The sequence below is a fragment of the Gossypium hirsutum genome, chromosome D08, assembly GCF_007990345.1.
Source record: "Gossypium hirsutum isolate 1008001.06 chromosome D08, Gossypium_hirsutum_v2.1, whole genome shotgun sequence".
In the NCBI taxonomy this organism is placed as follows: Eukaryota; Viridiplantae; Streptophyta; class Magnoliopsida; order Malvales; family Malvaceae; genus Gossypium; species Gossypium hirsutum.
The window spans coordinates 67440780-67584638 of record NC_053444.1 but is presented as its reverse complement, the minus strand read 5'-3'; the positions used below and the strand labels follow the sequence as shown (position 1 = coordinate 67584638).

The window sequence follows — 143859 nt, the reverse complement described above, 5'->3', positions numbered from 1 at the left end:
GTAAGCTTGAACGGCCTGCATCACCTCCCATTTATTGGCAGTACTCGACAAATACTCAAAATTAACTTTTAGCCATGAAAATCTAAAACTGGTAAATTTCCCTCACTTGGCGAGCGTCCAAGTAAGTCATAGCAAAGGGCAGCCGGCCTAAAGATCAAACTTACGCCCGTGACCGCATTCCCATCGATGGGGAGCCCGAGCTTTAGTGCTACATCCTCTAGAGTGATGGTGCACTCTCCGCACGACAAATGAAATGTGTGGGTCTCCGGACGTCATCGCTCGACTAAAGCGGAAACCAAGTCGTATCGCAAATCAAAAGTCCGGATCAATGCCGTTGATCCGAACCCAGCTAACTCCAGGTATGGCATTAGGCGTTCATCTGGCAGAAACCCTACACTATTAACACAGCCCCTCAATACGCAGTACGGGCCCTAACATTATTAAATTAGTAAAATAGTTAATACAATATAATTTAATTCCACAAATAACACGAGTATCAAATAAAAATTTCATTATCATCTCATTAATAGTACTTGATATGTGATTATTATTATTAATCAAAGAACCTATTTGTTGCAAATCTGCAATTAAAAAAAATAAATTCATTTAATTTGTTTCAAAAAATATAATAAATTATTCCAAATTTCAGAAACAAAAAAACACAGTAAATATCTCATAATTTCTCATAATTTACCTACAATAAAAAAATTATGTTAGTTTACAATAATAATATAATTAAAATAAATATAAACTATCTAAACATAAAAAACATATGAATTAAAAAAAATAAAAATAGAAATAGAAACATACGTGATTAGTTTCTTTCAAACAACCTGTAAAATTATATAATAACAAATTTAATCAACATTTTAATAAATCAATAAAAATTGTCAAATAAATAAAAATCAAATAAAATTACATTATATAAAAATTACATTAAAAAAATCACAAAACACTAAACTAAACACTAACAATTTATATAACCTAATCATAAATAAACACTAACAATTTATATAACCTAATCATACATTACTAACAAAATAACTATAAAATTATTTTTTTTTTAAATACATTACTAAAAAATCACAAAACACATAACTAAACACTAACAATTTATATAACCTAATCATAAATTACTAACAGAATAACTATAAAATTATTTAAAAAAAAGTTACATTACTAAAAAGCCACAAAACCCTATACTAAACACTAACAATTTGTAACCTAATCCCATAAATTACTAATAAAATAAATAACTATAACAAAACACAAAACACTAACAATTTATAACCTAATCATAAACTACTAACAAAATAACTATAAAATTATTTTTTTAAAAATTTACATTACTAAAAACTCACAAAACACAACAATTTATAATAAATTACTAACAAAATATTTAACAAAATAATTTTACATTACTAAAAACTCACCAAATACTAAATTAAACACAACAATTTATAACATAATCCTAAATTACTAATAAATTAATTTTAAAATAATTACAAGCACAACAATTTATAACATAATCCTAAATTACTAACAAATTAATTTTAAAATAATTATAAAAAACAAAAAAAATTACATTCATACAAAATATTAACCCAAAACCATAAACACTAAACATAAACAATTTATAAATAATAATTGATAAAAAAAATTACATCTTAATTAAACTCTTTAAACTATAAACAAAATTATTTACTAAAATAATACATTACTTTTTTTTTCTTCTTCTTTCTCTCTCTCTTCCGGTGCTTGAACTTGGGGGACCATGCTTATAAGGTTCCCCGTTTAAAACTTTTTTTCCCTTGTGAAGGGACTAAACATTGCCAAGGTAGTGTATCAGTACGGGGCAGAGGAGTGCAGGGGGCTGTGCGGGGCAGAGGGGTGCAGGGGGGGAGCAGTGGCGCTTACCTGTCAGGCGCGACCAATGGCGCCTATCTGACAGGCGCGACTGATCTTGGGTATTTTTAACCTGTATTTTGACCTGTATATATATTTAAATATTTTAAAAAATAAAATAATAATATTTTTTTAAAGTAACAAAAAATATAAAAAAGTGGTTGTGCTTGTCAAATAGGCGCGACCGGAAAACACATATCATTTTCGTATATAATCCAGCTAACAACTTATTTTAGTATTTAGTTTTTTTAAAAATTATTTATGTAAATTAACTACAAAAATCTACATCATATTAAAAAAATCATTATTTTATTATGTTGTAATTATCATTGTCAATATCATGTTGGTATTTTGGATGATATTGATTAACACCATTATCAATTTTATCAACTTAATTTTATTTTAAAAATATAGGGATTAGTCCATTGAGTTTTAGTTCGATTGATATGTGCATTGTTGTTAATGTAGGAGGACGTGGGATCGAGATTGGTGTCGGGACAATTAAAATGCCGTACCCCACTATCAAATACTTTTATTTGATAAAAGTATCATGGAGGCCTCTTTATTATAAGTCAAATTATATTTTGCCCTTCTATTAAAAAAAAAGACAAATTAATCTCTATACCTTAGATAAAAGCCTAATTTTAATCGTATAAATAGATGAATATTTTAATAGTACATCATGCTAACGTATAATGACTAAATTTTAATAGTAAAAGTAGATAAATATTTTAATAGCCTAACGTACAAATCCTAATTTATTATTTTTTGAATAGAAAAAATAATGTAATTCGACTCTTAATATAAACTCTTACAGTAATTTTTAAGTTTTACCGTCTTTTTACTTTTATTTTCCTAGTACCTAACATAAACCGTGTTGGCCCAAAAGTGGAGCATTGGGGAACGGATCAAAGCCATTTGCAGATTTCAATAAACCGGGCTGAGCAATGTCCCCAAACCCTAAACGCAGAAATTTCGAGAAGAGCTGTGGAAGTGTGAGAATTGAGAAATGGCGAAGCAGTGCAAGTATTCATGCGATAGTGCAGCTGAAACCTTGGAATGGATTAAAGCGATTGCTGATTTCATTAAACCTTTCTCATTCTTAATCAATGCTCACGTTGTCAATTTCTTCAAGGTTAGCTGAAAAATATATGAAAGTTCCTTTATATTTTTTCAAATTTTAATTAATTAATTAATTAATTAATTAATGTTACTTATTTCAGGATAGGCTATGGGAAGCTGTTGATGAAGACTGGCTTCAATGTCTTAGTAATGAATCTGTTGAAAGTCTTCTCCTTATTCCTTCTGGAATTGTCCAGGTGAATTTATTTCTTTTTGTCTAATTATGAATTTCATCCTTTTAGTTTATAAAAACTGCGAAACTAATCCCTTTAATTTGTCAGAATTTGGTCCTTATACTTTATGAGAAATGAGATGGTACAATTGTTAGTAAACATATGAACTTGAACAGCTGATTTTTGCTAATTTGTTGTATATTTAGTTCCTTTACATTGATTTTTGCTAATTCCGAGCACATAAGTTGCTGAACTGCTAATTTTCTAGTCAGTGATGTAATTGCAAGTTTATACACTTCTAGCCAATTGGATTAACGTATCAGTTTTCGTAAACTAAAAGGAGCAAATTCTGACAAATTAGAGTAAAAGAACTAAATTCTTAGTTTTCATAATGTAAAGGATGCAATTCTTAATTAAACCACATTTTTTATTATGATTTTTGTTCATGATAAATTTTAATAATTAATTGTATCTAATTATTTTTTATGGTAGGATCATTGGCCTACTTCGCTTAAGGAGTTCATTCTTACTTTGAAATCTCTTTTTTATCCTCGCGAACAAGCGGACTTGAAAAAGGTGAGTTTCTTGACTTTCTTTAAAAAAGTTTTGTGATTGCGTTTTTGGTATTTGTTTTTCTATTATTATGAAAAAAAAAAGGTTGATACGACATGGGAATTGAAAAGGTTAAAATGCAAAATCATGTTGATGAAGAAATGAGCAAATCAATAAACTGTAGGCTGCATAATTGTTCTTTATGAAAGTAGAATAATTCATTTTTTTCTCTAATAAGTGTGTGGTAGGAGTTTTCTTTTCTAAAGATACAAATCATGCTGGTTTGTTGTAGGTATTTCCCAACTTTCAGCCAACATCACTGAATAGTGTTCTTGCTCAAGGGATGAACTTAAAGAAGAAACATGAGGTAGTTATTATGTTCAATTTTGGAATTGAAGTCATCTCTTTTTCCCATAAACAATGATGTCCCTATGTGGCATGTGCTGCACAAAAGTGGATATACGAAGTTGCTTTATTTTTGTGGTGAACAGGTGGAAGTTCTTTCTGATATTGTTAGTTCTGTTGCGAGTGCTGTGAGAGCTGATGCAGTAATAGATGTTGGTGCTGGTCAGGTGTACATTCCACTCTTTAATCCTCCCCTTCCCCAAGTTTCCCTTTTATACTTTCTATTTGAATAATGCTGAATTTGGGGCTGTTTAATTTAGTCGAGCTTACCACAACTCGGAATCTAACAATTAATTGATACAACCTACAAAAAATGCATCAAAATTGATTTGACCTGTTTTGTTTAATCACATTGGACTTAATGGATGAGGTCTACACTGCAATAGGTTTATTAGCATCCTGAATGGGACAGTTTTGTGATGGGCATCACTCTTGATGCAATTATTATGTTGCCTGTTGTATTCATGTTTTGGTCAAAGAGGGTAGGGTTGGGAGTTCTTGATTCGTGATGTCTTTTTCTCCCTGTAACTTAGCAACTTAACCATGACCTATTGCAGCATTCCCATTCCTTACTTGTTGGCACTTAGTCTCACTGTTGCATTTACCGAACCTCCTGCCATAGTCATATCTGTACAAGATTTTGTGTGACAACTATTTTGGTGGTCCCAAGTCTTTTATCTTGATGAATCTCAAGCCTTTGACAAAGCCTCTCCAAACTTCAAGGCAAGGCAAAATATCTATGATTTCCTTTTCGAAGTCCATACTTGCTCTGAGGTGACATCAATCTCACTTAATCCTTTGGCAATAGCTTTTCACTCAACCAACTTGACAAGGTGTTGCCTTCATGTGCAACTCAATTACTGATGCTTCCGAGCATCATATTACTTGAAACTTCACATCCTTAGTTTTGGACCTCCCATTAGAATCTGCATCCTGTTGTTGTCTCCGGGAGCAACAAAAGACTCTTTTCTTCAACCTGCAGCCTACATCGGCTGCTTTTGCCCATTAGTCATTCTTACACACATCGGCTGCTTTTACTTCATATATACGTCTAAATGCTGCTTCAATAATGTTTAGTTGATGTGCACTGGAAAAGATGTTTTAGGATATTTTGAGTTTGACAATGTAGTATTTGGATATTTGTTACGTCTGTTCCTTCAGAACAATGCTTTCTTCTGATTAACATGACTTTCTAGGGGTATCTTGCACAACCACTTTGTTCCCTAATATTTTTTCATAATGTTGTTTACTTCACTTGAGACTATAGATCTGGTTTTTTCTCCTGATTGACATGATTTTTTAGGGTTATCTTGCACAAGTCCTTGCCTTCGAGCACCAGCTTTCTGTAGTTGCGATAGATGCATGTTCCCATCATGGAAAGGTTACAAATGCACGTGCAGAGCGAATCAAGAAACATTACATGGCTCAGATGCGGAAATTTGGGTATGTTAGGGAGCTAAATTCCTTTATCATATCTTCTTGGGGGTTTATATTTTATTATAAAGACTAATTTGTGCTACCTTCAAAGATGGCTACATAAACTTGTGCATGTTTCTCATTTTGATGGCTAGATTATATGAGTGACTACCTTTAAGAAAAAAATTCCCAACTAAATACCTGGAGTTAAATTGTTCTATTGTGTAAATTGAATGTTATGACTTTATTCACTCATTTTTATTGGTCGTTAACAAGCTCTGTAGTTCTGACAATGATATTTGTTGTCTGAACAAACAAAAAATTTGAGAAAGTTTTGTATATAACTGCTTTTTTTTTTCCCAATTCCAATTTATCTTCTAATATCAGCGTGGATTTATTTATCACAATTATGCTTCTAAGTTAATTGAACCACTACTTTTACAAGCCTTGCACTTGTTGACAGAATGCACGTTTTTCTGTTAGATCAGGAAACCAGAGATTAAATGTGCCTCAAACAATTACATGTAACATAATGTCCCTAGAAACATTGAAATCCTTGACCACCATGTCGTCGCATAAAGGTGATTTTCAGCAGCCAAAATCGATTGAGCAAGATCTTGAACTTGGTTTGGCAGGCAGAGGGAGTTCCTTGGTTCTGGCTGGCCTTCATGCTTGTGGAGATCTCTCAGTAACAATGCTTAAGTAAGTGTCTAAATATGCTTGTAAGCTATTATTTTCCCTAGCCTTCCTATTAGGATGATTGATAATAATTATAGAGGCTAACTTAAGTCTAAATATTGAATTTGTATGCAAAAAATTAATAGATTGACTAGGAAGCACAGACATGGACACACAATACAGGTGCAATACGACACAGTCACAGCTACACAGAATTGCTACAAATTTAGTATATGGGTATAACAAGACATGGCAATAAAATATACTTTTTTACACTAAAGGATAAAAGATCATTTTTTTCTGGGTAGAGTTGAGACTTGAGAAGTTGACTTGTATATAATCTATGACTGTGACACTATCAAAAAAAAAAAAAAGAACTAAACATTGTTGTTACTTTTCTGGTTGTTCACAACTTTGCTTCAAACCTTCAATGGTCAAATAATTCACATGAGAAATTGAAGTTGGTTAAAGGATGATGGCTGAAAAAAAAAAGTTGTTTCAAGGATAGCATCTAATGCTGCCATGGCAAAATGTTTAAAAATAGTAACTAATGCACTTGAGAATATGATTATAGATACAGTGATTTATAGGATACAACAAGGCAGTAGAATGCATTGTTAATGATGGTGGGATGAGTTGGACTATTTCTCAAGTTTGACAAAGCCTATTCTTGACATTTTAAGGGCTGCTGCTGTTGTTTCTCCATCAATACTCCATATATGACATTGTTAGTCATTGGTTGATCTTATGGAGCCTTTTGTTCTAGGTGGGATCACCAGAACCATTACCCATTACAGAAGACCTTTTAAGATATTATTTGTGTATATATGAAGGTAATGCTACAAGTCAATGGGTGTTATTAGAAACGGCTAAGGGAGGAGGAATGAACAACTAGCATGGTGCTCAAGTTTTTATATGATCCTGACATTGAGTGTTATTGCAAGACGAAAACATGGTGATGCAATTTTCATAAGCTATATTTTTTATATGATCATGACATTGGGAAATATTCATGGAATGGAACAATGGGAAAGAAAGACTAAAGTGTCAACAATGAAAAGGAAATAGTGACATGAGGGTGTTTGGTGGATTTTAACTTTCTTGAAAGAGAAATTCAAGGAGATGAGCAAAATGCTGGTCCTTACGCATATCGGTTGTATTTGATTTCATATTTTTTCAAGTTCTCATACCCACATGTTGCACTCTGTAATTTGATGTTGATTTCTGTTTAGATGCAATGCTGGATTATGTATTCATATATTTGAGTATTGTGTCATTATTCAATTAGTACTTGATCTAATAGAATGTTTATGTAATTGATCAGGACCCTTTTAGAGTGTGAAGAAGTTAGAGCAGTTATTAGCATTGGCTGTTGCTACAACTTACTATCTGAAGAAGGGTTTGCAAATGCTCGAATTCAATATGGTTTTCCAATGAGTTGTGGTGTAAAAAGTGTTAACTTATCTCTTGGAAAAAGTTCTCGCGATCTTGCTTGTCAGGTATATGTGGATCTTGCTTTCCTTGTACTCTTACAAGAAATATTAGCAAATGGCAAATGCCAGCAGTTTTATTTTTCCTCTTCCTTCCATTAAGCTAAGATTACCTTAAACCAGTATAAGCTGATATGCAGGTATGTATAAAGAACATGTTACTTATTAAAACAGCTAAGCAAATAAAAGTTTGATATGAAGCAGTTCTTTGATTGCTGAATTTTCTTTTGACTGCTATCAGAAAGAATTGCAACAGTCTGCCTGCCTAATTAGAGCCTTGGTAGATTTACAGTGTATGGTTACACAAGAAAAGTGATCAGTTATTCAGTTTACTAATATTGCTTTTGGTTTATCTTTGTCATCTTTTAAAGATTGAGCGAGTAATAATGTCTAATTTATTTAGAGTGCTGAAAGGTGGAAAAGTTTAGGAAAGGATGCCGGTCTCCACAATTTTGAGCTGCATGCTTTCCGTGCTGCTTTTCAAATGGTACAGGATACTTGATTTTATTGTTGGGTTTTCATTATTTTGCTTGCACAATGTCAACTAGTTATTCTAATTATCAATAACTTCCGAAGGTTTTGCATAAATATTTCCCTGAAGTTGGAATAAGTCCTTCAATTGGGCGCCAAGGGAAGGCTTTGCGCCGTAAGCAGCAAAGGAAGATAATTAAGTCTGAACCGCAAGCTGAAGAAAGTACTTATTCTGATCTGCCTCAGATGGCTTGTAATATGGAAGAGGCTTGCTCTGTCACACACAGTGGGGAATCTGAAGCAGGTACACAATGTTAAGTTTTAGGACAACTAGTTTGTGGCTCTTTTGATAACCTTCCACTCCCATCTCTTTTTTCATTCTTTTCATGGTTATGGTGATTGCCTAGTGAAGTTCCTGCATGGAAAAAAAACATGGGACAATTTCTTTTCTCAACATGTATTAGATTGGTTGGGAAATTTGAATTATTTATAAGATATTGCAACTTTTCCTTATGCTGCAGGTAACACTTTAGGCGTAGGGTCGGATGTGGATGCCCTATTCACTAAAATGTCCTTGCATACTGGTAGTACATGTGAAAGGACTATGTCTACCTATAAGTATTCACTTTTCGAGAAATTTTGCCAGTCTGGATTATGTCGTCTCGGGCTTAAGCCTTCCGACGATATAAATTTCCATGGCATTTGGAAGGAAGTTGAACCCTATGTCGTATGTCTCTCTTAACTACTTATTACTGTTACCTTTTGGAGTATGTCTGAAATTTAACCTACAGTCACAAATAGTTCATTCTTTTTTAATATAAAAATTTTGATTTAGAATTAATTATCACAATGGCCACTTTGGAAGTGCTTTGATAATATGCATATTTGTTAGGGAAACAGGATTATAACAAAATGTTGATCAATTGTTCGATGCACGAATGCAGAGCCTTATTGGGATTTACTGGTCACTTCGTGCTGCTTTCGGGCCTCTCTTGGAAACTCTTATTCTTCTGGATAGATTATTGTTTCTCCAGGAACAAGGTGATGTGTTAGAATCAGTAATGTTACCTATTTTCGATCCAGCAATATCCCCGAGGAATGTTGCCATAATCGCCAAAAAGCCAGATGCAGGCATATCATCACATCATAGTTCAAGATAAGGTAATATTTCTTTGCTTAGAAGACGAGGCATTATAGATTTTTCTCATATGAAAGCAAAAAGGGATCATTTTTGCTTCAAATTAAAAACCAATATACGAAAATTGTATTATTTTCTTACAATAGTTTTGTTAGAAATTTTGTATTTACGATTTTCAAACCATCATTATTTGACTATTTTATTTTCAACATGTTAGATGCTTTACTTGATTGTTGTTTTTTTCTTTTTTAATTAATTAAATGGCTAAAATATGAAAAGAGCCCTTGAACTTTATTGCTTTATTTAGATGAAGTCCTTGTACTTTCTTTACTGTCAGCTCTTATTTCAAGAAAAGGTGATTGACATTGTTGCTGTTTCAACAATTTGGATTTTGGGTGTCGTGAGTTGTGTGTGCTTCATAATTTTCACAATACAAAGATAAAAGATTGAAGAAATTTAAATTCCAAATATAAGATTGAAGTCTGGTGATATATTAAAGTGTTGTTAACTCTTCCAATTTTATCTTATTTGATTCTTTTTAACCGTATAGGGATTCAATTTCTTAATTTAATAATAGGACTAATTTGATCACATCCCCAAACTAAAGGGACTTCTTGGATACATTCATCAAAAAAATAAATATCAACACAAATAAGCAAATATAGCATCCGGACATAAAATAAAAAGAAAAATAAAATTAATTAAGTATACAGTATGACTAATAAATTAAAAAAACATACATTCATAAAAAAAAATATAAGCAAATATAGCATCCGAACATAAAATTTGATAAAAAAATAAAAAATAAATCAAATTAATTAAGTATACATTATGACTTTAATAAATTAAAAAAACATAAAAATTTAAATTAAATTTGAAATAAGGACTTAAGTGCGTAAACTGTAAACTGTAAGGAATGAAACTGAAATTATACGATTTGGTAGAAAATAACGCGAATCCCGTGGGTGAAAACAGTGGCCTCAACGTGGTTTTAGTTATTTTAAATATAAGATTTGTTCTTTTCTTTTATGGCATTTATTTTATAAAAAACTCAAAATACTTCCATGCATATATACATGAAAATTTAAATTAAACACACATATATTATATAATTAAATATTAATAAATAAAAGAAGAAGTATCAAATTGAATTTTAAAGGTGATCGAAAATTAGGACTAAGTATGAGTCTTAGAGGGTCAAAACAGCTCAAAGCCAGAGAGGGATCTTGCTCTGCTTGGGATGTATCAGTACAAATCTATGTTACTATAGTAGTGGACATACCGTATGACCTCTTGTTTTGGTACAAATTTACCTAGATCTGAAAATCACCTCAAAATGCATCAGTTTTAACCCCTAACATATTAAAACATAATTCATAAGACTAAAAATTCTTGTTCAAAACACCACGCACACATACATACTACAACCTTTATTAAACTTAACCACCAAGTTTGAGTACTTGACAAGGAAGAAACTATTGATATCCCTGTTTCATATTTCAACCACGACAAGACTACCACTTAAACACATTCAAACATGATTAGCCTAAATATTTAACTTAAATTACAAAGCTATTCGTATTATCTATCGAGAAATCAACATACAAGATTTCAATTTCTATTATTACTCCTAGGTGCATGCCAATGCATTACTGGAATCAAAAGAGTACAACAAACATGGATTGAGTTGAGAAAAGCCTTGGACGCTGTTGAAAAAACAAGAACTCCATTAAACCTAAATGTCATATGCACACCAAAACAAAATAAATCCACACATTAAGCAACGAGCTCAATGGTCTAATATAATTTGAATTTAATATAAGTAACATAATAAGTAAGTAATTATACTATTAATTCATTATACTATTATCTCATACCAATTTTTTTTCCTTAGTGCTTTCCCCTAGTTTCATGGTTGATTTCAAGTTTAGAATATTAACTTACTCTTTGAGTTTTACTTCTTGATTTTAAATATTACAATTCAGTTCATATCATTATTCAAGTCTCAATTTCAATACAAGTCGTGACATATTCATAACTCAACCTCATATCAATTCGTGTATTATCCACATTGCATCAATGTAATAGTCTCTATTAACCGGATACAGACTTAAGGAAGGATGCACCCAACACTCTAGAGATCTACTAATGTGATGCACCTAGTGCTGAACATGTATATAATATGCCTAGCACTAAAGAAATAACTTGTTTTATGAAATCTAGCCTTGAAACCAAATTTTTTGACATCAGCTAAGATATAATTGGATTGAATAAAAAATTAATATATACGGAAGATTATATTTTCTCTTTTTGACATAATGTCTAAAACTACCCAAAGTCCCTCCTCAATTCATAAATAGGAAAATAATGCATTTCAGAGCACTTTAACCCACATCCTCTTGCATTGACAATAATGTCCATACTAGTCGAGCTAAGACTCAATCTAAACAAATATCATATATTTAACTATGCCAAGTAAGTGGATTTTTCTTTTTTGGTTAAAACCTAGCTATATATTTAGACATGTTAGATTAAATTTCGCTAAATAATTTCTTACATTTCCCTAAATCATACCATTTCCTAAAACAAAGGTTGTTCATACATTTCCAATGGCATACATGCAATACTCTTAAAAGTGTAAAACCAGAAAATCAAAACCTTAAAAGCTCAAAAAAAATTCCCTTCAATTCAATCACATGAAAATGGTTTTTAGTCCATACATTTCCATTGGCATACAGGTAAGAATCTTTAAAGTGTAAAAACAAAAAATCAAATCCTTAAAGCTCAAAAAAAAAAAAAGACCCTTCAATTCAATCACCCAAAAATGGTTTTTAGAAACCATTTTCATGTGATTATTGCTTTTATCTTCATATCTTTACCATTTTCCTCTATAGCTTTGCATGTTGTAACCCCAATAAAAGAATTCAAAATCCTTCCTTCCACAGATCCCTCTTCCTCACATTTCAATTCTATCAACATAAAAGGCCACTACAGCACTAAAACCAACTCTAATGGTTGCTTCAACAAGATTTACGCGTTCGGAGACTCATATACAGACACCGGAAATGCTCAATTGTTGGACAGTTCGAAAAATCTCAAAAAGGGTCAAGAAAAACCGAATAATGGTTGGTTGCTCATAGATTTCGTTCGTGATGCTCTTAATATATCTTCATTGCCACCGTATAAATCTGTTAACGCAAACTTTAGTTCGGGGGTGAACTTTGCGATGGCGGGGGCAACGGTTTTTACGGAGGAGTTTTTGAGTCAACATAAGATCAATAGCACCCTAATGTGGAAAGATGGTTACCATAGTTTTCAAACACAAATAGAATGGTACAACAAATTTGTTTCGGACATAGCTTGTAAGGGAGAAAACAATGAAAGTTGCAAGGCATATATGGAGAATAGCCTCTTTTGGGTTGGAGAAATAGGCATTGATGACTATGTTCGTGCTTTACGCTCTAAAGTTTCATTACGGTGGATAAAAGATATGGCTATGGCTCACACCTCCAGACTCCTTGCGGTGAGTCTATTTAGGGGATAAGGATGCATAGGAGCAATTATGAATATTGTCAAAATCATTGACATAATTTTTCATGACTTCTACTCTAGTTTGTCTTGAATGTTAAAACCCGATTACTAATATTTTATTGATGTTGGATACATTCAGAATCATCCTATCCTGTGATAATGGAGTGAGATAAGAATAGATGTTGTCAAATCTATCACCACTTTATAGTTGTCATACTTTGCTCCATTATCACCCCTCTTCTACCATAGATGTGTAATCTTGAAAACCAATTATCACATTTATGGATATCGGATACATTCATGGGCAAAATTAGAAAATCGTTTTAGGAGGGAGCCAGAGATGAATCATAAATTTGAGGAGAGACGAAGTACAAATTTACCATTATACTTACATGAAATTATTTTAAATTAAGGGGGAGGGGGTAAGGCCATCCCTCACCCCTCTATCTACTCTCCTAAAAAGATTTTATCCCGTCTCACTTCACCTCATTTTTTATTTTTATTACTTTTTTTTTAAATTTTTTTAAAGATAAAGAAAATATCTTTTTTTTTTAAATTAAACATAAAACATATATTTTTAATTTTTTCAATTTAATCCCTTTAAAATTTTCAAAATAATAAAAATATACAATGATAAAATTATATTCTAACCCCTTAAAAATTTTATAATCTAATTTTAACCCCTAAAATAAATTTCTAACTTTATAACTTAAATCCAAATATAATCTAATTTGATTTGACCATAAAAAAAATTTACAATTCAAGATAACTCAAGCTCGAAATGAACCAAACCCATAAATGATCCTGACTCGAAATGACAGAATTTCCTTTATTTTGTTGCAGACATTGTTGGGTAGTGGTGCAAAATACATTGTAGTCGAAGGTCTACCACCATTAGGGTGCTATCCATTCGCCAAATCGTCCCGACATTTCGTGAAAGACGACATGAACTGCAACGCCAAAATCAACAGAGTAACAAAAGCCCACAACCACGACCTCCAAGACATGTTGGAAGGTTTTCGAAGAAGAAAAGGCGCAAACGTGTCGATTTCGTACGCCGATTACTTCGATGCATACAAGGTAATCACCGGAAACCTCAATAAATTTGGGTTCGAAGATGCATTCAAAGCATGTTGCGGTCATCACCGCAATAAAATTCTCAACTTTAGCTTCAAAATTTTATGTGGAATGTCGGGTGCCGAAACTTGCCCAGACCCAGATTCTTACATACATTGGGATGGGATTCATCTCACTGAAGCAATGTATCGGCAATTATCTGAGTTTTTCCTCCATGGTAACTTTTGCAAACCTTCTTTTATTCATCTAATTAGGGTAAAGAAAGGTCTACTTCGGGCCTAAATCACCATTTCTTTACCAGCATATGTAACAAATTTATTTCCATTCTTTTAAGTTAATTCAATTTTGCTTGTAATGCATACGGTATATGTTCATAGGTTGAGCTGTTTGTCCAAAATTTAGGAGGGTTTGGATAGATTCAAAAATGAGCTTAGGCAAAATAAATTAGGTCCATTTAAAATATGGGTCGAATTTGAGCCTAAAAATTTAATGTTCGAGCCTAACCTGGCTCGACCCATGTAATTTAATGTAAATATTAAAAAATGTTATAGTGACTATATATAATCAATAATATACAAATTTATTAAATATATTTAGATTGAAACATAATTGATGAATGATGATAGAAAAAAATGGGTTGTTTTGTTGAGATGAGACAATAAAGATACTTAACTTTTGATATATATTTTTTATTTTATTTTTTAATATATAATTCAATTTTTGTTTATAATATTTTAAATAGTTATAAGATTTTTATTTTTCATATTTTTTATGAATTATATTTTTATTTATTTTTAATAAAATTTTTAGATTATGCTGTTATTGTGATGTCATTAATGCCACGTGTCATAATCCTATTATCACCTGTCTTGAATATAACAACTGTACAGGCCAATTTTGGGCCATCCCCAAAACCCAATAACTAACCTACCCTAATCCAAAAAAAAACCCTAAAGCCCATTAAACAAAACAAGCCCAACTATTTCAAATTTTTCAGCCGCAACTCAGCCCCCAGGTGTGCTGCCGAACCCCTAGGCCAACCATCGGCCACTTTACGCACTACCGCCGTTGCCCATACCCTGCTCCACTATAGCGGCCCCTTACCCCCACGCGTCTGACACCGGCTGCCACCGCCCAAGCATCTGCCACCATGATGCCCATACCGGCCATACCCTGCAAACACAAACAACAAGAAGGCAGCCACAACAGAGGAATAGGGCATTTTTTTTATTTGTTATTGAAATCAATTATAAAACGGGGAAAAATTTTGAAGAAAGGGGGGGGATTTTTTTTGAAAAAAGAGGGATCTTTTTCTTTGTAAAACGCATATCAGAGAAAAATTACAAAACAAAAGGTTGTTGCTTTCTTCCTCTTTGATTCATCTATTTATTTTATTTATTTTTTTTAAAGGAAAATTATTAATAAAGAGGATATAAAAGGGAAAGGAAAACTCACCTGAATCGGCCCCTGAAGCCGTCGTCGTCGGCGACCCTTCGCCGTCGTCGGACGCGAGTTTAGAAAGGGGCGGAGACTTTCCGTTTTCCCCTCGTTTCACCGTCTCAGAGCCTTGGTCTCTGAACGCACTCCAAAGCGCTGGTGGGAGACGCCCTCGCATGGCTCCGGCCACCGGGCAGTAGGGAGGCGCGACGGCGGCGGGGCTTCCAGCCTTAGAACCTAGCAGAAAAGGGATTCTCCCTTTTATTTTTTGTTTTTTTTGTGGTATTCGCAGCAAAAATGAAACTGCAGAAAGAAGTAAAATTTTTTAGGCTTTATCTTAATTGAAACGGCGCCGTTTGAGGAAGGGAGACCTGCGCATTGCCCTAATGGGTAATTTGCGCACTCGGTCCCTCCATCTTGCGCTTGAAGCGCGATCTGACCTTTCATTTTTTTTTGATTTGGGTTGCAAATTTTGATTCCGTTTCAATCTGGTCTATAGACCATGCGCAGTCCCTCACCGCGTTTAGGGCTGTGGAATATTTCCCTATAGGTCCCTCACTCTTCGAGCGTGTCCCAATTCGGTCCCGAACTACCCTCTTTTATTTATTTACAGTTTGGACCCCAAATTTTGGTTTGATTTTAATTTCATCCTTTAGTTCATTTAATTAATTTATTTATTTTTTTTAAAAAAGGGAAAAGGGGAGTTCCTTTATTATTTATTTTAAGATATATATATATGTGTATATTTTATTTACCCAATATTTTTCTTATTATTTGTTACTTGATTTAAGTCATTATATATACATACATGTTTTAAATACACATATACGTACATATTTTTCTATAATTTATATATATATGTACATATTCTTTATTCATTTTAAATATGTATCTTTTATATTCTATGTTTTCTACATGCATATATATATACTTATATATCTACATATTTTAATTCACATACTTATAAATGTATGTATATACTTACGTTATTTTATTTTTTTTAAATATACATATTTATATCTTTTGTTGTCTTTATGCAATATATATACACATATATATACGTATAGACATACATATTTTCATTATATATATATACCTATATAGTTTTTTTTGTATTTTAAATTCTTTTTCATGCATACGTTTTTAAAATTTTTATAATTTTATTCATTTCTTCATTATTATTATTGTTTTGCTTTATGTTTATTTATTTATTTATGTGTCCATTATTATCTTTAGAAAATGTTTTAGTTTTTTTATTTTGTTTATTTACTTGTTATTGGATATAATTGATTTTTCATATATTTATTTTTGTTATTTTCGCTCGTATTATTTTTACTCGCATTATCGTAATTGTCATTCCGTCACATCAATTTTTACCCAAATTCGTAAAAAAGGGGAAAATTTTGGAAATAAAAGCAATACTCGGTACTTGGGATCTTCGAGAGAATTGGGCCCTAACGTGCTGGGTTCTAATTTTCTGTTGAATCTAAATACTCGATAATGCTTTTTTTAATAAAAAACATAAATAAAAACTCATTATCGGGATTTCAATATGTTATGTCCTAACGCATTGGATATGACACGTGGTTTTCTCGATATGAGGATTTTTCGAAAGATAAGGCAACATTTCGTATTTAGAAAATTCGAGAAAACGTGCCCTAACTTACTGAGCTTCGATTTTTCTCGTTGATTCTAAGTAATCGAATATCCTTTTAAATTTAAAATAAATGAGGTTTAAACAAAAAATAAAGGCAAGCTTACTCTCGAAAATACGATGTGTTGTATCCTAACTTACTGGGTGTGGCATCTTGTTACTTCGGGATAAAAAGGCATTTTCCATTTTGATTTATTCGAGTAAATTTTAAAATAACACAATATAAAGAGGGATCGTATTTTTAAATTCTTTTCGAATTTTCAATTTTCGACACTAAGACACTAATTAATCAACTAGGTACCCATTTCGGGCGTATCGAGGGTGCTAACCCTTCCTCGTGCGTAACCGACTCCCGAACTCATTTTTCTGAATTTCGTAGACCAAAATCGTTGTTTTAATAAAATTAAATCATTTATTAAAAACAACCACTTTTTGAGGTGACCCGATCACACCTCGTCAAAAAAAGGATTGGTGGCGACTCCCGTTTTCATTTTTTTAAATCCAAGTCGACCCCGTTTTCATTCAAAAAATGGTGTCAACAGCTTGGCGACTCCACTGGGGAAAATAAGAGAGTCAAGCCACGTGTTGATTATTTCTTGTCTTTTTGTCGAAAGTTGAAAATTCGATTTAAATTTACGATCCTCTCATTGCATCTCTTTTGTTTTGAGTTATATTTTATCGTGTTCTGTATTTTATTTTATACCCCCGCACATTGCATTGCATGACCGCTGGTCATACCCTTTTAAGTGGGAGTGAGAAACTACGCCTTCGTGAGGTTTTCACCTCCGCATGGGATAGTGAATCGCTTCCGGGATACATCCGTACCTATGTCTTCGTGAGATTTTCATCTCCGCATGGCCATAGGGAAATGTATTCCCCTGAACTGAACTCGGTCCATATGAGCCTATAATGGGTGAGGATCGAGGAATCTGCTGGTTCAGGTACCCTTACTTTAGAACCAAACCACACATAGCGAACCATAAGAACTCACCGAGATAGAGCTATTCCAGACCCTAGTGTTTACTGAATAGATGCTTTATTTGTTATTGTTTACTTTAAATCCTAGATCTAATTTGCTTTGTTTGTGATTGCATGGCATTTTCATTTCAAAAGAGGTGTCGATTCACGTTCAGTATAGATAGAAAGCTTATCATGGAAAAGAGGTTTCTTGATAAAGTAGAAGACAATGCAGCTGTACGATTATGGGCTGAGACGACGTGGAGAGAGAAAGGCGATAGTCTTGCAGAAGGGTACGTATCAGAGTTATGGGACTTCACCCGTATCAGCGTAGTCCAAAATGATCTGCGAGAAATGAAGGAAATATGGGATCAATGGGACGACGGGACCAAGCAGATGTTTTACTGTGATTACGGGGACTTACCTCACCTACTTGGTGTCAAAGTGGACAAACATTTATTCCGAGCCCTAACCCAGTTTTGGAATCCTGCTTACAGTTGTTTCACTTTTGGAAAAGTGGACTTGGTGCCCACCGTGGAAGAATATACGACCTTGCTTCGGTGTCCAAAGATTCAAATTGACAAAGCCTATTCTAGAGCTGCTAGTGTCCCGACATTATTAAAAAAATTGATGAGCATTACAGGGATGAGCGAACAGTGGGTCGCTGCCCGGATCCAACAGAAAGGAGACAGTAAATGCGTTCCTTGGAAAAGCTTGCGAGATTTAGTATTAGCACACCCTGATGTGAAGAAAAGAGTGGATGTCTTCGCTCTAGGTATCTATGGTTTGGTAATTTTCCCTAGAGCTTTAGGGCACGTAGATGAGGCCGTCTCTAATTTGTTCGATCGGCTTAGTAAGGGAGTCACGCCCATCCCGGCAATCTTAGCAGAAACCTTCAGATCTCTAAGCGCATGTCGAAGAGCAGGGGAGGGAAGGTTCATCGGATGCGCACAGCTACTATTGGTGTGGTTCCATAGTCACTTTTGGAAGGTGGAAAATCTCTCTTATCGAGTCTTCTCAGAAGGTTATTCCCCGTTGAAGGAACAAGTTGTTACACCAAGACGAGACGACATCACGGAAGAGAAGTGGATGACGATTCTCCAAAATCTTCAGGAGGATGACGTTGAATGGAAAGCTCCTTGGATGGTACCCGACGAGATCCTGTATCGATGTGGTGATTTCGACTGGGTCCCTTTACTCGGAATTTGGGGAGCTATCGGTTATGCGCCTTTACTCGTATTAAGACAATATAAATCGAGACAGTTCATACCAGCAACACAAGGGTTGGCTCAATGTGAGTTTTCTTATAAGGATGAAAACTACAAGAGAAAAACTCGAGAAATATCTAACGCTTGGAAACAGGTTCACCGAATGAAAAGATTTACCATAGGAGCGATGGCAACTTCAGAATATTATGGGTGGTGGAGTAAAAGAGTCAATGACAACATCCCTAAGCCGAGGGAAGATTGCGTTCAGTCTATAGAAGAGCATCTACAAGTAGTTCCGTCAGAATTAGAGATCATCAAACGAGACTTTGAGAAAAGAAATTCTGAGTTGGGAAAGAGGATAGAACAGTTAGAAGAAGAAAAAGTGCATTTGGGATTAGACATCGATATCCACAAGCTAGAAGCCGAGAAATTAAGGAAGGGAAAGAACAAAGCTGAAGAGGATCTGGATAGTCTAAAAACAGATTACAAGAAGCTGCGATTGTCGATGAGAACTGTCGGTCTGGGCAAAACGTCAGAGCAGTGGCGACAAGAGATCAATGAGGAAAAGAATAGGGCCGATCAATGGGAAAAGAAATTTCAAGATGCTCGAGCTCGAGAAAACGCTTTGGAAAGGAGTTTGTTAAAGTGCCGAAATGAGAAGGCAGGATTAAAGGCCAAGGTGACAGAGCTAGAAAAGTCACTTCACTCGTACCGTAGTCGCAACTCCATGATCGAATTGAGAGCAAGCTTAAATAAGATCGAAGAACTGAAGGAAAAGGTAGAGGAGCTTGAGGACGCATTACACAATTCTGAGCTACGAATGGAGCTTCTTGAGAGGAGTAATGATCAATGGCAAGAGCAATTCCACCATTCTCAAAGGCAGATTAGAGATAGAGATTACGTTATGGGCGAAGCTGTGACTCAAGTGCGGGAAGTGGCTGATCATCTGCAAACATTAGCAGTTCAGGCCGATGTATTGAGTTTAAAATATGAGTCAGAATCAAGCCGAGGTCGAGATTTAGCTTGGCTTCTCAGGAAGGTTAAGGCCTTGGGTATAAAGGCGAAGCCGTATATGTAATTTATTTTATGTAAAGAAATTTACTTTCTAGTTGAGTTTTCTAATGAAATTGAATTCGAATCAATGCCTCTTTTTGCATTTATCTCATACATTTGCATTACATCATATGCAGTAAGTTTCATAAAATGACCCTAATAAAATTAAATTATGACAGTTACCCTGGAAACCAACAAAAATCTAATCAAATATCACTACGGTACTCGTCGCCAAACAAAAGCAATGGATCAAAGGATAGAAAGATTGGAACAGTTGCAACGAGAGATGCAAGATCAGATGCATGAACGACTGGAAAAAATCCAGCAAGACATGTTAGAATCCCAGAACACTGTGATGAACCAATTAAAGCAGTTATTGGCTGGAGGAAATAACAAAGGAAAAGACCCCGTAGTCGATGCGGGGGAAGATCACGATGACCCTATTTATCCTCCAGGTTTCACCCCAACTAACATTCAAGCACAACCAGAGGTGTACCCACAGAGGGTACCGGTTACCATTAGACCTCAATATCTGGCTGGTGCCTCGGTACCATTGCATTTTCAAATGGGCTCGGGTTCTAATCCCGGGGATAATCCCACTAATCCTGTGGTCCCGGACCTCGATGATGTGGCAGAAACAGAAAAAACAAGAATGAACCTGCCAAAACAGCTGGAGGACCGATGTAGATGGTTAGAGGAAAAATTTAGAGTCATGGAGAACATCGACTATCATCGCGGGGTTGACGCCAAGGATCTGAGTCTGGTCCCTGATTTAGTACTCCCACCTAAGTTCAAAATGCCGGAATTCGAAAAATATAATGGGACTAGTTGTCCTGAAGCTCATATAACTATGTTCTGTCGAAGAATGACAGGATACGTCAACAACGATCAGCTGTTAATCCACTGCTTCCAGGACAGTTTGATCGGATCTACAGCCAAATGGTACAACCAACTGAGTCGTGCTAAAGTTAGTTCATGGAGAGACTTGGCGCAAGCTTTTATGAAGCAATACACTCATGTAACGGACATAACACCCGATCGAATTACGTTACAAAACATGGAGAAAAAGCCTAGCGAGAATTTCAGGCAGTACGCCCAACGATGGAGAGAAGTGGCAACACAAGTCCAGCCACCCCTTTTGGAAAAAGAGGTCACCATGTTGTTTATCAACACTTTGAAAGCCCCGTTCATCAACCACATGTTGGGAAGTGCTACCAAGAGCTTCTCGGATATGGTAATGTCCGGTGAAATGATTGAGAACGCGGTAAGGAGTGGTAAAATTGACACGGGGGAAAGCTTCAAAAGACCAGCCCCAAGGAAAAAAGAGGGCGAAGTAAACAACGTAAGCACATATAGCAAGAGCCATTCAAAACCGATTACTGTTGGCCCTCCAAAAATGATAACCACTAGTCACCAAGCCCCCTCGAGGCAGGAACCCAACACAAGGCCCAACGCAAGGACTAACACAGAGAGACTTCAGTTCACGCCCATTCCAATAACATACGGGAAACTGTATCAGAAGTTATTTGATGCACACATAGTATCTCCATTTTATCTCGAGCCCATGCAACCTCCATATCCCAAATGGTATGACACGAATGCCCAATGTGAATACCATGCAGGGATACCAGGACACTCAATTGAGAACTGTACTGGGTTTAAAAAGGCGGTGGAAAGGTTCATTAAGATGGGGATTGTGAAGTTTGACGACCCATTAGGACCCAACGTAGCAGCGAATCCGTTACCCAACCATGCTGATAAAGGGGTAAACGCAATAATCGAAGGTGAGAAAAAGAGAATCAAAACCGACATTGCAGAGATAAAAACCCCTTTGAGTTGGGTCTGGAGACAAATGATAGAAGGAGGTCTCATCAAACAAGGTTCAAAAGAAAGGCCCGAAGGAACGAAGACGTACTGCGAGTTTCATGCTGAAGAAGACCATGACATTCAAAACTACACTGAATTCAAGGCCATGGTGCAAAATCTGATGAACAACAAAGAGCTAGAATTTTATGAAGAGATCAAAGGACTTGAAAATGGAGGAGTTTATGCCTCGGAGGAGGGGCCTACGGGAAAGGCCCCAAATCACCCAGTGGTGATTATTTCAAGGCCAACGAGTACAGGATCCGGAATACAACTGGCACCAAGGGTCATAATCCAAAAACCTGTAGCCTTTCCTTACAAGGATAGCAAAAAGGTTACGTGGAATTACGACTGCAATGTGATGATCACGGGAGAGGAGAACCCGATAAATGCTTCAGAAGAGGGTAATGACGCAGGTTTCTATACGCGTAGTGGAAAACGTTACGACCTGGGAAATACAAAAAGGGAACCTATAAAAGGAAAAGCCTTGGCGGTTGAACAAAATAAAACGAAGACGACCGGAATTGAACCGCAAATTAACACACCGGTGACCGAAAATGAGGCTAGAGAATTCCTAAAATTCTTGAAGCATAGCGAGTATAGCGTGGTGGAACAATTGCATAAGCAACCCGCTCGCATCTCAGTGCTCGAGTTACTTCTAAGTTCAGAGATACATCGTAATGCGTTGGTAAAAGTGCTAAATGAGACCTATGTCGCTAAAGATATCTCAGTAAACAAATTGGATCGCCTGGTTAACAATATAAATGCCGATAATTTCATCTTCTTCAATGATGATGAGATCCCGCCAGGTGGTATGGGATCTACCAAGGCCTTGCACATCACTGCCCGTTGCAAGGGGTGTATACTACCGGCAGTACTCGTGGACAATGGATCGGCCCTGAATGTTTTACCCCTGTCCACATTAAACAGGTTACCTGTGGATAGTTCTCACATGAAATCATGTCAAAATATAGTGAGAGCATTTGATGGCACTGAGAGAAAAGTGATGGGGAGAATCGAGATACCTCTATTGATTGGTCCAAATACATACGAGGTAGACTTTTTGGTAATGGATATTAAACCATCTTACAATTGCCTATTGGGGAGGCCTTGGATCCATTCTGCAGGAGCTGTACCATCGTCACTTCACCAAAAGTTAAAATTGGTGATGGAGGGTCGATTGGTGACTATAGGTGCAGAAGAAGACATCATTGCGGCAGTCACCGATGATATGCCATACATAGAGGCTGATAGCGAAGCGATAGAATGCTCATTCCGGTCATTGGAATTCGTAAATGCCACATTTGTCATCGAGATGAGCAAAATCACAGAGCCTAAGATATCCAAAGCTACGTCAATGAGCTTACAGCTAACGATGGGAAGGGGAGCATTGCCTGGAAGAGGATTGGGAAAATACCTCCAGGGAAGGGTCGGAGTACCGATCCTGGTTAACAAACAGGACCGTTATGGTTTGGGATATAAGCCTAATGCGATGGAAAGGAGGAAAGAGATGGAGAGAAAGCAAGAAAAGAGAAGAGCACATTTGAGCGGGATAGAAGTCAAGTGGGGGCCGATAACCTTTCCCCATATATCTAAGACTTTTGTTTCAAGGGGAATTGTCTACCCTGAAGAGAAGGATGAGGTTACAGAAGGAAGGATTGAGAGGTTGGACATCAATGCCATATTCGCGGAAAAAAGGGTGGAAAGGAATTTATCGGGCATTCGTCCTTACGAACCTGGAAGTGTTTTGAATAACTGGACTGCAGAAGAGATCCCTGTAACATTTAGAACTAATTCAGAGTAATATTCAGAACACTTGTTGCCCTAAGCCTGGGGGTGATAAGAATCTTTTGTAAAAGGCACATGTCCAAAATCTAATTTCAGTAAAAACTTATCATTCAGTTTCATCTTGAGCAAATATTCTTTCATTCTTTTCATTCCCTTTATAATCATAGTATGCATACAAGTATTCTTAGATTCTTTTATTTGGGCCTCCATTTGTTCCAATAACAGGTCTTCAGATATCAACGAGATGAGCGACTCTGTTACTAATTCAGAGTCTCTATTTGAGCCAGACATGAGTATAGACAATCCTCAAGATTTTGAAGGTGACCAAGACAGCGTTTTATCTCCGGATTTGTTAAGAATGATGGAAGAAGAAGAAAAACAAATTCTACCCTATAAGGAATCAGTAGAATTCGTGACCTTAGAAGAGGGCAGAGAGGTAAAAGTTGGCGCTTGCATTGCCAAAGAAACAAGGCGAGACCTTGTTGAGTCGCTTCAAGAGTTTAAAGATGTCTTCGCATGGTCCTACCAAGATATGCCAGGTTTAAGTACTGATATCGTGGTGCATCGATTGCCTATAAAGGAAGAATGCAAACCAGTCCAACAAAAGCTTCGAAGGATGAGGCCTGATGTCTTACTAAAAATAAAGGAAGAAGTCAAGAAGCAATTCGATGCTGGTTTCTTACAGGTGGTCAAGTACTCAGAATGGGTAGCCAATATAGTCCCTGTTCCTAAGAAAGATGGGAAGGTGCGAATGTGTGTGGACTACAGAGACTTGAACAAAGCCAGCCCAAAAGATAATTTCCCACTGCCTCATATCGATACCTTGGTAGACAACACGGCCGGATACTCACTGTTCTCTTTCATGGATGGTTTCTCCGGGTACAACCAAATTAAGATGCTTTCTGAAGACAAGGAAAAGACCACGTTCATAACGATGTGGGGGACGTTTTGTTATAAAGTGATGCCTTTTGGATTGAAAAATGCGGGAGCAACGTATCAGAGAGCCATGGTAGCATTATTCCATGATATGATGCATAAAGAGATAGAAGTTTATGTTGATGACATGATCGCAAAATCCAGAACAGAAAGGGAACACGTGCAAGTTCTGAGAAAACTGTTTCTGAGGTTAAGGAAGTTCCAGCTAAAACTTAACCCAGCCAAGTGTACTTTCGGGGCTAGATCAGGAAAACTGCTAGGATTCTTAGTCAGCGAAAAGGGAATTGAAATTGACCCAGACAAAGTTAAGGCCATACAAGAATTACCTCCGCCAAGTACTCAAAAAGAAGTTCGGGGTTTCCTAGGAAGACTGAATTACATCGCTCGATTCATTTCACAATTAACTGAGAAATGTGACCCCATATTCCGCCTTCTTAGGAAACACAATCCAGGTGTATGGGATGAGGAGTGCCAGGAAACTTTCGAAAGAGTTAAACATTACTTGTCCAATGCCCCAGTACTGATGCCACCTTGCCCTGACAAACCATTGATACTATACTTGGCAGTATTTGAGAATTCCATGGGGTGCGTGCTCGGCCAACATGATGAGTCAGGACGAAAAGAAAGAGCGATCTATTATCTCAGTAAGAAGTTCACTGAATGCGAAACGAGATATTCGTCAATTGAAAAATTATGTTGCGCATTGGTTTGGACTACTCGGAGATTGAGACAATACATGTTGTATCATACGACTTGGTTAATCTCAATGTTAGACCCTCTGAAATACATGATGGAGTCAACTGCTCTAAACGGAAGGATGGCCCGATGGCAAATTCTACTATCTGAATTTGACATAACCTATGTGAATCAAAAGGCTGTAAAAGGGAGCGCGATAGCAGATTTTCTAGCAAGTAGAGCCCTGGACGATTATGAGCCTTTGAACTTTGACTTCCCAAATGAGGATCTGATGTATGTGGCAACTACTGAAGCGAGCGCACAAGAAGGCAATACTTGGAAATTAAATTTTGACGGAGCCTCAAATGCCATGGGCAACGGGATTGGGGCAGTCTTGGTATCTCCAAACGGTAATCATTATCCTTTCACCAGTAAACTAGATTTTGATTGCACAAATAACATGGCGGAATATGAAGCATGTATCATGGGAATCCGCGCGGCTATGGAACGCAAAATCAAGGTACTTGAGGTATATGGGGATTCGGCATTGGTAATTTATCAGCTCAAAGGCGAATGGGAAACAAGAGACCCTAAGTTGATTAGTTACCGAAGGATAGTCCTAGAATTGATTGAGGAGTTTGACGACATCACTTTTTGTTATCTCCCACGAGACGAGAATCAGATGGCCGACGCTTTAGCTACATTGGCTTCCATGATCAAAGTAAATAGACCAGAGGATGTGAAGCCTATCCAAATGAGCATTTATGATGCTCCAGCCCACTGTTGTAATATTGACGAGGAAGAAGAAAAGGACGACAACCCTTGGTATCAGGACATATTGCGATACGTGAAAAATTGTGAATACCCAAACCAAGCAACTGAGAATGACAAGAGAATGTTGAGGAGGCTGGCCAGTGGTTACGTCTTAGATGGAGAAATCCTGTACAAAAGAGGAAAAGATCAGGTGCTGTTAAGATGTGTAGACGCTGTGGAGGCCAAGCAGATCTTGGAAGAAGTCCATGATGGTATTTGTGGAACACACGCTAACGGTTTCACAATGGCCAGACAGATCATGAGATTTGGATATTATTGGTCTACCATGGAAGGAGACTGCATCAAGTATGCTAAGAAGTGCCATAAATGCCAGATTTACGGAGACAAAATTCATGTGCCTCCATCACCTCTTCACGTCATGACTTCCCCATGGCCTTTCTCCATGTGGGGCATGGACGTCATTGGGCCAATATCGCCAAAAGCTTCAAACGGACATCGCTTCATTTTTGTAGTGATTGACTACTTTACTAAGTGGGTAGAGGCTACTTCTTACGCCAACGTCACAAAGACAGCTGTCAGCAAGTTTTTAAAGAAGGAAATCATATGTCGGTATGGAATGCCTGAAAGGATCATATCAGACAACGCATTAAATTTGAATAATAGCACGATAGCAGAGGTTTGTAATCAATTCAAGATCAAGCACCACAACTCATCGCCATATCGTCCGAAGATGAATGGTGCAGTGGAGGCAGACAATAAAAATATCAAAAGATTGTAGGGAAAATGACTGAGACCTATAGAGATTGGCACGAGAAGTTGCCATTCGCCCTCTATGCTTATCGAACATCCGCCAGGACTTCTACCGGGGCAACACCATTCTCTTTGGTTTATGGAATGGAGGCAGTGCTACCAATTGAGGTTGAAATTCCCTCTCTCCGAGTTTTTTCAGAACTAAAGTTAGACGAAGCAGAATGGGTCCAAGCCCGATATGATCAGCTGAACTTTATTGAAGAAAGGAGGTTAAAAGCTATCCGTCATGGTCAAATGTACCAGAAACGAATGATGCGAGCTCACAATAAGAAAGTTCGTCCTAGAAACTTCCATGAAGGGGACTTGGTACTGAAGAAGATCCTTCCCATACAAAAGGACTTCAGAGGAAAGTGGATGCCAAACTGGGAGGGACCTTATGTAGTAAAAAAGGCCTTTTCAGGAGGGGCATTAATTTTAACTGGGATGGATGGCAAAAGCTTGCCCAATCCTGTGAATTCGGATTCAGTGAAGAGATACTTTGCCTAAAAAAAAAAAAAAGGGGGAGAGGCCAAGGCGAAAACTCGCAAAGGGCACCTTGAGACCAAAGGGGCTTTGAATTGAAAACCCAGGAATGGGCAATTCGAATTTTCGATCAAAGTTGAGGCATAGAGTAGTTTTGTCTTCTCCGAATTAACAAGAAGGAGAGATGCTACATCTTGGGGCATCAACAAAGTCTTTTAGGATTTCTAAACACAGAGTTTGTGTAGAGGAGCTCATGCTGCGATATCTGGAGCACATTTTTTTATCTTATCTTAGCAAAATTTGCTATTTGTTCATTTAGAGCTCTGCTCTCAATAAAATTCCATCTTATTCATTGTGATAATCTTTTTCATCATATCTCAGCAAAGTTTGCTATCTTGATGGATTTATTCATTTCGAGCTTTGCTCTCAGCAAAATTTTACTTTGTCCATTTTGATAATCTTTCAAGCATTTTTCCTTGAAGTAACGATTAATGGATTGACAATACACATGCAGAGGGAGTTCTGCATATTACTCTGAAAGTTTCTAAATAACACGATGACCTGAAACAGGACTGTTGTTTAGAGCTGACCAAACTTAAGGGTTAGAAGCATTGGAGGAAGAATAGTCCAAATTGCATCTATTTCTTTAGGTTTTCTGTCAAAGGTACTGGCTGAACAAGAAGACATCAGTGATAGAACCTTGATGAACAATGAGGAATGACAACCTAAGCATTAAAAATGGATCATTCTCATGACGTTCTACAAATATCATTCATACACATCTAGTTAGGAGCATTTGATCCACTCTGATCATGTCATCCTAAACACTAGGCATAAATAGGTCCATGAAATAGATTTTGCAGGTCATGTTCCCCAGAGAACAGATCAAAGAGACTAATCCTATACCCCTGAAGTTATAGTGGGATAGATTGAAGTCATTAAAGTAGATCTTGTCTTCATGTATTGGCGTGAAGTAGATCGAAGATATCAGATCCTATCTTCCTATATTGGTAGGAAGTGGATCGAAGATGCAGATCTTGTCTTCCCATATTGGTGGCGAAGTAGATCGAAGAAAGCAGATCTTGTCTTCATGTATTGGCGTGAAGTAGATCGAAGATATCAGATCCTATCTTCCTATATTGGTAGGAAGTGGATCGAAGATGCAGATCTTGTCTTCCCATATTGGTGGCGAAGTAGATCGCAGAAAACAGATCTTGTCTTCATGTATTGGCGTGAAGTAGATCGAAGGTAGCAGATCCTATCTTCCTATATTGGTAGGAAGTGGATCGAAGATGCAGATCTTGTCGTCCCGTATTGGTGGCGAAGTAGATCGAGGAAAGCAGATCTTGTCTTCATGTATTGGCGTGAAGTAGATCGAAGAAAGCAGATCTTGTCTTCATGTATTGGCGTGAAGTAGATCGAAGATAGCAGGTCCTATCTTCCTATATTGGTAGGAAGTGGGTCGAAGATGCAGATCTTGTCTTCCCATATTTGGTGGCAAAGTAGATCGAAGAAAGCAGATCTTGTCTTCATGTATTGGCGTGAAGTAGATCGAAGAAAGCAGATCTTGTCTTCATGTATTGGCGTGAAGTAGATCGAAGATAGCAGGTCCTATCTTCCTATATTGGTAGGAAGTGGGTCGAAGATGCAGATCTTGTCTTCCCATATTTGGTGGCAAAGTAGATCGAAGAAAGCAGATCTTGTCTTCATGTATTGGCGTGAAGTAGATCGAAGATAGCAGGTCCTATCTTCCTATATTGGTAGGAAGTGGATCGAAGATGCAGATCTTGTCTTCCCATATTGGTGGTAAAAAGATCGAAGAAAGCAGATCGACGATGGCGGATTTTACCTCCCTGACTACAGTGGAGTACATTGAAGCCAATAACTCTATCTCCCTGCATTTGGCAGTGGAATAGATTGATCGCATCAAGTCTTATCTCCCTAAGCAGTAGTGGAGCAGACTAAAAACACAAATCTCATCCCCATAGAGTCGTAACACAAATCTCATCCGCAATTGGGCCCTAACGTGCTGGGTTCTAATTTTCTGTTGAATCTAAATACTCGATAATGCTTTTTTTAATAAAAAACATAAATAAAAACTCATTATCGGGATTTCAATATGTTATGTCCTAACGCATTGGATATGACACGTGGTTTTCTCGATATGAGGATTTTTCGAAAGATAAGGCAACATTTCGTATTTAGAAAATTCGAGAAAACGTGCCCTAACTTACTGAGCTTCGATTTTTCTCGTTGATTCTAAGTAATCGAATATCCTTTTAAATTTAAAATAAATGAGGTTTAAACAAAAAATAAAGGCAAGCTTACTCTCGAAAATACGATGTGTTGTATCCTAACTTACTGGGTGTGGCATCTTGTTACTTCGGGATAAAAAGGCATTTTCCATTTTGATTTATTCGAGTAAATTTTAAAATAACACAATATAAAGAGGGATCGTATTTTTAAATTCTTTTCGAATTTTCAATTTTCGACACTAAGACACTAATTAATCAACTAGGTACCCATTTCGGGCGTATCGAGGGTGCTAACCCTTCCTCGTGCGTAACCGACTCCCGAACTCATTTTTCTGAATTTCGTAGACCAAAATCGTTGTTTTAATAAAATTAAATCATTTATTAAAAACAACCACTTTTTGAGGTGACCCGATCACACCTCGTCAAAAAAAGGATTGGTGGCGACTCCCGTTTTCATTTTTTTAAATCCAAGTCGACTCCGTTTTCATTCAAAAAATGGTGTCAACAACAACATTATAAAAAAGCATCAATATGATGGACAAAATGAAAATTCGGTTATTAGGACAAAAAAATAGTAAGTACCAACTTATGAGAATGTAACAAACCAGGGGCTAAATGAATATTTAAGCATATTATTTTCAGCTTTATGTAATATAAAATATATGTATATTACAAAAAAATAATAATAAAATGGGTCGAGCTAAGCTTGAGCCTTGAATGTTGAAACCCAAGCTTGATTCATAATTTAAAGGGGCGCAATTTTTTTATCCAATCTCATGTTTTGAGTCTCGTACTTTTGTTTAAACCCTCACGTAATTTAAACAAACCTTTAAACCTAAACAGATAACCCAATTCATAATATCAATACATCAAATAATGATATTAGCATAGAAAGTTGAATACTATAAGTTTTTAATAAAGTAGTTATAAATCAACATCTAAGAAGAGCATATGCATTATTATTATTTTTATAACCTAGATTGAATATTATAAAAGAGAAGTTTGACCTCTCTATTATACAAAGGAATTATAATTTTATTTAAAAATTAATCTAAATTTCCCCTCTTCAATTACAATGAATTAGGGGTGATTAATGTCATATGATTGCAACTAAGCAACTAACCATTTAATTTAGTTAATCAGATCCACCCAATTTTTATGCTTTATTTTATAAAATTAAAAATGAAAAAAAAAAGAAAAGGGATTTTCCTTAAAATGCAATCATGTGAGCCTACATTGCCTTAATTGCTGTGTGAATGTGTAGAATTTTACATCAATCATTGAGTAATGACTTTCAAACTTTCACAAATATTCTAAAATTAAATAAAAATATTTTAAGGTCAAATTAAATGGTTTCCCAAGTCAATACAGGTTGTACAGTTGGTTTCCTTAAGCCAACGTAATACTGTGTGAATGGTTTAGTTATTATTTTAAAAAACTTTATAATAAAAACATTCTAATTTTTTTATTAAAATATATCTAATACTTTAAATTATAATTATTATTACATCGTATTCAGGACTTCCTCTCTCTCTTTTATTTCTATTTTTAATCACATTTTTATATTTCATTTATTTAATTAAGATATACTTTATTTATTTTTTGTTAAAATATGTTTTAATTTTTATTTCTTCAATAATTACAGGCATCGTCCATTTTGATTGTTTAGTAGATTCCTCTTTATTAACCATAGCCATCTTAATATATTTTTTTTTAAGAAATATCAAACAGAAAAAGGGTTACGTGTTGTTTTTTTATTCTGATTTCATGTTCCGATCCTATACTTTAATTTAGTCATTTTTAAGTCTTATATTTCTACTATTAATCGTATACGTTTAATTATCCCATGTGGACTTAATGATTTGATAAAAAAAATTTACGTGTCGAATTTCCATTTGCTAGTTTAGCAATCCGCTAACAATGTTAGCATAAAGTACTATAATAAAACACATATTAATAGTTCAGATACCATGTTGAATGTTTTTAAAATACAAGTACTATATTAAACATTTTATAAAAATAGAAGTACCAAATGTAATATTATCTCTTTTCATTTTATATTGTAATTCCATTAGCTAATTTAATATTCGGTTAACTCGTTAACTTTTATATTAGTAGTAAAAATCAACATGTGGATGGAAAATTTTTAAAAATATATATTTTTTTCAAGATATAAAAGTAATTTTTAAATAAATAATTATGTTTTGGTAGTTTAATTTTATATTCAATTTTAAGAATAAAAAATAATGTCCTTCACTTTATATTATTATGAATTTAATTTAAACAAAAAATTAACTCATGTAAATATAGATAAACTGCAGCACCATCCCCATTCAAAAATTGGAACGTACTTTACACTTGCGTAAAATAATCAAACGTGATTGGGTAGTGCTGTTCACGCCCTTGAAATAGACAAAGAAGTGACACGTAGGTAAAAAATGTAAAAGATGTGGAAGGGACAAAAGCCAGTCACGGAACCGTACAGCATAGGACTACGATTAAGGGTGAGTTTGGATGGGCGATTGGGTACAGTGCGGTGCGTTTAGCTTACTTTTTGTCTCACGCTACAGTATCACTACAGTATCTAATTTCACCTCCACCGCTGTTTTTACACTAACCGCAGGTAAACGCACCCCCCATCCAAACTCACCCTAAAGTGAGCATTGCTACGGTTACTTCATTTAACTCGATATTAATTTTTAAAAATTATATATTTCTTAATTTTAATTTTATTAATATAATATTTTATAGTTTAGATAAAAATAAATATGGTAATTTAAATATTTCGTTTAAAAATAATAATTTATTTTAATTTTTTAATAAAATAAAAGCAATTTGATATTTTTTACATTAAGTGATAAGTAGCTACTTATCTATTTATCTTATTCAATATTTTTTTATTGAAAATTTTATATTAAGTAAAAAAATTAAAATAAATAAAACCCATTTAAAATATTAAGTGATAAGTAGTTTGAATTTACTATTTCTTTTACGTGTAGGAAAAAGTTTTTTTTTCTTTTCCAGTTTCTTTAAGTTATTATTATTTTAAAAAATTCAAGTACAATTATAAAAAATACATTTAAATAACTATAATTAGATTAATAACTAGAATATATTCAAACTTTAATTAAAATAAATTTAGATAGGACTCATTAGAGGTGTTATGATCAAGTTGATCTAATCCGGGGTTTAGTTCTAAAAAACTTTCAAGCTTGAGTCCGACTTGTTCAGATTCGCTTAAAAAGCCCATTTCATTGTTTTAAAAAATAAATAAATAAATTTTATTTAAATTTAATTAAAAAATCAATATTACATATAATTTTTTATTACTTATTAACAGTAAAACTATATGTATTGGTTAGACACGACATTGAAAAATATAAACCTAAGCTTGGTTTAAAGCAAGACAAGCTGCATGTCCCATGTACATCTCTAAAACTCATACATAATGAGACTTTTTCTTATACAATATTAAGGATAAGGAATGGAGATAACACGATTCGAATTCAAACTAAACGAATGTCTGATAAAAATTTTAATCATCACTCAATTTAAGTCACTGTAAAAAAATAGTGAGACTTAAATTAAAATAAATTTAGATTGAAATTATATACGAGGAACGAAGCTTGAGTGATAGTGTGGAGATTGAAATTTGATTCTCAATCAAATACTTCAATTGAAGTGAAACAATTTTCCTCTTCCAAGTTGTATAGTTGTTGCTATGTCTCTAGCATCTTAGTGTTTAATAGTTGGAACATTCCCACAAGCAAAGACCAAAGTTTCATGGCTAGTCATCATATGTATAAGGAACTTTCTTAGTCACATTAAGAAGTAGGGCCAATTAATATAGGTAACTTTGAGCTAAGGTTTGATTTAACAATCAAACTTCTTTGCTAGGTGAAAACTCTTCCCATTTGCAAGTTTCCTAGTTACCATCATATACATAAGGATGATGTATGGCTGGCTAATTGAATTGAGCTTATCCGGCTCGAATTAGAAAAAGATATAATGATAAATTTAGTTTTTAACATTTTTCTTTGCTTTTTATTTGATCTTTATATTTTTCTCGAGTTAATTTTGGCTCTCAATCTTTAAAAAATATTCGAATTTGACCGCTAATCTTTCAAAAAGAGTTACATTAATTTTTTTTAAATGAGAATATTGATTAAACATTAAATTTTTAAACATGACGACTTGCATGGCAATTCATGTGTACTTCATACATTTTTTGAAATTTTTTTTATTAATTTTAAATTATTTGTTGATGTATCATATAAGACAAGTATGTGTACACTGGCACGCAGATTGCCACACCAACATTGTTAAAAAAATTAATGTTTTAGTTAGCATTTCCATTTTAAAAAAGCGATTTAATTCTTTTTGAAAGGTTAATGGTCAAATTTAACTTAAAAGAATAAGAGTTAAAATAACAAAAGGTGTAAGCGTGGAAAGCTAAATTTATTATTATGTCTTTTTTTATTAACAAAAGGTGTAAATGGAGAGAGCTAAATTTATTATTATGTCTTAAAAAATTTACTCAAAATTAAGTAACTTGAATGATTAATTCGAAATGACGCAAATTTTAAATCAAGTATAATTAAACTGATTAAAGTCGTACTTATAACATGAATTCTAGTTTGAACTTGAAATCATTCTCAAATAACGTGACTCAAACTTGAAAATGATTCAAACTTAAAAAAACTTTAAAATTAAGTCACCCAAAGATCCAAAAGTTAAAAACTCAAAACAATCCAATTTCTAATACAAAATATTTTATAAAATAGGTTTATATTAGATGCATGGTAAGTTTCAAATTTTAAAATAATACAATAATCGTATTATTATTTTTATATGAATTAATAATTATAAAAAATGAATGAACCTTCAATAAATAATTAAAAAAGAAGAGCTTAGGCTGAAATCAATTCCGTACTCGTATTTCAACTAATTTTTTAAACTAATGGAGTCGAACATGTTCACCCACCATCACCATTAAAATTAGGACAAGAAGGCAACAATTTTTCTTACATTAAAATAAACCCTACAAACAACAGTTGGATTTATGGTCAGTGATGTTCTGTAAGAAAAATACTTAAAAAAATAAAATGAGTAAACAGTACCTGCCAAGTACGTCCTACCTGTACCCCCCACTCTCTCATCATCGCCTTTCTATGTGTACCCTTTTCTTCTTTTCTTTATTCCCATTTCCCCCCCCTCTCTTTATATATTTCCCCTTCTCCCTCTCCTTTTCCTCTCATTAATCTCTTTTTACACTCTGGGTTCTCTTTTCTTTTTCTATTTTGATTTTGATTTTGCATTATTATCACCAAATGAAGCAACTCATCCGCCGTCTTTCCCGCGTCGCCGACGTTTCCGCCCAGTACAACCTCCTCCGCTCCGACTCTTCCTCCTCTTCTTCCGGTAGCCGCCATCGTTCTTCCGCCGCTAGGGCTGAATCTTTCCGTGTGGCGGTTAAAAAGACGGTGCCTCAAGGTTACGTTCCGGTTTACGTAGGGGAAGAGATGGAGCGGTTCGTTGTGAGTGCGGAGTTGCTGAATCACCCGGTTTTCGTCGGCTTGCTTAATAAATCGGCTCAGGAATACGGGTATGAACAAAAAGGGGTACTTCATATTCCGTGTCACGTACTGGTTTTTGAAAGGGTTATGGAAGCGTTAAGACTTGGGGTTGAGTCACGTGACTTACAGGATCTACTCCGGTCATTCTCCGATGACTGTTTAAATGATTTTTAGACCGGTGAAACGACAAAAAACGATGTCGTCTTTTTTCATGTAAATATATTATATTAAAGGGAAAAAAAGGGAAGAAATGTAGGGGTTTTTTTTTTTTTTTTAATTTTTAGTTCTTCAATGTAAGGACTGAAACAAAAATGGGGGAAATATCCGTTTTTTTTTTGCCCAATATATATTTTCTTTTTGTCATGTTTAGTTTTCTGTCTGGCAGTTAAGAAAATGCTGCATTTTCTTTGTTTTCTTTTTTTTTTTCCAATGAAAGCTGAAAGTGGAAATTGGATGATTTTTTTTGAGATTTGAATTCTGATTCTTTATTTTTTCTTGCATTTTCTCGGCATCCAAACAAAGGATGGAATTGCAGTCTTAGTGGAAAAGTGAGTGAGTGTCGGGGGGGGCAGATCTACAATTTGGTGGAACATTAGGTGGCTGTTTTCAACTTCCGATGTTACAGGTGGCGGTGGGAAGGGTATTTTGGGAATGTTAGAAAATTCGGATACAAACGCCATTAATAGAGATGTTGGAGGGTTGAATTGGGGCACGGGAGATCTCGACTAAATTCGGATTTGAATAAGATCGGATCTCTGAGCATTTAAACTGCTAGTGAAGAAATTTACGAAGTGTTGTACATTGAAGCTTAATAGGGTCCCCCAACAGGTCTTGGGCTCGGGTGTCTATGCTTGATTTATCTCCGGGTTTGGTCTCCTAACTCTGTCAAGACTTCGAAAAGATGGTATATTCACAAAGCAGGAACGCCTGCACCGATCAAATGAATCGATGTTTTTACATGGTATCGTTGGGTAGCAATCACTTTACAAACCATTCGAGCTTTCAGTAGAATCGAGAGATAATTAAGGGATAAAAAATCAATAGAGACTCTTCAAATCCAATACAATTATCACCAAACAATATTTCATAAAAAAATTCACATTATTAAAATTTCTTTAAGAAAACTCGAATTTAAAACCTTAAATAAGAAAAATTAAACTATTGAATAATTGGGGAATTATTGAAGAGCATTCATTCTTGATTTATGTTTAGGAAATGAAATTTGTTTACTTTTGTTTGTATTCAAATTTGGGTGTACATAATTGCATTCTCTATGGAATTATAGATAGACTAATGACTACCTATAAATATCATTAAGGAGGTGTTATTTAATAAATTTAAAATTAAATGTTAATAAAAAATTAAGGTTGAATTTAAATTATAAAATTTACTTTAAATTAAATAATATTGAATATAGTTAAATGGTGAAAATATTTAATCATGAAATTTTTATTTTACATTTTTATCATTTTTTTAAATTTTAATGTTATTTTAAACCACATTAGTTTTTAAATGACTTTGAATATACATACAAAATATTCGGAATAAATTATATTGTTAAATATTATAACTTCTAAGAAATAAAATTAAAGTTTTGCTTGATAAAAATTAATATTAATTTTTGAAAAATATTTATTTATTAATTTTAATCTTTTACCATTATCTTTTTGGATAATAATTAAATATGTCTTTAAAAAGATAAATTATTTCAAATATTATATTTTTAATAAAATAAAATAAATTTAATATTTCAACATTGAATGATAAGTAACTACTTACCTAGTTATCTTATTCAATATTTTTTGGTTCATCTTTTTATTAAGTAAAAGAATCAAAATATTATCAAACACATTTAAAATATTTAAATTGATATACATTTAACTCCACAAGAGTTATAAATTTGTCACGTCTTCTATTTCTTTTATAGGTTAATATTTAGTTCATTGGCAGTGTAGCTTTTTTATTTCACAAATAGACTTAAAAAATTGCTATGTGTTTATTTATATATATATATATATACACATATAATATTTTACTATATCTATAGCATACTTGCCAACACTCTAACCCTACTTGTGGAGTCTAAAAAATTTATTGATAGTGTACCAAATATTTTCTCTTTATATATATATGGTTATACAATGTACTCTCTTTTTTTTTATTCCACAAGTAGCTTTGAAAAATTGGCATTAATCCATCCTTTAACCCTACTTATGGGGCCTAAAAATCCCACTCGCAGTGTACCAAATATTTTTTTCATATATATATATATTATTTTTCTACTATACTCTTGTCATCAACTCAACCCTCCTTGTGGGATTTTTAAATTCTACTAATAATATATCAAATATTTTCTCAAAATTTAAATTATTGAAAATATTTATTTTATTTAATAGAAAATTTTGAGTGGTTAAATAACATACCCTTAATTAAGAAATTGAGTGTAAATAATTTACGTTGCTTTAAAATTTAACACAAGTATTAAATTGCTCTTTTTTTTTGTAAAAATAAAAATTATTCTAACGAAGTCTTAGTTTAATGACAAGATTGAAGTTCTTAATTTTGAGTCTCACTTCATATAAATTATGTCTAAATTATTTTTAAATTTTATTTTAATTTTAATAATTATGTATTATATGACACTGTAATTTGTGATTATACTTATAACACTACTTCTAACCAGAGTTGTACATAGGTTAGGTGGTTTAGGTTAAGTTTGAATAAATACTTTTTTATCTTTAAATGGTTTGTTTTTACTCGAATTTAAATTAAATAAAATTTTTATAATATGTTTTATTTTTATAATAAAATATATAAATATTAATATAAAATAATATTTTTATTAATTTATTATTTTTAAAAAGTAATATAAGTTTTTTATTATTATTATTTTTTAAATCGAGTGACATTCTGATAAGATATGAACCATAATCAAGCCTATAAGTAACGTCTAAAATTGTGGAAACCAAGAAGAATAAAAGAGGCAGTTACTCAGTCAGCGCAAAAATGATTAAAAAGAAGAAGAATTTGGTTATTGCTTATCAACACTAATAAAGATTAATTTAAATATTATTTTCAAAAAAAAGTTATAAAAGATAATATATTAATTTTGATATATAATATTGACATTTTTTTATAATTAAATTTATATTGTTATACTATATGTCGATAATGACAATAAGAATGATCGCAAAGCAATAAGAAAGAAAAATAAAAATACATAAAAAATTCTTATCGGAAAAAACCACGGACAGAGGAGAAAAAATTCACTAATGTTGTTGAAGAACAACAATACAAGAGGTTTTCGACTACACATTTTAAGGGTTAAATAACCCCTTTATAATCAATGTCTAATAGAAGAAGGATAGTCATATACGGATTTAACTTGTGCGGCATGGTTTGTCCCTCAGTTCTTCGCCCCCATAGATCTCCTATTTTACCTCTCTATTTTATTTCTTTAACAAGTAAGTGCACCTCAAACTTTTCAAACCAGATCAAACAGGATTCAGGTCATATAACTCTAACATATATAAAATGGTTTCACATTCAAACTTGCACTCTATAATTATGGTACGATGTTATTGAAGTTGAACACATTAGATTATGTGGTTGATTCTTAATTAATTCCTTGAATAATTGTTCATACTCCAGCTAATTAATTAATGCGGTCAACAATTTTGTAATTTGTAATGATAAATCTCAAATTATATCTAAACTCTGCTCTCTATTTTACAGTATAATTAGAGACTCAATATTCACACATACGATTAGAACATGTTCACACCACTCGTGCACACATCATGTCGAACAATGAGCTGCCCTTAAATTGAACATTCCAAATACTTGTTAGACTCAAACCCTGATGGGTTGTAACAATGAACACCCCTGGCCACCTAACTAACTGCGGGAGTTCGCCTGGCTAATAGAAGTTTTTTAGAGGTCGAATTTGAATTGATGTCAACCACAATTTTTTTACCGTTCTACTTGTGGTTTAATCCACTATCAATGCTAAGCTTTGAATGATATAAGGATAGTTAATGGTGTTAGATGTGTGCTTATACTTCTTTTTTTTTTGTCTTAGATTAATACAATAAACAAAGTTGATTTTCATATAAGTTTTTTCTTTTTCTAAAAAAAAAAGAGGAAAATAGATCAACCCAATTAGGTAAATAGTTTGATTTTTTTGCCCAACATCTTTTATATGCCAAGGAATATACTATTTGTGTTTCAAAAATTTGTAACTAACATGTGTTGTGTCATTATCATTTGACTATAATATCTAATGAATTAATTTAGTTATATCCATAAATTACTATATCTCACATTTAGATTTTAGAAAGTTTATATAATTGCTTCTTTAATGTACGTTGATATCGAAAAGTGTGGAAAAAGGCGAAGAGTTATATTGTTTGAATGGTGCAAGAAGGTTGAAAGGGAGGAGGAGCTTAGGGAAGATGGTGTTGATAGAGTTCGAAGTGGGGAGTTCACAAACATGTTCGGTCCTTGGGGCTGAGAGAGGTATTTATATGTGTTTGACCTCTTTTGCCACGTGTTATCTCTGGATAGGCTTGTTGGCCCCTTCTATGGTTCCGTATGTGACATTGAATAGATTGCAAAGTATGTAAATGATAAGTGATGGTTAATTGTCTTGGAAAAAAGGACATGAATGGTGAAGCCAAATGGTCAAAGTTAAGTGGTCATAGTACTTTAACAAGGATTGGTCACATATATGTAATTATATATACATAATTAATTCGATACACGTTAAAAGAAAATTTTAGACTCTATAAATATGGTTTGAAAAGTAATACATACTCCGTTGAAGGTCTATCGGAAATACCCCTTATATATAGGGATACTGTCCAAAACTATACGTGCAATGCAATATATAAATTTTGATTTTGTGTAATTTTATATACTAAATGTTGATTTGATTCAATATTCACAAATCACTAATAAAAATATTAATATAACATCTTTTTTCATTAACATATTGCGTGCACAAATAATTTGGTTTATTCAATATAAAAATATATTAATGTATCTATTTCTTTAGATGTGTACAGTTGAATGAAAATCAAAGTTTCATTTACAGACTTAAATTGTAATAAAAATTTCATTGATATAATTACATCAAATTACATATTAAATTAAAGTTTATATATAACTTTGATATTTATCTTTTGGATAGATATTGATTGATTGGTGAGACACTGCCTTTTCCCCAATTTTTGCAGAAAAACAAGCAATCATCTTAGGAAAACGTAAAGAGAATATCCTCTAATTTTCTTATGCCAACAAGTATACAATATCCTAAACATGTTCGTAATGATGTAATCAAGTTTTCGTGTTCATATTGCTAAAAGAAACAAAGAAAAAAAATTCTTAATTTTGTAATATACAGGTGACGTGGTATTATAGATGTGTATATATAGGTGTATGTATATTTTTGTGTTGTATTTATGTATTTTTATTTCATCATTTATGTTCAACATTATCGAGGGATTTTTCTATTCCTTTGAGAGAAAATTTTAAAGTGTTATTTCTATAGTCATTAGTCAAGATTTTGTCTCCTAATTTTAACGAAAATTTTTGAGATTACTCGAAGAGATAGTAAGTTCGACAAAGTAAGAGAGTCTTATCGCACGGTCATATCTCAAGTAGTAGTGTAGTTGCAAATAAGTGTCCTACATGTTGTCGAAACAAATAGTCTGACAAAACACTCCCACTTTGTTGAACCCACTGTCTCTTCAAGTAACCTCAAAGACTGTTGTCAAAGTCGAGAGATAAAACCCCCAACTAAAGACAACATCGACGCATTAATGGCGTCTGTAAACTCTAAGCAAACAACTTCTCCATAAAAAGTCGACATCCTCTTAATAAACATATTACATATAAAAAAATTATTACGTATTGTATAAAATTTTAACATGTTGATGTACAGGTGTCGTTTTCGTATTATTTTTTAAAATAATAGATGTAGACCCATAAGATTATGACTAGGGAGTAGGTTTAAGAGAGGTCACAACTCCCAAGCAAGAGAGACGTTGGACAAGTTGCGGGGGAATCGTCTTTTTCTTCTGTTTTGCACATTGGATACATATTAAGGACCCACAATGCAATTAGGTTAAGATTATAGATCAAATTTTATAAAACAATTTAAAAAATTCGCTATTATACCAATCACTATGAGATTTTGGGTTAATAGTAAAGTTAAGATTTTTTCCAAATTTATTCTATTTTAATTAGTATATATTTTACTTAATGCATTGTAATAATTAATTATAATTTTAGTTATTCAAATTGTAATTATAATTATGATTAAAAGAGAAAAAGGGTCATTATCACCAACAAATTATTGATTGAGAATCAAGCAAAATTCCCCCACCATTTGTTCCCTGACAAAATAAATTCGACCGTCCTTTTTGTAGATCATATAGATAATTCAGCCACCAAAAAGAATGTTAAATAAATGTGTTCACGAGTTTGATTTCGTTGGAAATTGAGATTTGATGTGGGAATTTTTTTTTAAATTTGATTTATTTTGGTTTTTTATTTAAATGTAATTATAAGAATTAATTCTACTCGAGCTTTTAAATTATCATCAAGATTTAAATTTTGAAGCGTTTAATAAAAATTTAGAATAAACCTTAAAACTGTACATGAATTTTAGTTTAAAATTAAATTAAAGTTCATATATAATATTGAATATTGAACTAAAATTTATATGTAATTTTGAGATTTACCATTTAAAATTTCAAAGTATTATTGTTGGATCAATTAGATCGGGCAGCTCAGTCGTTAGGTTGAGACTTAAATCATAGTTTAAATTTATAATTTTACCATCAAGCTCTTTATATTTTTAAAATTTTAATTAAATCCTTTAAAATTTTCAAAATTTCCATTAATTTTCTCAAAATTTTTAGAAATTTTAATTAGATCCCTCAATTTTTTTAAAATAAATTTTTAATTAGGCTCACCCAAAATTTAATAATGCCATGTTTTGTCACTGTATACATTACAAGCCCCTTCACATCCCTGAGACCTTACAAGTCAACAACTTGTCTAATAATCACCTTACAATCTGAAGCCATTTGTAGGTCTAAGACACTACGCTTCCGTCCTATTAAGATCATTCACTTGACATGGATAGAGTTTTTGACACTCACATGTCATATATATATATATATATTGCGAGTGATTTGAATCATGCTGAGATCAATTACGTAGTGAATTAATTAAATAATAATAGAACATTGATCAAACATGTGACCAACCTAACCTCACTAGAAGGCTCCAATTTTCATTTTGATTTAAAAATAGAAAATGTTAATTGTGTTTTATCAAATAGATGATTGAGATCATTTTTGTCTAATTCTAGATGTTGACACCATTTTTTTTGGATGAAAACGGGGTCAACTTGGATTTTGAAAATAAAACGAAAAATGGGAGTCGCCACCAATCCTTTTTTTGACGAGGTGTGATCGGGTCACCTCAAAAGGTGGTTGTTTTTAATAAATGATTTAATTTTATTAAAACAACGATTTTGGTCTACGAAATTCAGAAAAATGAGTTCGGGAGCCGGTTACGCACGAGGAAGGATTAGCACCCTCGATACGCCCAAAATTGGTACCTAGTTGATTAATTAGTGTCTTAGTGTCGAAAATTGAAAATTTGAAGAGTTTTTAAAAAATGCGATCCTTAAAAGAAAATCTGATATCGTGAATTAAAACATAAGATTCTCTTGTTCCGAAGGAATATCACATCCAGCACGTCAGGACACGATACTCTAACCATCGAAACCAAGATCACCTTATAGTTTAATGAAACCATACTTTGAAGTTTTAAGAGGATATTCGGCTATTTAGTCAAACGAGAAATCGAAACCCAGCACGTTAGGGCACGTTTTCTCGATTTTCCAAACGCGAAATATTGCCTTATTTAGAAAAATACAAGTGAAATTCCGGAGAGATATTCGATTATTTTGGACAAACGGGAGATTGCAGCCCAGCACGATAGGGCACTATTCCGCGAATTGCCAAATATTGAGTCTCGTCTTCATGATAAAATACAATAAGTATAATAAACTATATTTAAAATTATTATAAAATATGTATATAAAAAGAAATAGTACAAAAAAAATGATTATTAGTAAAAAATATAACAAGTAATGTGATACATATAATGACGATTTATACATAAAATAATTAGTTTTATTTTAAATATATATATATATGAAGCATATAACAAATATATAAATAAATAAATAATGTAATAATGTGAAACTTAACTCCAATTGATCAAATTAGATGAAAAGAAATAAGAAATAATGAAAATGATATAATAAGTATAATAAATAATAGTGTAAAAAAATAGTATAATAAATAATAGGAAAATAATAAAAAAATAGTAACATTAGATTAATAATAATACCAAAAAAAAAATTGTGATAAAAGTGTCTAAAATAAACAAAATAGGACTTAATTGAATTAAAAAATAAAATTCTGGAGTGAAAACAGAATAAAAGGATACAAGGGGACCAAAATGGACACGTGGGTAATGAGGGAGGGGTCTGGGCGCAAATTTCCGGGGTAATTTGAAAGCATTTAAAGAAAACAAAAAAAAAGGACTTGATTGAACGTAGGCACCCAGGACAGGGACTAATCGCGAAAATTTCCCATTTAAAAGAAATGTGCACATTTCCATCCCTTAATGCACGGTAAGCTTTTTCCCTTCCCAAGGCTCTACTTTTGAGGGGAAAAAAACAAATAAAGCCTACTTTTTATTTTTTTATTTTTAAAACATTGAACAAAAATAAATTTTTAAAGAAAATAAAAGAATTACAAGAGAAAAGAGAAAAAATAAAAAATACTCCATTAAAATAAAAATAAAATCGCAAGCAAATAAAATGATTAAAACAATACTGAGGACCAAAATACGATGCGCGCCAACTAATGGGGATTAAAAAAACAAAATTATCCCAAATACCAAAACGCAGTACTCTAGCGCGGACCGAATTGAGATTACACACAAATTTTAGGGTAAAAACGAAAGAAACAAAATAGAGTTTAATTAAAAGACAGCACAAATGGAGGGGACCAACCATGCAAATTACTCACTTAAAGTGAGAATGCGTGGATTTAGCCTGTGGATCAGGCCACTCGCAGACCCCCCCTTTTTTTTGAAATAAAATAGGAAATAGTTAAATAAAAATTAAAGTAAAAGGAAAGGTATAAATTACAAATGACAGAAAGTTGCCGAGGACCAAATCACTATGCGCTCGAAGTTGTGGGGACGAAATGGGACAATATCCCAAGTCCTATGCGCTTCGTTTCATTTGTCCAGGTCGGGGACTAAATCAGAAATGAAATACAATAATAGGGCAAAAATAAAAAAAAGAAAAACACGAATCAGGACCACATTGTAATGCGGTTCAAAATCAAAGGGACTCGCCACATAAATAGCCTCATTTTTTGTTTTATCTCATTTAGCCCTAGGAAACTTTAAAAGAACGCAGCCCCTTCCATCCTCTCCCCCTCTTTCTTGCGACTAGAGTCTCAAAGCCCTCATGGCCGCCGTTGCCATGGTACCACCGCAGGCGGTGGTCGATGACTCGAGGAGAAGGGTTTGTTCGACCCCTTTTGGATCCATATTCGGGGATCTAGTATTTCCTCCATGAGAAATCGAAATGGAAGCCCCCCATCTTCGTTGGATTCGGTTCAAACGGAGAAGAACTCCGACAGTGCCGACGGTTCAAGATTTAGGTAACAGCTTTCTCTCTTCCTTTTCCTATTTTTCGTTTTAAAACAGATTTTTTGTAAAGAAAATCAAAAAAAAAATAAAACAGAAGATGTATATACAAATAAAGAAACGGAAATGAAGGGACGCAAGAATGAATTTCAACCTCTTTTTTTTCTGATTGCTTGAATCCTGGTACAAAACTTTTGTTCTTTTTATTTCTTTTTTCCCTTTTTTAGAATACCATCGGTTCCCCCCTAAAATACAATCGATTCCCCCTTTGAAATATCAAAAATCCTCCCCTCTTCTAAAATTTTTTTCTTCCGTTTTATAATGGATTACAATAACAATAAAAAATGCTCCGTTTCTCTGTTGTGGCTGCCTTTTTTGTTGTTTGTGTTTGCAGGGTATGGCCGGTGTTGGTGATGGGGGTGTCAGACGGTATGGGCGTCGTGGTGGCCAAGGCTGAGGTGTGCGAGTGGCGACCGGTCAGAGGCGTGCATGCGTGAGGGGGGCAGACGGCCAGCTAGGTTTTTTGCTGAAACAAATTTTAATTTACTGGGCTTTGGGCTGTAATTTTTGGGTTATTTTCATTTGTTTTGGGTCTTTAGGCCTAGGTCAAAATTGACCTGTTACACTAGTTTTAAGTCCTTCTGTTATATTAAAATTAGGAGTTTAATCCTTCTGTTGACGCAATTTGATTCCTTTAATTTCATCATGTTATTAATATTTTCCAATTTAATAACACTGTTCATTATTATTGTTAAGGTAATGTTGTAAATTTGTACTGTAAGAAAATTATTAACAAAAAACCATGTCATCATTTCAACGATAGAATTATTATTAGTTTGATACCAAATTACGCTAAATAAAAATAGAAAAATTAAAATTTTAAATATCAGCATAATTGAGGGACTAAAACTGTAATTAGACCGTTATTTTTGAACAAGACAAAAAGATTTTGCATATTGGGAAAAATAGGGAAAAGAGCAAGAACAAGTCTTGATACAATGAGTGACAGAGTGTTTACATAAAATATTCCTTAAAATATTTACAATGTTCAATCTACTCCAACCAATCACTTTGGATTTATTTATTTATTTTCGTAATTTTATATCATTATTTTTACAAATATAAACAAAGAAAAGAGAATTTTATCACTTATAAATATCATTCATGATGTTTTTTTGTCAATGAAAGTTAATTCTTTCGGATTCGTGACTGTTCATTACAATCATTCAGAGACCAATGTAAAAGGGACAGGTGACCCTCTCAAAATGGAGAATTGTAATTTTTCTTTTTTATAAATTATTAATTTATATATGATAAAATTGCACGTTGGCTCCCAAAAATGAACAAGAATTTATTTAGTCCTTTAAAAAAATATGAAATCATAAACTAGATAAAATTATATTTTGACCTCTAAAAAATTTATAATTTAATTCCAACCCCTCTTAATTTTTTTTTCTAGATTCACCCCTGATTACGACAATGTCATCTTTAAGATTCGAACTTAAGTTTTCTCTTTCAAAATGCAATGTGCCTTTACTACTATACCCAACACTTATTGGTATTGGACAAATATTATTTGTAATTTGTGTATGTTGTAATTCTATCATTAATGATAGGGTAAACTACAAAAATAGTCAATTTTGCTTACCTCAGATTACATTTTAGTCACTTATGTTTGAAATGTTATGTTTTAATCCCTTACGTTGTCGTTTTGTTACGACGTGGCCACTCCACCGTTAAATTCTGTTACCTCCCTAATGGTAGTCCTACGTGGCAGTCCAAATGGGTTTTAAATGCCAACTTGGATATCCAGTTGCTAGGATGAAAATAGGTTTTCAATTAAATAAATTTAATTTGGACTCCCATGTAGGACATCTAAGTTGGCATTTAAAACCCATTTAGACTACCGCGTAGAACCACGGTTAGAGAGGTAACGGAGCTTAACGATAGCGTGACCACTTCGTAACAAAATGATAACGTAAGTGACCAAAACGTAACATTTCAAATATAAGTGACTAAAATGTAATTTGAGGCAAGTAAAAGTGACTATTTTTATAGTATATTTTAATATCTTTAAAAAAATGAAAAAGGTGGAAGATTCCAATAATTTGTGATTTGGAAGACTTTGGAGTGTGGTGTTGGAAATAAAAGTAGCAGAAAAATTTTAATTTTTAAATATTCAATTTTGAGGATTGAAGAATATAAATAAGCTGGTTACAGCTTTAACATCTGTCATAATTTTATTTTGTAAAAAGGTACAAATTCTGATATGAACAACTGCTCAATATTTGTATTTTTATTAGTATTAGTAATTCTAAGGATATGTATTCAACATGATTGACTCTTTATTTTATAAACACAGGTCTTGGTTTCCATGATTTGCTCTTTATTTATTGTTATTTTTGGTTTAATTATGCTCCCACCTCTTGTACTTTGTACAAAGTTGAAATTTAATCTTTTGATTAAAGTCCAATTGATAACATTGTCGATGGACTTTCACAAAATTGAATTATATGGCATTTTAAGATTTTTTTTTAAAAAAAATTGTCTAATGTTACACTGGTGGGAGATCAAATAAGTAAATTAAAATGTTGAATTTAGGGTTATAACTTTTTTTTAATTCTGAATTTGAGATTGTAAAGTATTTTAGCCTTGTTTCATAAATCATAAAAACAAAGCGAAAGTAGGTGGGTTTCTTTTCCTTACAGTAGTCTAATTTAACAAAGGTCTTTTGACGGTATCAGTAATTAGACTTTAATTATTAATAAATATATATATAAAGATTAATTTTTTGGAATTAAAAAAAAATTCAAATGTACAAAGAATACATATAAAGAATATGTCTGTGTTATATTTTCGAATTAAAAAAATTCATTTAGTAGTCATCTAACCAAAAAAAGAGTGTTATAATGGACAAGAATTTAACAAAAGAATTTGTATTTTTAGATCCGAAAAATAAAAAAGATTAAATTTCTTAAATGAAAGAAGTAAAGGACTAAATTATAAATATATAAAAGTATAGGGAGTGGGAGCATGTTTTTAGACCTTAATACTAACTCGCAGAATTAATGTTGAACCAACTTTTTGACGCGTTCGTGCTAGCACAGTAGCAGCAGGCACATGCATTGCATGCCACCTGTCACAAATCTTTCAACAATATTATTAAATTGTATTTCTCTTTTATAACAGCTAGACACTTGTGGGTGGCAAAAGAAAAACAAGTTTATTCATATTTTTTAAGGAAATAATGATTGAAGATCCGAAAATAAGATCATGACTGGAAAATTAATGAAAAGAAACCGTGTGAATGCAAGAAATTGGCCATTTGAATTAAGTTGCATGTTACAATCTCTGCCTTCTACTTTAATATATAGATTTATATATCAAATGATTTAATCCATCGTATCAAATGGTAAATTTGTCATGTTAAAGTCGGCAACGAAAGTCATTGAGATATGTGCAACCACATCTATCATATCCCAATATATAAACATATCTTGAAGATTGGTTTGGATTGAATCACAGAAATTGACTTCCTTATTTTGAAGAGATTGGATTGAATCGAATAACTTGGTAACATATCTTGACGATTTGAAGAGTTATCCTTGTCATATTGAAGATAGTATCCTTGCTGATTATCTTGCTCTTTTATGTGCCTTTTAACTCTTATAAATTGGAAGGCTTGTGTAGGTAAAATGTGTGGAAAATTTTAACACTTATTTACTCAAGTGAGTCACTTGGTTTTTATAGAGTGGTTTAGATCTTAAGTGCAAAAGTGAGGTTATTAATCTCGTGAGTGTTAGTGCTTGTAATCACTTGTTGTGCGAGGTGTTAAATAATAGATTATCTCTCTGGGTAAGATCCCACATACGAAAGGAAACCGAACTGCGTAACTATATCGAATATTCATTGTTTTTCAATTTTATTCTTCACTAATGCCTAAAGCAGTTGGCACTGCTGGTACCGATTTTGGAACTAACAATATACTTAATATGTGCACTACTTAATATTAGATGAGAAAATTATTTTCTATCTTTAACGATAGATTGCATTGTAGTTAGTCTACAAAATTTCAATACTTTTTAAAGGATCATTTTGGACCAACATACTCTTTCTTTTCACCAACTTTTTTTTGGGTGGACAACGTATTTGTTACCAATAATATAACAATAATTATACTATCATCCACCACATTTATGGCTATGATCACGACTTCAAACTTTTTTCACTTTTAAAATTACCATGCATTATTGTATTCATTTCTGAGAATGAAATAAAAGTTTCATGATTTTTCATTGACGTACGTATGCATGAAAGGTTGGTAAATTTTTTTATAACATGTCCTCAAATTTTAATTTAGAACTTATCTTAAAAATTCTAAAGTCATACTCACTCACATAATCAAAACGAGCTTTAGATAGAAATATCGTTTTATAATGGTTATATCTTTTTTTTAGACCATTGCAAAATTCAAGTTGATCATTTGTAGTCAAATATTCTATTTTCAACCCTTCGTAGATATGATGAAGGCGAAATATATCGATCATAGTTTGACGTTGCCTTGATTAGAAGTCTTGCACAATGGCATTTTCAAAACCTCAATGTTTAAGTGAATTTCAGCATCTAACGTACCATAACGAATATATCAACTGTAAATTCGTGTTTGACAAAATTTGATATAGTACTAACTAAACAAAACAAAAAGATCCAAAAAATCTTTATACGGAATCATATTCATATTTATATACTAACCAGATTTTAGTAATGAAACTGGCTTTTATATTTAATCATTTGAAAAATATAAAAAAAATTAGGCAAAAACAACTTTCATATTTGTCACTTAAAGGTGTTTTTGGATTTTCTATTTAAGCACTCACATGAAGCAATAATTAAATATAAATAAAAGAAATGGATACATAGAAATTAGAGTAAAAAGCAAATATGAGTTGGAAAGAATGATATCTCAACTATCGTATTAGAGGCTGAAAGTTGGGGAAAAGAAAAGAAAAGGCTCAGTCCATTAGGACAAACATATTTGAAATTTAAAATATATAGAAATAGTCGATGAAGTCTTAGTTCGATTGACATAGGTATCGTTTTTAATATAGGAGGAGGTGGGTTCAAGTGTACTAAAGCGTATTATTCTCCTATTTATGTGTTGGAGAGGATCTATGAGTAATTTTAGACATTGTGTCAAAATGAGCACAAATATGATCAGAACTTATAATGAAATTATTCAAATATATATATGTATGAAAAACATCAAATTACTATTAATTTTTTCAAGTTTTATTTTAGGTAAATTTTGGAAACTTTTAGAATTTTAAAAATCTTGTAACTTGAAATATTTAAAAATGTAGTATTTATGATTATTTTTTAAAATTCATGAATTTGTATTAGATGTTTATTTTAATAGTGAATTTGAAATTTATAATATATATTTAAATTTAATAAAATCATTTTTATATATTTTTTAAATATATATTATATTAAATTCCAATTAATTTCACCACAATTTATACATTTCATTTTCAGCATTTACATAATAAATTAACTAAAATCCAAAATTTCAAATTTATTTAATTTTCCCAATATAATTGTAAAAATTATTTTTTATTTTATTTTATTTTTGGGTCACTTGGGCTTATTATGGTGGTGCAAACATAATGTTTGAAATTTTCAGGATAACTATATATAAAAATTATTATTTATTATATTTCATTTCCAGAGATTTGGGCTTGAGTATGGTGCCCGAAAAATATTTTTAAAATTTTCAGAATAATTATAAAAATTATTATTTATAATATTTTATTTTCAGGACACTTTAACTTGAGTATGGTGGTGCAAAAATATTTTTTTTTTTACTTTTTTGGGATAATTATGAAAATTATTATTTACTATATATCATTTTTTGAAGCACTTGGACTTGAGTATGATGCTGTGAACATATATTTTTAATTTTTGTAGATAATTGTAAAAAATATTATATATTTTATTTTATTTTCAGGGTCCTTGAATATGGTGGTGCAAAAATATTTTTTTTAGGATAATTGTAAAAATTATTATTTGTTATGTTCCATTTTTGGGACCTTGGGCTTTGAATATGGTGCCTCAGGAAAATTTTATTTTATTTTTGGAATAATTGTAAAAATTATTATTTATAATATTTTATCTTCAAAGCACTTAGGTTTGAATATGGTGTCCCAATAATATTTTTAATCCTTTTAAGAATAATTGTAAAAATTATTGTTTATGATATTTTATCTTTGGAACACTTTAGTTTGAGCATGGCAGTGCAAAAATATTTTTAAAATTTTCAAGGTAACTATGAAAATTACTATATTTAAAAAATAAAAAATATTATAATGAGCAAGCCTAATCTGATTTAGATTAAAGAGGCTTGATCAAAATTTAAAATTTATATTTTCGACCGAACTAAATATCGATAACTATGTATGGTATTGATATTTTTGCTAGACTTAATTTAAAACTTGGTTTTAATAAAAAAAGAAAATGAATTAAAGATTCAATTAGTATAGTTTTTAATTGTGTAAGTATGTGGGTATTTAGCCCATTGATTATAGATTTATTTAGGCCCAATAAGAGTTATCATTCATGCTTCTTTAAAAGATTTTAATAAAAATAAAGTGGGTCAATAATTTTTAGGGGTGATATCAGTATGGTTCGATTGGATTTTTTAGATTTTTTAGACTTATTTTTATAAAAGGAGCTTTGTTTTATGTTTTTTAACATTATTTGACGGAATTTTAAGGTCTTTTTCATAAATATTTATAAAAAACAATAAACTTTCTAGAACATTAAACTTATTTCACTATTTTAAATATAAAATATTTATTTTTACATCATAAAAGATTAAAATTAATTATATATTAAATAAAAAAACTGAATTTGGTTTCATTTCGGGTAACCAAGGTTTTTGAACTTGCAGTCTATAAACCATCAAAATACCTCTGTTTGGGTTGATTTTCAGTTTGGTCAGTTTTTTTTTTCACAAAATAACCCTAGTAATTTGACACAAAATTTTTAAAGATTTGAAGGAGGCTAAAAATTTTGGCATGTAAAATAGTTATAGCTGATTGCACTAAACATCCTCAAATTATGACTCTATTTTAAATTGGTTCTTAAATTACATCCTTAAATTATCAATGTTATATTAATTAGGTCATTTTGTTACTAAATTTGTTAATTTAACTGTTAAATGACATGTCAAATCTTATATGACATAATTTAAAATGAATTTTTTTAAAAAATTTGAATATTGTAAAAATAGATGTTTTCAAAACCCCAATTTTGAGGTTTTCGGAACTTTTACAAAAACTTTATCGTTCACCTTTTTTTTTTACTATAGTTTTAGTTTTTACTTTTAAATATTATGCGACAACATTCTATTGATTTAAGAATTTTCATTTTAAAGTTAGCTATATAAGGTTTGATGTGTTACTTAGGTTTTAATAACGAAAGAACCTAGTTGATATAGCATCGATAGTTTATGAATGTAATTAGAATGTTTGGAAGTTTAGGGACCAATTTAGAATGAAGACCATAATTTGGGAAAGTGACATTTTGCTTAAATAATCTTAAATCTGTTATGTATTGAATTATTCCACACAAAACTTTTAACATTTATTAGATTATGGTATATGATGTGAGTGGAAAAATATGTTAAATATATTTATTAGAAGTTTATATAAAATTTAAATGGGTATTTGGTTGGATGGGAAAGTCACAAACACACATATAATTTATTGTAACATTGTGTTACAGATTCAAATATTATTATGATCGGATTTTATCGATTTTTTATAAAAAAATAAAAAAAAAAGATATTAAAAAAAACAAGCTTATAATAATATACTTTACATATTAAAGGGAATTTTAATATATTTCTAATTGAATTGATGCCTAATTAACTTGTGACACCAACTCAATCAATGACATAATTTAAATATAAGCATAAAGTCGGCGGTTGCGTACTTTAAAATTCCAATGACTTTATGTTTTATTTGGTTGAGTATTTTAGGAAAAACAAGGTTAAATTTTTTTAAATTTATATTAATGAGAATTAAAAGGTATAATTTATTAATAATAAAAGTCCAATTATATACTTTAGAAAAATTTAATAAAATTAATGATAAATTAAAGGGATTAATTTTAAAAATATATATGAACTTTTGTTCGATGTATAAATTGATATATAAACTTTAATTTAGTTTAATTGTGAACATGAAACTTTGAATTTTGTCCAACTATATATATGGAACTTTATTTTTAATTTAATTATATACATTTGAAAAAAAAATCTACTTATAACTATATGTATTTGTGTATATAATAACAAAACATAAAATGAAACTAGTGTTTTATGAAAACTGAATCAAAATCGAAATTTCGTATATATAATTAATCAAATCAAATCAAAATTCTAAAAGATATTGGGGAAAATCAGAAAAATATTTTAAAAAATTATAAACACATTTAAATAACAGTAATAGTTTTATTCATTTTTTTCTTTTTAGATTTGGGTTGAGTCGGGCTGGTTGCCCGGTGGAGTTAAAGGTAGGCTTTAATCCATTCAGTTTTTTCTTTAGATGTCAATTCAATTAATTATCAGTTCACCATTCAACCATAGTTTAAAACAATTTATAGATTAATCAATTTAATCTCTTCCTTTAAATCAATACCTCAACTAATTTTCAATTCAACCGAATCTATCCGATCTAAACATTAGTCCTCACCTACAATAAAATATAAATTACTACTCAATTATTATATTTGGTATAAAATTGATTGCTCATTTGACTCCCCGTATGCATGCCGTCATTGCTACGTAGTGATTCATAGAATCTTTACTTTTAGGACATGAATGGGGACCATAATTTTCTTTCTTTGCTCATGTCGGTTAAGTGCACCAAAATTACAAAATTTGAAACATTATTCAAAACTACTTGAACATGTCACCAATGTCAATTGGTTAAAATTATTCCCTGTTTACAATCCAAATTTAAGTTAAATCATAGAAAAAAAAAAACAAAGTTAAAACAAGGAAAAGACGTGTCATAAGAATTATTTAAGTCGTTTCATATGAAAATAAGACTCTTGGGGGCATGGATTAGTCTACATTTTGAACTCTAGTGACCAAATACGAAAGCAATGAATTATAGCCATAATTTTGGATTTTTTTTAAATATATATAATCACATATGTAAAAAGAATGGGATGAGATTGAATTATGAATCAATTTAATATATAGGTTTGATCTGAGTTTCACTCAATTTTAATTTGTTTAGTTTACGTAATAATAAATGATGATAATAGCGGTAGAATGTACGCAAAGCAATAAAAAAATAAAAAAAATACACTGATTTTATGTCAAAATCTTTTTGGGAAAAAATTATAGGCAGAGGAGGAGAAATTCACTAATGTTGAAAAACGAATAATACAATAGGAATTTCAACTACATCTATTTAAGGGTTGAAAAACCATGTTCTAATCAAAGTCAAATAGAAGAAGAACAGTTTTATATGGATTCAACTTGTGCTATATGGTCCTATGGCCCTCGGCCTTTCGTCCTCACAAATTCCCTTATTTCGTCACATATTTATTTCTTCAACAAGTGATAGAATTCGGGTCAAACAATCTTTAACAGTAACCCAACTTATCACGATCTTTTTGAATAATGCAACTTATGAATATATGCTCGATAACTTAAAAATAATATTTAAAACTTATATTTTTTTAAACAAGAAAAATAAAAAAAAATATATACATTAAATAACCTTACACTAATTTTGAGAACCCAAATCATTGTCAACCTTAAACTCAACTCCCACCATAAAAAAAAAACTCTTTAACAACTCGTGTACTTAAGCCACTCATGTTCACAAATGCAGCATGAGCCAACATCTTCAAAGAAAAAGACTTGAATTAGAAAGACAATAAATTGAAAATAGAAAAGCCTTTGGGGTCTGCCAAGTGTCACCTTCTAAACTCACCACGTAAGCAAATCGTCAAGCTTATGTTATCAATGCTCCTAACCCCAATTTATTAATATCCCCCCTGTATATATTTGTTTTTATTCGAAAATATATAAATAAAAGACTAGTTTTAGTTTGGTAGTCATAAAAAAGTCTTCCATTGTTAGTGACAGTCTACTAACCCTAAAGAAAAGAGATGTCAACATGATTAGGTACAGCGAATGGCAGTCTGGGATTTTATTTATGATGTTTGCTTCCCTAACAAAAAGACTTTTAAGCTTTAAATTCACTAATTTATTTTAATTAATGAGGGTTTGGTCTTTTTCAACATGTTACGGTTGAAGATATTGCATGGCTTAATATTTGCCTACCATTCAAAGAATTAATATTAAAAATAAAAATAAAAATCTTTTTGCAAGGCAATCACCATAATTTTTTGTTTTGGACTGATATCCTGATTGATTTTCGGTACTGTTGGTTGGTCCAGTTCGATTCTAAAAACCGTGTTATTATTCTAGTTATTTTTAGGTCTTATTATGCTCGTGTTCTTTGTATTCTTCGAACATTTCCTTAGTACGATTCAAAAATTCAAGTCCAATTAAAAACATTGTTAATTGATTTTTTGTTAAATTTAAATGCATGTTCTAATATTTGGAATTTAAAGTAGAGAAATTAAATTTTAAAAATTCAAACACGATAAGGATTGGGGGCATAATTAAACTTTTCTTATGAAGGATTATTTCTAAAATAATACCAATATAACCTGAAATGATTTTTTTAATGAATTTTGATATACTATTAGGTTTATCATTGTTGAAGTTATCTTTGGCTGGCTGCTATGTTTTCTTGATATTTAGTTCTGGTCGTTGAGTTATGATTTGGGTATTTTAATAAAATAAGAAATATTGTTATATTTGGTAGGTTCAATGTCTAATGGATTATAAGTTTATCAACATAATATTTTAGAAATAATATAATTTAACTCGATAAATTTAATTATTATTAAATTTTAAATTTTAAAAAATAATTAAATAATTACGCCTCGAACTTACGTATAACATATAGAGAGGAGAGTGATAGTGAAAATTGACATTTTGTTTAATTGAAGCAAAATTAAAAAGAAAGTCCTCGGTGTCCGGGAAATAATCATTTTAAAATTTATAAAATGTCAATTTATGATCTTATTATATTCAAAGGCAATAAAATTTGGACTGATCATTGGAATTGACATGTACCTCCAACATGTATGCTACCATGAATTTCACGAGGTTAAATGAGCTTAGAGTTGGTAAGTAGTAACTGTAGACTGTTATTGAAGAGGTTAAAAAGTTATCGTATTTAGTTTGATAATTTAATGAAAAAAAATTAAAAATTGTTTATGTGATATTTTATTAAAGATATTTTTGGTACATTTATGGAAACCAATCATTGACATTTGAAGAATGAATTGGATTCGAGTGAAAAGTCTTAGAATGTGCATATGTGATCGAGTGATTTTTATTTTGATTGTTATTAATGTGATGACAATTTTCAATGAGTTACATTGTATTCACTTAAAATTTGAATATATGCTTCGAGGCTTGTATAGGTTTTGTATGAAAGATTATTGGGTGCATTCTAATTTGTTCATTAATTAATGAATTGTTTTGTGAGAGAGTGCAAACTATTTTTGTAAATATTATTGAGTGTTTACTGTCCAAACTCTTAGGAGAAGGATTTGAAGGTGAGTGTTCTAGTCTTTAGGTACAAAAAGTGATATCTTTATACTTGAGGAGTAATAGAGTGTTAATCACTTGTTGTATTCGTGATAAAAGATGGTCGAATGACTCACTGAGCTAGGCTCCGCAGACGTGGGGAAATTGAATTGCGTAAACAAATTTTGGTGTTACGTCTATTTTGTTTGCATAGTTTTTCACATTGTCAACCCCACTACAATCTAGCACTTCCATTACAGTTGTTATTTTAAGTAAACAAGCAACTTAAAATAACAACACTATAGTTAACATTTATTATAAATTAATTTGAGTAAAAAAAAACTAAAGTTTAAGTTGGTTAAAATTGACCTTTGATAAGTTCGAGTTCGAGTTTCATATTTGTAACTAGGGGTTGTCTAAGGGGACAAGTAGGGACTTACCTTAGCCCCCGAATGGTAAATTTTTGTTTATCCCATTTATAAATTATAAAATTTTAAATTAATACAATTGTAAAATTTCATTTTGACTTTTCAAAAATTTATAATTCAATTGTGATTCCTCTATAAGCGATAATTTTATAGTTTAACCTCTCCACAAATTTATAATTTAATTCAACCTCGAAAAAGTTATTCTATCTTCACCCCTATTTGTAACCCCATTCTTTTATCCTCATGCCTTCTTCATTGACATTTAGGTAGGAATATGTGTACAAACAAACACCATTATTGACATTTAGGAAGGATGTTTGTAGTCTCAACGGATCGAATATCGAGATTTTGTTGAGCTTCGAACCAATTTTTAAAGATTTGTTCATAAGTCGAGTCCAATCCAGTTCAAAGAAAATATTTCATACCCATATTCAAATTTATCTTAATCCAATCCAATAGTACATTTTCGCCATTCAAACATTATAAAATATAAAAAATATTGTTATAGTAGGATTATTTTATTTTATACAAAGAAAATAAAAGGGGGCTAAATGGCAAAGAGGGAATGTATAGCTCTAAACTCAACAACCAAAATTTAGGTAGAAATAGAAATTGTAGCATCAAAAAGGGTTCCTACACTACTATTGAAATATGTCTTCATTATATGTATATATATATATAAAGACCTAGATTCCTAATTGAGTTCAATTTCTTTTCTTCTCAAGCAACCTCACACGATATTTAAGTTACATTAATAAATTTTATGTTTTGTAGCCAAGACCCTATAAGATTTTAAACATTGAACTTGAAGATTTGAGGTTACATCTTAGGAATTATGCTACCTAATTGAGTTGTACTTTCTATATAATCATATCAGATTGTGACATTTTATTACTTTTCTTCAATATATTTGTTTTCCTTACCAACTCTTTAAAATTCAATTGCAGAATAGTCCCTTTCTTTTTTCCTTCTTTGCTACTAATCAAGTTAGTGCTCATATAGTCTTTTTTAAGTTTTAATAAAGTTGATATTCTAATATATATATATTATCCATTGAATTACAGCAATTCTAAATTCGGATCCTAGATAATTAGGGGCGTAAACAAGAAGGCAGGGGGCGGCCTCTCCCCCGAATGACAAAATTGTCTTGTGGCCCCTTCAAAATTTTAGTATAACGATAAATTTGCACTTTGCCCCTTCCCCCCAAAAAATTATGATTCATCTCTGCCCTTTAAAGCAATTTTCTGGATTGTATGTTAAATGTTAGCTTGAATTTGAACATCGAGTGTATTAAAAATATGTAGATCAAATTTAGAATATTTTAAAGTTTGAGATAATAATTTAACCGGGTTGGATGTAATTAACGAATTTAGGTATTGATGAAATCATGAGAAACGTAAGGAGATAAGTAAGGTTTGGCATGTAGTTTGCTTTGACAATGGTTCACCTCACCAAAAATGTAAGCCACAATCTGAAACGAAAAACAAGTCTTCGATGACTAACAAAATTTAAGTCAAAATGTCACTGTTGTTTGGCCAAGTCTTTACCTACACCAACAACACACTCTCTCAGCAAATAACACTTTAGGCAAAAGTAACATTTAGTCTCTTAATTTGATATTTTTATTTATTTTAGTCTTTAATTTTTTTTCTATATTAGTTTGCGAACTTGACAAATTTGTTTTTATTTGATCTCTAAACATGAATTTTATTAAAGTATGTTGATGTAACACTCGAAAATTGTGCCACATCATCAATTGATGATTTTTTTTAGACAAATAAAGTTTTTCATAACTTTTAGACGTTATATAATTTTTTTAAAAAAATTTCTAAGTGATGACATAATATAATATTAAAGTGTCATATCACCGCACTTTAATGCAGGAACGAAGGGCGAAGGGCAAGCAATGGTCCTGACCCATTTAAAATGAAAATTATGCTTTTAGCCCGTGAAAAATTATAAAATTTAAAGTAAATAAATGATAAAATTGTAGTTTGGTCTCTCAAAAAATGATAAAATTTTGATTTAATCCTTTTAAAAACTATAAAGATATATGTGAATGCAGTGGTGATATTGCATTTTAATGGAATCCAAATTTAATGATCAAATTAAAAAAAATTATTAAATTTAGAAACTAAATATTAGTTTTTATCTTTCACTTTATTTTCCATCATTCAAACTATTGACAAGCTGTTTTCCACCAAACATTTGTTAGAACTTTGCTATTTCATCATTTTTGGTGTTGAAAAACAAAAACAGGGTTTAATTAACATGATTTTAGAATTCAATTAAATATATAAATCAATTTAACGAATCAAGTGAGAAGCCTCAAATGATTTAAACGTTTTTAAACCCTAAATGTAATTAAGAGTATTAAAGCCAGATAATGATCATCCATGCATGACATCACTAACTTTAAGAAACCAATGCAATAAATATTGGTTAAATTATGATTTTGGTACCTATATTATATTATATTATATTCAATTTTACGATTTAATTTCGGTTCATTTATTATTAATGTTATGTTGTAATCCACTAGTGTGCATTTTTTCTTTTTAAGAATTCTAAACTTGAAATTCCCTTTTTCATTTGAAAGGTTAGTTTATGGTTACTAAAATAGTTATTTTTATTAAAATTTTTTAAATCTAGTTGAATATTATGATTTGAATATATATTTTTTAAATTATACAATAGTTGACTAAGGGATTTTTGGGCAAGACATATAATAATAATAACAATATACTATTATTATGATAAATTAAAATTATAATAAATTAAAATATAGAGACAAAATTATGATAAATTGAGTAGTAGTAGTAGGAAGAGGAGAAGGATTAAATTATGATAAATTAAAATATAGAGACTAAATCTTTAAATTGAGTATAGTACAGAAATGAAAATCAAAATTTAACCATAAATATTTAATTTCTTTGAAATCAAGTAAATGGTTAATTCAAAACTTCTCATAAATACTGAATGAATAAATTTGTATTCATTTAGTTGGAAGAAATATTAAATTTATATTATTATGATGATGTTTTTATTTAATTGAAAACTTCATAGAAATATTGAATATATACAATATTTAATTGTTGTTAAATAAAGATAAAAAAAATTGTTCAAATTTCATCATTTATGAGGTAAGATTAGATATATTTATGAATACTTCGAGTTTTTAATAAAAAAATTTCATCATTCATGATTCAAAATCAATTTTTCTTTGTCGGATTTTCTCTATAAACAAGTGTTAAGTTCTTTAATTCTCAAATATTGATATGTATTCTGTAACCAACTCTTGATTTAGTTGAAAATCAAGTTAACTATTTCCACATGAATGTCATGTTTTATTTTATTTTTTTAAAATGGAGTATGTATTTTAAACGTGTAAAAGCTTCATAAATGGTAGATCTAACTATTCTCATTCTTAGTCTACTACTTATATTATTGGTTGGATCATTAGCATCCTATTAAGTTGTAAATTGTTATTAATCTATCTAATCTCTGAATTGCTTGATAAACAATTTTTGCATGCCATTAAACAATTGCAGGTATTCCATAAAGAATGCCTAATTTGGGTATTAATGTTCAAAGAAGTAAGACAGGGTGTTTTAATTTGATTGGGTCTAGGAATTGAAGAAGGATACTAGTTGTGTTAAGTTATTGGATTAAGATGATAACATTAATAAGTAGCCACAACGTTGATTTTGGCTTTAGACAAAGGTATCTACCTATACTTGTGAGAATGTTACAATCAAAACTCCCACGTTCTGGTGTCAAGGCTATGCCTCATATTGACAACAAGCTAAGGACACTTAGGAAGGAGTGGTCAATTGTACATAGACATGATTTATGGCAAGCACACCAGCGGCTTTGGATGGAATAGCACAAGGAAAGTGGTGACAGCTAAGCAAGTGGACTTGGGGGTGTGCAAATTTTGGGTAAAACCAAATTAATTTGGTTAATCAGTCGGTTAACCGAATTAACCTGGTTGGGGTCGGTTAATAATTTTTTTGGAATTTCGGTTAACGATTAATTCGGTTCGAAATTGATCAGTTAACCGAATTAACCGAATTTAATAAATAATATTATAATATATAAGTATTAGGTCGGTTTGATTAATTTATATTAATTTTTTGGAAATATAAATTAATCGGTCGGTTAAGTCGGTTAATTTTTTATATGTTTTATACTTGTTTTAACCAAAAATAAAAAAAATATAATTTTCAAAATTTAAGTTTTAAAATTTTTATTACAATTACGATTATCTTATTCCAAACACGATCCTCAGATCCTCGAGATAGTCTGGTATTAGAGCTAAGGAGGAGCAGGTATTTCTAAGTTTTGAAAATATTCAATTTATTTTCAATATTTCCGAGTTCTGGTTTAACTGTCTTCATTAACGTATTATTATTTTGCTGAGAATTGATTCACTGTCCAGTTAGCTATGGGTTAGGCGTGTCAAGGACAAAGTATCCCTGTAGGAAACTTTAATAATCCGAAAATCCAGATAGTAGAACCTCATTGTAGGAAATAAGAAAACAAAGAATGTTTCCTTTCATTAGAAGAATCAATCCTTCTGCAAGCTTTGTTTCCAATCAATCCCAAGAATCCGACCAAACCTCAAACAACACTGTTAATGAAAAAGAAGAACATTATGAAAATATTTTCCAAAGATTTGATAATTGGACTCTTCCAAGAGTTCCAACAAACCAATTCTACAAGAAAACAACTTTTGAAAATTTAAATGTTTTTTGCAGTTACATTATAAAAGCAAAAGGAAGGAGTTTACCTATTCAAAAAGAATATGAAATAATCCAATTATTAGATAGAGTCGTCATTAATAAACTCAAAGAACAAAGATAGAAATATGTTCATTTTGGACTAGTCCAGGTTGGTGTCAAACCTCTTAGTGTTGAAGCCACTAAAAATACCTCAATTTTAGTTGTGTTTAGAGACCAAAGACACATCATGTTTAATGACTTATGATTATGAACTATAGAAATAAGCCTATGTACTGGCCTGATACATATTAATTGTTATCCAAATTTTATGGTTTCTTTGATTGATAAAAATATTTTACAATCTTTGACCCTCCAAATACATACCCATAACTACAAAATGCTTCCTGGTACGGAAGTATTAACATTAGTCTATAGACTCCATTTCAAAGCTATGCATTCTGTTGTTAATACCAAGGCTTTACTCCAAAGCCCAAAAGGAGAAACCCTTTTAAGAGAGACAGATGCCACAAGATCTCATACCACAATCCCAAGAACAATACAATGGCATGAGATAAACCTTCTTGATAAGTGGAAACTTGAGGGTGCTACAGACCCTGTGGCACCAACTCTCATAAGAAATACTTTATTAAGTGAAATCTCTCAGCACCAAGATGGCACAGTTGAATTAAAATTCAACAGGCCACAAAGAATGCCTCCAAGATATTCCTTCGAAATAGGAAGTACCAGCACAGTTTTTAGGAGGTTAAATTTAGAAGAAAAGTCAAATCTAGAAACACAAACAGTAGATTTTAAGACAGCCAAAGCCTCTGTCTCTTCTATCCCATTTTTTGATTTGAGAACCAATTTCATTTGGATCTTGTGCATCTTGAATTATTGTATTTTTGGAGGACTTTGACGATGATGATGATTTCTCATTTTCTCCTTCATGGCAAATTTTATACCATGACTTAATTGGTTTTGAGGAAATTTGTGTTTTGGATGGTTCCTCTTTCATTTGTGAAAAGGCCAATGCTGCTTCTGGGGATTGAGAGAGGGACTCAGTCCATTTTTTAATTTGAGAACTAATTTCATTTGGATGTTGTGCATCTTGAATTATTGTATTTTTGGAGGATTTTGACGATGATGATGATTTCTCATTTTCTTCTTCATGGCAAATTTCATACCATTACTTAATTGGTTTTGAGGAAATTTGGGTTTTGGATGGTTCCTCTTTCATTTGTGAAAAGGCCAATGCTGCTTCTGGGGATTGAGAAAGGGACTCAATCCATTTTTTGATTTAAGAACCAATTTCATTTGGATATTGTGCATCTTGAATTATTGTATTTTTGGAGGACTTTGACAATGAAGATGATTTCTCATTTTCTTCTTCATAACTAAATGTTGTTGGGATAGAAGAGACAGAGGCTCTGGCTGTTTTAAAATCCACTGTTTGTGTTTCTGGATTTGACTCTTTTTCTAAATTTAACCTCCTAAAAGCTGTACTGGTACTTCCTATTTCGAAGGAATATCTTGGAGGCATTCTTTGTGGCCTGTTGAATTTTAATTCAACTGTGCCATCTTGGTGCTGAGAGATTTCACTTAATGAAGTGTTTCTTATGGGAGTTGGTGCTACATGGTCTGTAGCACCCTCAAGTTTCCACTTATCAGGAAGGTTTATCTCATGCCATTGTATTGTTATTGGGATTGTGGTATGAGATCTTGTGGCATCTGTCTCTATTAAAAGGGTTTCTCCTTTTGGGCTTTGGAGTAAAGTTTTGGTATTAACAATAGAATACATAGCTTTGAAATGAAGTCTATAGATTAATGTTAATACTTCCGTACCGGCAAGCATTTTGTAGTTATAGGTATGTATTTGGAGGGTCAAAGATTGTAAAATATTTTTGTCAATCAAAGAAACCATAAAATTTGGATAACAATTAAAATGTATCGGGCCAGTACATAGGCTTGTTTCTATAGTTCCTAATAATGAGTCATTAAACATGATGTGTCTTTGGTCTTTTAAGACAACTAAAATTGAGGTATTTTTAGTGGCTTCAACACTAAGAGGTTTGACACCAACCTGGACAAGTCCAAAATGGACATATTTGTATCTTTGTTCTTTGAGTTTATTAATGACGACTCTGTCTAATAATTGGATTGATTCATATTCTTTTTGAAATGGTAAACTCCTTTCTTTTGTTTTTATAACGTAACTGCAAAAAGCATTTAAATTTTCAAAAGTTATTTTCTTGTAGACTTGGTTTGTTGGAACTCTTAGAAGAGTCCAATTATCAAATCTTTGGGAAATATTTTCATAATGTTCTTCCTTTTCATTAACAGTGTTGTTTGAGGTTTGGTCGGATTCTTGGGATTGATTGGAAACAAAGCTTGCAAAAGAATTGGTTCTTCTAAGGAAATGAAACATTCTTTGTTTTCTTATTTCCTACAAGGGGGTTCTATTATCTGGATTTCTGGATTATTAAAGTTGCCTACAGGGATACTTTGTCATTGACACGCCTAACCCATGGCTAACTTGACAGTGTATCAATTCTCAGCAAAATAATAATACATTAATGAAGACAGTTAAACCAGAACTCGAAAATATTGAAAACAAATTAAATATTTTCAAAACTTAGAAATACCTGCTCCTCATTGGCTCTGATACCAAACTATCTCGAGGGTTTAAAAGGGTCGGTTAATTCGGTTAGTAGTAATTCGAGTCGGTTAACTGATTGAACACCCCTAAGTGGATTGGGATAAATTCCTTAAGGTGAATTTATAAATTATGATTATATATGAAATATGTGTTTATATTTAAATGCGTTAAATAATTTTTATATGAATATGAATGCAAAGTCATAAGAATGCGGAGCCATTAAAGAATAGAACATTGCCATACATTTCTTTAATATATTTAATATTTTATTATATTTTATGAGATAATTGTCATTACCTCAATCACTATTAGTGTAGAATATTTTCTTAAAGTTAAAATGATTTTTTTATTAATTTATCCTTAAAAGTTTCAAATTGAAAAAGAAAAAAGAGTTGAAATAAGAAATGTTGAAATTGGGGGAGGAATCAATGCATGGGGGAAAATAATAATTAATAATATATGAGAACTATAGATATTTAGTGATCCTCTTGGATCTCCCTATTTATTTGGTGTCAAAAAGGGTATCATCTCCCCCACCCCCCCCCCCCATTCCATGGCATCAACCATTATACCCTTTCTCCTTTCTTCTTTATATTTATTTATAAACAGATAGAGCAGTGGTGATTGACTCAAGAATCTGATATCAAACAAAGAACAAAACCAAACAAAACCCTGTTTTTGTTTTGTTTCTTTCTCTTTCCTGTTCTTGTTTTCTTGTTTGGTCATTGAAATTGAGATATGGGGAAAGGAAGAGCTCCATGTTGTGATAAAGAGAAAGTGAAGAGAGGTCCATGGAGTCCATCTGAGGATCTGAGGCTCATCACTTTTATTCAGAAACATGGTCATCAAAATTGGAGGGCTCTCCCTAAACAAGCTGGTCAGTCCTTTTTTTTCCTCCTTCTCTGATATGAGTTCAACGTTCTACCAATAAAAACTCGTTTCATTCCTAGATTTAAATGTTCAACCATTTGATCTAATTTTTTTTTCATTCTTCTTCAAACAATGTTTATGAACCCACACTACCATATACGAAAACGAAGATTCATTTATAATGATTTCTGAATTTTTCTAATTAATTTTTTAAAAATATTTATTGCATTTCGTTTATAAATATTTACGATAGTTTTTAAATGTCATTTTGTGGAGGAACGTATGATTAAATTTCGTAAATTTGATTATTTTTTTTATAAAGTTGACGAGTTGTTCAACCAGGCAATGACCAGAATGCAAAGTTTGAAACGTTCATTTCAATTAATTAATTTTCAGATACTTCCAATTTTTTTTCTTATTTGCTTAAAAAAAGGGGATAAATATTTAATATTATACACTGTCAATTTAACTACATAATAATAATAAGTCTTAGATACAATGAAAATTTCTTCTCTATATATGGTCACCTTGCAAACTTATAAATGTACTTTACAAATTAAGCAAAAAAATTCCATCTACTTTCCAATTTAATCCCATATTTAATGTCCATTCCATATGAGTATATGGTATTGCATTATCTTTGGATTATAATCGAATATTAAGTATTTGTTGAACAAAAATGTTTGGAGTCTTCATTACTTGTGATGTTTGAGTGCTTTTTATTTTCTATAATGTTTTTGGCATTATGTTTTGTCTCTATGTACTTGATTGTCGAGTGTTTGGACAGTTTTGTTGTTGAAATTAAATGGTCAAAATTAAACAATCTACCTCTTCTTTTCCTTTTGGTTCATACTTGTTAACATTTTTCAAACTCCCCCAACTTCCAAAATTTTCACCTAAAAGATGAGGTCATTAAACAATACAGGGTCAACATCAATCATTTACCTTATAATGGAAGAATCATGGCAAATTGTGGTTAATTAAAATTTTCAAATTTTGGGTTTAATTAAAAAAATTAAGACATTTTGAAAAAAAGGAAAAAATAGAATTTTTGAAATTGGGCTTGACTAAAATCTTAAGAATTGTGGTAGGGTTTATTTAGATTTCTGCGAGGCCCTTTTTTAGAGTTTTTCTTACGTTTCTCTAATTGAATGGTAAAGATTTTGAATTTTTTTAACTAATATTTTGAGTTGAATCTTATAAATTAAAAAAAAAAAGTAAAATTAAGGATATGATCCAATATAACTAATGCAAATCAATGTTAAAATTTGAAAAAAAGAATCTTTCCCTATCTAATATGAACATCTCAACATACCAAACAAAAAAAGTTGGTGTAACTTGTCATCTTTCAATGGTGGAATTTTGAAGTTAAAGACAAATGGGATATGTCACCATTGTTTTCTATCACTATCTCAACTAGAGAAGACTTTGAAATAAATTTTTGGTAGTAGCAATTTTAGAAATTGTTGTCGTTTTTTCCAATAATATTGTGTTGGTGAATCTAATTGTGTAGGCCTATTGAGATGTGGAAAGAGTTGCCGTTTAAGATGGATTAATTACCTAAGACCAGATGTCAAGAGAGGAAACTTCACCAAAGATGAAGAAGACACAATTATAAGGGCACATGCTACATTGGGAAACAAGTGAGTTTTCGAATTCGATTGTTTTCGTATGACGTGACATATAGTTTGATTAGGGTTTTTGAATCTAAAATTTGAAATTGTAGAGGGACTTAATAGCATGTTTGACCCTTTCTTGTCATATTAATTAGTAATTACTTATGTATATAATTAAAATTATTCCTTTAGGTGGTCCAAAATAGCATCATATTTACCTGGAAGAACAGATAATGAGATTAAGAATGTGTGGAACACTCATTTGAAGAAGAGATTGGGTTCAATGAATGGAAATGCTGATAAAAAAGATGAATCCATGGCCACATCATCATCGTCTTCATGTGTCACGTCAATGTCATCATTCAATGACAAAAAGACCAACGAGGCATTTGAAATGGCGGTAGTATCAGACAAAGCAAACCATGGCAGCCCGTCTGAGGAGCCGGAAGCCTTGTCGAGTTCTTCAATCTCTTCCAACGTCACTAATTCCAATCAGGTCAATGTTTCAAATCCAGAAATCCAAGAAGGTCCGTTGTTCAACTTCACAGGATGTTATTACAACACATCGGAGGAGGTGAACAAGCCTGAAACCGCCTTTGATATCCCGTTGGAGTCCGATTTGGAGTTCTGGAACATGTTGGATAGCTTAGTACCATTCCAACCCGAAGGAATCCAATCGCATAACGAAACCCAGTGTCCTGATTTCGGAGAAGCCGAAAACAAGTGGTTGCTTTACTTGGAACAAGAACTTGGCCTAGACCCAAAAGATGGTGGTTTTGAGGCTGAGCCACTGCTAGTTCCTGAGACGAATGGTATGGGCACTCTGGGTCATTATCACAACACAGTTCAGCCATATGAACCAAATTCAAAGCAGTAGCTTTTTTACTTCTTTTTTTTGAAGGACTTAAACAGTAATTTGACCATAGCATATCATGAATACACTATAGGTCTTTTACCTAACTTGTTCAGTTAAAATTAGGCCTTTTTAGATGTATGATGGATAAAATAAAATAAAAATATTCATCTGATCTTTGGGTTAATTAAATATTCCGTTGTTGGTTGAACTAATCAAATATTGTATCCATTCCAAGCAAATGACCATACAATATTTATAAGTGGGTAGGTGATTTTATCCATTACTTTTGTTCACTTTGTATATTTATTTCAGGTTAATTGCACTGGACATCCCTAAGTTACGATATAAATTTTAATTTGGTTTTAAATTTTGAAATATCAATATCAATATCAATTAGATCATTTTGTTAAGTTAATCGATTTGACTAAGTTGATACAATTTTATAGAGATAAATTGCTTACCCAATTTTTAATGACACAGTCTGTCTTTATTTTTGGCTTAATATTCAATTTGGCCCTTGAAGGATCTCGTTTTACTTAATTTGTTACTTAAAGAATCAAATTAATGTCTTTTCAGCTTCAAGCTTTTCGTTCTTGCTTTTTGGGCAGTCGACATAAAATCAAACAATTAAGAGTTACTTCAATACATCTTTTCAAAAGACATGTTTGATAAGATGTGCGGTGCCCACTTATATACGTTAGAATCCTCCCTTTCTTTTTTTGACGTGGGATTAATGCATCTTACCTACTTCTTTAGGTGATTTGGTTTAAAACAAATTAGGCCTAAATTATAAAATTCTAAAAATTAAGGTCTTTTTCTTAAATTTTCCATTTTTTGTTATCTACGAATTATCCATATATTTTTTTAAAAATGGGCCAAGACCCAAAGTCTTATATATGCAAAACAATTTAAAAAAGGGACACAAATTTAACAAGCCAAGATCTTTAATTAGTAAGCCCAATTCAACATTAATTCGTGATTAACTTAAGATCCAAAGAAATTTTAAAATTGAAATTTGTGATATCATATCCAATGGCTTAATTGAAAACAACAATAAATCAGAAATTTTTAATATTAACACCAATTTGATTTTGATATTTACAAACAGGGGCAAAGTCAGAAATTTTTTAAGGGCAGTCGAAATTAAATTGTAATTTTTTACTATAGTGAAAATGCATTTTCACCATTTGAATAGCCTACATATTTATCATTTTTAGGAGGGCCAAAGTGCAATTTCACCTTTATTAATTTAAAATTTTAAAAATTGTAAAGGGGCTAAATAAGAAATTTTCTATTTTAAGAGGGGTCGGGTCCCCTGTCAGCCCCTAGCTACGCCTCTATTTACAAATTAAAAAGAAAATTATATTATCTATCACTCAAGTGTTCTAGACAAATTTTGATATTTACATTTTATATATTACAATATACTATAAAATTAATTACACATTTAATGTTTAGAGTTGTATATTATTAATAAAAAAATACACATTATAATATAAATAGTTGTATATAAGTACGAAGCAACGAATTTTGCAATGGAGGGTCAAGATAAAAGTAAAAAAGTTAAGAGAGCAAAGCTAAAGTATTTGTATTAAACAAATAAATTAAAAGGGATTAAATTGAATTATTAATATTTAAGAGGCACTAAAATTGTAATTGTACCATAAATAAAGGGGATAACTATTAACTTATATTATATTTATATTTATGAAAAAACGTACAATATTTAAATCATTGATTGAATTCGTGTCACAGATCAATCATGCACCAATTCAGTTTGAAAACGACTAAAAAAACATTATATTATGTCAGAATGTTTTCATCTTTTTAAAAATATATTTTTTATAACAATAATTACTTTAAATTTATAATAATTTTAAGTATACAGTTTTAATGTAAATTCAAATAAGCAATGCAAATTTGGATAATTTAAAATTGTTATCACTATATTTTATTGAAGTTGTGATCGGAACAGAGGTTGAATCATAGTTATATGATCAAGTCGAGTTGTATATCTTTTTTTTTTTAACTAAAGCGGATTTGACTTAAATTAATTTAGATCTATTCATAAACAGGGTTTGAGATAAAATTTAACTTCAACAAATTAAATAATATTTTTATTTAACTCTAGTTATAAAATATATTAATAAAAAAATTTAATACCTTAAAATAGATGAATGTACCTTGCATTTACCATTAGAGATAATATTTTGAATGGATAAAATTAATCCATCTATTATTAAATGGATCGTTTTAATCTCTTTACTATTAAAAATAAATAAGTCCAATTTTCAACAATATGACATTTACTGTTTAAAAAATGTCATTTACCATTAATGGAGATAATGTTTTGAAAGCTTTTTATGGTCACCCAACTATGAAAAATTACAAAATGATCACTTAACTATTAGAATTTTTTTTTGGTCACCCAACTATGAATAGTTACAAAATGGCCACTCGACTATTCAATTTTGTATTTTTTGGTCACCCAATTCTTACAGTTTTTGGTGTTTCTATTTTTACATTAGTCAGTTGGTGACCATAAAAGATAAAATTGAATAGTTAGGTGATCATTCTATAACTTTTCATAGTTGGGTGACTAAAGAAAAATTTACTAATAGTTGGATGACTATTTTGTAACTTTTTCATAGTTGAACGACAAAAAAAAAAACATAGTTAGATGACTACAAAATATAATTTATTCTTAATTGTAAATGTTATCATTGTTTCAATTTTGTATTTTTTTTGATTATTTCTAATAGTAGAAAGGTTGAGTTGATAGATCTAATAATAGAAGGATTTGCTAGGCACTCTCACCTTTAAAATAATTGAAGAGGATTAGTCTATTAACTTGTTGGACTGAGAACGGGCCGTAATTTCTGTACGGAATAAGAAACTAGATCAGTTGACTCATGAATTAGTCGAACCAACCGTTTAAATTATTAGACAGACCAATTAGATCGACGATTAAATTAATTTTTTTAAAATATTTTTTTATTTTTAATAAATTACTCAATAAAACAAATGAATTGATTGAACCAATCAAATCAAATATCAGTAATCTAATCTATTTAATCATCGGTCCAACTCTGAAATCGTCGGATAAAATACTCATTTGAATCGGACCGGTTCAAAATTTTAACCCATATTGTGTTTGGGTTGTTACACCGCCGTTTTAACCCATTTCGCGCTTCTTCTCCCTCTTTCCAACACTTTCTCTCCGTTTCTTCTCCTTGCTTTCCCTTTCCTTCCGGAATTTTTTTAAAAAATTGTTTTGTAGATTTTGTACGGAAATAGAATGGACATGGCGGAAAGTTTCGTTAGAATCACTGGCGGCTCCGCCGTTTCTCAGGCAAGAGAAGAAGAAGAAGAAGAAGACGACGACGAAGAAAGAAGCAGAATATTTTCACAGCTAAAACCCTACTGTTTGGAGCTTCTAGAACTTTCTCAAAACCCTAAAAAACATGCTTCTTCAATCCCGGCGTTGCTCCATCTGCTTCGCTCTTCCCCGCCCAATTCCCTCCAGCCATTCTTTGAGTAATCGATTCATTTTTTATTCTTTTTAGACTTCGTTTGATTGTTGTTTTTAAAAACTTACATATTGATTCCGGAATTAATATATATGAACACAATTTACTATTAACGATACTGAATTTTGATTTTTTTTTGGTATTTCATTTTTTTAGCTACACTTTGTTCCCGTTACTGCTTTTGCTGGATGCTGCGGTTGATTGCAGGAGTTCTCAGAATAAAAGTGAAAGTAGTAATTATAAAAGAGTTAGCGATAAAGTAGCTGAAGGAGTAGTGGAGTGTTTGGAAGAGCTTCTCAAGAAATGCCATTTGAGTTCTGTGGATCAGGTCATTTTGCCTCTTTTCATTTCTATTTAATTAACTTTCTCTCTTATTTTGTTTATTTTACGTTGAGTTTGAATATGTGAATGCAATGGAGATCACGGGGGATAGGATTTTACCTGGTATTAAAAGGATGTGCTTGGTTGTTGCTTTTGTTATTTGTTATGTTTTTTTTTCTCCCCTTTGTAAAGAAGTAATATGTTATCAAGAAAATAATAGGCACCATCTTATTATTAGCAACTAAACTATGAGTTAAGGAACAGTTAGCCTTTATATCAATCAAAACATCTCAGGTGTTATACGAAGGTACTTGCTCAAAAGAAAAAAAAATGAAAGGCAGGAAAAGAAGTAAAATGAATCAAAAGCAAAAATGTGAACCCCCCCCCCCTTCTTTCAATTAGGGAACCTTCTCAAATATGATAAAACGAAATAGGCAAAAGAAGTGAAAATGGTACTTTGGCAATTCATCAAACACCTTGAATGGTGAAGAAAAAAAAAAGGAAAATTATAATGATAATGTAACATGTGTTTGAACAGATTTGTTCAATACACTTTTTTATTTGTTTAATATATATAATATAATAAAAAGCCCATATGTTGCTGCTCTTAAACAAGAACTTAGTGGCAAAATGATAATCAAACTGAGGTTTATTAATATAATGGGTTATTAGATTTAATACTTTAGAAGAATGACATCAAAGATCAAACTGAAGATTAATAGCACTTATACCATCCCCAGTTAGGAATTTATCTGTCTTTTTATTTTTGTTTTAGTTTTAACTCTTTTAAGTACTGAGCAATAAACCATGGTGTCTGGCATGAATGTGGTCTCCTCGCCATTTTGGATTCAGTTTTCTTCTTTTTTTTCCTTTATTTCTGTGAGAAAGTTGATGCTAGCCTTTTGTTCATGGCTTGATTTTATATTAGCTTTTCCCGTTAGTGTATATATTACGATGATCATATTATATCTGATTACTTTTATTTGAGTTGAATGAAACGTGATGCTTTCTTGTCACAGATGGTTGTGGTTCTGAAAAAATTGACTTATGCTGCTTTGCTCTCTCCATCTGAGGCATCAGAAGAGTTTCGTGAAGGAGTTATCAAGTGTTTCAGGGCTTTGCTTCTGAATTTACATCATTGTTCCAATCAGTCCTGCTTGTGCAAACAAAGTCTTGATCTACCGATGCTCTTAGCAACTAGAGATATGCTGATGCCAAATGGAACTCTAGAGTTTGACTTGGAACAAGGAGAATGTTTACTAGCATTTTTGCAGTCAGAAGCAGCTTCGGCTGCTGTGGGACACTGGCTATCGCTTCTGCTCAAAGTACATCAATTCCCTTTTATCTATTCTTAATTCTGGAGTAAATTTAATCTTTTTGTTCTGCCTAACTTATTTCATTTAATTCTTCATATCAAAATTGATATGTGTCTTATGATAAGGCTGCAGATACTGAGGTTACACGAGGACATCGAGGTTGTGCAAATCTGCGTATTGAATCCTTTTTAACCCTACGTGTTCTTGTTGCTAAGGTACTTGTAACTTCCATTAGATCCTCAACAAGGGCTTTTGCATAATGCATATATAAATTCTATTTGTTTCATTAATTGCTCCATTGCGTCTTTCATTCAATGTAGGTGCCTATTATAGACACCCTATATATTTTGAGTAAAACATTTATACTGAAGCAATCGCATCTTGCCTTTTCTTCTAATTTGAGTTTGTTTTTATTGCTTTTACTATGTAAGCTTCATTATCTTTGAGAGTACTCTTTGCATTTACCGGCATGTAGTTCATATGTATTTGTAAAACATTTACAGACATATATTCCTGATGATTCCCTCCTGTAGATGACTTTATTTCTTTACAGAAATTTCTAGTTTGATAAAGGAGTGTGGCCTCGTTCACTAAAGAAATTGGAATAAATTAAGCTTTAAATAAATAGAATCACATCTATCCATGACATTTAGGCTGTTTTCTTCCGTCATTTTGCACTTTAAATTCCATAATTGTTTAGGCATACTTTTCCAGTCCGAATATGCACTGTTGATATATGTATATCTGAGTATGCATACCAACATATATTCGTAATAATTCTAGTTGTGAGGGAATTTACTTGGTAGAAACAATTAGATTGGGAAATGAATAGGTTATGGCATTGCAAATGGTTTAGCTCATCTGATTTGGGTAGAGAAATTCTAGCTTTTTATTGCAATAGTGCTTCATTACACATGGAAAAGCTTGAGTGAATTCTTTTGGCATATTAAAATATTTTCAGGTTGGTACTGCAGATGCGTTGGCTTTCTTCTTACCTGGTGTCGTTAGTCAGTTTGCCAAAGTGTTGCACATTTCAAAAGCAATGATAAGTGGGGCTGCTGGAAGTGTAGAAGCTATTGACCAAGCAATTAGGGGATTGGCTGAGTACCTTATGATAGTCCTCCAAGATGATGCCAATTTATCTGGTCTTGATATGTACAAAGATGATTCTTTTGGCCATAAGTCAAATAAGTACAAATCTACGACTTCATTCTTGGAGGAACTCCGTCAGTTACCATTGAAAGCTCAGAGCAGAAGAATGCTGGAAAATGTAAATGGTGAATCAATCAATTCAGTTAGTACTAAGACTGAATCTGGAGAGAAAAGTAGCCCCAATCTTGACAAAGGAATGGGATCTTTTCATGTAGATCGTACAAAAGAGTGGATTGAGAAAACCTCTGGGCATGTGAACAAACTATTATGTGCAACATTTCCCTACGTATGGATCTATATTTGATAAGTTCATTGTTACTTTTAAGATGCTTTACAGCATCCGAATCTATTCAAAATTTGTACCAGATAATTTATATTCATAACTACTGCACCTTTGTTTTGATATATTGTTATTATGTTACATGTCCCAGATATGTGTTTATCAAGCAAAAAAGGTGAGACACGGGCTTTTTGTTGCCATCCGGGGGCTGCTATTGAAGTGCAATTTCACGCTAGAAAAGAGCAAACAGATGTTTTTGGTAGGTTGAATTCTATCAGTTTCATTCTTTGTTGTTAATCATAAAAATCCTATGCCTTGCACTATAAATACAGTATTTTGTTTTATATATTTTAAGTCTTAATACATTTTATTGCAATATATCCTGGAGTTACTCTCATCATAAGGGGGAAACATTCTTAAGAGGGATAACTAAATAAGAAGGCTTGGAGGAAAAAGGGAAAGAAAATACAGGGGAGAGATAGAAGAACGAAGGGAAAGAAAACCAATCCCAATTACTCAAATCTCTTGGTTTTAGCTGGCACCCCAAACTCTTCGTTTTTGGCTACACTTTGCCTCAGTTCGTTGTCTAATTATTTTACCTAAGGATCATGCAAAATGCTAATTGTTCGGGTCTAAAATATGTAGAATATGTGTGCGTATCAGTCTTCACTGAAAGCGACCAGAAATTGAAATAACATAAGGAACCTTGTAGGTTATAGTCTAAGCCCTAAGACAGAAGAGAGAAAATCAGCTATTATGATTTAGCTCACAATAATGACTGTACTCCTTGGTGGTAGTGGTACATTATATGATAAATGGGAAGAGAGGTTGCTTTTAAATTGTATTAGTTCTAAGTTGTCATAATCTCCAAATTTGATGGGGGCTTAAGTAGCAACCTCTTTTTTTTATTGTTATTGTTATTATTATAAAACATATTTGTGACCAAAGTGGGAGGACATTTATATTATGTTAGGTTATAATTACTTATGGTGGGAGAATCAAGTAGTGCCCTCATTAGTTTGCATTAGATGGTATTTCTGCTTAGATTTTAACCTCAGTGGGAGGAGAATTGCATGGTAGTAAAGTGAGTATTCTAACCTGGACCTTCATGAATGTTTCATCCAAATGGTGCACTTAATGATTTGAAATTATTTTATATTCCAACTTCTTGCTTTTAATTTGAGTTTTTGATCATGTGCTTAAAATTTCAAGGTTTGCTTTAGTTATTTCATGTTTGTTCTTTTTATGTTAAGGATTTGCCTAGTTATCCTTCTTTCTCAATGTGATTGATTCCATTGCTGTGAAATTTTGTATGAGTTGTAGCTTTTTAGTTGTTTTGTATATATTTAATAATATTTCTCTGATACTCATGCAGGAGTGCTTATGTGCCTTGGTTGTTGATGATTCTGAAGAGATTTCAGCTGCTGCTCAGGACTTTATGGAATATTTATTCTCGGCCTCTGGGAAACATCATGTAGAACATGACATTGCTGCGATTTTTAGCAGGTTTTATACTTGTGAAATAATGTTGAGCTGTCACTAACAACGTGAATTTCTCCTTTTTGAAGGCATTCTCTTATAAGTTCCTTCTTAAAACAGGCTTATTGAAAAGCTTCCAAAGACAGTGCTTGGGAGTGATGAATCACTTGCACTTTCACATGTTCAGCAATTGCTTACAGTGATATATTACTCTGGTCCTCAGTTTCTGTTGCGTCACCTCCAATCTCCTGTATGTGCCTTTTCCATCGTTACTTTAGTACATATACAGTGGTGTATGAGTTGTTTGTAGTCAGTGATTTATCAAATAGAGATCCATATATGTTATACTATTCAATATTAAATATCTGGTTGTTTGGTGATAATAGTTTGTAGTACCTCCTAATTTGCAGCTGGAAAATCTGAAAGTGTTTCACTTGAAAGACATGCTTATACATATTTTATCATTGTCTTTAAAAAGTGTCTTTTGCATTGTAGGTTACAGCTGCTAGATTATTGGATGTTTTTGCCCTCTGTCTTAGTCAGAATTCAGCTTTTACTGGTTCTCTAAGCAAGCTTGTTTCAACAAGGTCGTCTTCTGTAGGATACCTTCCCTCTGTTGATGAGTTGAAAGGCTTGCATATTGTGGGTGACAGTGAGGTCTTACACAGTGCTGCTTCATCTAAAAGTTCAAAGCTCACAGGTATCCATGAAATTGGAAAACAACACACTGCAGAAGCTAGGCAGGCAAATTTTGAGTTGCCACGCATGCCCCCTTGGTTTGTTTATGTTGGGGGCCAGAAGTTATACAAGGCTCTTGCTGGGATTCTTAGACTTGTAGGTTTATCTTTAATGGCAGGTCATTTTGAATCTTGGAACTCTCTACTCATTTATTAAATTCATGCCACATATGCTTTGTACTTACCATCTTTTGATTGTTTGTTTGTAGACTATAAAAGTGAAGGTCATTTATCAGTTATTACTGATATTCCCTTGGGCTACTTGCGTAAATTGGTTTTGGAAGTTAGACAGAAGGAATACACTAAAGAAAGCTGGCAGTCTTGGTACCACCGAACTGGTTCAGGGCAGTTACTGCGCCAGGCCAGCACTGCTGTATGTATTCTAAATGAGATGATATTTGGCATATCGGGTCAGGCAGTTGATGCTTTTACAAGAATGTTTCAGAAATCCAAGATAAAAGGGGCAGAATTTCAGGAATCTGATGATGTATCTTCTGGTGGCCAGCCTCACAAACATAAACCTGCTGTGTTAGATGAATCTGTTTGGAAAATTGCATTGCAGAAGGGTTCTAGGGATCACTTCATTGATTGTATTGGGAAAATCTTACATGAATATCTTTGTTCTGAAGTTTGGGAACTTCCAGTAGATCATCCATCTTTGCTAATGCAGTCTGGTGCTGAAGTTGAAGATATTACTTCGTATTTTTTCCGTGATATTGCCATGTTACATCAGGAAATTACATTGACATTATTCTTTCAAGTCATTCATGTATTCTTGTTATGATTTTGCAGTGATTCTACTGATTGTGTATCATATCTTGAAACAGGTTATTATTGACGGAATAGGCATCTTTGCCTTGTGCCTCGGAAGTGATTTTGCTTCCAGTGGTTTCCTTCATTCGTCTCTGTATCTGTTACTCGAGAATCTTATATGTTCAAACTTTGAAGTTAGGAGTTCCTCTGATGCCGTTTTACATCTTCTTTCCACTACATCTGGCCATTCAACGGTGTGCTTGTATAGCATATTATTATCTAGAATTTGTCTGTATATTATGGAATTGATTCAATGGTACCTGACTTCTTCCTTTTTTTTTTAGGTTGGGCAATTGGTTTTGGCAAATGCTGATTACATAGTCGATTCTGTATGTCGGCAACTACGGCATCTTGATTTGAACCCTCATGTGCCAAATGTGCTTGCTTCAATGCTTTCCTATGTTGGAGTGGGTCATAAAATATTGCCTCTGTTGGAGGAACCGGTACTTTTGCATACCTTAAGTGTTACTGATGGCATTTAGCATAAACTTTCTGATATTTGAAAATTGGTTGTTGGTTTTACCATCTGCAAAAGTCTTTTATACATTATTGAGATCATTTTTTGGTTATAGACTCTTAAACCCATTTGATGGTTTGAATTGTTTTCATTTTATAGCCATGATGCGTGCTAATAGTTCACTCATTTTTGGTTTATGGAAAACGTTACATATCATGTGCCAAAAAAAAATGAAAGAATGAGACATCAAAATTATTGTAGTTTTTAACTGAGATGTTCAAATGATGAGAATATCTATTTGTATGAGTTAACATGTCAAGATGAAAAGATCCAGCAGAATAACGGCATCCTTTCTGTCTTGGGTCTTTAGGAGGGGGCAGGGGCTGGGTGGTACAGGATTGCATTTAACCAGGGCCAGATAAAGAATCCTGTATCCGATCATTTTATTTCTAGAAATTCCCTGTGCTCTTTTCATTAAATTCTTTATACTTAACAGGTTTCCCTGCCTTGGTAAATACTGGTTTAATGTTGATTATATGCTGGGCCTTAATTTGATTTATTTTGCGTTTCTTTATTTTCTTTCAGATTTTTTATTCTTATTGCATGGGTACTAGTTTAACTGGTTTATTTGTACGTTTGTACAGATGCGCTGCGTTTCACAGGAGCTTGAAATTCTTGGCAGGCATAAACACCCTGATTTAACTATCCCCTTTCTAAAGGTCATAATTTTATCTTTGTTATGTCTCAATTCTTCATTCTTGGATTAGTTGCGTCCCAGTTCTTCTGTTTGTTAAAAAACGGTTCCTATTCTTCACTTTTCAATGATTTGTGTTATTTTTGCAATAAATACCAATAATTAGTAATCCATACTATATTCACTTGATTTCCTATGGACTCTGGTTATGATCAGCACTTCACATAATCTACCATCTCATCTTGCGGTTCACTACCTTCTGAAACCTTTTTTTTGCATCACTGATAGCAAAACATAGATAGCAAAATCAACTTGTCTTTGGAATTTCCTTTTTTATCAATTTAGTTCTACTATCCTATCTAATTTACGTATTTTAAACTAGCATTCTATGTTTCCTGTTTTGTTCCTATCTAATCTAAAACATTTTAAATTTAAAACTTTTATTAATTATTGCATCCTATTGGTGTTGATGGTTCTACTCTGCATTTTCTAGATGTGGCTTGGAATTTTGTTTTCTATTTTATATGATTCAAACCAAGGAAATGGAAAATATTTTTCTTTAATCTTTTTAATGGTACTTTACTCTATCATGTTTGCTGCTCTCTTTCTCTCCTCTTCTGGGTGTGCTTTTTCCCATGTTTTCCACTGCATTTATCATCAAGTTGACTATTTCTGATTATGCTTTTTTAGGCTGTATCTGAGATTGGAAAGGCTTCCAAGCGCGAGGCTTTTTCCTTGCCCTCTCAAGCATACTGTAATCTGATGCTTTTCAAGTCCAAAGTATCTGACAGTGAAAAGGAAGTTCAAGCAGAACTAAGACAAGGTTCGAGCTCAGGTTTTGCTGATGGGATTGATGTGACACTCATGGAATCAGGTGATTGCTTTTTCCTTGAAAAAAATATTATACAGACTTTTAATGTTGTAATCTTTGAAGAAAGGGCTCTGCTGCTGTTAGATGTTCACTTTTTTCCTCTTCTCAATGGTCCAACTAACCCATGCCAACCCAAGCCACTCATCTCTTTCAGTAAATATTATACAACTTTTCCACCATATATATGTAATTATTCTGGAAAACCAATTTCTTTGCACAAAAAGTGATACTCTTTTGTTGTGGTGCGTGTAAGTGTTTTTAAAAAAAAAAAATTTTAATTATAAGAATTTGGTTGAATTTTTAATAGCTTCATTCTGTATCTTGGATCTATCCTAGAGCGGAAACGATTGGTACTAATTAAATGACGACATCATTATTGTAGAGCAATGGGAAACTATTGTGTTCAAGTTGACTGATTCCAGAAGATATAGACAAACTGTTGGATCTATCGTGGGTTCATGTTTAACAGCTGCAACTCCTTTGCTGGCTTCTATGAGTCAAGCAGCATGCTTGGCGGCACTGGACATAATTGAGGTATTTTTCTGAAAAACTTGTCATTTTAAACAGTGCAATTGACTGAGATTCGATGACTGATCTTAGGGCCTTGAGAAATTTGTACAAGTCAGATGCTACATATCACCTTTTAGAAGTTCTAAATTAATTGGTGCGGCATTATAGTAGTGTATGGGTTATAAGACGGTATCTTTTCATTCATTTGCTTAAAGTTGAGTTCTAGGAATTTCTATACACAGAAGATACCAAGTCACGGATTCATCAAAGGCTTTGCTCTGTATTTTAATCAACTTCAAATTGTAGGATGGCATATCAACTCTAGCAAAAGTCGAAGAAGCATATAAGTTGGAGAAGGAGACTAAAGAAGCAATTGAAGAAGAGCTTCAATTGTGTTCATTATATCAGCTGAAAGACACTTTGACTGCAGCTGATGACAGTACTGTTGAGAACAGGTTGCTTCCAGCAATGAATAAAATATGGCCGCTCTTGGTGGTTTGTGTTCAACAAAAAAACACGGTGGTAAGTATTCCGAATCACCTCAAATTAGCATTGTTTAAGTTTTTCTGCATCAAATTGGATTACGACTTGTGTTCTTCCAACAGGTTGTCCGGAGGTGTTTTAGTGTCATAAGCAGTGTCGTGCAAATTTGCGGTGGAGATTTCTTTTCCCGTCGCTTCCACACCGATGGCCCCCATTTCTGGAAACTTTTAAGTTCGTCTCCATTCCAAAAGAAGCCAAACTCGAAAGAACGAACCCCATTACAACTTCCTTACCGGAGTGCTGATGTTTCTTCAGAGGACACCATAGCTGAAACTTCGAGTTTGAAAGTACAGGTAGCACTGCTCAATATGATTGCCAACTTATCCCAAAACAAAAGAAGTGCTTCAGCATTGGAAGTTGTTATGAAGAAGGTTACTGGTCTTGTCGTGGGGATAGCATGCAGTGGAGTTGCCGGGCTTCACGATGCGTCGGTGAATGCACTAAAGGGACTTGCATCCATTGACCCTGATCTTATATGGCTTCTTTTAGCTGATGTTTACTATCCTTCGAAGAAGAAAGACTTGCCTTCACCACCAACCTTGGATTTTCCAGGAATCTCTGAAATTCTTCCACCGGTTACGTCTTGTAAAGAGTTCCTTTATGTGAAATATGGAGGCCAGAGTTACGGTTTTGATGTAGATTTTAAATCAGTGGAACGTGTATTTAGAAAATTGCAGACTTTTGGTGTTATTTAAAGCTGATTAATAGCTGAAATATTGTAAATTTAAAAGCTCTTTTTGTTTTGTGATTCTATTGGGTACCTTTGGTTAGGATGGCAAATGCTGAGGCCATTTTTTTCGAAAGGTGAACATTTGAATTGAATTTTGTAGCTTTTTTTTAAAAATTAATTCATTTGATTTGAATTGTTTTGAGATTTTTTTTTCAAAATGATTAAATTTCTATGATGATACATGAGCTTTCATCAAATTTATACATAAATTTCTTGTTGGTCACCTAATTTTTAGGGTATTTTATTTCGGTAAAATCTTTTTAATTTTCACTGTCATTAGAAAACACTTTTATTAGTCATTCAAATATTAAATTTCTAACCGATGGTTGACTGTACATGTCGCAACATGCATACATTTTCATTTTAAAATGAAAGCGACAAAAATAAGTGTTATAGAACAATTATTTTACATAATCTTACATGCAAATCTAGAATTTAATGTTTTATTGGGATTATATTTGTGCAATTAACTCATCCATGGCTACTACTTCACTGAAAGAAAAAACAATGAGAAAAACAAGGGGAAAGAAAAGGCATGAATTTATGAATCGAAAATGAAAAGAAAATTGAAGGCAATGAGTGGTATTTACCGAAGGAGTGCAGTTAATTGATGAGCCTTTGCAAAATCACCTTCCTCACGAGCTTTAAGGATATTGAACATTAGGGCTAACCGGATTTGAGTGGTGGCGGTTTGTTGAATAATTCGATTAGTTTCACGGCGGAGCTGCCCGCATTCATAGTTGATAGCTTGCAATTTGGCCCCAACTTGCCTTTGCCCTTCTTTTATGCTTTTTTGCTCTTTCTCTCTCATCATTGCTTTTCATCCTTTTCTCCATGGATTTTCTCCCTGTCTTCAAACCATTCAAAAAAGAATTATGATCTACACTATTTATTAAGAAATTATTCTACAGCATTTTATTTTATTTTTGCTTCAAATTCACGCAAATCGCATTCATAAGATCTTTAATTTATCACTCAATCAGAGTTTTATTTTGATACTTTTATATTTTTTTCAATTTTATAATAAACAATTTATTTTAAAATGCAAATCTATATTATAAAGACGTGGTTTATAGAGTTTTTAATAATTATTATCAGTATAATCTGAATAACTGCAATCATAGTTGATTGTTAAAATGAATTATTGATGGGATTTAAGACCTTAAAGTTACTAATTCCTCATATTTGCTATTAACATAATCTAAATAACTACAATTATAATTAAGTAGCATTACAATGAATTATGAGATATAAATCACATCATATAATGGGACTTATCTTGAAACCCTGAAATTTTTGAAACCTCTTAATGCAATTAAACCAAAGCCTTATTGGTTTAATTTGAAATGTTTTGAGTTAACTAAGTCCAAGAGAGCGGAATTTGCCTAAAGTTGGATTTTATTGAATTTTATTTGTATAATTATATATATATATAATTATGCTTTTATACAACTTGTAGACCACCAACATGAATAAATTATTATCAATACATACATCACAATACATGTAAGCAATTCATGTGACTCGAGCTTGCAATCCGCCAATAAGAAAGAATCAAAATTATTATTTTTACTTAAGCATTTAATTTTACTTGAATTAGAATAAAAATATTTAATTATGATTTTAGTTAAATCCTTTTTTAAAAATTGTCATAAGTTGAACCCTCTTCATTTACAATTTGATTAAAATGTCCAATTGATAATACTATTAATTATTCTTGTTAAAAAGATCACATGGATTTTCATAGTAAGAAAATTATCCAAACCAGCTTTATTGTGTGAAAGTTATCAATGAGATAATCTACATGGCAATAGTTATTAGTAGTATCAATTTGGACTTATTGATAACATAATAAAAGTAGGATGATCATCAATTTTAATATAAGTCTAGTCGTGAATTTAGGGTTAAATGCAAGTTCAAATTGGAAATGAAGTGACTAACGGAATACATATTTAAAGTGAATAACATAATAACTCATTCATATAATCAACAAGATACAAAATAAAATGACAGTCATGCATAAAAATAACAAACGGCAGAAAATGTCACAATTTTCCTAAAGATTCTCGAAAACATTGGGAGATGGAAACGAAAAATGACATTTTTATTATGCTAACAATGTAAATGAATCGAAGGTGGTTTATTAGTAGGATCAAGGCCAAGCTAGCAATTTTTTTTAGGGGGCTGAAAATTTTTTTTAACTTTTAATAGTCTATATCTTTATAATTTTTAAAGGATTAAATTAAATTTTCATAATTTTAGGGAGGTTAAAGTGTAATTTTACTTTTATTAATTTAAAACAATAATTTCTCATTTTAGGGGGCCGGGCCCCTGCCAGTGCTAGCCCCCTAGATTCGCCTCTGGGTAGGATGTTGACTTTTTTTTCAAATGTAATTTGAATTTTTTTTTTTGAACTCAAAAGCCAGCCTCTTTATTGAAGAATGGAACAAAGAAAAACAATTAAAAGAACCAATAGTTACAAGGAAAACACTAAAACAAATCTCTCAGTCGTGGGATTCCGACCGACAGTTGCTCAAATAAGATCATTACAATAAAATGTAAATATATATATTAATATATGTCAAATAAAATAATCTAATCCTTAATTAATGAATTTATTTAAAAGTTTAATTATAATTAAAATTGTTCACAAGTCGAGTTTGGTTCGCGTCAAAAAAAAAAACATGACTGCTGACTCATTTAGAAAACAAGCCTTATTTTTTTTCCAAGTCTATTTTGGGGCTTATATTTTTGTCAAAATTTATCCACTTTTTAAATGAATCTAGTCGGACCCATAAACAAATCTAATCAAAGCACACCATTGAAAATTAATTAGAAAATAGAATAGAAAAGAAAAACCACCCATAATTTTTTTTTTTTTTTGGTTTTTAAACTGTTGATTGAGTTTCTCTCATCAGTTGAGTTTTAATTAATCAAGAAATTACTAAATACTCAATTATTCTACAAAATAAAGATTTATTATAAAGAGTTTATTATTATTATTTTGTATAAAGTTTTAAAAATATACTCATAATAATATTTGAACTCAAGAATTAAGGCATTTGACGTTTTAATTTTATCATTTTAATCAAAATCCGATTTATTTTTAGATAATCACATAAATACAATAACCCAACACATTTGATATGTGGCTGACACTTAAGTGGAGTAATGGTTAAAGTTGAAGTTAGATACCTAGATAGTATGGCTTTAAATTCTATCATCTCACATTCACTTATACATTTCAAACCAATACCGAGTATATGTTCGAACTAAAACACATACATGACAATTGTATCATATAACCCATATAAGTCTGTAACAATTGCACAGAATAAGACTTAATTATTCAATAACTCAAAACTTCAACTTTAGCATATAATACCAATAATAATTAAGATTAAAAAGGCAAATGATGAAAGGATAATTTGAGTTTAGGTTAGACATATTTACCTTCTTCCTTTGGTGCAAAATGATCGTTATTTTGGTTGAAGACATTGGATGAGAAAATAACAATCAAACACCACAAAATGACTTACAATTCACCCTCACTGAATTTGCCTCATAGCCTGGCCTCGGCTTATATATAGCATGCAGAGTAGCCAGGGGTTGGAAGACGTCCACCGCGTGAAGCTCGCACCGCCAGAAAACTAATAATTAATGCTCGCTCGATCGCGCACCCGTTAACTGGAGTGGCCATTGGCTCTCGCGCGCTTAACTAATAATTTTTTTTTTATGATTTAAAAAAAGAGAAAATAACTTAAGTACAGGCTAGAACTTTGTTTTCTAGTCTTCTGATAAAATTAAAAATTATTTTCTGGTCAATTTTTGCTTTGACTTTCGAAAATGGAATTTTTATATTTAACACCTTCAAAAATTATGAAATTATAAGTGAATGCAATATAAAATTACTCTTTAACATCACAAAAAAATTATAATTCAAATCTGGCCCCTTAAAAAATTATAATTCAAATCTGGCCCCTTAAAAAATTATAAAATTTTTATATTTAATTCACGTGTATTAAGTTACACGGGACAAATTTGAGCTAGCATTTAATGTAGGGGTGAATCCAATAATTTTTTTTAGGGAAGTTGAAATTGAATTAATTTTTTTTGTGAGGTTAAAGTATAATTTTATCACTTTTAAAGGAACTAAATAGAATTTTTTCCATAATTGAGAGATGAAAAGTGCAATTTTTTCACATAATAACTTTTAATTATATATTTATTAAGGGATTAAAAGACAATTCTTCCATTTGGCCCCTGCCCACCCCCTAAATTTGCCCCAGGTAACATGTTTAAGAAAAAGAAAAAAATTGATTCGAACCAAGAAGTTTTGATGAGTTATGAAATGCAAGTTTTTTTAAAAAAAAATGCAATTATTTGAACCTAACCAAAAGCTATTTTATTATTTAATTTATAATTAATTTTGTTTTTGTGATTTAAAAATAAATATTTTATATTTAAAATAGAGAAGAAAACTTAAAAGTTCTATTCATTTTTTGTTTGCATAAAATACATCTAAAAATCCAAAATAAAAAATTACTTAATTATACAATGATTCAATTAAAAATATTTTGAAATTTAAGAATCAATTTAAAACCCAAGCAATAGTTTAAAGACATTTGATAATTTAGCCTTTTCAAAAAGATATTATTTTAACAATCAAAATTAGGGATGTTGTTCTTAGCTTCTTTAATGAACTAAAGAAATTTGCTCTGTTCTTGTAGACTTTTCCAATTACTCTGTTTTTTTCTTTTTAATTTCCTCTACACTTTCCCAAATAATTCCACAAAATTATACTTATTTATAAAAATCTAGATCAACAAAGACTGCAAGTTAGTTCAACCAATCATTTTCTTTCAAAAATCAAAACAAAATCAATAAATAATGAATGAAAAAAAAAATGATGATGTATTAGTTTAATAATACAACTAAAGGGATGTGTTAAGTTTATTGAACAACCGTCAAATAAAGGTGAGAAGAGACAATTTAGCTTCAAATAGAAATTAGCAAGTTAGAATATCTTATACTTAGAAGTTATAAATGATCGTATAAATAATAGGATGTGGAATGGAGAAGATGAAGAAAAATAATAAAAGAGCGTAATATTAAAATGTTGCTATAAATGATGGAATTGCTAACAAGCCTGTTTTTTATATTTTTGGGACCTAGGCGAAATAATAAACTAGGTCCTTTTAAAAAAAATTATAAAATGTAATACAATATACTAATAATTTTATTAAAATAATACGTTTTATGATATTAAGCGAATAATATATTTTTCTAACAAAATTTTTTAAAAATTCATTCAATCTACTCCTATGTTGTCAACTACAAAAACACAAAAAATAAAAAAAATGGGTTCTATGAGCATTCAGAGATACAAAATCATTACTGATAACATAAACATCAATGTTTTTCAAAAAATCCTTCTCGATTTTTTATTTTAAAAACTAGTTACTACTAATAAAAGGGACAAATATCAAAATTATGCACGAATCTTGATCTAATATGTAATGTTATACATGACTATTAAGAGAATATCTTTTTTATTTTAAAATATCATATTAGTGAACTTATTAGAAAAATTAGACGTAGTTAACAATTGAACCCGAATTTTAGAACATGGAAAATATAAGGATTAAATTTAAAATATACAAAAAGTATAAGGATTTAAAAGCATATTTTAAGCTATTATATATATAGTAGTATCTATTTTAGTTACACCTAGGTCACTACTGTACAAAACCCATGTATTAGATTTCCTTTTAGATTTTTATATAAAAAATCAATTATAAGTGGATATGGCGTGATGGTTATCACAATAAATCATAACTTTTGATTTTAATGCATCGAAAAAATGTAAATTATGTATTCAAGTAAGAAAATAAATATCTATTCATACTATTATTATTTAAGAATTTTATTTAATTATATGATGAACTAATCCAAACTCAATTTAATTGTGAATTCATTAAAAAGGATAGTTAATTTATATATTGTTACTAGAGTAAAAAAAATCCATTTAGATTGATGTAATTTATTTTTAGAGTATAATAAAAGAATAATTTAACTGTGAACATACTACGTCGCGACACGACGAGCTCAAGTCAGTGAGTGACGTTGTAACTAGGAATCCCAACGTTGCGATGAGGGCTCAGGGTTTTGAAAACTTTACAATTTAGTCCCGATTTGATTATAAATTGTTACGAGTGGAATTGGAAGTTTGAATTGAATTACGATAGGTTTTTAAATTATGTTGTAAATGCTATTTAGTCTTAGCGGTGCGATTAAAATGATTGAATGAATCGAATTTAACAGAAGTTGCTTCGGCAATGAATGTAATATTCTGGTACTCGGTCCCAATGAGCGGCTCGGGTATCGGGGTGTTACAGCAAGTTTAAAATTCATGGTTACTCAAAACTCAACCAAATTTAATTTTTTATTTAATATATTATTAATTTTAATTTTTTGATATAAAAACAAATATTTTGTATTTAAAATAGCAAAAAAAATTTAAAAGTTCTTGAAATTTTATTGTATTTTTAAAAATATTTATGAAAAAAATTAAAAATTGTCGAATAAAACTCATTTTATCAAAATAAGTCTGAAAATCCAAAAGAAAAATTAATATGGAAAAATTAAGAATCAAATTGAGCCAAACTGAATTATGATAGATGGTTCAAAATATCCGACCAAACTGAATTGATATCACACCCTAATTCTTACATAGATCGAAATCTAAGCATCCATTGGAACGGAATCCGAAAATAATCTGGATTCATTGGTTGATTTGAGTCTTTATCGATAAAAATGTAGAGAGAGACAAAGAGAAAAAGAGAATTTTGAAGGAAAAAAAAAGGAGAAAGGAAATTAGCGCTTAGAAAATACTAATAGTGGCTTATATAAAGTTACCACGATCATGTTGAAAGAAAAGTTTTCAAACTAGACCGGTGATCATACAAATCAAGTCACCGGTTTGTTACTCCAACCGGTTCAATTAAATAAATCATTAAAAGTATTAACAATTCAAGTCAACCATTTGGTTCAACTAACTTTTTTGTCTGATTCAATTGGACCGTACCAGTTCTTAAGTCAATCAATTCAATGCTTTTCTCTGAACTTGTACCTAAATGAAACTTACTCCAACCAATAAATATTTTTAAAAATATTAAAATTCGGTTTAATATTTTTTTATATTTTTATATAAAATCAATAATTACACATATAATGAAACTCTAACTTATATCATGATTTTTAAACTTTCAATTTTATCATTTTATCTAAATGATACATAAACTTTTAATATATATATCATTTTTTTCGCCAACAAGTGTAGTAAGGCGATTTGAAGGTCATTATTTGCATAGGTTTTTCTTTACACTTCTTTCTTTAGGTGGCTTAGGTTAGAGGTTCATTGCTTGGACTCTCAGACTTGGGGTTAAGGCTATCGTGATTCTTGTAAAACGAAATTGAAATAAAGAGCGCTGTAGTTTGTAATCAATAAAAGGTTTCGATTTGGGCTAAGGCTATCTTTCACCCTTGTTTAGATCTGCTGTAGCAAACGGGGCCTAAATGGCAATGTCATTTTATAAACATTGATAATCACTCCGTGTTGGTTTTTTTACAGCTTGCTGGATGGAACTCCGACCAGCTTTTCTCTCGATCTCTTTTCGACCACTCGAGACAACTGCTTGACTTCCTCTTTCGATAGACGGCGAGGATGGCTCAGCCAATGTCCACCATCAGCTACGAGTGTAGTTCCCATTCACAAATTTACCTACAAGATTCACATAAACAATGAATTACCGATTCAACAATATAAACCAGGAAAGATGAAACCCCGGATTTGACCCTATTTTGTAGAACGGGATCAATATATGTAACTCACCAGCATCTGAAACAAGGTAGATAGCTGACATAGCAATATCCCATTTGTCCCCTATTTTATACGAAGGCAAGTGCTCTCGAGCCTTGATGTTAATCTCGTCGGGTGCTAGTTTACTTAAGCCGGCCGGGTGTATCGGCAATAGGGCCAGGAGCAATACCATTGACCCGGATATCGTTGTCAGTTCCCCACTCGAGTGCTAAGTTTCTAATAATGCTATCAACAGCTGCCTAACATAAAGAAACACTGCAAATAAGCATAACTCGAGAATAGGGCCGTGGTTGCAGAGATATCGGAGGATGAAATTTATGCGACAAACCTTGGCTGCAAAGACGTGTATTTGGTACCAAGAAGCTGTATAATGTAAAGTATAGCACTGATATTCAAGATTGATCCGACACTCGGTGAGTTCCTTCCACGTCCTCCCTTTTTGAGATACTCGAGTGCTTCGCGGCACATTGTGAACGTACCAACAGAATTGATATCCATAACTGCATTTAGGAAAAGAAAATGTGCAAAAGCTTCAAAATGCTGTTGTACTTACGGTCAAAGATCAGTGCCGAGCTTAAATGTTGCTCTCTCATTGATAGATTAATGATCAGACGATACTGTGTATGCTACAAATCGTGTTGAGAAGGCAGAAAGTACCTGTTCGAAACCCGTTAGTGGACAAATCTTCAGCAGGCACAAGAAAGTTGCCGGCAGCAGCATTCACGAGTTACGCCTTGTAAAGAGTTCCTTTATGTGAAATATGGAGGCCAGAGTTACGGTTTCGATGTAGATTTTAAATCAGTGGAAAGTGTATTTAGAAAATTGCAGATTTTTGGTGTTATTTAAAACTAATTAATAGCTAAAACATTGTAAATTTAAAAGCTCTTTTTGATTTGTGATTCTATTGGGTACCTTTGGTTAGGATGGCAAATGCTGAGGCCATTGTTTTCGAAAGGTGAACATGGAGCTATTCGAGTATTAGCTTTAAAAGGATAAAAATGTAATAAATCTTAAAATATTTTAGTAAAATATTAATATATTACTCTTTTATTTTCGTAGTTTAAACGCACATTGATATTATTAAAAATAATTAATAATCGGAACAATCGATTGGAGTGGTAAATGTGAGAGTTGATTTGATCGAACAAGATAAATTAATTGAGTAGCGACCAATTAAATCGAGTAGTTAAATTATATTTTATAATCTTTTTCTTAAATAATTTAATTGGTTTGAAATGTTTCGAGTGGGTAAATATCAAAATAATTAAAGTCACCGTCGTTAGATCATACTTTTATTTTAATCACCTAAGCTTTAAATCTTTAATGTCAATCGATTATACATATGACATCATGCAAACATTTTCATTTTAAAATGAAAGCGGTGAAAATAAATATTATAGAACAAATATTTTAGGTAATCCGATGGGATAACATTGTGTAGTAAATTTACTTTTACAAAAAAAAAGAATTATATCATAATCTTACATTCCACACAAAAATATATTGAAATGTAAATATCAATTTAAAATAAGGAATATAGTTTATGATTATCTTATATCGTATTAGTAAAAGCAATCAAATAGTATAAATATTTGCAAATTTGGGTCTTCCAATTAACCCCTGGCTACTACTTCACTGAAAAAAAAAACAATGAAAAAAACAGTATCATACAAGGGAAAGAAAAGGCATGACTTTATGAATCCAAAATGAAAAGAAAATTGAAGGCAATGAGTGGTATTTACCGAAGGAGTGCAGTTAATTGATGAGCCTTTGCAAAATCACCTTCCTCACGAGCTTTAAGGATGTTGAACATTAGGGCTAACCGGATTTGAGTGGTGGCGGTTTGTTGAATAATTCGATTAGTTTCACGGCGGAGCTGCTCGCATTCATAGTTGATACCTTGCAATTTGGCCCCAACTTGCCTTTGCCCTTCTTTTATGCTTTTTTGCTCTTTGCTCACCACTTTCATCTCTGTTTTCAACTTATTCAGCCTTTTCCTCATGGATTTTCTCCCTTGCTTCAAACCCTTCAAAAAAACAAATTCTTTTTATCTATACTATTTATTAAGTCTTTTGCTGAATTGATATCATGAGTCAACCAGAGACTAACTCAAATCAGGAAATTATTCGAGAGCATTTTAGTTTTTTTTTTCTTAAAAAACCATTAAAATATGCATATGGTAGGATTTAAACCCACGTCAAATGACTTCATAAAATCTTTAATTTACCATTCAACTAGAGTTTTATTTTGATACTTTTATATATTTTCATTTTTATTATGAACACTTTATTTTAAAACATAGATCTATGTTATAAATACATGTAAGCAATTCATGTGACTCGAGCTTGCGACATGGGTTGCAGGGTTAACATCTCTGACGTATCAGCCAATGGTAAAGGTTAAAAATTATTATTTTTACTTAAACATTTTAATTAAATTAGAATAAAAATATTAAATTATGATTTTAGTTAATTCTTTTTTTTTTCATATGTCGATCCCTCTTTATCTACAATTTTATTAAAATGTTCAAATTGATAACGCTATTAACCATTCTGGTTAAAAAGATCACATGAAATTTCATAGTAAGAAAATTATCCAAGCTAGCTTAATTGTATGAAAGTTATCAATGAAATAATCTACATATTTACTTATCGACAATAGTTATTAGAAGTATCAATTTGGACTTACTAATAACATTATAAAAATAGGATGATCAAATTATGCAAAATTAAAATATAGAGATTAAAATTTTTAATTTTAATATAAGTCTAGCTGTCAATTTAGGGTTAAACACAAATTCAAATTTGAAATGAAGTATCTTTAAAACATGTTGATCAAATTATAAACATTTGATCCACGATAAAAAGGTTAAATTTTTTTTATTTTAGTATAAGTCTAGCCATTAATTTAGGGATTAAATTCAAGTTCAAATTTGAAATGAAGCATCTTTATAAACATGTTTTTAAAAAAAGACGTGTCAATCAAATTTAAGAGAATTTTTTTTCAACACAAAAGATTTAAGTTACTTATGTAGTAAATACACATATATTTATAATTTGGTTCACGTGTTTTAAATATACTCCTTATCAAATTTAAACGATTTTTAACATCCAAATTAATAGCTAGATTATTGAAAGTGATTAATTAATATGTTACTAATACATTAAAAACTCAATTAAAATATTTTAAAAATAAAATTTAATCTAATAATTTTGAAAGAGAAAATGCATACAAATATGTTTAATAAATTATGAGTATAATAAGGGTAAATTACACCAAAAAAAGGATTTTATCAAATTTGTCGCTCCTTTATTAAATAATAATGGAAGACTAACGATGCATTTGTATGAAAAAAATTTGGGATCCAAAATAGGAGTGACCCCTACTTAAAGTGACTGATGGGTAGTTTATCGTAATTTTAGAGTGATTAATGTGGAAATGCACTGTTGGTCTTCCATTATCATTTAATAGTAGAGCGACCAATTTGATCAATTTTTCTTTTTCTTTTTCTTTTTTCCTTTTTATATTTTGTATAAAATTTAGAAAAATATACCCATAATAATATTTGAACTCAAGAACTAAGGCCTTTGAAATTTTAACTTTATCATTTTAATCAAAACCCGATTTATTTTTAGATAATAACATAAATACAATAACCCAACATGTTGAATATGTGGCTGACACAATGACTTTAAATTCTATCATCTCACACTTATCCATTTCAAACTAATACAAAGTATATATCCGAAATAAAACACACACATAGCAATTGTGTCACAGTCCATGTAAGTCAAACCCGTAACAATTGGATAATTGTGTCACAACCTACGTAAGTCTAAACCCGTGACAATTGCATAAGATAAGACTTAATTATTCAATAACTCAAAACTTTCTACTTTAATCGACAATACATTAAAAAGGCAGAAAATTCGAGTTAGGCATATTTACCTTCCTCCTTTGGTGCAAAATGAACCATCTTTTGGTTCCCCACATTGAACGAAAAAAAAAGAAGCAAACACCACAAAATAACTTATGAGTCACCCTCATTCAAAAAAGAGACAATTCCATGTTTATTTGCCTCATAACCTGGCCTCTGCTTATATATAGTAGCTGGGGATTGGAAGGAGTCAACGGCGAGAAAACTCGATGCTCGCTCGATCGCGCACTGATTAACTACAGTAGCTGTTAGCCCTCGCGCGCTTGACTCCATTTATGGTCTGCATTTTAAAATTATGCGAACAAAGTAAATTATGGTATAAGCTGGAGCTTTGTCTTTTAATCTCCTACTAAACCATAGAATTATGGTAAAATTAACATTGATCTTCCAAAATGAATTTTTTTATTTCAAAAATTATGAAATTATAAATTAATACAAAATAAAATTACACTTTAACATCTAAAATAATTTATAATTCAATTTTCATCCTTAAAAATATTTCCAAGAAATTCCTTCCAGATTTTTTTTTCTTCGCTTCTTTAATGGGGCGGGGGTCAACTTTTGTAATTGCTCTGTTTTTTCCTTTAATTTCAGCTTTGACTGTCTCTATTGTTTAACACCAAACTCCTTTGACTTTTACTCAGTCTTCCTAAAATTTCCACAAAATTATAAAATTTTAAATAAACATAGAATTTTTCTCTAAATCGAAAACAAAATCTATTCGGCTTGAGATGTTTGGAAGGTTTATAGAATATAAGTTTAAAACCTGTGGTTATTTGAAACTAAACTAAATTTTATTTTTTTATTTAATATATAATTAATTTTAATTTTTTGATATAAAAATAAGTATTTTGTATTTAAAATAGGAAAATTAATTTAAAAGTTCTGGAAAGTTTATTATTTTTTAGAAATATTTATGAAAAAAATTTAGAAATTTTGTCAAATAGAACTCATTTTATAAAAAATAATTTAAAACATCAATAATAGCTTATATATAATCACCACATTCATGCTAAAAGAAAAATTTTTAAAAAACTGGACCGATGGTCATACAAATCAATTTACCGATTTGTTGTTCCAGCCGGCTTGATTAAAAAAATTATTAAAAATCCAAGTCAACTAATTTTTTTTTGCCTAATTCAATCGATTTACTTGTACTCCAATTAAAACCTATTCCAACCAGGTTTTGAATCTTGGTATGAGATTTATTAATTAAATTGACTCATGACTTTAAATTAATAAACGATTTGCACTTTATATTCATTATTTTGTTGAAATAATTGAATAGAAGTGTTTCAAGTTTTAAGTCATTTTTTATTACAAATCTTTTCACATTTTAAGTACCTAATTTCTTGCAACTCTTTCAAGTTTAATGACATACTTAATTTTCTTAGTATCTTCTCATGCTTTAAGTAGTAGTTTCATGTTTTACATATTACTCAATTTCTTAAAACTCTTTCATGCTTTAAATAATTTATTTTTCATGTTTTAAGAAATTTTTTCATATTTTAAATAATTTTTTTTATGTATTACAGTTTACTTAATTTCTTATAATCCCTTTATGTATTTTAAAAATTTCCGAGATAAATGAAAATATATTATGTATTTCTTGGGAGGATAAGAGAATGACATGCTGAGTTACTTGCAAAAACAACATGCCATAACCTTTAATTCCATATATAATACATATTATATCATATAACTTACAAATAGTTATTGCCGAAACCATTTCTTTGAAAACAAAAATTTAGTTGTCGACTTAAAAATAAAAATTGGAGTCGCCACCGATCCTTTATTGAGGTGTGATCGGCCCACCTTAAAAAAATATTCTGGTCTACGAAATTTAAGAAAACGGGTTCAGGAGTCAGTTACGCACGAGGAAGGGTTAGCACCCTCGTAACGCCCAAAATTGGTACCAAATTAATTATTTAATGTCTTGAGATCGAATGGATAATTTGTTTCTGCTTTAAAAAACTCGTCTCGAGATAACAAAATGTCACATCCATTGAGTTATGACACAACCCTTTGAAGTCTCAAGAGTAAATTTTAATCTTGAAATGTTTACGATTTAAAAAAAAGGGATACTCGACTATTTAAATTCAACGGAGAAAATTGAAGCCCAGTAAATTAGGACACAATCTCCTCGAGAATTTTGGACGCCGAATATTTTGAAAACTTGCGGATAAAAGAGTTTTAGTAGTTTAAACAAATCAATAATATATCTAAGGAATAAAGGTATTTTAATATAAATTGTATACGTACATATAAAATAATATCATATAAAAACTTTCATACAAATCTTTAAATCAAAAAAATATACATAACATGAGTTTTAAAAACATACACTGCAAAATAAACACATCAAAATATATGCATTATACTGGATTCTAAAAAGAAAATAAAACAATATATTGTAAGATAAAAAAATAATATATGACAATAATAAAAATAGAATAAAAAAGATGCATGCAAAAAAAAAGGTTAGATAAATTGTTACAAAAATATAATAACAATAGTAATAATCATAATAATAATAATAATAATATTAACAATAGTAATAGTAGTAATGAAGATTAGAATGATAATAAAATAAAACCAAATATAAAACATAAAGAACGATGAAAAAAAAACTAAAAGAGTAAATAAAATAAAATAAAAAATAAAACACAAAGCAAAATTAGAAACAAGACAGAGGAAAAAAAAACTAAATCGCCCTTGAAATAAAAAAAATTAAAATAAAATAGGGCTGAAAATTATATTAAAGAAAAAGACTAAATTAAAATTTTAATAAAAAAAGGGGGTAAAAATCGGAAACAAAAAGACCCATCTTGAATGCGCAAGCAATAACGGAGGACCAAAAGGGAAATTATTCCCGCCTTCCAAAACGCTGCGCAACGTTGGGCTAAATTGAAACAAAAATAAAATATGCCTCCGAAATTTAAAAGAAATAAAAAAATCTAAAAATACAATGTAAAACAGGAGGACTAATTGTGCAAATGGCCCAATTTAACAAAACACGCGGATCCCCTTTGGCCGGGTCGGGTCACATATGGGCAAACATAAAACGACGTCGTTTTGGGCATTCTGAATCCCACCAAAACGGCGCCGTTTTGGTCCTTCTATAAAGCCCAAAATTTTGCTTTGAAATTCATTTAGACCCCATTTTTTTTAAAAAAACTTCAAAAACCTCTCAACTCTCTCTCCCCTTTCTCTCCTTCTAGCCAAAGCTCCGGTGCTGGGCCACCGTGGCGGCCGCCGGTCTCCGGCTACGGTGCCGTCGTCCGCGGTGGCCGAAAAATGAAAGGTCACCATATTTTTTGGTTTTTCCATCCCCAGACCCATGGAACACCGATTTTCATCGGAATCGGCACCTCTTCCTTGACAAAGGCACAATTTTTACTTCTTTTACCCTTTATTTCTTTAAAACCAAACAAAACAAAATAAAAATAAATAAATAAATAAGTAAACTGAATCAAAAAACTACCTTTGAAAAAGATTGATATCTAAACTGATTTTTTTGTTTTCTTTTTGGTTCATTCGTAAGTCCATAAAAAATACAAAGATTTGGGTATTTATAACCCAAGATTTCCTATTTTTTCTCTATTTTTACAATGTTTGAGTTGTTGTCGGACTCTCTTAGTCCTTTTGCAAGTACACACATGGTGGCTCGGGCGGAAAAGCGGCGCGCGCGGTGGCCAGCTTCGAGACGTGCGGCGGCTGGAGACCTTGCTAGGGGCGGCGGCTAAGGACTTTGCTACCTAGGGTTTCTTAGTTTTTAGTTTGGTGTTGGGCTAGGGTTAGTTTTTTAGGTTATTGGGCTAGGTAATTTGGGTCTGTTTTATTTATTTTGGTTTTGGGTTTAAATTTTTTTTGGTTTTATTATTTGTATATGGGCTGGGCAAAATTGGGTATTACAGCTGCCCCTCTTTGCTCGTTGTTGTATAATGAGAACGGACCAAAGACTTTAAAATGACCAATTTTGTCCAGTCGAGTTTGGACCTTAGCGCTTCTATTCTTCAAGTAGCCTCTTCCTAACCCACTATAGCTTCAGGGAGATAAGGCTCACTTTCTTCAACCTACTCCACTGCAACTTTAGGGAGATAAGATTGATATCTTCAACCAGCTCCACTGCAATTTTAGGGAGATAAGATTGATATCTTCAACCAGCTCCACTGTAACTTCAGGGAGATAAGGTTAGTTATCTTCAGTCTTGATCTGCTCAGCTTGGAAAGATAAGATTTACCGTCTTTGATCTGCTCCACTATTGCTTAGGGAGACAGGATCTACAATATTCAACCCACTCCACTGCTGCTCAGGGAGATAGGATTAATGGCTTAAATCTGCTTCTCCACTATCTTGGGAAGATAAGATTCACCATCTTTGATCTGCTCTACTACTGCTTAGGGAGACAAAATCTGCAATCTTCAACTTACTCCACTGCTGCTCAGGGAGATAGGACTAATGGTTTAATAGAGGTGTAAATTAATTTGTTACATTATTTTTATATGTAAATTGGGAGATATTTATTTAACATAGAAATTTTGTGATTTGATTTTAAATTTTTTTTATTATGTCCTCGTATCATTAAATAAATTATAACTCTTATCCTTATTTAGATTTTTTAAAGAATTTAAAATCCATTTGTTTAATTTATTTTTATTTATATTCATGAGATAAATTATTTTTTGAAAAATCCCATTTGTAGTTTTATTTATTTATTTTTAGGTTCCATGAGATCAAGTAAGACAGGATTAACAGAAGAAAAAAAAGTCCCTTCATCAATCTACAATACCCTTTTTGAATGTTTGTTCTTTTTTCAAATGGGTTTCTCTTTTAATTCTTGAAGCTGAATTTATTTGTAGATTCAAGATTATTTTTTTTGCTTATTTTTAAGTTGAATTTTATTATAATTTTTAATGGTTTGCTAATGTATTTGAGAGATGATGACCGAATATAGAAACTTTTGATTAAGGTGATTTTGTAGTGTTTTTATTTGGGTGTAAATTGTGTTTGTTTGCGAGTTATTATGCAAATGTATAGTTTTATAGGTAAAATATTTCAATTTCTAATTGATGTAAACTACTATGGAGTTCTGTATTAAGAGTTGGATCACATTTTATCCTCTCTATTTAAAAAATGAGCAAATTAATTTTTTATTAAGGAACAAACTGATCATTCTATTAAAAGTTTCATCTAATTCTATTATTAAAAACTAGTCCCTATATATCAACATGAAGAACACACGACATACCATGTATCTTTGTTTGGTTATTCCGTTAGTCATACTTAACGATATAGATAGATGGAATTTTTAACAAAAAAATCAATTTACTCTCTCATCTAACATACAATGATTAATTTATCTATTTTTTTAAGTAGAGGGACTACAATTTGACTCTTAATACAGGAGCCTCTATAGTACCTATACCACGAAACTATAGATTTTAAGAGCAAGATACTAATAACACTATCTTTTAATTCTTACCAAACACAAGGTGAGAAGAGTAATAAATATCACAATTTCAACAACCAAACACAATAATATGGTAAGATATCTTTCACTCTTGTTTTAGATCCACTGTACTAAACGGGGCCTAAATGGCAATGTCATTTTATAAATTCTATAACCTCTATAGCTTTTAGCTATAAGTTGAAGCATTGATAATCACTCCATGTTGGTTTTTTTACAGCTTGCTGGATGGAACTCCGACCGGCGTTTCTCTCGATCTCTTTTCGACCACTCGAGACAACTGCTTGACTTCCTCTTTCGGTAGACGGCGAGGATTCCTCAGCCAATGTCCTCCATCAACTACGAGTGTAGTCCCATTCACAAATTTACCTTCAAGATTCACATAAACGAGGAATTACCGATTCAACAATATAAACCAGTTAAGATGAAACCCCGGATTTGACCCTATTTTGTAGAACGGGGATCAACATATGTAACTCACCAGCATCTGAAACAAGGTAGATAGCTGACATAGCAATATCCCATTTGTCCCCTATTTTATACGAAGGCAAGTGCTCTCGAGCCTTGATGGTAATCTCGTCGGGTGCGAGTTTACTTAAGCCGGGTGTATCGGCAATAGGGCCAGGAGCAATACCATTGACCCGGATATCGTAGTCAGTTCCCCACTCGAGTGCTAAGTTTCTGGTAATGCTATCAACTGCTGCCTAACATAAAGAAACACTGCAAATAAGCATAACTTGAGAATAGGACCATGGTTGCAGAGATATCGGAGGATGAAATTTATGCGACAAACCTTGGCTGCAGAGACGTGTATTTGGTACCAAGAGGCTGTATAATGTAAAGTAGCACTGATATTCAAGATTGATCCTCCACTCGGTGAGTTCCTTCCACGTCCTCCCTTTTTGAGATACTCGAGTGCTTCGCGGCACATTGTGAAGGTACCAACAGAATCAATATCCATAACTGCATTTAGGAAAAGAAAATGTGCAAAAGCTTCAAAATGCTATTGTACTTATGGCCAAAGATCAGTGCCGAGCTTAAATGTTGCTCTCTCATTGATAGATTAAAGATCAGATGATACTGTGTACGCTGCAAATCGTGTTGAGAAGGCTGAAAATACCTGTTCGAAACCCGTTAGTGGACAAATCTTCAGCAGGCACAAGAAAGTTTCCAGCAGCAGCATTCACAAGAATGTCAATATGGCCAAAATGTTTGAAAGTTGATTCAATCACTCTTTTTGCATCTTCCTGCTTACGAACATCCCCCTCAAAGCCAACAGCCTTTAAAAACAATAGTAAGTAAATGCAATGTCAGCTGAAAAGTACAGAGAGAAAAAACCCCGAAATACAAATCAAGCAAAATACAGCACATCAAACAATCGATGAATCAATAACCTATCCAATGTGTATGTATATGTGTGTGCGTGTATGTGTGTGTGTGTGTGTGTGTGTGTGGCATTTCACATGATATGCTTATATGAAACATGTGTTTCAACTTTAAACTATGATAAAGGACAAAGAGGTACTTAGTTAATGAAATGAAGCAGGAAGATAATACAAACAAAGATTGCACTAACTTTAAAAGAAGACCAATCCAACACACACCAAGCATTAGATACATATATCATGGGATTATTACTTTACTCCCAAGAAAACATGTCTTATAAGATATGCAGTGCACCCATTTAGATGCCTAGAGAGACCCTCCATTTTCTTTCCAATGTGGATTAATGCTTTTTTTTAAAACGCGTGGTGTGACACATGCTTCCCTCGGTCCTACTCAAAGGTTGGGTTTGAATTCCTCATCCCCTAATATACATGCACATATATCTATAGTAGGAATCACCATGTCACCAAACTATTACTCAGTTCCCTAGAAACATGTCTGATAAGATGCGCAGTGCATCTGCTTATACAACCAAAGAGACCTTCACTTTCCTAACCAATGCGGGATTAACGCATGATATCTACTTCTTTAAACACATGCTTTCCCCAGCCCTAATCAAAGGTTGGGTTTGAATTCCTGATCCCCTAATATACAAACACATATATTGATAGTAGGAATCACCATGTCATTCGGACTATTACTCAATTCACAAGAAACATGTCTGATAAGATGTGTAGTGTAACCGTTTATACACCCAAAGGGGCCTTCACTTTCCTATCCAATGTGGGATTAACTCGCGATATCTACTTCTTTAAACACATGCTTTCCCCAGCTGTACTCAAAGGTCGGGATAGTTTTTTAATACAATGCTACTTCTACCCATAAAATCGGAGGAAAAAAGTTCTTAAACACACTCGAATTCACCTTTTCCTTATTGTTGCAATAAGAACCCTGACAACCAACCTAAGACTCAATCTGCGGTCAAAGGTAAGGTTTGAAACTTTGAATTCCCCATCCCCTAATATACATATATGTATATATATAGTAGGAACCACCATTTTTTTTCCCAATTTCATCGAAATACCTAACACACACATATGAAGCAGAATTCTATAAAATATGACCCTACAAGACAAGCAACAAATGGGGATAATTTAGATAAAAAAATAACTTAAGTCCCCAAAAGAGATCCCTCCAATGGCTAAGAAAGGATTGGGATTTATGGAATCATTGAGATGATGCAAATCATGATCAAAACTAAAAGATCAACTGAATTCAAACAACAAGAAGGGCTATAAATATGATTAAAAAATTTGAAATAAAAAAGGGGATGAAAAAAAGTTTACATGAATCCCAAGGGATTGAAGAGCAGAAACAGCAGCTTGAAGGACATGTTTGCGTCGACCCATAATAGCAATTGAAGCTCCATGTTTGCCCAACTGGGTAGAAATCTCGAAACCAATGCCTGAGCCACCGCCTGTAATTAAACCCACTTTCCCTTTCAAAATGTCTGCTTTGAACGGTGACTCCATTGCCGTTCTCTCTCTCAATTATGGCCACTAATCCAATCAAAACTTAATAAAGCCAAACAGGAAGATGAAAAGTGAACGGCACAAAATAATGCCACATACACACCCACTCAGTCAGTGTTCCATAACAGCAACTCTACTTACAGTTAGTATTAGTGGACTACACGGCTCCACCAGCTCACTCGCTTTCTTTTACAACAATAAAAGGTTAAATTCTACTCTTAGTCTTTGTACTTTACAAATTTTCTTATTTAATCCTTATATTTTATTTTAGTCATTTTTAATTTCTATACTTTTCAAATTTTAAAATTTTCGATTTTCAAATTTGTGGATTTAATCCTGCTTAACTATAAAATTAGCTCTTAAACTATATTACTTTTTCAATTTAGGTATTTAAAGCTTTTCTTTTGTCAAAATGATTATTAAACTATCAATTTTGTCCATTTTATCTCAAAGTTCGTACGGCGTCTAGTAAGAATGGACCACATGTCACATTTTTATTGGTTGGAATCATATTTTAAGGGTAAAATGAGACGAAATTAATAATTTAAATATCACTTAAAAAAAGAACTTTAAGTATCTAAATGAGAAAAATAGTATAGTTTGTGGGCTACTTTAGTATTTAAGGCAGAAAAATGTGAGTTCCATATATATCTTCAAATATATTAAAAATAAAAATCATAGAATATATATGGAAGCTTCTTTTAACTCCAATACTAATAATTGATAATAATCCTTATTTTGTTTTTCCTTAAATGTATTTAATATCTTTTTTCTTAGTTTTGTAATTGAATTATCATTTTCCTCCCATTTTACTCTAAAATTATCAACATTCAATAAGTACATTTTTATTAGAAAATTTTTATTAGAAAGTCTATGTCCTGAATTAAGCCAAACAAAAAATATCAACAAATTCTAAACATAATATTTTAAAAGAATTTACAAGTACAATAAAAAAATAATTCATGTTTGAATCATTATAACCAAAATAAAATAAATAAATAACACAATCAAACTGAAAATCGAAGTACAATTGAACTTAGATCGAAATAAATTTATATAGGGCTTATAGATTACGGAACATTGAATCTAAAACCTCAAAAAAAAAATAGAAAAAGAGACCACACATAACGTTTATGCATAAAAAATTCAAATCATAATAAAAGTCAAATTTGAGATATCATAATTCTTAAAGCGATTACATTATATCTTTTATCTGCAAAAATATAGGCTTGAAAATGGAATTAAACAAAAAAAAGACCCGTTTTAGTAAGGCTTTTTTGGCTCAGGCTTAGCCCGACTCGAATTAGTGAAAAGGCAAAAAAAATTGTTATTTTCTTGTTATTTTATCACAGTTTTGCCACAATTCCACTATTATGTTACTACTATTTTGTTATTATTGTTTGGATATTATATAACTCTTATTTTATTGTTAATTTTGTTACTATTTTAAAAACATTGGCTTGTTAAGTTACACCTATCTTAATATTATTCAAATATAAATACTTTTTAAATTTATTTTCAATTTGTTGGGAACATTTATTTTAATGTTTTAAATATTTTTAAAAATTCTAATTTTTTTTATAAATAATTAATTGGGGCTGATTGGGCAAAATTGTAGTCCCATTCTTTTGGGCCAGACCAAGCTCCGCAAGTAAATTTAAAAAGTGTATTTTTGTTAATTACTTTATTATTTTTATTTTAATACACACTAATAATAAATGACATCAACTCAAAAAGGTAAGTAGAGTTTTTTTTATATTACTCACGGCGTATATTAATTAATTTACAAATAGATAGTTATCAATGTCGAGTTTTTTAGATTCTACAAGCGAGTCAACAAATATCACATTTATTTATTTAGAAATTCTGAATTATATACAAATTAGGACTCTTAATTAATTAATTATTAATGAGGCACTATATATACCCACTCAGTTTTACGCATCTCTCTCACACTCAACCCTTAAAAGATCAAAATCCCTAAAGATCGACCAAAAATTTCCCATTTTCTTCAAAAGCCCTAACCCTAGTTTCACTTTTCGTTGTTAGTCCCCACTCTCCACAATGTCAACCACAGTCCCCAAAAAAATTACCCTCCGAACCGCCGACAATCACGAGTTCGAAGTCGATGAAGCAGTAGCCATGGAACTCGGCACCGTCAAGACCTTCTTCGACGAAAACCCCGACGCCACCGACGAGCCCATCCCTCTCCCCAACGTTTCCTCCAAGTGTCTCTCTACAATCATCGAGTACTGCAAATTCCACCTCTCTCTCCGTGCCCGCGGCAACGATTCTTCGTCGGCGGAGGAAGAAGGCAAGGTTTACGATGAAGAGTTGATCAAGGCCCATGACAATGAGTCGTTGGTCGAGTTGATCTTGGCCGTTAATTATCTCAACATCAAAGATATGCTTGATACGTTGAACCAAGGTGTTGCTGATAGGATTAAGAACAAGAGCGTGGAGTATGTTAGGAGGTTTTTTGGGATCGAAAACGATTATACACCTGAGGAAGAAGCTGAGATTAGAGCACAATATGAATGGGCTTTTGAAGGTGTTGATCCTGATGATGATTGATCGCTTGATTTCTATGATCGGGTTAGGGTTTTACAAGTTTCTTTTATGATATAAACAGTTGTTTTCTATGATCACTTAATTTCTAGATTTAAGGACATAATTATGTTAAATAATTGAATTGGGGCTTATCAAATTTTGTTTTATATATCTCTGCTCTAATTGTGATTGAAAATCTGTCTCTAGTTGCGTATGATTTGCAGAATGCAAACCATTTATGAACCTCTAATTGTTTTATTTCATTGAAATATGGGTGTTGGGTTTATGAATCTTTCAATAAAGATTGGTTCTTGATTGGCACTAAAATCTCATAGGTTTAAACAATGAAGGGCTAATCAAGAAGAAGAAAGAACATACTGTATTCACTTATTTGAACCCATAATAATAATAATAATAATAAAAGCTAAATATTTTGCAACTAGTACATTATAGGAGGGGTGTTTGTAAGTTATTTGAGTTTGATATAGGAAAAATAAAATTTGAATTTGATTTAATAATTATTGAACTAAGCATTCTAATATTTGATTGAAATAGTTTGAGAATATATTATGTAATTTATTATTGTTATATAAATAGAGTTTAATCGAATTCAAGTTCAATATTGAGTATGAAAATTAACAAACGAGCTTTACTGAATTTGAGTAGGAGTAGCTCCATTATATCTATAGCGGAATGAGCTTAGAAATTGTTAAACTTTGAGCCCTAACATTATAACACTTAATTAGGCATGCAAAACCAAGTGGATGGTTCATTTAGCTTATATTTCACCATCACAAGAGTAATGTTTATAATATTTGATGAGGTAATGTGTTTGAAAACCGTATTTGATGAAAGCCGTATGTACTGCTTGGAGGGAGATCTTTCGTATCTTTTGAGATTCACCCTACAATATGGGGTCAAAAAGTCGAAATAAATAATTTTAGCCCTTGTAAAAAGAAAATGGATTCTTGAACCCCTTTCACGCTCATGTCACGTCGAGGTACTGCAGAAGAAAAAATTATAAAATTTGATCCAATTTATCGTAATCGATTAGTTAACATGTTGGTTAACCTTATTTTGCAACACGGAAAAAAAAATCATTGGCTTATCAAATTATCTATCGAGGCTTCAAAAAGATTCAACAAAAGACAAAAACAAATCCACAATCTGTTTTACGTTAAGCAATACGAGGAGTAACTCTCGATATAGCAATAAATGCAAGACGTGTAGGCGAATCGTCTCATAAAGTTCTCACTGAAATAAGATCTACATAAGGAAAAACATTTGCCATTCGCAAAAGGGAAGAAACTCGTAGAATGGTAGAGCTTTTGCACATTTTTGTTAATTCATGAACAAGATCGATATAGACACATAGATTTATGGATCTATACATCTCGATCGAAAAAGAATCAATAGAAAAAGAAAGAATCAAAATTAATCGATATATTTCTCGAAACAAACGAAAAAGAATCGAAAGTTGAAACATAAATCATGGATCAACTAAACCCTCTCAAGGACTTACTTAAGAATAAGAAAGAGGAATCTATGTAAATAGATGATTCATTTAGCTTATATTTCACCATTACAAGTGTAATGTTTATAATATTTGATGAGGTAACGTATTTGGAAGATCGATTAAATTAACATTTACGGAATAAAAAATAGCATTTATTATTTCACATAGTTAATACTTAAGTTTTTATGGCTCTATAAATAGAATATTTTCCATTTGAAATTGAACAATAATTTTCAAGACTATAGTAAATGCAAATTGCAACAGTAGAAGGATTAATTTGAAAAATAATAAATTTACATTTTTTAAAATTTGTAATACACATCACGTAAATCATAATAAGGGTTACAAACATTCTACCCAAAAAATAATTTTATATGATAATATTTTATCTTCGATCACTTAACTAAAAAAATACAATGTAATTACTAAGCCATTTGAAAATTTTTACGTTTTTATTTAATACAATTGGCTATTAAGTTATTTTAACAAAATAAATATTATTTGCAAAAGTTTCAAAAATAATTATAACTATTTCTAGAGAAAAAATAATTTCTTAAGTTTATTCCGTAAACTTTAACAAATAATATTTTTTTTAAATATATTCAAGTTAACTTTCGATTTTACAATTTTTTCCTCAACCCTAACATTACTACATAAAAAAAAGGATTACCCAAGAATCGAATTCGAAATCCATGCATCGAGTGCTAGACAATAAAAAAAGGCAAAATTTAAAGATTCGAGTTTTCATCAACAAGGTTCAAGATCGACGGTGATAAAGAGAGAACAAGTCAACAAACCCTAAAATAAAAATATTCCATGTCTTCACTCTCTCGGTACCTAAAATGAAAATTGCTTAACAGCAAAAACAAGCAAATTTGGGTATTAAAAGTTACTCAGATGGCAACCGCAATCCTTCCGGCTACTTGGTCCAGGTCGCGTTGGCCGTTCGATGTGATTCTCCTACCACTGTTATATGATGAGATGACACAAGTTGAGAAGTAGCAATACATCAAACAAATATAATCACACAATCAAACTATTATTTTTGTTTTGTTTATTTTGTAGAGAGTATCATGTAGTCAATTGAACCTTGACTAAAACTGAATTTAAGTTGACTTGGATGCTTAAACGGGGGGTTAAGTTATTTTTTCTATCTACAAGACTTGAACCCGAAACCATGCACAAGTGGCATTAAGCTTATTACCACTTGCCCCGACAAGCATTGGTAGCAACAAGCATCGGACATAATCAACTATTCTTACTTGTATACTTTCTCTAACTTAACAATTCAATCAACCATTCTACTTATATTCTATTAAACAAAGCCAATTACTTTGGTTGGCAGAGTGGAAAGAAAATTAGAATGATGAAAAATGGAAAAATTGAAGTTGAAAAATAAGATAAAAAATTTAACTTTTGGGGGGAAAAATAATTTTGAAGAAACTTACATTTCTCTTATTTTCTCACCTCTTATCATTCCGATTTGAAATGACTTGTTTCTATGCATAAGGATGAAAAATGGTTACTCGAAATTCATTTTGTTTCCACTTTTCCATTCCCTCTTTCCATAACCAAGCACACCCTAAGAGTGTTTAGGGTTGCTTTCGGATGTCAAAAACCACTTTATAATGAAACAAAGTTAAATAAAGGGCTTTTGCCATCCATCAAATGCTTTTCGGATCGTATTTTTCAAAAACACTTTCTAACTTAGTTCCATAGTTGAAGGTGACCAACTATCTTAATACCATGAAATCACTAATATTAACAAACGAAAAACAATCATAAACTAAAAAAAACTCACCCTTTAGGATCAATATCAATGATGTTAACGTTCTGCAATTGTTGAAGAATGTGGCGAGCAACAGATCCACTGCTCTTACAGAAATGGCGAGGACGGCTTCCATTTCTCTTAGCCCCACCGTAAATCCTTCTAAAGGCACCAACACCAAGACCTCCCCTCAGGTATATTTTCCTCGCCATGGAAGCTGAAAGTAAAAAGAACTCATAAGAACGTAAATATGTATACAATCAAAACATCAAGCTCATAAGATGAACATACCGGCTCTGATATAGTACCAATCAGGATCATATGGAGGAAGTTCCTTGAGTTTGCCGGTCTTGACAATATCAGTCCATGAAGGAAGCTCAATCTAAGTAGACAAAAAAGGGGGAAAAAGAACGAATTTTGAATTTCAAAAACCCTAATTGAATCTCTAGAATTTATCAAGCACTGAGAAAAAAAAAAGGACCTTGCCGGAGCGCTTGAGATGGGCGGCGTAAGCCTTGACGAAATCGTGAGGGGAAACGTCCTTAACTGTTCTTGCTGCCTCCATTGTCGCTCTTTCTCTCTTTTACTATGCAGTAGCAGAGATTTGATTCTTTGGGCGGCTCGATAGATCCACAAAAATATATGATTTAGATGGAATTAGGGTTTTTACGCAGATGCTGCGTGTAAAAATCCTAATTACCTAAAATACCCTTCCTTAAAAACCATAATCTCTTACCTAGACCCATGGGCCTGGCCTCGGCCCATTTTTAGAATTTCATTTGCCTATGACCCTGTCGGCCCGGTTGAATCGGCCGATCCGAATTTACTATTGATTTAAGGTTAAATTATGATATTATTCCCTGTACTTTACGAATGTTTTTGATTTAGTCTTTTTACTTTAATTTGATTAATTTTAATCGTTATACTTTTTGAATCGGTCAATTTTAGTTCTTTTGATTTTTGAATACTGAAATTTTAGTTTTGACCCTAATAGTAGCAGCTAATTTTATTCGGTTAAATTTAATTATTAGTATTATACTATGCGTACAATTATATATTTAATCTATATTCTCTAATTGAATCATTCAAAACTGTTATACTTTTCAAATTTCAAATCTTTGGGCTTGACGCAAAATGTATTACTGGATTTTTAGTAAGTTATATGTTGAAATAACAAGCTGACATGACATCACACGTACGATAATATATTTTCTGCATAAGATTTTGGAAATAGTAGAGCTTAACTTGATGAATTTAGAGGTATTGTTTGGTGAGGATTGAAAATTTAAAATTTGAAAAGTACAATTACTAAATTTATCTCAAAAAATAATAAGGGCCAATTTGACAAAAAATATAAACATTGAGGGCTAAATTTATGTTTATACCTTATGTAATTGAATATAAGTTGTACTAACTAAAAAAACATAGGCATAATAACTTATTTCGCCTTCAACTTTATTAAAAAAAATATCTTAGCTATAGCCTTAAATTTATATTATTTGTTAAATCACCAAAAAATAGATAGAAAAATTATTAATTAATTTTTTTAAAAATAAAAAATTTTAAGTATATATATTTTTATATTTTTAATACTTTTTAAATTTTTTTAAAATAATTCTGTATTTTTTGAATTTTTATATTTTTTAAATACGACATTCACATTTATGCCGTGTTAACAAAGTTAGCAGATGTTAATTTTTCCATCCATTTTAAGATTATTTAATAAATAATGCAAATTTAAGAGTTAAAAGAGACGGAAAATTAAATAGAAGACTAAAATGACTTTTTTTATAAAGTTAGAGTTACCAAATAAGTTATTATACTAAAAATATATTAGATATCAATATGTGAAAAGCAGTCAATTTTGAATGTCAAAATGTCTTTTGTTTCTTTTTAAACAAGAGGCGTAAGGCAACATTTAGTTTTGTAACTTAATAAAATTTTCAATTTTGATCCATGTAATGACAAGATATTCTAAAATTGTGTCACGTTATCACCTAAATTTATTATAAAAATTATAACTTTTTAGGTTAGCACATGATATAATATCAGAGTTCCACATTATCACATAAAACAAAACTGATAAAAGCTATAAATTACAGGACTAATGTGAAACAAAAAAAAATTCAAAGACTAAATTGAGAAAAATATAAAGTTTAGGAACTAAATATTACTTTCATCCCAAAAACAGAATCACTAGTTGCCTAATAGTTTGTTTCAACTCCTAGTCTCTTACACATTTTATATTTAAAAAACAAAAAAAAAAAAATCCTCTCTCGTTTCTTCTGAAACGGAAGAGAGGAAAAGAAAAATTAAAAGGAAAAAAAAAATCATTGCAATTTCCTCCTCCTTCTCTCTGTCCCTGCAACAGCCGTTCAAAGATCTATAAACTTTCTCTCCTCAGGATTTTAGGGTTTTTTTTTTCATTTTCTACTGTAAACTCCAAAATGGTTAGTTCCTTTTCCTTCTTTTTCTTTTGTTTTAAATCTCTTTCGTTTTGCCCCTTTATTTAAAGTTTTCAGTTTTTTTTTGTCGGATTGTGTTGGATTGCTGCTTCTTATGTAGAACTTGTTGTTGTGTTATATGTAACTTTTGATTTCGTATTCTATTTTTTTGATAGATTTCTCTGTACTCTGATAATGTTTTACTGTGGGAAATAAAATCCCAAGGAATTAAGTTCTAGGAAAAATAACGATAATAGAGGAATCTAACAGTAAAGAAGCAATTAGTGTTCATTTTATTACATTATGTTGAATTTGGTTTCTCAGGGTGTAATCGAGTAGAGCTTGAGTTGAAATTCAGAGTTTGATACTCGGTTTGAGCTCAATCAAACATCTATTTTTATGCTCTAAGTTTGAACTCGGCTCAAGATATAATCAAGCTACAATTAAGCTTAGGGTTAATAATATATGTTAAGGGTAATAGTGTAATTTAGTAATATGAAAGTATGAAAAATATATATTATAATTGGTAAGCTCGATAAGGCTCATGAACTGTTCAAGCCGAGTGTTACTATGCTTGAATTCGGCTTGACCAATAGCTTGAGCTCAAGCTTGGCTCAATTATTACTGAATTGAGTTTGAGTTTTTACCGAGTCAAACTCGAGTAGCTTGTGAGCACCAATGTCTCCTTTCTAACAGTTATTTATCTTAATGTTTAGCTTTGACTTGGTACCTACCATTTTCCTCCATTTTCTAACAGTTAGCTCTTATTAAAATGTCAGTTGATAGATATGAGATGTTATTCTAATAGATAAAATTTATTACAAAAAATAAAAATTTGCTTTTTAAGTGTTTAACCACAGGCAACTTGTGGGAAGTGCATGACAAAATTTTCTAGCTTATATCATGTAATATGATTTTGTTGTTTTGTAACAGCATAAACTGGGCAGAGGCCATCGGGACAAAGTCCAGCAGTTCATGACTATAACTGGAGCGAGGTGACCTGATGTTACTTTGCAGTTTCAGTACTCTTAATATTTGGGTTTTTCTGGGTTTACTTTTGAAAATCGTTTTTAACGTAGAGGTAGTCTGAAAATAGCCTGGAAAAGGGTTTTATAAGCGAAGTCGAAAATGAAGGAACAAATGATTGAATCTGGTTCGGTGATAAAAAAACAGTTTGTAAGACTAATCATGTATCTTCCCATGTATAACGATGTCATTTTTTCCTAGTTACCATTAAGATTGTGGTTTTGAAATTTGTAGATTGAATGTATTGGTGGGTGGCTTTCTTTTCAGTTCTTTTGTTCATGTATTTATTCATTTGGTTATTTAATTGCAGTGAAAAACTTGCTCTTCAAGCTTTGAAGGCGGGTGATTGGCATCTTGAAGGAGCTTTTGATTTTTTCTATGGCCAGCAGTCTCATATTAAAAGTTATACCAATACTACACATTTGGAAGAACTTTATAAAAGATATAAAGGCAAGCTTTTCTTTCGTTTTTTCCTCTCTCTTCATATTTTGTAGTTTGCCTTAATAATTTGTGGTTTGCTTTGGTGATAGAACATAACGGAGAATACCACTGAACTTATTTTTTCTATTCTTTGAGATATTGGTAGTCTTATTTTCATTTTGATGAAATTCTGAAATTCATTTCTGCTGCTTACTTTTCATTGATCGACACCTTTCAAGAAAAAAAAACTTACCCCCGTATTTTATGCAGATCCTTACACAGATATGATACTGGTTGATGGTATTACTCTTCTATGCAACGACCTGCAGGTAGCTTTCTATATCCTTCGAGATTTGTTGTCTGATATCTTGTGATCCATTTGCTTTACTTTTCTATTATTTCATAGATACATAAAATCATTTGCATTTGAAAATATGAATAACTCGTGGGAACCTTCTTCTGACAGGTGGATCCCCAAGATATCGTTATGGTATGTCAGACACCCTGAAGTACAATTTCTTTTATAAAAGGCTTATACTTTTTTTCCTGCTTGTTTGTTATCCTCTTTAGCTTACAGTTTGCTCAAGGCTCCAAAGTATCAACAAAAAGTTTCAGACTCCTACTGACAATGTTGACTGCTTTTATAACCCTTTTCTTGCATTGCATGTGTGTTGACTTCCTTGTTCTCTCCATGAATGCTATTAGTTTCAAGTTTTACATCCCGAAATAATAATAGTCTTTGCAAATGGTGATGCAGTGTTTTTTCTAATTTATGTTTTAAGTAACTGGTTGGATGTAAAACAGTCTGCTATTTAGAGGGTTGGATGTAAAGCTAATGAGTTGGCTAGTGTGGTTCTGAAATTTTCATTCATCAATGCTGGCTAGCATAGTTGTTCAAAGCTCTAATTCATGTGATGATGACTGAAGAAAATGATAATGCCATGTTAAACTATTAAAGGAACTTTGGTCATTATCATAGACAGTTAGAATCTTCCATAGAGGTTTCTCATGATGATGTCAATGGATTTTAGAAGTTGTTCCTATCCGGTTCAATATTTTTGGATGTTTGTGCTAATATTGGCAGTAAATTGCAGTTAGTTGTTTCATGGCACATGAAGGCCTCCACCATGTGTGAATATTCCAAGGAGGAATTTTTCACTGGGTTGCAGGCACTAGGGTAGGCATTTATACCCTTTTTCTTATTATAATTTTCTAACTTGAAATGAAATTAGATTCTATATTGACATACTGTAATGTCATTCTAACTGAAATTTATATATTTTCATGGCAGTATAGATTCTTTGGAGAAGTTTCGTGAGAGGATACCATTTATGCGTTCTGAGCTGAAAGATGAACGTATGTTCAGTTCTCTATAGAGTCTAATCTTCAGTATCCTACTAGAAATTATTTTACCATGTCATGCATGTTGCATTTGGCAGAAGAAATGTCTTTTATGTAGATATATCCAGACAAGTAGCTTTATTCAAATTGTTTAGGTTTATTAACGTGTTGAAGTTCATAATCCAAACATATTTGTGTGATGATTCAAAATTGTTTTCGTCTTTGCTTATTGTGACTGCAGAAAAATTCCGTGAGATATATAACTTTGCATTTGGCTGGGCAAAAGAAAAGGTAGACTATCCTTTCATGTCAACCATACCATCTATATAAGTTTCAATAAAGTTCATTTGGATACAGACTATGTTTTCTTGCCGTGGTGTTTCTTTTCCCTAGTGAGCAGTTGACTGTCTCAAACTGGGTAAAAGTATCATGGAGGCTCCTGTACTAGGAGTCGAATTGCATTTTGCCCCCTGTACTCAAAAAATGAGCAAATTAGTGCTTGTATGTTAGATCAAGGAGGAAATTGGCCCTTTGGTTAAAAATTCCATCCATTTCTACTATTAAAAAATGGTCCCTATACATCACATGAGGTATACGTGGCATGCCACGTGGCACTGTCTGGTTATTGCGTCAGCCACACCTGTTTTTAACAGCATAACTGGATGAAATTTTTAATAGAAAGGACCAATTTGCTCATTGATTTGATGTACAGGGACTAATTTATCCATTTCTTGAATAGAGGCAAAATGTAATTTGACTTCTAGTACAAGGGCCTCTATGGTACTTTTATCCCTCACATGGTTATTCCTTGTTAGTTTCATTTGTGGATGTTTATTAACAAAAATAAAGTTTCAGACTTAGATTACTTATCTTGCTGTATATTTTAGTAATAAGTTTACTTTTAAACATGATTTAACGCTTTCGGAATGTCAATATGGTGTAAAGCTACATTCCCCTAGGTAATAGCTTATGCAGGTACTAATGATTTATTCTGTCTCAGGGTCAGAAATCTTTGGCATTGGATACTGCAATCGGTATGTGGCAGTTGCTGTTCGCTGAGAAGCAGTGGCCATTGGTTGACCATTGGTGCCAGTTTTTACAGGTATCTTACGGAAACATATTGTGCTACTTTCCTTCCTAATCTTGTTAGAAATTCTGTGATATGCCTTGAGAAATATATAGTCACTAATTCAGGAGTGTAATCATTTTTAATTGACATCCAATATTACTTGAGGTAATAATCCTGTGGTATAATTGGTTAAAATATGCTATATGTCCCTGTACTCTTCATAAATTTGGAATTTAATTCCTGTACTTGTATTTCCAGGAATTTAATCCCTCTACTTTTCATTTTTTAAAATTCAGGTCCAATTGCAAATATTTTAAAATTTTTTTGTTATATTTGTTGGTCTGATATTTTGAAATTAAAAAGAAAAATTGACTTGGTAGCCATGTAACTAAAAAAATGGCGATGTAATGAACCTAAATTTAACAGAAGAAATTTAACGGTATTAACAACTGGACTTTCATTTTTTAATCTGAAAGGTTGAGGGATTAAATTTCTTGAAATAAAAATAGGACTGAATTTCAAATGTACAAATAGTATAGAGACTTAGAGTATAGCTTAACTGCTATAATTTTCATTGTATAAATTTAAATTAGAACTTGTTTGGCATGAAATTATGGCTGAATATTTTACAAGAATCTGAAATTCGAGGTGCTATTTATTTAGTAATTTCTTTCATGAAAGGTACAATTTTTGCATTGATGAGAATCTCCAGAAAATTGCATGTTCATCCTTGTTTGTAAAGTTTTGTCAGATATTATTAGATTTTAAGAGGTTGTTTCTATTTCTTCGATACTGATTAGTTATTCTTTAACTGCATTTTGTGCTCTGATGCCACTTGAACCAGGCTCGACATAACAAAGCGATCTCTCGGGACACATGGTCTCAACTTTTGGAGTTTGCTAGAGTAAGTTAAAAGGCTTCAATATCAATCAACCGTATTCTACCATCGACTGCACATTAGATTAATAACTTTAAGCTAGAATACATTCCGCAATTCAAGTGTTGTGTTATACATGGCTATGTCACTCAGACTCAGGTATAAGGAATCATATCCGTAATATCTAAGAGTCTGGCTCATTGTAATCCAAAAGAACAATTTGGGGATACTAAATGATAACTGTGCAGGCAACCGGGATCCATTTGTCCTCGAAAAATCATGGTCGAGATTAAGTATACGGTTTTCATTTTAATGCCAAGGCAGCGATGACGTATCATGTCTCGAGTTTCTTTAATGCTATGCTAATGAGAAACAGTGCTAACTTCTTTTGATGTGTTTCTATCACACAGACGGTAGACCCTGCTCTATTGAACTACGATGCCGAAGGTGCATGGCCCTATCTTATAGATGAATTCGTGGAATACTTGAATGAGAATGGCATCATTCAAAATGGACAGTTCAAGTGATTGGGGAGCCATAAATGATAAAAAAAAAGGACTGCTCAGTGCCGGCCACGGTTGATAATATCGTGGAATTTTTGCAATCTATCGTTAGTGCGGTCCGAATTGTGATGCCAATGACGGAGGTAAGTGTTTGATCTTTCTGAAAAATAAGATGCAAAAGACCTGGTGTGATTTAATTATATATGGACTTTTAGTGACAATTGGTACACAAGTCACATTATTTTTAGTTTCATGGGATTGTTAATATGGTTTGTGAATTTTCTTTTTAAATTAATAGATTGGGTTTGATTATATTCTGCTTCTATTTTTATTTTCTTGGTTATTTTGACAAGGATGAAATATACAAAGTAATACTTGAAAATAAATTATAACTTGAATTTTCAATTTTAAAATTATGTACCATCTTACTCTTAACTATGAATTTTATTTTTATGTTTGGTATTTGATTACCGGTTGGAGATAGCAATTTTGTTCCTTGATATAAAAAAATAGGTAAATTAATCTTTACACGATAAATTTAATAGCAAACTAGTGTTTTTTTTTGGTTAACAATTACATTCATTTTTATTGTTAAAAATTAGTTATTGCATATCGGCAAATTAGTCCCTGCCTTGTTATTTTGTTAGTTGCACTAGCTTTTAACAATAAAAATGAATGGAATTTTTAACGAAAAGTATGTTTTTGCTTTTTGATCTATCACTGATAAAATGTAATTTTACTCTTACTACAAATATGTTTATAGTATTTTTATCCGAATTTTTAGAACTTGGACGAAGAAATTGCAATTTGATTTTAAAAGATAGAATCAATGATTTACATGAAAAATAATAAAAAGCTTTTTTGGTAATCAAATTCCCCATTTTTTAGTAAGCCGAATCTGAGAGGTACCTCGTGGGTATTTGATTAAATTAGTTTTTTTATTTTTAAATGATTATTTTATTCTTTATATTATTAAAATGAAATAAACAAGTTTAAATTAAAATAGTGTGAACATTTACTCTTTAAAAGAATATATTTTATTGTTTAATAGAGTTAATTTTTTTATAATTTTCATAAATAAAATTTTCTGATAGGAATTAAACTGGTATTGAAAAAAATAAATCATTTTCAATAAATTTTTTATACAGTAAATGTTAATTTTGTTATAATTTAGATCTATTTCATTTTTTTAATATTATAGGGATTTATTAATTATTATAATACAGGGCTTTAATCTTCTTTTTCTTGTTTAGGATTTTTATTTTTATCGAATATTTTCATATGAAACTATTTAAGCTTAAACAAATAATAAATCTAATTAGAAGAAATTAAAACAACATATTGTATATCTCGGAAAGTAAACCAATTTAATTATGTTGACAAGTCTAAAATTTTTGAGATTTTAATAATTTAAGTTTGAATCTCAAATGTTGTAACTATTCACATTATAATTAAAGCAAAACATAGATAAAGTAAAAGAATAAATAAATAAACAGGAAAAACTAAAAAAGTTCCCATTAGCTAATATTTTAAACCAAACATTAAATATTTTAAAAATATTGACAAATCATTAATCAATGTGATTTCTTCAAATTTAAAATACAAAAACTTAAAATGCTCTGATTCTTTAGTTTTTAAATTTAAAAAGTTAAAATTTAAGTATTTCAGTGGTGAAGTCAAGATTGGCGAGGTTTTCGCCCCTTAAAATATAATTTTTTTTTATAAAAATTTAAACTAATAATAGTAATATTATATTTTAAACTAATAATAGTAATATTATATTTTAACCTCCAAAAATGATAAATTTTTTTTAATCTTTTAAAAATTATAAAGATATAGACTATCATGGTGAAATTTTATTTTTACTATCGTAAAAATATATAATTTAATTTTACCCCCAAAATTTTTTTTTTGCTTCACCCCTAGAGTAGTCTTATTTTTTTTTTAATTTTAAATTTTAAATTCAATCATTACTATCACCAGTATTTTTTCATCAAAATTTGCTAACTTAACATGTGGACTAAGCTGCCATCATATGACATAGCATATTAATGACAAAATAAACATACCAAATTAACAAGTTTTGATGAAAAAATACTAACAATGTTAATAATTAGGCTATGAAGGTAACTTTTAACTTTTAATGTATATGGGCTAAATCTCAAATGCTATAAAAGTATAGACACTAACAACATATTTTGACCCAAAAAAAAGTTGAGAGTATTTTAGCCATTACGATGATGTAGATTTTGCAGCATCCCCATTAACACCTACCGAGGGACGATGTAAGAAAAGAGACAAGCTGTGTAAAGTATACCCCTATTGTTGTAAAAATAAAGATGGGCCACGCAACGTTTGCCTTTGGCCAAAAGGAATATATTCATTCTAAAGAATAAATTCCCCAAAAGCACATAAAAAAAAAAGATGCTTGAAATTCAAGCAAACATGGCCTTAATACTAAGCCACCCAACTTTTTTGGTTATGGTTTGGAAACACAATGAGCTTGATTGTTAAACTTTCAGCTTTGCTTGATTGTATTATAAAGGGGCATCAATTATACCTTACCAATCTAAAGAAGAATCTAAATTATAAATTTTCGGGGAGTCAAAGTAAAAAATCTTCTATCAGAAAGGATTGAATTATAATATTGACTTTTAAGAGGATTAAAATGTAATTTTATTATACAAATCAAAAGGATCAAAACCCTTACCTACCCTCTTTTGGATCCACCTTGATTATGCTAATATAATATTAGTTTCATGATAGATGTGCACATATAAGTTGTTTGAATCCTTATAGTAGGAGAATTCTGTGAATATAGGACCAATTGATGTTTGAGGGTGCCAATGACCTAAATTTGTAGAAATGGGGACTAAATTTGAAAACCCATATTTTGTTTTTGGCTTAAGAATCTTTCTTTTGATTGTCAAAGAAGAAAGAATTTCATTTCCATTAGGATTTGGGGTATTTAGATTTTTTTTTACACCACCACCCACCATATTTTGACATCTTTGCATGAGGCTTCTTTACATTTGAGATTAGCTTGTTTATATATTGTGTTATATCTTGATTTTGTAGCACTTCTTTTACTATAAGGTGGGGTCATGTGTGACTCTTTTTTGTTAGATTTGAGCCATTGGCATTCAAGTGTATTTTGTATGCATGGGAGGACAATCTTCTATTCCACAAAAGTGATCAATGAGGTCCATCAAGCTTTAGAAGAAAGGTCCCCTACTATTACTACTACTACTTGCTTGCCATCCAAAGCTCCTCTTCCCTATTCACCTTTTAATTTTTTCAATATTTGCATTCAAATCATTTCCTTTGATACATTTTAAAATTATTCCCGAAATCCCTAAAACCCTTAATTATTTACTAGATTTTATCTCACATACGATGACGTAGATGAAAATATAATATCATAAAAATAGATTTGATTGAAATGGTATAGTTAAAAGATTAAATATCACAGTGTTTTGGTTCAAACCTAATTATGTGCAAGTAATTTTTTAGGCTTCATATGAAAAGATAAAATTACCTTCAAAATAATTATCTATTGCTTATTAAAAGTAAGAGACTTTTGATAAATTCATTACCGAGTTGGTGATCCGATTAAAAGTAACATCAATTTAACAAAATATTTAAATATAATAATAAATACTCGCATTTATAATAATATTAATACCGATTAAATTAATACGAATTTGTGATTGATGCATTATTAAGTACCTAATTATAAGTTACAATTCCTCGTATCTCCAAATAAAAAGAAATCTTCATTATTTTTTTATCATTTTATTTATATGGGGTTTATTAAATATATATTTATATATAAGAGGCGATGCAATTGGGAATCACATATCAATGTCAAGTGATATACCCATTGACTTCAAATTCGAATCTTATTAATTATGGAAAAGTACAAAATAAATTTGCATAACTCCAACACTGCTCAAATATTTTCTCTTAATTATAATTATATTAAACCTTAATTAAACTTAGAATCGAATTTAATTTCGAGTAAAATTTTCGTAACATTATTTTTTAAAAATCGAAAATTATTAATATTCTTAAATTTGAAAATGGAACAAAAGCATAGAAGAGCTAGACACAAACATTTATATAAAGAAATGGCGAAACAAGTTTGATTAAAGAGCTATGAAACTAATGATTTAAAGCTTGATTACTTGGTAATTGATGCATAACTTTGGGCTAAGAATCTATTAAGACATAAGATTTTGTTGTCAAGAATGATGGCAACCTTTTTCTTGGTAATGGCGTAAAGGATTTTATGTCATTCATAGGCCATGCATAATTTAAAACTTCATTATAATCTATAAAGGGAATTGTGCCATAAAACCAACAAAATGGCTCATGTATGTATGGATGTAAGAAGATCTTAAATAATTTATAATTTAATGAGAAAAAAAGGGCAAAAGAGGATGGCCATGAAGATGTTGAATGTGCTTCATGATGATTGCATGAGGTGTCCTAGTCATGTCCTAAAACTCAAAAAGCTTTCACATGGTATAGAAGAATAACTCCATAAAGTTATGCTCTTCTTTTGATGATGATAGATAGGTTAGATTACTAAGTGGTCTAATTATGGACTCAAGTCTCCGTATTTTTTAGAATTTTGATATTTAGTCCCTTCACTTTTAATTTTAAATATTTAATCTTTTGTTTGATTTAAAACTTATAATCCGATTGATTACATTTCTATTAATTTTGAATATATATTATCAATTGAATTTTTAATTTTTAAACTTTAAAATGCAACTTATTCAAATTTAATGAAAATTTATTAACATATTTATCAATTCAACTTTACTAAGATTAACATATATAAAAAATAAACCAGACTTATTTTAAATACCATTATCTGTTCCCTAATAGTGTAAAGAATTATACTTAGGGAGGTTGCATGTTACTATATTAGAATAGGAGTCCTTCCACGTATTTTTCATGTTTGTTTTATTGTTTATGTTCTTGAAATTTGTGGTTGTCTCTCTCAATAATATTATCTCTAATATTTGAATTTGGTTCTCTTTTGAGAATATATGTACATATATATATTGGTATTTTTGATAGCCTTTTTATAATCTATATTTAACATTCGTGATTAACCCTCTCAACAATATGGTTTTTAAAGTTGAAACTCAGATTATTTTATATATTTTGTTACGATAATGCATAATATTATAAATTTGGCTTTTTCTTTAATGTGTGGAGAAACTTTGTGGTGGCTTAAATATTCTTTCATACACCGTATTTGAAAAAAAAAAAAAACTCTCCTTTTCATCATCTTCTTCAAAATAAAACGCACCTAATTAGCATCGCATTTGTTCTTTGAATCTCTCTCACAGCACGGCCGCTTTAGGCATAGCTAGATAGAATGAAAGAATGTTCCAACCAAAGAAACCCTCAACCATGAATTCCCACCACGATAATCGACCCATGTGCGTTCAACCCGACTCTGGTCTCGTCCTCACCACTGACCCCAAGCCTCGTCTCCGTTGGACCGTCGAGCTCCACGACCGTTTCGTCGATGCTGTTACTCAGCTCGGAGGACCTGACAGTACTCTCTCTTCCCTTATCTTCTTTAAACAACAATACCCTTTTTCATTTCTTTACATGTTATGATCAATTTGCATATATATATAACGTTGAACATGACAGAGGCAACTCCAAAAACAATCATGAGAGTTATGGGGGTCAAGGGTCTTACACTTTATCACCTCAAGAGCCATCTCCAGGTTTGCTTACACTTTATATGTAGGGTTGCCCTTGATTTCATTTTCCTTTAATATATATATATGTATGTATGTATATATATAAGAATGATTTTAATTGTTTTTTGCTGTATATATATTAGAAATTCAGGCTTGGAAAGCAACCTCACAAGGAATTCAATGATCATTCTATAAAAGATGGTAAGAGATCAGGTGGACTCTACTTTCTAGGGTTTTTCTTTTCTTTTATCAACTTTCTTTTTTGGGGTTTTTTTATAAGCATTTGTATACATTTACATATATATGATTTCTTTTCTGTTTTACATGGCTAGATCTTCAAAGAACTTCTGCTTCTTCATCTGGCATGATGGCTCGTAGCATGAATGAGTACGTACTGATTCAGTTATTTTATATTTAAGGTTTTCAAGACAAATTTTAGTATATATATACATATATAGTGGTGTTTTAAAAAAGAATTAGGGGGTGTAGGGTTCATATTTTCTTATGAAATGTATGTGTTTTAACTGTATATATAAAAGCAGTAGCTCACACATGGTATGCCATTAGGATGCAAATGGAAGTGCAAAGAAGACTTCATGAACAATTGGAGGTATGCAGAGAATTGCCTCATCTCAATGTAATTCTATATATTATCTTGTAATTCTATATATTACCAGTGGCTCAGATAATAACAAGTCATTAAAAATGAAATCACTTGGGTTTACTTTTCAAAAACTTTTAGTGATTTGTTATTATCTAACTTACAACGCATAGAATTATATACTATCAGTGCATGGTAGGTTCAAAGACACCTTCAACTGAGGATTGAGGCTCAAGGCAAGTATATGCAGTCTATATTAGAAAAGGCTTGTCAAACCCTTGCCGGTGAAAACATGGCGGCGGCCGGAGGTGCAGCTGGAGGCTATAAGGGTGTGGGAAATCATCGAGGTGTTCTTCCTCACATGGATGGTGCCATGAAAGATAATTTTGGTCCTACTCTCAATTTCCCACCATTTCAAGACCTTAATATATATGGAGGTGACCAACACCTTGATATTCAACACAACGTGGAGAGATCATCACCATCACTTGACGGCCATTTCATGTCAAATAAGAGGCATGGCCCTTACGGTGGCGGCGGGGGTACCGGGAAGAGTCCTTTAATTTGGTCCGACGAGCTTCGATTACAAGACTTGGGAATGGCTCCATCGTGTTTAGGACCTCAAGATGATCCTTTCAAAACCGGTGTCATTCAAATCGGACCGCCTTCTATCGATACAAGTGGTATCGGTAAGCTAGAATCGTTATCAGACATTTACGACACGAAGCCGGGAATTTCCAATGATGGCATTGATGAAAGGAAATTTGAATTGTCGCCTAAGCCGGAAAGGCCGTCGCCAAGAAGAGCACCGTTTCAGACAGAGAGGATGAACCCCTAGTGTGGCACAAGGAAGAAATTCACCATTTGGATAATTCATTTACATTAATTAGAACTTAAATGACAATTAAATATGGTCCGCTGAGTATGATATTTTCGTTAGGGTTATAGTAAATTATGATCTCAATAGGATTTTGTCTCAGTTATATGATAATGCATGCATGCATGACCTTTTTTCTCTTCTAAATTTTCGAGAAACTCGAATAAAGGTAATGAAACTACGATGCATGTCCAATTTAAACTCAATTAATCAACTTTTTTTTTAATCTTCAATGCTATCATACATAGGCATAGCCATAAGTATATGAATTTTGCTACTTGTCGATTTGATGGTAATACTATACAAGGGAAGATCCTACGCTTACATCAAATTTGCACCTATACAATATAATCCTTTTTTCTTTTATGTACAAATTTGAATTAAAGATTCCTTTCTTCTTTCGTTGGTTGCTTTGAATTAAACATCTCACCTCAATTCGATTAATGATTAGACTACACCACACTCAGGTTGTAAGTGATAAATAAAAATATATAAAACATACTCTAAATAAAAAGATGAAGTAAAAATGTTCAAAACAATAATGTTTTAGTTCAAATCTCATTATATTTACATTCTTCTATTTTTATATAAAAAATAAAAATATATTCAAAATAATATAATTTATTTTATAAAATAATAATATTTTAATCATTATCCAATGTATATATTTTTAAGGATAAAAGTTATATATTTATAATTATTTAATGTTAGTTGTTGAGATTGGGTCATGTTTTGGTCAATGTATTGTGTTGTACGAGGCAACTCATGTTCCAATGAAGTAATGAACTTTTGAAACCCTTTACTTTTTAGGGTTAGTTTTTTACTATCATTTCAGACAAAGATCATTGGGAACAACAATGTTCTACTAATTTTAAAAATAAAAGGAAAAAAAAAAACAGAAGCCATGATCCCCCTTAAAGCAAAAGATGAAGGACGGGTGCAGCAAAAGCAGATAAATCAGTTAACCCACATTTTGTTTTTGTACATAGGAAGCTCTTTTCCTTAATTTGTTAGACCAAGGGTTCCCTAGGATAGATGTAGACAAAAGACTATCCATCTTTTAAGCTTTTCTTTTTTCTTTTACAATCTTTGATCTTTGGGTGTCTGAATTTTGAAGAGAAAGTTTAATGGTACAAAAACATCACAATGGTATCTCTAACTATTTAGTGTAATGGTAAAAAGAGAGAATTTATGTTTAAATTTTGGATACTACACAGTGACAGAATGTGGTATTAAGTTTTGGAGGGGGTGTAAATAAATTTTTTTGAAAATTTTGGAGTTTAATGAGAATTTTTAAAAAAATGGGGGTCTAATTATTTTTTAAAAAAATTGAGAAAATTAATAGGAATTTTTGCAAAATTTAAAGGATTTAATTAAAATTTTCATAACTTTTTTAGGATTTAATTAGAATTTTCAAAAAGTTAGAGAGTGAGTAAAATTTTTATAATATTTTAGGTTACCAGTGTGAATCGATGGATTTCACCTATACTGGTTGGTGCTAAAAAAAATTAAAATTATATTTTGCAACACCCCACACCCGACCCAATAGTTGGATTCGAATGCGTGATGCCACATTACATTGTCGAAGCAATTCAAGCTATTTCATTCATATAATCATTATATTTAAATCACAACCATCATTCAAACCAATTTAGATCAACAATCATACTCACACACGTATGCATTTATAGTATTTAAGATTCAAATCATCATGATTTGGAGTTAAGCAAAATAAAAATTAGAGTTAGGAATCAAATCCAAACTCAACTATACAATTTTAGTGTTGTGTCTTGAGACAAAGGACTTATTGTCTCAAGACAAACCTTATTTTATTTTAGGTATTTTTTCTTTGATGTCAATATGTCTTGAGACATCAGATGTGGTGTCTCGAGGCAAGATCCCTTATATCTCAAGACTGGGTCTCGAGACCAACCTCCTATATATATATTATTTTGGCTTCGATGTTTGGATGTCTCAAGACAATGGGCTCTTATCTCGAGACTCGGAGCAGGACAAAACTAATTTAGCTTCGAATTTTATTTGTCTCGAGATTAAAGCCAATTGTCTCTAGATTTAAATAGGATTGTCTTGAGACACTAAGCATGTATTCTAAATATAAAGTAAAATTTGTTCTTATGGTCTCGAGACATGATCATATTGTTTCAAGACACAATGGTAAAACGTTCCTAAATGCACATTTTCAAATGTCCAAACTAAACCAAGTGGCTCCTTAAGTTTATCTAAATTTTACATTGTTAGAGTTGTGTGACCCAAATTCTAAGAGATTGCTTGCAAGTCAAGTTAAACAAAATATATATTCTTTCTAGAAGATTTAGTATTTATGAGTATAATATATTTAACATTTATTAGCATAATATATTTGACTTTGATTAGAATTAGGTTTTTTTAACCTATAAATAGATGTAGTTGAAGCTCCTCTTGTAATCATTCGAATTCGACATAGCTTCTCCTTTGCCCATGGTTTTTTTCCTGAATGGGTTTCCAGGTAAAAAAAATCTGTGTGTTTTTTATTTTTATTTCTCTTTTCTTTGCAACATATTATCATTACCGATGTTCTATTTTCTCAAATTGGTATCAGAGCTTCCAGGTTGTTCATCTAGATCACAACAATAGCGTCTTTGAAGTATAAAATTCTGCTATTGGATTGCAACACCAGATTTGCGTTGTGGCATATTAAGATGCAAGTAGTTCTTGCGCAGATGGATCTAGAGGATGTCCTACTAGGGATAAATAAGATGTCTTTGATACTAACAGATGAAGAGAAGAAGCGTAATGATTGAAAGGCGTTAACACAATTACATCTGTATTTGTCTAACGAAATTTTATAGGATGTGATGAAGGAGAAGACTGCCGCTGCATTATGGAAGAGGTTGGAATAAATATGTATGTCGAAAACTCTAACCAACAAGTTGCATATGAAGCAGCGTCTTTATGCTCATCGTTTGGAGGAAAGTGCGTTTGTGCACGAACACTTAACAGTGTTTAAAGAAATTCTCTCAAACTTGGAGGCCATGGAGGTTTAGTATGATAAGGAATATCTAGGTTTGGTTTTACTTTGTTCGTTGCCCCCGTCTCATTCAACCTTTAGAGACACGATTTTATATAGCCGCGAGTCTCTCACAATTGATGAGGTTTATGATTCTTTGACCTCGTATGGTAAGATGAAACATCTTGTGGTTAAACCCAACTCTAAGAGAGAGAGTCTCATTGTTTATGAGGGACAATAACGAAATATTGATGATGATCGTGGAAGGACACAAGAACGGAATCCTCGCAGTAAATTTAAGGGTAGATCGAATTCTTCAAACAGAGGTAAAACTTGTAACTTCTACAAGAAGAAAGGGTACATTAAATCTGAGTGTTATAAGCTACAGAACAAGATAAAAAAGGAGGCTGCGAATCAAAAGGAAAAACAACTAGAAAATTCTAGTGAAGCTGATGTTGTAGAAGACTACAACGATGGTGAACTTCTAATCGCTTTTGTCAACAATTCTAAAGTAAACGATGAGTAAATCCTTGATTCGGGTTGCACCTTCCACATGAGTCCCAATAGGGATTGGTTTACAACTTACGAAACAATGTCTGAAGGTGTTGTTTTGATGTGAAATAACGTTTAATGTAAAATTACAGGTGTTGGAACGATTAAAGTTAAAATATTTGACGGAGTTGTCAGAACATTTAGTGACGTGCGACATGCTCTAGAATTGAAGAGAAATTTGATTTCGTTGAGTACTCTTGATTTAAAAGGGTACAGATATACAACTGAAAGTGAGATTTTGAAGATTTCTAAAGGTTCCCTCATTGTGATGAAATGGCAGAGAAAGACTGCCAAGTTATATGTTTTGCAGGGTTCTACTGTTACTGGTGATGCAGCTGCCGCTTCTTCTTCCTTGTCAGATGATGATATTACTAAACTTTGGCATATGCGCCTAGGGCATAAGAGTGAGAATGATATGGCAGAATTGATCAAAAGAGGACTTCTTGATGGGTAAGAAATTTACAAACTAAAGTTCTGTGAACATTGCATTTTTGAGAAGCAAAAGAGAGTTCGATTCACTAGAGGAATCCATAACAAGAAAGGAAACATTGGAGTATATATTCTGATCTGTGGGGGCCATCCAGAGTACCTTCGAGAGATGGAGCTAATTATATGCTAATTTTTATTGATGATTTTTCTAAAAAAGTTTGGGCGTTCTTCTTGAAGCAGAAAAGTGATGTGTTTTCCGCATTTAAGTCTTGGAAAACTATGATTGAAAAATAGACGGGAAAACAAATAAAATACCTCCGCATAGAAAATAGCTTAGAGTTCTGTTCTAATGAGTCTAATAAACTATGCAAGTCAGAAAAGATCATGAGACACTTGACAGTTCGTCATACTCCACAGCAAAACGACGTTGTAGAACGAATTAATAGAACGATCATGGAGAAGGTTCGATGTATGTTGTCAAATGCCAACTTACCAAAGTCGTTTTGGGCTGAAGCTGCCTCTACTGCATGTTTTTTTATCAACCAATCTCCATTCGTCGCCATTGAGAAAAAGACTCCACAAGAGGTATGGTCTGGTAATCCTGCTGACTATTATGATTTAAAGATCTTTGGGTGTCCTGCGTATGCTCATGTTAATAATGGAAAATTGGAACTGAGATCCATTAAATGTTTTTTTCTTGGTTACAAAGCTGGTGTAAAAGAGTATAAGTTATGGTGTCCTGAAAATAGAAAAGTTGTGATTAGCAGAGGTATTATTTTTGATGAAATTGCTATGCTACCTAACTTATCTCTTAAAGACTCTTTCAATAAAGAAAATCAAAAGCAGGTGGAGCATCAGGTTAATCCAGAATCTACTACAGAGTCGACTCCTCAAGCCAGTACAAAAATTCAGAATAGAGTTATTTCTTTACCACAATACCCCATCACCAAAAATAGAACTAGAAGAGAAATTAAACCTCCAAAGAAGTATGCCGAGGCTAATCTAGTTGCTTATGCTTTAAATGTGGCTGAAGATATAGATGCAAACCAAGAGCCATCTAATTATTCTGAGACGGTTAGCTGTGGAGACTTAGAAAAGTGGATGTTTGCTATACAAGAGGAGATGAAATCACTCCACAAAAACAAAACATGGGATCTTGTAAAACTTCCTAAAGGTAAAAAGGTTGTTTATTGTAAGTGGGTGTTTAAAAAGAAAGAAGAGACTCTAGGAGTTGAAGAACCTAGATATAAAGCAAGGCTTGTTGCAAAGTGTTACAGTCAAATTCTAGGAGTGGACTTCACAGATGTGTTCTCCCCAATTGTGAAGTATAGTTCGATTCGAGCTTTTTTAGTATTGTGGCCATGCATGATTTGGAGCTTGAGCAGTTAGATGTAAAAACTGCATTTTTTGTATTGAGAACTTGATGAAGATATTTACATGCAACAATCAGAGGGTTTTACAATTTTAGAAAAAGAGAACTATGTTTGCTTGCTAAAAAAGTCCCTTTACGGTTTGAAACAGTCACCAAGACAGTAGTATAAGAGGTTTGATTCCTTTATGACTTCTCATGATTTCAAAAGAAGTAATTTTGACAATTGTGTTTACTTTAAGAAAAATAGTGATGGTTCTTTTGTGTATTTACTCCTTTATGTTGATGACATATTGATAGCAGCAAAATATAAATGAAAGATAAGAAAGGTCAAACCCAACTAAGTGAAGAATTTGAGATAAAGATTTGGGACTAGCAAAGAAGATACTTAGTATGGAGATTTTCAGAAATAGAAAAACAAGTAAATTGTACCTAAGTTAGAAGGGGTACATTGAGAAAGTTCTTTACAGGTTTAATATATAAAGTGCTAAGCCTGTTAGTACTCCTTTAGCAGCCCATTTCAGACTTTCATCAGCTTTTTCTCCACAATCAGATGATGAGATTGAGTACATGTCACATGTTTCATACTCTAGTGCAGTGGGATTTCTCATGTATGCTATGGTTTGTTCACATCCAAATTTATCATATGTAGTCAGTGTAGTTAGCAGATATATGACGAATCCCGATAAAGAAAATTAGAAAGCAGTTCAGTGGATTTTAAGATACTTACAAGGTACTACTGATGTTTACTTACAGTTTGGAAGAACTAGAGATTGAGTCATTAGGTATGTTGATGCTGATTTTGCTGGAGACCTTGATAGAAGAAGATCTCTCACAGGTTATGTCTTTACAATCGGAAGTTGTGCAATCAGTTGGAAAGCCACTTTGCAAACTACAGTCGCTTTGTCTATCACTGAAGCTGAGTACATGACGATTATTGAGGCTTGTAAAGAAGCTATTTGGTTGAAGGGACTCTTTAGTGAACTCAATGAAGACCTTCAAATCAGTACAGCATTTTGTGACAGTCAGAGTGTCATCTTCCTTACAAAAGATCAAATGTTTCATGAGAGAACAAAACACATTGATGTTTGGTATCATTTTGTTCGTGATATTATTGCTTGTGGTGATATTGTTGTGAGCAAAATTAGTACTCATGAAAATCCTACAGATATGATGACTAAGTTAGTTCCTATAACCAAGTTTGAGCATTGCTTAGACTTGGTTGGTGTTCATTGTTGAAGTTAAACCCTTAATGGGTTTTATGGAAGTGGTGAAAAACTCGTTCGTTGAGAATTCGTGTCAAGATGGAGATTGTTAGAGTTGTGTGACCCAAATTCTAAGAGATTGCTTGTAAGTCAAGTTAAACAAAATATATCTTTTTTCTAAAAGATTTAGTATTTATGAGTATAATGTATTTAGCATTTATTAACATAATATATTTGACTTTGATTAGAATTAGGTTTTTTCAACCTATAAATAGATGTAGTTGAAACTCTTCTTGTAATTATTCGAATTCGACATAGTAAATTTTCTTTTCCTCTGTCCGTGGTTTTTTTCTCCAAAAGGGTTTCCACGTAAAAAAATCTGTGTGTTCTTTATTTTTATTTCTCTTTTCTTTGCGATATATTGTCATTACCGACGTTCTATTTTCTTATACATTAAAGTAACACCATCAAACACAATCAAACATTGTCAAATCATAATCACCAATGCATCAACGTTTGACTATCTATTTCTCATAATCAAACTTGTATAAACTAGCATGGTTATCTATTAATTAAAGATTAAAGTTTATCTTATAAAACTTCATAGGCCAAATATCAATATACTAAAATGGCCATTTAACCAACATGACCAAAACAACCTAGGTATATGCAATTCCAACTTAAACACATATATGCATACAAAAAAGATAACCAAATGATTCTTGAACTGAGTTGTTAGTAATGGATACTTTGACACTTCAAACCTGCGAAAAACCTCGTATGAGATTTGTGCATAAAAATAAACAAAAATCGTACCCTGAGTATTGAATACTCAGTGGTGCTATTATAATTCAAATTCATTTCATTAAAAATTAACCAAAGTAAATATATGCGTATATAACAAGTATCAATTACATTAATATTTAGTACTTTAACTAATCATATCATTATTCCTTTTTCCTTTTTAATTGCACACTTCAATATTAATTCCCCATGTTTATTCATTTTGGTCTTTACTACCCAACGATAGATATTAGAACAGATACTCGAATATATATATCGAATAAGTCCACATCCCTAAGAAATTATGATTATTTTATTTTGTTATTTTGAGTTGACTGGCAACGATTGTTTTAGTAATTGTCCAAACTATTTATTCAACCATCCCGGATTGCCCGGCAAAGATGGTTTTAGTAATTGTCTGAACTGTTTATTCAGCCATCCCAAATTGCCCGACAACGATAACTGATAAATCAATATATCGGTGACCTTATGGCATGTAATCTATATCTGAACTATGTCTAACATCGTTTAATATTGGGGTATTAACATCAAAATCTCCATTGTAACATATATAATATGGTATTGACTACCTTAAACACCGTAACCAAGCCTTACCAAATCTAAGATGAGTTTGCACTCTTGCTTGCCACTTTCTTTGTTTCTTTTTTATATATTTATTTTCATTTCTTGGTTTTTTCCCTTTTTTTAGTATAATTATAGATATTTTTATCCGTTTTATAATAAAAAGATAATTTTGTTTGGATCGAGTGATATTCTACTAAAACTTCATTAACAATATTAAGTTTAAGATTTGAAATTAATCCAAATGGCTGTAGAAGAAATTCACACTTCTTTCACCTATTTGATTTTTTCTGTTAATTTTGCAGGTTCAAACATCATTGGAATTTTTTTTTTTTTTTGGTTTTTGGTTTATTGGGTGCTTTTGTGACTGCCAGGGTGCGTGGCAGCCCACTATTAGGCCGTCGGTGGAGCTGTAGATAAATTAGGATCAAATTGTAAAACTTGTAAAGAGGGTTTTTTTGTAATTTTAATTTGAAAGTTAGGGATCAATTAGAAAATTTTGTAAAATCAGGGACTTTTATTTGCAAATTCTCTAATTTTTATTTAAAAATAAATAAAACATGTTTATATATTTAGTATGCTTAAAAAATAAAAATTAAAAATGGGCTAAAGGAATCAAATGAGCCCAATATTAATGCAATCCAAGTTTAACAACCAAAACCCAAATTTAAATATGGTCCAAAGTTTAACTTATGAAATCCGACCAAATCATTTTAGCCCAAAACAATCATTGATCCAAAATAAGAAAATATTAACACACATTGTTGCCTGTTATTATGAGATAGAAATAATAAATTTATTCTAAACTAATTAAATCTGATTTTTAACGCGTTTTTTAACACCATGTTTAGAGGCTAAAATTATCCGTAATCTCTCTCTAATCCATAAATAAGAGTATAACATATTTCAGTTTACTCGAATCCACATACTCGTACTCTTGTATTAACAATAATATATATTCAATAAATTAATTCAGATTCGATTTTAAAATTTAAATTTCAAAACAAATCTACAAATTCAAATTAGAATTCGAATTTTACAAAAATTACAAATATCTCCCTCCCAACTCCCAAGCCCTAAAGGCTGCTATTGGGTCAGAGAGAAAAAACAAATATTTTTAAAAATAAAACTGAGGTAAACCTGTCTTCCATATATATATATATACATATAGTTTTGCTTGGCAAGATTCTCATCTACACGTGTGTTCTTCTTTTCTTTCTTGATTCGAACTCAACTTAAAGAAAAAGTGAAGATGACCAGATGGGTAATTTTAATTGTATCCAGAAACTGAAAAATCAGCAGCAGCAGGCAAGTGCGAGTAGATCAATAGATAAAGCATCAAAAGGAACAAATTCAAGCAATCACTCAACAACCATGTCGATTGGGAATTCAAGCAACAGTGTTTCAAAGCTATCTGCGAAGGCTAAATATGGGTTTATTGATGATAACTTCTCAACCCTTCACCAGGTTCTTTCTTCTTCTTTTTTCTGGGTTCTTTTTCTTAATAAAAGAAACATATATTTTTGCTGCAAAAAGAAGAAGAAGAAGAGTTCAAGATTAGGGCAAGTCGTCTGTTTTTCTGTTGCCATTGTTATAGTCAACTATATCTTTATTTTTAGGGTAAACTGCGTAAAATATTTCCTAATTTTTATAACATCCCTTCCCACTGAAATTTGAAGTTGAGTAGAATTAGATTTTTAAATAAGCGTTGAGGGAAAATTAAATCTAATTTAGTGTCTCATCCATTAAGAAAATTTGAACATTTACTTTTGATGAATTTAATTTCATGGGAACTTTTTATGGTTGTCAATGAAAGGCGAGTGATAAAATTTAAGAATTAAACCAACCACAAATATCCCAATTCCCAATCACTTGTTTTTATTTTTAAGGTCTGTCTCGCGCATTCACCAAAACTCATCAAAGCTTCACAAAATGGGTGTGGTTTTCGCCAAAATCTCAACGGATTTCTTTGAATGGATGGTCAAAGGCTTATTCATAAATTTAAAATTACTCTCATTGTAATTTTTAATCTCTTCTCGCTATCAATCTTTACTATTTTTTTTTAAAAATTTATTCAATAAATAAATTCAATCTTTTATACGTTTATGGTACGTTTGTTAATGGGTACTTTGATTAAATTTGTTAGAAAAAGCAAATTTAAAAAAAAAACACACACACAGATTGATAATTAAAAAAAAGTTTAAAAATACAATTAAAATTATTTTAACAAAATATGTAAACTTTAGTGACTAAACTAAAAATAAAACCATTTATAAATATCCTAATGTGTTGAAAATATCTGTCAATTTTCAAAAATCCATTTCTCTCGACAAATACTTTTTTTTTTCTTGAAATTAGATTTTTTTAATCAAAAGATAAGAAAAAAAATTGTCCAAATCTGATGTGAATAAAAAAAAATAAACAATGCTAAAGCGACTGACATCAACATGTTTTTTCTTTTTAAAAGTCATTAATGAATGTTTGCCCCCATTTACAAGTTTGGTACCCACCATCACATAAAAAGCTATAACTTTCTAATTACGAAAAATTAAAATAATAATGAAATATAAAATAAAAGTTAGATTAAATAGAAATAAACTATTTTTAGGGTTAATCTATCTTCACTCTTCAATGGTCTAACACCACCAAAAAAAAATCTTAAAAATCAAAAATTAAATATATATTTACTTGAAAGAAGTACCCAAGTAAGAGATCACCAAATTACAATTAAAAATGACCATTTTTATTATTATTAAATTCTAAATTTATTAAACTCGTTACTCACAAAAAAATTTTAACTCATAAATTTAATAACTAAAATTCAAAATTTATAAAATATAAAAACTAAAAATAATAAAATTAAAATATAAAACTAAATCTTTTATAATGAAAATATTTAGTGTACATGACAATTTTTTAAGACTTGCTTATGCATTGGGCGTACCAAATACTAGCCCTTATAATATATATATTTATTTAAATCACTTACATAGGTGTTAATTTAACCGTTGAATTTCTTCTTCTTCTTTTTTACATAAAACGGATAATTAAAAAATTTAAATTTACGCCAAACTTGACTTATATAATCTACATGAATAGAGAATGAAATACGATGGTTGAATGGTATAAAATTTTAATAAAATAAAATAAAATTATTTAATTGCTAGCACTCCTCCCCACATATATATTCATTATGTTATTCACATGGATCTGTTAGTGGATTAAAACGCGTTTTCTCGCCCAGTGAAACACGTTTTCTTTTTATGGCTTTTAAGAAAGTTAGATACTAATATATTATTATCTGTATGAATAGGTTAGACAGTCCTTTTTTAATGCTAATATATTTTATAATATTAATTTATTAATTTATATCTAATTTTATATATTTGTAGAATTAAATTTAAATAAAAAAATTTCATCTTTAATTTGAATTTAAATCAAACTGAATCAAATTGAAAATTAAAGGTCCCTATACTTTCTAAAAATTGTAAATTCAGTTCTTGTACTTTAATTTGATCGATTTTAGTTTCTGTATTTTTTGAATTGATCAATTTTGTTTATACATTTTTTAATTTTAAGATTTAGTATGTATTCGACAATTGGGTCATTCTAAGTCCTTTTTTTTTTGAATTTTGAATTTTTAAGATTGGCAGGAATAACGAGCTAACACGACATTAGACATTTGATAATAGAATTTAACTTAATAAATTTAACCGTTATTGTTTGGTGAGGACTGAAATTTTAAAATTTAAAAATATAGAGACTAAAAATGATCAAATTAAAATATAGAAACTAAATTCACAACATTTATAAAATATAGGAACTAATAATTAAAATTAAAATATTGTATGTAATATATGATCCGTAGTACAATCTAGGGCATAGTTGACAGGAGCAGATAAGGGCTTTGACCCCCATTGGTTAAACTAAAAAATTTCCCCTAAGCCCCTCTTAAATATTAAATTATCTACTTAAACCCTTTAATTCTGACTTGAATAGGAACTTTTTTATTCCCTCTAAAAAATTAATAACTTAATTTAATCCTTTCTAATTTTAACCTTCAAAAATTTATATTTTTATAAATAAAATATCTTACTTCACCCTTATAAGCCACGGGGTTCATCATGGCATCTCTTAAGTGGTCCCAGTTGTTTTTCAAATATTGAATTATGTAAATCGTTGCACATTTCAACATAAATCACAACTTTTTTTTCAAATTAGTACTTTTTAAAATTTATTTTAAAAATGAATACTTTTTTAATTTATTTTTAAATTGGGGGCTGGGATGAGATAAAAAATTTAAATTAAATTATTAATTATTTAAAAAGCTAAAATTAAAATAAATCCATTTAATCAAATGTTAAAAGCTCTAAATTGAATTTTTTAATTTTAGGGGGAGGTTAAAAAACAATATGTCCAATTTGCAAGGGACCAAAACCCCTGACCCTTTGACTACACCTCTAAATCCAATCTCACTAAGTAAACTTCAAATCTGCTTATATCTTATGAAATCAATTATTTAAAAATAATAAAAAAATTATATCTTCTTGTTGAATCAATCAAACCAATCAGATGTGAACCCAACTCAAATCTTCTTAATGATATATCTTAAACCGTAGCTTCAACAAAGATGAGATTTGGTGAAGGTGTTGCCAGCTTGAGAAGATCATTTTGATCACAACAATATTACTAAATTAATTCTCTTTTAAAGCTTGAATGATATGGAAATATATGTTTTGGCTTCCCCATATCATATTAGGGTGGGTTTGGATGGGCGGTGCATTTATTTGCAGTTAGTGTAAAAATAGCGGTGACGGTGAAATTAGATACTGTACCGTGAGACAAAAAGTAAACTAAACGCACCACACCTCACCAACTATTTAAACCCACCCTAAAACACATATGTTAAAAACAAACTACACCACACTAGTGCACTGCACCCAAAAAATACTGCCCATATAAAAATCTACCACTTACTCTCAAACACTCCAACATGAATAAGGTAAATACTTGTTTTTTTCAGGTTACAGCAGCATTAAGAGGTTCTGGTCTTGAATCATCTAATCTCATAATCGGCATCGATTTCACCAAAAGCAATGAATGGACAGGTACATATATATATATCTACACCACCTAACCAACCGACATAAAGATGAATTTTGGTCCCTTTATAACATTCAAATTTAACATTCAGTCCATGTGCTTTAATTTGTAATAGTTTGGTTCTTCTATTTTCTTTTATGATGGCACTAACTACCTCAAATAGTTATCTATTTTAGTTAAAATGCTAAAGTTGGGTAGTTTCGGTCCTTGTTTGTCCTGCTTTGGCTAAATGGAAGAATTGCTATTTAGGCCATACAAGAAATTAAAACATTTAATTCAAACCTTTGTAGCCTTTTGTTAAATGGAAAATTTGGATTTTTGGCCCATATGAAAATTAATAATTTCAACAATATAAAAGTAAAGTGATCCCAAATTTGAACATGGTAAAAGGACCAAAACCAGAATTTGACTGATGAATTTTCCGCCAATTCAATTAACAATCCCAGTGAATTTGAAGATAGATATTTACTAGCAAAGGGTTCTTATTTGTGTACTTTTTTTCAAATAGGTCCCTCTCTTGTTAGGTTCATTTATTTATTTATTTTATTCAAGGCCAAGTATCATTCAATAACCGGAGCCTACATGCAATTGGTGCTGCACCAAATCCATATGAGAAAGCCATCTCCATAATTGGGAAAACTCTAGCTCCATTCGATGACGACAATTTGATACCGTGCTTAGGTTTTGGTGATGGTAATGTCACGTATACTTGTGCCCACGACACAAAAGTTTATCAATTTTTTAAGGGTTAATATAATTTTTGGCCCTTAAACTTGGTAATTGAGTTCATTTTGATATATAAATTTGGCAGCTAGGTCCACTTTGATTTTTGGACTTGAATTTTGTAAAAAAGTTGATGATGTGGCAGTTTGAGATCATGCCACATCATCCAGCTTTCCAAGTTTAGGATCAAAATAGATCTAATAGTTAAGTTCAGGTGCCAAAATAAACCAAAAAATGTATAGGTACCAAAGTGGACCTAGCTGCTAAATTCGAGGGCCAAAAATTACATTAACCCTTTTCTTAATTTCAACCTTTGCCTTTTTATTTCTTAATTTGATTTGTCAACTTTTTCTTTTTGTTGCAATCCTTGTCACAGCAACTACTCATGATGATGAAGTGTTTAGCTTTCACAGTGATCACTCATCTTGCCATGGTTTTGAAGAAGTTTTGGATTGTTACAAGAAGATAGTCCCAAACTTGAGATTATCTGGTAGCCATCTCTACAAGTTGTTCATCACTAATATAACACCTGGTTAAATTTTAGTTTTGATGTTTCTATTATATTCAAATTTGGATTTAGTGCCTAAATTACGCTCCTAATTCTTAAAGTGGAGAATATCATACATTTAAATGTGTTTAAACTCGAGTCTTTTAAGTTCTTGCAACAATAATGATGCCAACTGAATTAAGACCCAATTAGCATCCATGTACTTTAAATTGACATAATTTAATTCTCTAACTTTATAATTTCTTAGTTAATCCAAACATTAACTATTCTAATTAAAATGCCGACGTAAATCCGATGTATATCTCAAATTTGAACATAGTAAAGAGATTAAAATCATAATTTGACCTATAATATTTCTTTTTTTGGGTCTAATTATGAATTCTATCCTTATACAAAAACTGAGATGTTAGTCTCTCAACTTTAGTTCATTAGAATTTGATCCTTGTACTTTGAAAGACTAAAATGTTAGTCCATTTGTAAGTAACTGCTAATGTTTGCTAATATGCTCCATGTAAATTGTTGAACTTTTTATTTTTGTTGATTTCTTGCATATAAACTGTCAAACTGGAGATTTCCAAATCAGTAATTCAACAATAGGACTTAACAGTATTACCCAATTGAACTAACATCTTAGTAAATTATGACAAATTAAAGTGACTAACTTCTTAATTGGATGATTAGACTTGTTTTTTCATTATACCATGAATGGTTAATATTTGTGTGAAAGCTAAAGCCTTTGAGCATTTTATGTTATATTTGTCCCATGCTTGTAGGGCCAACATCATATGCACCTGTAATTGATGCTGCCATTGACATAGTGGAAAGCAGTGGTGGCCAATTCCATGTGCTGGTTATCATTGCAGATGGCCAGGTCCTATATCCCAATACCTGCCATTTTTTTTCTCCTTTGTGGTAACAATTTTTGCTTTCAATTGACGTGTCTTAGAATATGTTTTTCTTTTTGGTGTTTGATTATGAAGGTCACACGAAGTGTTAATACAAGTAACAATGAATTGAGTCCACAAGAAGAGAAGACAATCAATTCCATTGTTAATGCAAGGTATACGACTTATTCGATTTATTGGTATTTCGAGTTTCTCTATTATATCCGCGGTGTGCAATTATATGTGTACATCCTTGAGCCCCATCATCATGTGTTGCTGTTATGTATAAATTTCAGTTCAATTTATCAATTCTAGTTTGAATTGTTTTGTTTCTTAATCTGATTGTGCTGGAATTGTTTGGTTCTAAATTATTTCAGTTCTTAATCCGTTTATAATGTAATAATTTGATATTACACTTTGTAGTTGCTCCCGCATATATTTGTGTTTTTATTTTTGATTGCTTTCAAACAAAATTATCATATACTGAGCTGACTTTAGGACATGTTTTATTCAGCTCACACCCACTGTCGATTGTACTGGTTGGGGTTGGCGATGGACCTTGGGAAGATATGAAGAAATTTGATGATAAGATCCCTGCACGTGACTTCGACAATTTTCAGGTATTTGTGGTGTGTTAGCGGCAGAAACTTGAGGACATGCATGAAATAATGGAAATCTAAACTAGTTGGTTTGTGTCTTGTACATATACATATACATATACATATACATATACAGTTCGTTAACTTCACAGAGATAATGTCGAAAAACACAAGTCCAGATGAAAAAGAAGCTGCTTTTGCACTTGCTGCTCTCATGGAGATCCCTTTCCAATACAAGGCAGTGATGGAACTTGGTATTCTTGGGTGAGTTATATATATGCTAAGCTCTTTTCCTTATTGTATGATTTGTAATACAAATAAGTGATGCATGCGGTGATAAAACACATTATACTTTTTTTTTTTAAATTCAGGTTTGAACCCTGAAGATTACATTATTACAAGAGTTAATTATAAACTTTGAAAAAATTGAACTTTTATGAATCGTAAAAGAAACATTAACACACGTGAATGATGCCTTCGTAATAAAAAAAAAAAAAAAAAACCATGGGTAATTTTCACATTGTGGGCAGGGCATAGGCAGAGGTGGTAGATAGTGGTCTTGACCCCATTAGCTAAGTGGTATAATATTAACTTTAGTTCCTTTTAGTTACAAAGTATTCAATTTAAACCCCTTTTAAACCATTTGTTTATTTTTTATCCTAAACTTTTAAAATTTTATTTGGCCCCTCAATACCTTCGTCCCTGATTGTGAAATTTTAGAACCGGGAAGCTCAAGGTTCTAGGATCTCATCATTTACAAACAATGCCAAAGCCTCATTGGCTAATCCCCTACTTTAATTTGGCAATATTTGATTCGCTCAATTTTATAATGTTAGTAATAGACCCAATTTAATAACACTATTAATTACTTTCGTTAAAATGTTCATTTATTATTGATTGAGAATGATTATTTGGATTTTCATGCGATTTTATCATCGATAAATTCTTTAACTTATGATTACTTATTATTTAATTGCATTTAAATAAATTAGACACCGAACTGGGAAAGCAAAGAAAGTGGTTCCACGTCCTCCACCAGCTCCGTACCGTGCTGCTGCTCGGTCGGAGCCTGCACCGACCACCGTCTCATCATCGCCCGCATTAGATGATCGAACCCAGGTATTTTCCAAATATTGCTCATTAAAAGATTACTGATTTGATATTTGTGTGGTGTAAAATATTGTTCTTCATTGTTGGCAAACATAAATGTAGGCATGCCCAATTTGCCTTACGAGTGCTAAGGACTTGGCCTTTGGTTGTGGACATATGGTGAGTTACATTTTTATTTTTGTTCCCATTATTTCCTTTAACGTATGTTTTGCATGGTTTAATTATTATCATAAGTGGATTGATTTGTCAATTAAATCACTTATGTAATCAATCCAAATATACGCGAGTATTAAGTTGATTGGAGCCTGGCAAGGGCCAGGGCAGGTGGCAGGTCCCTCCTAAAATGAAAAAAAGTTAATTTATTGGTCCTTTATATTTTATAAAATTATAAATAAATGATTAAATTATAATTTAACCTCAAAAATGATAAACAATAATATTATTGTTATCGTTGTAGACTTGTAGAGAATGTGGGTCAAGGGTGTCAAACTGTCCGATATGCCGTCAAAGGATTACCAATCGTCTGAGGTTGTTTGCTTGATTTCCTTATTTACGACTTTTTGTACATATTCTGTGAAGGGAAATTTTTTTATGTGTTTAACATAACTCTCAATATCATGATTCCGATTCGAGTTTCACTAGTAATCTTAGTAAGTGATCTGTGAGAAAGACTTTCATGTATTCCCTCGCTCTATGTACCAAATGTAACTTAGTGCTAAGGTAATTTAAACCTATTAAATTGTACAAATTAAAATGTGAAGAAAAAGACTAGGTTTGAATAATCCCTTATTCCCTTTTGCTTTTCTCATTTGTCTATTACTATTTCCATCTGCTTTGAATCTAGGGATAAATTTCAAAATCATATATGAATTTTGGTTTAATATGTAATTTTACATATGAACTTTGATTTTAAGTAATTTTATACATGAAATTTTGATTTGATCCAATTCTCACAAATTACTAATACAATGATCGGCATAACATCATTATATATATTGTATATGTAAATAATTATATTTACTTAATATAAAAATAAATTAATGTATTTATTTCTTTATATATGTATGGTTGAATTAAAATTAAAGTTTCATGTATACATTTGAATCACAATCAAAATTTCATGTGTATAATTGCACTAAATCAAAATTTATGTATTAAATTGCATATTAAATCAAAATTCATGTACAATTTTAAAATTTGTCAAAAATATATCTGTCATAATCTTTCTAACTAGGAATAGCAAGCAATCAAAATTAAACCTTTTTCTGTTTTTTATGTGTTATTGCATCCATTTTCTTTTTTTTGAATTCTATTTAAATATCGCTCGTGTAGAAAATAGAAATTCGTTTATTCGATATATTTCCAATAGATTTTTTTTTTGGTTATACTCTAGTCAATCAAATCTGTTGAATTATTGTTCATATTAATAATGAATCGAAATTGATAAGGAATTGGTCAATGATGCTCGAACATATACTTGTTTTGAGTGCCTATTTATTTTCTATCGGTATTTTCTATCTGACCAAACAAACTCAAAAATCTAAAAAAAAAAGTCTAGGCTTAGCCCAAGCCAAGGTCATTGTTGGGTTAACACATGTAATTATCCAATAACGAAATAGCATATAATATTTTTCAACAAAACATGTATTCATGGATCGAGTTAAATCTAAGTTCGACTCTAAAAATAATTATAGGTTTGAGTTTGAGTTTAAGTTTGTTTTGACCCGATCCAGTTCATTCAAATGGGTTTTACAATTTAATTATAATATTGTTGTACTTCACATGACAGACCTCATAGCATATTTAGCATGTGTCTGCCAATGGAGCTAACATTCCAATGAACCATACATATTTAGCATGTTGACTGGAGAACCTTGAATTAACTTGCAAACCTCTTATACCATACATCTTTGCTAAGTTTATGTGAGATCCATGTGGGAGCTCAGTCTGTTCAGAGTCATTGATTACCAGTTGTTCTAAGACGTCTCATCCTAGGGCGTAGCATCACTGTCATTGCTAGGAGAATCAAATCAGACTTTTTTGTCAATAGCTTCAAGGCACGTAACTAAGCCTATCACCTACTATAAAACGATTCATACAAACAACTCATACTCTCTCGCATACATTTCTTCTTTTTAACCTCTAAACTCTTTCACCCGAAAACTCTTTTTTCTCTAACTCTTATTCATTTTTTCTACATATTAATCTAACAGTCAACAAATATACATTTTTTTTATTTTTAAACGATAAAACGAACTAAACACCACCAACTCGACTCAAATCGAATTGAAACCCCACCTTACAATAAACACCTCTAGACATCACCATAGGAAAAACATTTTTTTAGCTGTTATAATTGGACACAACTTAGATTTCAGAAAAACTTGTGTTGGAGGGAACAAATGAATAAAAAAAAATCCTATAAAAATTAGATTTAGGTATGGGAATGAGAAAAATGGTATGGATCCTTCCATGCTTCTTGGGCTTGATGGAAAAAGCAGTTTTTTAGGATCTCCATCCATATTTTATTTTTTTTAGGAGTTCACAAACATAATTATTTTGAAGAAAATTGTTCAACTTTTTGTCAAAAACAATGCAAATTATTTTATCGGCATTGACTACTAAATTCTAATTTAAAGAGATTGCACTTTCAATATTAATACTTTGGTTAACAAATAACTAAATCATTTAACAATATTTTAATTAACATTAAGAGTAAAACCAACTATTTTATGAGGGTACAACAAAGGGGCATTTACTAAGAAATTAAGAAAAAAAAATAAGCAATAAGATTTATATGATTATTAAAAAAATATTAAATTAAATTTGTTAGATTAATGGATGTCATATATAATTATATGTTATTAAAATCCATTCAAATAACAATATGTTATTAAAAGTGATTTGGTAAGATGATATAATTAAATAGGTTGTAGTTATCTAATCAAGTAGGGACTTAATAAGTGTAGATATTAAAACTTGTATCACGTCATTATATGTTAATGGAATTTAAGTTAAGGATCAAAATGAAAAAATTGTCAAGTTTCGGAATTGACGTTGACCAGGAAAAATTTAATGATCAAATTGGAAAAAGTTATCAAATTTAGGGGTTAAATGTTACCTTATCATTCTTTTATTATTTTTGATAATATGACATGATGAATATTGATAGATTAAGTTTTACATAAATTTTGGAGATAAAGAAGTATTTAGTCCCTGAATTTGGTAGCTTTTTCTACCTTGGTCCTTGAACTTTTTTGTATCCTCATTAATCTTGAAATTTGACAATTTTCTTAATTTGATCCCTAAATTTGGATTCCATTAAAGTGAAATGATGTGACACTTGATATGATGCTACGCCATCACTTGAAAATTCTAAACAAAATTTAAAATTTCTTTATTTTTGCATTTTTAAATTTTATATAAAAATTTTTAAAATTTATGTGATGACAATTTCATCTTAATGATCAGGTTAACGCACCAAATTGCAGAAAGTTGTCAAACTCTAAGACTAATGCGGACCCCAAAAAAGTTCAAGGATCAAATTGAGAAAAGTTATCAAGTAAGAACACTAAATGTTACTTTATCCCTTAAATTTATTATGGTTTTAACAATTATTCTATATGACATTAACAATGGGATAAATCTTAAAACTATAAATAAACTTTGGTTCAATGTCTAATGTTATACAATAATTTTGATTTTGTGCAATTTTATACATGACATTTTCATTTGATTCAATTTTCAAAAACCACCAGCATCGTTATTGATATATATAATTATTCTGTGTTTACATATTACATACACAAATAATTATACTTATATAATATAAAAATAAATTAATGTATTCATTTCTTTAAATCTGTACAATTTAATTAACATCAAAATTTTATGTATACATTTTAACCAAAATCAAAGTTTAATGCGTATAATTGCACAAAATTAAAGTTCATGTATAGTTTTGATTTATCCCCATCAACAAATTACACAAATATTATACAAAGAAAGAAACATGTATAATACTTTAAACCTAATAGGTAAAATACCTCTTCAATCCCTCTAATTTTTTAAATTGAGCAAATTGATCCCTCTAAAAAACGGAGTAATTTAATCCCTATCAATTTTAAAAGTGAGCAACTAAAGACAACTAATCATGAAGTTAATGTCTTCCATTAGTTGTACATAATTTTAATTGGTATAATAATAAATTTAGCCTTCAATGTTTACATATTTTATCAATTTGTTCTTGATTCTAAAAAAAATTAATCAATTTAGCCTCATCATTTACAAATTTATCCAAATGTTGCAGGCAAATTTTTTTCAATCATGATCAATTTGACAAATGTGTAAACATTCAAGGCTAAATTTGTTATTGTATCAATCAAAATCATGTAGAATTGATAGAAAATATTGGCGCCGTGATTAATTGCCCATAGTTACTTTTGAAATTGAAAGGGAATAAATTATTCTGATTTTTTTAGATGAACCAATTTGCTCAGTTTCGAAATTGAGAGGAACTAAATAAGGTTTTTTTTACCCATATGAATATATACAAAAATTATGAATAATATAGGTGGGGTAAGCATAGGATTCCCTAGTGATTTACTAAGCCAAAACTAAAGCCAAAAAGGCATCTTCCATTTTGC

The 143859-nt window shown here is 31.4% G+C and overlaps 12 protein-coding genes, 1 long non-coding RNA gene and 1 pseudogene across 23 annotated transcripts; 10 read left to right on the top strand and 4 right to left on the bottom strand.

Annotated features, from left to right (window-relative positions):
• Positions 1-2785: 2785 nt before the first annotated feature.
• Positions 2786-9644, top strand: LOC107928400 (protein RRNAD1). 6 transcript variants are annotated; one of them, XM_016859622.2, is made up of 12 exons: positions 2790-3040; positions 3129-3224; positions 3693-3776; positions 4045-4119; positions 4244-4324; positions 5461-5600; positions 6057-6275; positions 7576-7750; positions 8145-8228; positions 8318-8516; positions 8734-8939; positions 9157-9644. In XM_016859622.2, exons 1-12 carry the CDS (start codon positions 2915-2917, stop codon positions 9370-9372), a joined length of 1701 nt encoding a protein of 566 aa, XP_016715111.2. In that variant the 5' UTR covers positions 2790-2914; the 3' UTR covers positions 9373-9644. The 6 variants fall into 6 exon arrangements, with proteins under 6 accessions (XP_040954898.1, XP_016715111.2, XP_016715112.2 ...); XM_016859623.2 differs by having other exon boundaries at positions 9113-9644; XM_016859624.2 differs by having other exon boundaries at positions 9105-9644.
• Positions 9645-12022: 2378 nt separating this feature from the next.
• Positions 12023-14548, top strand: LOC107928327 (GDSL esterase/lipase At3g48460). The gene is made up of 2 exons (XM_016859516.2): positions 12023-12873; positions 13725-14548. Exons 1-2 carry the CDS (start codon positions 12175-12177, stop codon positions 14238-14240), a joined length of 1215 nt encoding a protein of 404 aa, XP_016715005.1. The 5' UTR covers positions 12023-12174; the 3' UTR covers positions 14241-14548.
• A 20490-nt stretch (positions 14549-35038) lies between these two features.
• On the top strand, positions 35039-35881 carry LOC107928273 (auxin-responsive protein SAUR71). Its single transcript, XM_016859462.2, has one exon. The coding sequence runs from the start codon at positions 35161-35163 to the stop codon at positions 35578-35580; it is 420 nt and encodes a 139-aa protein (XP_016714951.1). The 5' UTR covers positions 35039-35160; the 3' UTR covers positions 35581-35881.
• An 8753-nt stretch (positions 35882-44634) lies between these two features.
• Positions 44635-45911, top strand: LOC107928317 (uncharacterized). Its single transcript, XR_001692589.2, has 2 exons — positions 44635-45170; positions 45551-45911. It is a non-coding gene; the product is annotated as an uncharacterized lncRNA (long non-coding RNA).
• Positions 45912-65198: 19287 nt separating this feature from the next.
• On the top strand, positions 65199-68207 carry LOC107928276 (transcription factor MYB58). Its single transcript, XM_016859465.2, has 3 exons — positions 65199-65530; positions 67037-67166; positions 67332-68207. Exons 1-3 carry the CDS (start codon positions 65392-65394, stop codon positions 68014-68016), a joined length of 954 nt encoding a protein of 317 aa, XP_016714954.1. The 5' UTR covers positions 65199-65391; the 3' UTR covers positions 68017-68207.
• Positions 68208-71149: 2942 nt separating this feature from the next.
• Positions 71150-81572, top strand: LOC107928344 (uncharacterized). Of its 3 annotated transcripts, XM_016859533.2 has the most exons (17): positions 71155-71532; positions 71682-71853; positions 72866-73171; positions 73288-73377; positions 74124-74600; positions 74746-74853; positions 75970-76100; positions 76194-76323; positions 76569-76929; positions 77020-77543; positions 77638-77817; positions 77908-78066; positions 78725-78799; positions 79465-79648; positions 80028-80179; positions 80462-80677; positions 80761-81572. In XM_016859533.2, exons 1-17 carry the CDS (start codon positions 71294-71296, stop codon positions 81391-81393), a joined length of 4137 nt encoding a protein of 1378 aa, XP_016715022.2. In that variant the 5' UTR covers positions 71155-71293; the 3' UTR covers positions 81394-81572. The 3 variants fall into 3 exon arrangements, with proteins under 3 accessions (XP_016715025.2, XP_016715022.2, XP_016715024.2); XM_016859536.2 differs by lacking the exon at positions 80761-81572 and having other exon boundaries at positions 71150-71532; positions 80382-80467; XM_016859535.2 differs by lacking the exons at positions 71155-71532; positions 71682-71853 and having other exon boundaries at positions 72904-73171; positions 73295-73377.
• A 7436-nt stretch (positions 81573-89008) lies between these two features.
• LOC107928330 (peroxisomal 2,4-dienoyl-CoA reductase [(3E)-enoyl-CoA-producing]-like) lies at positions 89009-90034 on the bottom strand (annotated as a pseudogene).
• Positions 90035-90682: 648 nt separating this feature from the next.
• LOC107928324 (uncharacterized) lies at positions 90683-93470 on the bottom strand. The gene is made up of 3 exons (XM_016859512.2): positions 93259-93470; positions 91053-91336; positions 90683-90945 (listed from the first exon to the last, which is right to left on the bottom strand). Exons 1-3 carry the CDS (start codon positions 93355-93357, stop codon positions 90924-90926), a joined length of 405 nt encoding a protein of 134 aa, XP_016715001.1. The 5' UTR covers positions 93358-93470; the 3' UTR covers positions 90683-90923.
• Positions 93471-98703: 5233 nt separating this feature from the next.
• On the bottom strand, positions 98704-101855 carry LOC107928399 (peroxisomal 2,4-dienoyl-CoA reductase [(3E)-enoyl-CoA-producing]). The gene is made up of 5 exons (XM_016859621.2): positions 101450-101855; positions 99838-99997; positions 99511-99680; positions 99199-99421; positions 98704-99086 (listed from the first exon to the last, which is right to left on the bottom strand). The coding sequence occupies exons 1-5, from the start codon at positions 101633-101635 to the stop codon at positions 98932-98934; spliced, it is 894 nt and encodes a 297-aa protein (XP_016715110.1). The 5' UTR covers positions 101636-101855; the 3' UTR covers positions 98704-98931.
• A 1718-nt stretch (positions 101856-103573) lies between these two features.
• LOC107928405 (SKP1-like protein 14) lies at positions 103574-104354 on the top strand. Its single transcript, XM_016859631.2, has one exon. It carries the CDS (start codon positions 103700-103702, stop codon positions 104207-104209), a length of 510 nt encoding a protein of 169 aa, XP_016715120.1. The 5' UTR covers positions 103574-103699; the 3' UTR covers positions 104210-104354.
• A 2052-nt stretch (positions 104355-106406) lies between these two features.
• Positions 106407-108152, bottom strand: LOC107928243 (40S ribosomal protein S19-3). Its single transcript, XM_016859428.2, has 4 exons — positions 107951-108152; positions 107761-107851; positions 107503-107686; positions 106407-106667 (listed from the first exon to the last, which is right to left on the bottom strand). Exons 1-4 carry the CDS (start codon positions 108032-108034, stop codon positions 106595-106597), a joined length of 432 nt encoding a protein of 143 aa, XP_016714917.1. The 5' UTR covers positions 108035-108152; the 3' UTR covers positions 106407-106594.
• A 1417-nt stretch (positions 108153-109569) lies between these two features.
• LOC107928388 (DCN1-like protein 2) lies at positions 109570-115461 on the top strand. The gene is made up of 11 exons (XM_016859603.2): positions 109570-109919; positions 110847-110908; positions 111250-111389; positions 111630-111688; positions 111826-111849; positions 112454-112536; positions 112651-112715; positions 112942-112991; positions 113701-113802; positions 114614-114673; positions 115057-115461. Exons 1-11 carry the CDS (start codon positions 109917-109919, stop codon positions 115171-115173), a joined length of 765 nt encoding a protein of 254 aa, XP_016715092.1. The 5' UTR covers positions 109570-109916; the 3' UTR covers positions 115174-115461.
• Positions 115462-120377: 4916 nt separating this feature from the next.
• LOC107928269 (myb family transcription factor IPN2) lies at positions 120378-122564 on the top strand. Of its 4 annotated transcripts, none has more exons than XM_016859457.2 (6): positions 120378-120727; positions 120829-120905; positions 121025-121082; positions 121214-121268; positions 121449-121518; positions 121682-122564. In XM_016859457.2, exons 1-6 carry the CDS (start codon positions 120553-120555, stop codon positions 122318-122320), a joined length of 1074 nt encoding a protein of 357 aa, XP_016714946.2. In that variant the 5' UTR covers positions 120378-120552; the 3' UTR covers positions 122321-122564. The 4 variants fall into 4 exon arrangements, with proteins under 4 accessions (XP_016714946.2, XP_016714948.2, XP_016714947.2 ...); XM_016859459.2 differs by having other exon boundaries at positions 120394-120727; positions 121449-121491; XM_016859458.2 differs by having other exon boundaries at positions 120395-120727; positions 121025-121094; positions 121449-121491.
• An 8858-nt stretch (positions 122565-131422) lies between these two features.
• LOC107928392 (E3 ubiquitin-protein ligase RGLG4) lies at positions 131423-139995 on the top strand. The gene is made up of 11 exons (XM_016859609.2): positions 131423-131753; positions 135310-135394; positions 135942-136082; positions 136489-136602; positions 137394-137491; positions 137601-137680; positions 138019-138124; positions 138240-138367; positions 139096-139222; positions 139316-139372; positions 139671-139995. Exons 1-11 carry the CDS (start codon positions 131547-131549, stop codon positions 139752-139754), a joined length of 1227 nt encoding a protein of 408 aa, XP_016715098.2. The 5' UTR covers positions 131423-131546; the 3' UTR covers positions 139755-139995.
• Positions 139996-143859: the final 3864 nt, after the last annotated feature.

What these genes read in the sequence shown, in the direction of transcription:
- LOC107928269 (XM_016859456.2), top strand. Translation starts at nt 120,553, where the DNA reads ATGTTCCAACCAAAGAAACCCTCAACCATGAATTCCCACCACGATAAT. An exon ending in AAAAGATGGTAAGAGATCAG is followed by an intron (nt 121,095 to 121,213) that starts GTGGACTCTACT and finishes TTACATGGCTAG; the next exon opens with ATCTTCAAAGAACTTCTGCT. An exon ending in GAGAATTGCCTCATCTCAAT is followed by an intron (nt 121,519 to 121,681) that starts GTAATTCTATAT and finishes AGTGCATGGTAG; the next exon opens with GTTCAAAGACACCTTCAACT.
- LOC107928344 (XM_016859533.2), top strand. Translation starts at nt 71,294, where the DNA reads ATGGACATGGCGGAAAGTTTCGTTAGAATCACTGGCGGCTCCGCCGTT. An exon ending in GGCTATCGCTTCTGCTCAAA is followed by an intron (nt 73,172 to 73,287) that starts GTACATCAATTC and finishes TCTTATGATAAG; the next exon opens with GCTGCAGATACTGAGGTTAC. An exon ending in AGAGCAAACAGATGTTTTTG is followed by an intron (nt 74,854 to 75,969) that starts GTAGGTTGAATT and finishes ATACTCATGCAG; the next exon opens with GAGTGCTTATGTGCCTTGGT.
- LOC107928327 (XM_016859516.2), top strand. Translation starts at nt 12,175, where the DNA reads ATGGTTTTTAGAAACCATTTTCATGTGATTATTGCTTTTATCTTCATA. An exon ending in ACACCTCCAGACTCCTTGCG is followed by an intron (nt 12,874 to 13,724) that starts GTGAGTCTATTT and finishes ATTTTGTTGCAG; the next exon opens with ACATTGTTGGGTAGTGGTGC.
- LOC107928399 (XM_016859621.2), bottom strand. Translation starts at nt 101,635, where the DNA reads ATGGAGTCACCGTTCAAAGCAGACATTTTGAAAGGGAAAGTGGGTTTA. An exon ending in CACTAACGGGTTTCGAACAG is followed by an intron (nt 99,681 to 99,837) that starts GTATTTTCAGCC and finishes TCCTAAATGCAG; the next exon opens with TTATGGATATTGATTCTGTT. An exon ending in TACACGTCTCTGCAGCCAAG is followed by an intron (nt 99,422 to 99,510) that starts GTTTGTCGCATA and finishes TCTTTATGTTAG; the next exon opens with GCAGCAGTTGATAGCATTAC.
- LOC107928405 (XM_016859631.2), top strand. Translation starts at nt 103,700, where the DNA reads ATGTCAACCACAGTCCCCAAAAAAATTACCCTCCGAACCGCCGACAAT.
- LOC107928273 (XM_016859462.2), top strand. Translation starts at nt 35,161, where the DNA reads ATGAAGCAACTCATCCGCCGTCTTTCCCGCGTCGCCGACGTTTCCGCC.
- LOC107928243 (XM_016859428.2), bottom strand. Translation starts at nt 108,034, where the DNA reads ATGGAGGCAGCAAGAACAGTTAAGGACGTTTCCCCTCACGATTTCGTC. An exon ending in ATCTCAAGCGCTCCGGCAAG is followed by an intron (nt 107,852 to 107,950) that starts GTCCTTTTTTTT and finishes TTGTCTACTTAG; the next exon opens with ATTGAGCTTCCTTCATGGAC. An exon ending in ATTGATATTGATCCTAAAGG is followed by an intron (nt 106,668 to 107,502) that starts GTGAGTTTTTTT and finishes ATCATATAACAG; the next exon opens with TGGTAGGAGAATCACATCGA.
- LOC107928392 (XM_016859609.2), top strand. Translation starts at nt 131,547, where the DNA reads ATGGGTAATTTTAATTGTATCCAGAAACTGAAAAATCAGCAGCAGCAG. An exon ending in TTATCATTGCAGATGGCCAG is followed by an intron (nt 137,492 to 137,600) that starts GTCCTATATCCC and finishes TTGATTATGAAG; the next exon opens with GTCACACGAAGTGTTAATAC. An exon ending in CCTTTGGTTGTGGACATATG is followed by an intron (nt 139,373 to 139,670) that starts GTGAGTTACATT and finishes TTATCGTTGTAG; the next exon opens with ACTTGTAGAGAATGTGGGTC.
- LOC107928276 (XM_016859465.2), top strand. Translation starts at nt 65,392, where the DNA reads ATGGGGAAAGGAAGAGCTCCATGTTGTGATAAAGAGAAAGTGAAGAGA. An exon ending in GGCTCTCCCTAAACAAGCTG is followed by an intron (nt 65,531 to 67,036) that starts GTCAGTCCTTTT and finishes CTAATTGTGTAG; the next exon opens with GCCTATTGAGATGTGGAAAG. An exon ending in CATGCTACATTGGGAAACAA is followed by an intron (nt 67,167 to 67,331) that starts GTGAGTTTTCGA and finishes TTATTCCTTTAG; the next exon opens with GTGGTCCAAAATAGCATCAT.
- LOC107928388 (XM_016859603.2), top strand. An exon ending in ATCCCCAAGATATCGTTATG is followed by an intron (nt 111,850 to 112,453) that starts GTATGTCAGACA and finishes AGTAAATTGCAG; the next exon opens with TTAGTTGTTTCATGGCACAT. An exon ending in ATTGGTGCCAGTTTTTACAG is followed by an intron (nt 113,803 to 114,613) that starts GTATCTTACGGA and finishes CACTTGAACCAG; the next exon opens with GCTCGACATAACAAAGCGAT.
- LOC107928324 (XM_016859512.2), bottom strand. Translation starts at nt 93,357, where the DNA reads ATGAGGGTGACTCATAAGTTATTTTGTGGTGTTTGCTTCTTTTTTTTT. An exon ending in TTTTGCACCAAAGGAGGAAG is followed by an intron (nt 91,337 to 93,258) that starts GTAAATATGCCT and finishes GTTTTTTTGAAG; the next exon opens with GGTTTGAAGCAAGGGAGAAA. An exon ending in CAATTAACTGCACTCCTTCG is followed by an intron (nt 90,946 to 91,052) that starts GTAAATACCACT and finishes TTTTTTTTTCAG; the next exon opens with TGAAGTAGTAGCCAGGGGTT.
- LOC107928400 (XM_016859622.2), top strand. Translation starts at nt 2,915, where the DNA reads ATGGCGAAGCAGTGCAAGTATTCATGCGATAGTGCAGCTGAAACCTTG. An exon ending in ACGTTGTCAATTTCTTCAAG is followed by an intron (nt 3,041 to 3,128) that starts GTTAGCTGAAAA and finishes TACTTATTTCAG; the next exon opens with GATAGGCTATGGGAAGCTGT. An exon ending in TCCGTGCTGCTTTTCAAATG is followed by an intron (nt 8,229 to 8,317) that starts GTACAGGATACT and finishes TAACTTCCGAAG; the next exon opens with GTTTTGCATAAATATTTCCC.